Genomic DNA, 134,831 nt, shown 5'->3' with positions numbered 1-134,831 from the left:
GAGAGAGAGAGAGAGAGAGAGAGAGAGAGAGAGAGAGAGAGGAGCAGAAAGAGACAGAGAGACAGAGAGACAGAGAGAGACAGAGACCTTCCTGGGGCAAGGTCATTCTCTGACCTTAAGCAATCTTTCTTCCTATAGAGGAGTCCTAGGATGCAGTTTATCTGCTTCAGTATTACTTTTTTGTTCCAGGTTTTGGCACCTTGAAGGATGGCTTTCTCCTGTACTTGGATTGATACTAACTTCTTCATGTAAACTGTCCATCTTCAATGTCTGCAATCCCATGGAAGAACAAGAAGTTTTGTATGCCAATCTTACTCTAGCCCTTTCCTTATTGCTAATTCTGCATAAACATGCATGTGTGCATGTGTGTGTGCACATACACACACACATACACACACACACACTTGCCTTTATTACTCTAGTATGTAGTAGAAGCCTCTTTCCACAGCCCGGCTCCTGGCTGCCTAGCTAGCTTATGCCCCAAAATAACAACACACAAATTGTATTCTTTTAAACACTGCTTGGCCCATTATATCTAGCCTCTTCTCGGCTAACTCTTGCACCTGGACTAGCCCATTTCTAATAATGTATGTAGGACCCCAAGGTGCGCTTACCAGGAAGATTCTAGCCTACATCCATCCTGGGTCAGAGCTTCATCGTGTCTGCTCCAGAGAGCAGAGCTAAGGCGTATCTGTGTCTCTGTCTCTCTCTCTCCCTCTCTCTCTCTCTTTCTGAAAGACTCAGTTCAGACACTTGTTGAAATAGGAGCGGCGGGGCTGCGTCCCCAGCACCCCGGCTGTCTGGTAGCTTATGCCCCAAAATAACAACACACAAACTGTATTCATTTAAACACTGCTTGCCCATTATATCTAGCCTCTTCTTGGCTAACTCTCGCACCTGGACTAGCCCATTTCTAATAATGTGTGTAAGCACCCCAAAGTGCACTTACCTGGAAGATTCTAGCCTACATCATCCATCCTGGGTCGGAGCTGCCTGGGAGAGCAGAGCCTGGCGTCTCTGCTCCAGAGAGCAGAGCTGTCGAGTCTGTCTGAGGAGTCTTACCTCATTTCCTCTTCCTCCTGTTTACTCCTCCCACCTATGTTTTAACCTATCAGGGCAAGCAGTTTCTTTATTTAATTAACCAATGAAATCAACAGATTGATATATGACACTCCCACATCAGACACTTGTGGTTTGATGACATATGTGTCTCTAATATACACACGTGTCATGACTTTCCAATGGTGTTGTAACTACTGCTATGTCTAACTGTTCGTATTTCCTATGACTTGTTCTACATCCCTCTAAGAAATACATTAACAAAGAAAAGGAACCATGCATAGGGTCTAGCAACAGACTCCAAATCCCACAAGCTGAGCAAATGGACACTTCTTCATAGAAGAATTCCCCTTTCCTCTAGAAAGGATCAATTTATGCTCTGAAAGCTTACCAATTGTTCACATATCCCTCATTTCCAATCAAATTTTGTCAAATTCTACCTAATGCCTTATAATGTCTAAGCCTAACTGGCCTCTGTGTCCTCATGTGTCCCTTAGAGTGGCAAGCACTCTGCTGGCACTGGTCAAAAACATCCAAGTCTTTAAAGGGTTTAGATCTTCATTCCATTCCATTGGGCTTGAACCTGCCCTCCAATCTGACGATAAACTAACAAAAACACAATTACTTATCCAACGTTCCTTCATGTGGCACCATCGGCTATTGGCTTACCATATTTGAACAACTCACGGGGGTTTTTTGAATGTGTATAAACATCACCCTCTCCAAGCATAAGCTAAATAAATGTTCTTAATCAAAGCCAGAAAAAAAGTGATTTAAATTTAAGGTCAATTTTGTTATATGTATATGTATTTCTGATCTTAATTAAGGTATTGTGATTGTGTAGTTCATTTAAAACTGTAATGTATATAGGTTGTTAATGGATAATCATTAATAATAGTCAAGTTTGTAGTCATGTTAGTTAGATTTTCTAGATATATAGATATATATTTCAGTTAGATTGGCATTCTTCATATCTTTCAAAGACTACGGAATATGGTATTTAATGTTTTAATAACTTAGGGGTTTTCATGACAATGAGATATGTCTGCTCCAGGAAACACCAATCTACTTCAAGAAGAAGATGGGCATCGAAAAGGATCCTTATTAAGGTTGATAGCCATTTGGGCAAGAAACTGCTCTAGCCTGGACTATTGCATAAACTGGACACAGAGAGCCCTCAGAGAGAGGACTGCTGTACTTGCCTAAAGGTGAGATGATCTTTCGCGGTTCCTGATTCATGAAAGAGTCTGCAAGACATTCTTCAGAACAGTAGATAGTGACTGCCTTTGAAACTTCCTGCTTCATGGAAATGTCTCTGGATACTATGGGCCCGTAGGCCGAAGATGGATGCCCCAACGGTACAGAGAAACGTTGGGTGACTGTCAAGGCAGCGAGCTGTCTCTGTCATTTCTAAAGTTTGAAAGTTGCTTATTTCTTGTTTGCTTAGGTAATATTGTATCTTTCTGGAGTCTTTGATGGAGTTGAAGAATAGTTAGTTATAGTTTTCCTTAGTTATGATAAAGATAAAATAGATGTAAATATTGTAATTTTTATTTGATAACTGTTTTGTTATATGTAATTTTGCTATGTTAAAGTTAAAGCCTTCCTTTTTTTGTTTAAACAGAAAAAGGGGAAATGATGGAGGAAGGTCATTGGTTAATTAATAAAGAAACTACTTGGCCTCATAGGTTAAAACGTAGGTGGGTGGAATAAACAGAACAGAATGCTGGGAGGAAAAGGAAGTGAGCTGAGACTCGATATCTCTCCTCTCTGGGGCAGACACGATGAAGCTCCAACCCAGGATAAACGTAGGCTAGAATCTTCCTGGTAAGCGCACCTTGGGGTGCTATACACATTAATAGAAATGGGCCAGGCAGTGTTTAAATGAATACAGTTTGTGTGTTGTTATTTTGGGGCATAAGATAGCCATGCGGCCGGGAGCTGGGTGGCAGGAACGCAGGCCCGCAGCTCCCTACAACACTAGTATTTTTCAAAATACGGTCAACCAACTCCACATATTACAGTGTAGATTACAAAGAAAACTGAGGCCTAAGTGAATGAGTCCCAAATAAATGGGCCCTGAAAAAATAAGAGCTGGTTTCTGGTCCTCAGGAGGATAAGTTAGGAAAGGATGTGTTGACTCTGGCCATAGGCTTGGAAAGCCATACATGACTCTGTGGACTGCAGCTTATCACCTACTTTCTTTACATGGAAACACAGAAGAGTGTAGTTGGTGAGTGTGTCATATAAAATAAAAGCCACTCCAGTTGGTTATGGTCACCTTTCTTTTGATTTTAAAAGGAATTAAGATATTTTCCCAATCCCCACAAAAATATAGGTCTAAGGCCATGTTCCTGCTGTGGCAGTGGAGAAGGCAGTGCCAACCTGAATGAGGATGAAGGAGATACAGTTTGAAGGAAGAGTGAAGATCAGAATTATATCTCATCTACCTCTTGGCTTTTCACTGAATTATCAAAAGAAAAGAAACACCAGGCAGTGTGTGAGAGGGTAGTTTCTATCCGGAGACAGACATGCTATGGAAAAGCAAAGATAAGGAGCTACTCATAAGTGAGGCAGTGCCTCTCCTTCTGATCTCACAGCACAATTTCAGAAGGTTCCCCGAAGGGATGGGAGGGGAAGAGATTAGCACAGAGTCAGATCGAGGCCAGTACAACCAAGTCTACATGAGAATTCAGGTAATAATGGATATAAGCACTGAATGAAAGAATCTTTAGAATGAAAGAGAGAGAAAGCACTCCAGGGTCTTCAATTTTAATTATGCATCACCTTGTGAATTCTGAAAACAAATACTCCTACCATGAAGAAAGGCATGCTTGTCTGTGCTGGAGATGATATTTGTTCAGAGAAAAAAAAGATTCAAATGAGAAATAAAACACCTGGACTTCCATGTTCTTAGAGACATCAAGTCAAAACAGGGTACAGCTGTGCAAATTTGTTTCTTTTATCATAAAATGAAACCAAAATGTCTTTGGCTATTCACAGAACCTTGTGAGACATGGAGCTAGGTCTTACTTACTTTTGACATTGTTACCATTTTTTCAATGTTTGAGGGTGCTAGTTCAGAATAACATCCTTTCTCATATATTTGGATCACACCTTTATCTTTTCCCAATAGTGATATATTTGATCTCCCTTTTTGGTAGCTCTATAAAGACAAAGTGTACAGAAAATGTGCACATTTGAACTGCTAGTGCCAGGTAGAATCAGGACTATGTTCCTGGAAACCTCTGGCACAATACTCATAATTTGATGAATTTGTTGTCTGCTTACTCATTGTTCTATTGCTGTGAAGAGACACCATGACTAAAGCGACACTTATAAAAGAAGGCATTTAATTGAGGCCTTACTTATTGCTTTAGAGAGTTACTCCATTATCATCATGGTGAGGAACACAGCAACACATAGGCAAACATGGTACTGGAGAAGTAGCTGAGATCTACATCCTTAATCCTCAGGCAGCAGGCAGAGAGAGAGAGAGAGAGAGAGAGAGAGAGAGAGAGAGAGAGAGAGAGAGAGAGAGAGAGAGAGAGGTGGGGGAATCCTGGACTGGGTGTGGTGTGGTCTTTGGAAACCTCGAAGCCCACATCCAGTGACACACTTCCTCCAACAAGGCTAAACCTACTCCAAACAAAGTCATGTCCTTCTCCAATAGCACCGTTCCTTGATGACAAAGGATTCAAATATATGAGTCAATGGGGGCCACTCTTTTTCAAACCACTACATGGACAATGTCTATGTTTCTACATAAAACCCCTTAATTAATATATCATATTGACTAATGAAAACTGAGCTTATGATCACCAGTGCTGTAGCTGCAGTCTAAAGGAAACTTAACCAATTCAGGAGTTGCTGTCTAAAGCACACCATAGCTTTGAGTTATTAAGAACCTCATAGGGAATCCATTTTAACTTTGAGTCATTAACATAGAGCACAAAATTGCAAATACACAGTATCAAATAGAACACAAAAAGACTTGTTTGCAAAATGAAAGCTGAAAAGAGAAGATTCACAGTTTAGCCTCTGCTGAGAATATACAATTCGGTCTTTGTTCCCCACTCTACATTAGTGTTTGTTGTAGGATTGCAAATACATTAAATCATGTACACAAATTTGCAGTTGCAGTGTCCTTAAATAATAGCAACCAAAAGTATTTTTCCTTTGAAGAGCATTGTTTCCACAACAATCAGTGGTTCCTGTTCATGATATATTCTTTCATGTATCTTGTTAATGCTCCACCCTTTCCCTAAAAGATGTTCCCTTTTCTCATTGTCTTGCTTCAAGAATTAAGTCATTCGTGTAGTCCTCCTTGATCTTCGGTTACAACTCTTTCAAACTTCCAGGTATCATTGAAATCCCTGTGCTTATTAATATGAATATATTTGCATTCTCATCTTATGTAAGTGGCTGGGAGCCAAAATTAATTTATCTTTGTATTTTCCACTGCAGAACAGCATGCATATTTATTATTGCACCTGACATCTATTAACAGTTTCAGCAGATATTTATTGGGCATCTGCCACAAGCCAGACATGTTGCTGGAAAGAAAATAAACTCTGAAATAGAACTTTGCCTTGTCTGAGTGCAATTTCACAGGGAAGGAAACAAAATAACAGCAATAAAAAAGTTACAGTTGCACATCTGTAAGGTGAATATGTTCCTTGAAATGTGGTGCAAGATGAGTTTTGTCATTGTGAAAACATTATAAATCATAGTTACATAGATCTTCAGGGAATAATCTACTACTTGAAACACTTAAATCTGACCATATATATAGTGTTCGTATTCTTTAGAAAGATCTCTCTCTCTCTACCTATCTAGCTCTATCTAATCTCTCTACATATATCTGTATATCTATGGCTATTTATATATCTTCATATATAGACAAAGAGAAATGTTTATGTACTGTTATATAGTGTATTCCATATGTTATGCGTGTCTATAATATAATTATTGAAACCACAATGAACTCAACAAAGTGGAAATTAAATTAAGTTCATAGAAATGGTTCTCCATTGTTAGATCTAGAAAACACAAGTTCTATGAGACTGCTCCTGGTACAACATACCATACTTTTTACAATGAAAATTTTTATGAGCATTATTACACTGGAATAATAATAATAATATAGCATAATAAATATCTAAGCCAATTACAGTCTTCTTTTTTCATTATCAAATACTACACATCGTGTATGCTGTACTCTCATAGGCCACCATCCTTAGCACAGCTGTCAAACATGTGCTGTGCTACAGTATTAATAAAAGCCATAGTTTTGCTGGTGCTAAGACATTATCTACTCTCTTATACTCATCCAAGACCTATCTGTGATCTCTCATTGACTGACATACCTGTATTCAGTGTGGTCGGAGCTAGTCTTCATTACTCATTCATTTCTTATTTTGGTAATCTGTCTACTTACTAAAGTATGTGTATAATACCAGTTATAGATATTTGGTTGCCAATTTGTCAAACTCAATAAAGACATCATACTTTTGAAAATCATACTTCTCTAGCTTCCTAAAATCTTAGGTATTCATCAAATAAATCATATAACCAGTATCACAATTACTATTGTTTTGTAAGAATAAAAAGAGCACTAACTGCTCTCCCAGAGGCCACACTTTTGTTCCCACCACCGACATAGGGTGGATCACAATCACTTGTAACTGCAACTTCCAGGAATCTTTCATTCCCTTCTAACCATTGCAGCATCTTCTCTCATCCATACAAATAAATTAAAAATAGAATAAAATCTTTCTGAAAATAATTAATTCATTAACTTATTGAAATTATTAATAAACATATAAATGCAACTGTATTTCAAGTGCTATCTCACCTCCTCCTTCTTTATCTTCTGGAGTACACTAAACAAGGAGGCAATAGGGTTTTCTGGTCTCTTAGTTCCAAATTACTGCTATCTGCTGGCTTAACCATCACAGCCATGGGTGCTGGAGACAGGATGTCAACAGGGTCAGGGCCAGGGGTGGGTTGTTTTCCAGGTTGAAATCTATCAGTTCTCTTCCCATGACAAGAGTACCAAGTTCTTTGGCCTCTTCTGGATTCTTATGTATAAGAATTCTCATCTCCTCCATGAACATTCTACTCTCGTGATCCAGTTTATCCACCTTTGTGTCAGTACTTTCATTCAGCATCAGAATTTTGGAAGCACAACATTACTTTCACAAAAACTAGCAAATAGAGTTGACATGAAGTCATTTTTAACAGAGTTTAGAGTTTAGGATTAGGAGGGGTAGTTAGCAACCAAATTTTTATAATATCTTGAAAGTTCCGTGAAAAACAAACATGTGGAGGGATTGCTTGTGTTTTGGGATAGGGCTTTGAACTGTGATCTCCTCCTGAGTGCTGGTTTTACAGGACTGTGCCTCAGATTCAGACAAAGGGGGGAGGGGGTGTTTGAGTGACACCACTTTCTAGTATTGAGCAATTGATGTAGCACTAAGAGTCTTTGGGTGACTCAGTCTACTCATTTAAAAATTCTCACAGAAATTTCTTTGGTAAAAGATGTGGAGAAGCATGGAAATTATCCCAAGGTCCACAGTAGTTAAAAGGTCTGGTCTTAATGAAATTTGGAGATTTTTGATAAACTGAAACAAGCACCTAAAGATGACAGTCTGTAAAATATACTTCAATGCTCTATTATGAGTAGTAAGCTCTAATTTATAGTAACATAAAAAATTAAAGTGGCTTAACTTCAAATATAATTATGATTTAGCTCATAAGAAATTTGGACGCCGGAAGGTACGGTACTATTTGGTGACTCCATTTTGTTGCCAAAGATGCAGGGACCTCATATTCTTCCCTTATGCCAACTCTAATTTTTACCTTGTATTATGAAATCATATCTGAAAGTCTCCATATGGTCTCCAGACTTTATTCTATTGTGACATCTTTGTACGTGAGAAGGGAGGGTGAACACGGTTGTTTACAAATTAAATTCAAGCTCTGCTAACAAAGGAAGGGGGTGCTTAAAGCTCAGCACGGGGTAGAAACTTATGTTCACATCATGTTGAGAACTTTGGAGTTGGTTTTCATCAGACATAGAAAGTGACATAACAAATGAAAATGGCCAGACCTTACACAAAAAGCACTGTGACCCACATTCTGCACCAGCCAGTCCAAGAAACAAAACCCCAGTAACTGCCTAATTGAAATGATCATGACTATCAGCTTTCCTGGCTCCACCTGCTCCCAGCTTCCAATTTTGGGACAACCAGAGAAAAACAAGTATGAGACCAGCCAAACATAAACCGTGTCTTTTTCCAGCTGGCCCGCAGCTTCTCTTTGCCAACAACTGTAATTCAGGTCATGCTGAAATATTTTCATTTTCTCATCCTTAATCCTTTGCACTTCTATGATTTCACTTGGTTATCTACTGAACAAAAAATGATGGTGGCTAAATTTTTTGCTATGTCAAGTGAACAAATTGCCTTTGTAACCTCTAGTAGAGGTTAGCCTCCCCTTGCTGCCACATCCTAAAGATTTTAAGAGGTCTTAATCAAAGAGGTGATATAAAGAAACTAGAAAAGAGTAGACACGAGCCAAGTAGTTAGGGAGCTTATTAGCTAATGTAACTAAAGATTTTAATAATTTAATCCTGAACCCCACTGTTTAGCAACATGAAATGTATTTCTACTTTATATCACAGTCCATATAGGAGTCTGTTTCCCAAGCATTGATTTAAGGACTGAGGAATTTCCTACACTGTGGCTTGCCCACTTTCGGAGCTTTACACAAATCTACATGACATCTGTGCCCAACTTGAATTTAAAACAGAGATGGCGTATGACAAATGACATGGAGGTTCGATGACCAACACTTCAAGAGCTATACTTTTTCCTTTCTTCAGTTTTCACTTCTTAGATTGAGACTCTTGACTATAGTCTGTCCACCAATAGGATTGAAAATTGTGGTTTTCCAGGTGCCTCAAGAAAAATGATGAAATTCGGCACTTACCTGATGTTGCCTTTGCCACTGAAAGCCACTGGGATAATTCAGGAAAGAAACAGTGTTTTCTGCATGAAAATAAAAAGAACTTGACAAGGTCCAATATCTTGAAGTCAAGGTATGATATGTATGGTGATAATGAGTCATATCATGGTCTATGATATGATCCTAGACTTCTAGTTTATCATTATGCATTACTATGTGTAATGACAAGGATGAGAAAACATTTATTTAACTGGAAAGGTTTAAGCAAGTGAAATTATTGAAAAGTACCTAGGGATATAGAAAAGACAATGTATGATCGCAAATTTCCTAGGGTATGATAATTTAATAATCAGGAAGTTTAACTATGTGGTCAGCCTGGAAAGGAATAAAACAAGCCAAGGGTCAGGACCATGCAAAGAGTCACAAAGCCCTTGAGAAAGTGCAGTAGTTTGTAGAGTGTAATCAGCAGAACGTGGGGATCTAGGAATCTACGCCTATGATTGCCAGCACACTGAGTTTTTTCCATGAATTCTGTGCTGCTGGAGACCTGATGTAGAGACCTGTGGTCCTACTGCACTTCTCAGAGCTTGGGTTTTATCAGTTCATTCTGTTCAAAGAGGAGAGATACTATTAATCATTACTCATAAATATGCACTGTCCATGAATGTATATAAAACTGGTTCTGCCTCTTTAAGTTTGGATGTTAGAACTGTAGTAAGTTAGAAGGTGTGCCAGGCTGGAGCCAGAAAAGTAAGGCAAACTGTAATCACAAGGAAGCCACAAATCAATGTAGCAGCAAAAGGGTTGTTGGTGATAATATGTTTATAGGAAATGCTTGGTTTAGTGATCAGTGAAAAATGCTCCTTATTTGTCAATTAACTAATGCAGTCAAGAGAAAAGTGAAAATTTAATAACTCTAAAATATAGAATTGGGCCTGAGAAGATGTCTTAGTGTGTAAAGTGCTTGCTGTGCAAGCATCAGGATCTGAGTACAAGTACCTGGGATTCATGCAAAATTGGGTACATGTCTCTAATCCTAGTTCTGGCAGGGTGGAGGGAGTAGAATCCTAGGGACTCTTCAGCTACTCGAAACAATGAGCTCCAGGTTCTGTGAAAAATCCTGTTTTGCAAAAAAAAATGCATTTAAGTATGAGTCAATATTTTCTGAATAACCCATTTTTATCCTTTCTCTTTTATAGCTAATGCAAATTCTACTCTTGAATGGATTCCCCTGGGCCTTGGGGGCTCCTTCACTGAAATGACTGGTGAATATTTATTAAGCCCCTGCATTCCCACATTGTCACTTGAAAAAAAAATTGTCAACATCTTGAATTACGGTAAGACTTCTAGCATTTCTTAGCACTATTGTATGTTCCACTAAGTTATTGAATTTTAAAATACTTAAGGGTATTAGGGAACTTATAAGGGAAATTTTAATTAGAGAAAAAGGATTTGTGAGGCACTCTTAATCTTACAGTATCATAATTTGTTCATGATGGAAGCCCAATAATAGACAGTTGCTTTTAAAGCTCTAATTGCATTTTTCTTAAATTACAAGCTAGAGAGAATAAATTGGATCTTAGAAATGGGCAAAAGCTAAACTGATTATCACTGTGAGTCGCGAGCAATTGGAAGAAGAGATCAAAACGAACACATTTCTAAACCATTATTAAAAACTGCTATTAGAATAATTAAACATGAAATGGAAATGAAATGGAAAACAAAAACAAAATACAAATTGCACCTCCAAAGGAAAATTAAATGCCAGATCACATAGTCAGTGGAACAGGCCATTAAACAAAGAAAGCACCACAGCTGTTAGCTGTTTTTCTACAGACAGGCAATTGTGGCTGTTTTCAGTACAAATCGTGTTGCATTATTATTAGTGTGTATTATATTCATGAGTGAAAAGGAAAAAAAAAAACATCATTCTTTTCAGAGTGAAGATGCCTGAGGCTCCCATATTCCCTATGGATGCTTCTTGCCAATTAGATGCTAATACTAAAATCCACCAATAATCTGACTTATGTGTCGTCTAGGAAAGACACTATCAGCTTGAGTTTATGGGACTCTTATCATGCATACACAGATTACCAAGACAATCCCTAAGGGTGCCTTTGCTTTTTCTGAATTATTAATACATTTATATTGTACTTCATGATTTCTTGGGGTTCAATTACTATTATTTTAATTGTTATAAGCTAGTGGCAGGATAGAGTTAGAGTAAAATATAAAGATATTTTGGAGCCAAGTTAAAGTCAAATAATGTCATGATAGTTAAACTACCAAATATGGCGTGTTGTTCTAGATAGAAAAGAGAGGATAGAAAAGTGAACTTGCCCTGTTAATACAGTATAGATTTGCTAAATTTCAAAGAGCTAGTTCAGGAAGAAGTTAGTTTTGGATGCTGTAGAGTTCCAACAAAAAATTCTAATTTATTAAATTCCTATTCAAAGTGTATATATTTAATTCATACACTTATTTGGTAATATATATGTATGATATATATATGCTTAAATTTATAAGTTAAGTTGAATTATTCCCAAATCAATTTACACTCTAGAACCAGACAATTTAATTACTTTCACATGTCAGGATTTCAGAGTTAGAGAGGTGGTCCAATGGTTAAAAGCATTTGTTGCTCTTTCTAGAGGACCTGAGTTCAGCTCCCAGATGCTCATGGGTCCTTCATAACATTGTATAACTTCAGCTGCAGGGTTCAGCCTCCATAGGCACTGTATATACGTGACAGAACCTCACACAAACACATGCACACAGTTTCCAAAAAATTACTAATGTTTCAAAATCCTGATTTAGATCCACTTTCACAGTGTCTGCCCAAAGTATGTACAAACAGAGTACTTGCCACAATTTGTTTACTGTTGCAGAACTCTGATGCTTATAAATTTCTTATTTTATTGTTGAAAACATAATTTCTCTATGTCCTATTTGGTGATAGTTACATGTAGACACAACTCAAATTTGTGTTTGTTTGTTTAAGTATTCAGTTATATAAAAGGATAGCCATCATGATCTTTGATAATATACATGTGGTCTTTATTTCACCAAAGACTAACTTTTAGAATTGACATTGGGAACAATACCATGCATTTACGATTTTTCCCTCTTCTAATCTGAACAGCCTCATTCCACTCGAAATTTCTTTGGTCTTTTATTATTTGACCACTCAAAATTCTAAATAACTTGTATTTCTGATTACTTTGGTGTTATTGTCATAAAATGTGGTACCTAGAAAGAAATATACATGGCCAGCAAGAAGACTCAGTAGGTAAAGGCATTTTCTACTAGGACTGACAACTTGAGTTCTGATCCCCAGAACCCACAAGCAGGAGAAAACCAGCTTCCCAGAGAGTGGTCTTCTTGCCTCCACTCCACTTGGTGTGCTTGCACCAGCACTGTGTCTGACACAACAACACATGTGGGTGCCGTGCATGTATTCGTGCTGTGTGTGTGTAAAATTTGAGAGACATCCAGAAGAGTAGACTTTTCGATGGACTCTGTAGAAATAAATAGGAATTATTAAAATCAGTAGTGTATTATGTTATGCCCAGAACTGCGAAGTTCCCCCAAAACCAACAAGGAAACCCAGTCCCTTATGTCAAAGCACAGAGCCTTATTCTACACAAGTTAGCAAATTTAGACTCTCCATGTGTCCAACATATTGGAATGATGTGAGAGCCCCAAGCTCAGTTAGAGTTGGGTTTTTATAGTAGTAAAGGTGGGGGTGAGGGATTTCTAAGTTTCAGGACCCCAGATTGACTGACAAGTGAACCTATCTACAAGAGTTGGAATGTTAGGAATTATCTTTGGATGATCTGTTCCTGGGTGGTGGCTGAGTAATCTCAGTTTGTGGTCTTTCCAGCAACCAGGTATTGCCTCAGGGTAAACTACTGAGACTCAGGCCTATATTTTAAGTTCATACATATTACACCCAGAGGGTACAGAAGCGTCTAGCAAACTATTTCAAAGATTTTATTTTTAGTTTTTCAAGACAGGGTTTCTCTGTAGTTTTTGGAACCTGTCCTGGAACTCGCTCTTGTAGACCAGGCTGTCCTCAAATTCACAGAGATCCTCCTGCCTCTGCCTCCCAAGTGCTGGAATTAAAGGCCTGTGCCACCACCTCCTGGCCCTCAACGAATTTTTAAATATAATTGTAAACGAAGACCAAAGTGTTACAGTGTATTAAAAATTACTAGAATAATTTACAGGAATGCAGAAGGTTCAGAAACTCGGTTCCAATTATTATTGGCGATTTCTAGGCAATAGCTGTAGAATTTGGACCTGAACTGCTGATTAGAATATATCCAATACAAAGCACTGAAGCACAAATATTGAGACTGTCAAAATGAAACCCAGATGTTTTCGGCCTTTGTCTAGTCCTTTTTGTTTGTTTGTTTGTTTTTCCGAGACAGGGTTTCTCTGTGGTTTTGGAGCCTGTCCTGGAACTAGCTCTTGTAGACCAGGCTGGTCTCGCACTCACTCACAGAGATCCGCCTGTCTCTGCCTCCCGAGTGCTGGGATTAAAGGCGTGTGCCACCACCCGCCCGGCTTTGTCTAGTCCTTTTGGTTGTCTTCACTACACACACACAAAACAAAACAAAAGAAAACAAACAAACAAAAAAAAACAAAAAAAAAAAAACTCAACTAAGCAAACAAAATAACCTATGGCTGGAAACAGCCAATTAATAATTAAATCTCTTTAATAGAAACTGGAATATAAATTAATCAAAATAGTTTTGTGCATCTCCTCTATTTGGTTTGAACCAGGTGAATGTTACTACATTATTTTTGAGCCGGATATCTCTTCTGACTCAAGTAAGAAAAAAAAAAAAAGTTTCGTCAAAACAGGAAGACTGGTATGTAACCACATAAGCCACGCTTCCTGCCCTTAAGCAAGATGGCAGGCTCCTCTTGCACATGCGTCCTGCAGCCCGCCGCGGGCTTCTTCCGTCGCTTGTATTGCGTTGGGGACTGGGATTGCTAGGTTACGCGCGGAGGGGCGGGACAGGAAGTCTCCGTGTTTTGAGGCACCGGCGGCTTCTTTCTGGAGTCTTTCGCGTCCCTGGCTGTCTCTGTGGCTTCTGCTCTCCGTGCTGGCCATGGGGGAGGCAGAGAAGTTCCACTATATCTACAGCTGTGACCTGGACATCAACGTGCAGTTGAAGATGTGAGAGTCCCGGGGGAGTGAGGGCGGTGAGGGGCGGGCAACAGCCCGGGAGAGGGGCTGGTCCTAGGAGGAAATCGGCAGTAACCGGCGCTTCTCCAGAGGGGCACGGAGCAGTTTGCTTTTTCAGCTTTTGCGAGAGTACTGCAATCTATTTTTACGCAGAAGAAATCAAACCGTAGGAAACAACTCTCCCCACCTAAGAAAGAGGGAGGGAGCAGATTTTTCCTTTAGAGCAGGGCTTAAAGGTGGAATGGGCATTCGGAAATCTTGAAGCTGGGATAAATGAGACTATGGATGCAGTTTTAACTACAGCGAGATGACAGAGACATAGATTGAACCTTTGGACAGTTTGCATTTTTAAAGGTAGAGACGTTGAGAGGGAGTCGAGTCTTTAAATAGAATCTTGGGGCAGCAGTTTTAAAATACAGGTCAAGAGCATGACATCTTGAAATGAGAACCCTATTGGGAAAGAAGAGTCCCCAGAGAAGGTAACTTCAGCACAGTAGAAACATTTGGATACATAGGGAAGCCCACCTTTCTGGGCAAAGCAATTTTGCTGTGTACTTTATATATTGTCAGAACTTTGCTCAGTGCCATTTCTTGAGGATAGGTAGAGAAATGCTTGAGGTCTGTGCCTGGTGAGAGCCTTCTTGAGGGTGAAGACTTCAGATTCCTGCGTGGAGAGAACAAATTGTACATGCCATTCTTTACCTCTTTTGTTCCTATCTCCTATGCGTCAATTATTAGGCTTATTGCAGAATCTGTCTAAGAGACAGAGCAGCCATGTCAGTATCTCTTATGATGGGAAGACGATTGGCTTTGGCGTATCCAGTATGGCTTACAACACTGAGGTTTTTTTTTTTTTTTTTTTGTATTTTGAAGTGGTGAGATAGTATGAGTACATAGTATGGAAAAGATAATAAAAATAATGTCCAGGTAAAAGTAAGTTTGAAGACAGATTCCCACTATGTGTCTCTGACTGACCTAGACCACACTAGTAGATCTGCCTACCTCTGCCTCCTGAGTGCTGGAATTAAAAGTGCACACTAGCATATGTGGGCTTAACAGTTTCTTGCAGTAGTGCATTGTGTATATTTTCTTATGTTTCTAGGATCTATGCCTATAAATTAAATGCTTACTTAAAGGTGGGGTAAATAAGTTGTCAATTTGAAATCAGTAAAGTTTTGTTTTGCTTTGCTTGTTTGGTTTTGAGACAGTGTTTCTCTGTGTAGTCCTGGCTCTCCAGGAACTTCCTTTGTAGAACAGGCTGGCCTTGAACTCAGAGATGCCTTGTCTGTGCCCCCAGGTGCTAGAATCAGTGAAATTAATCCTGAAGCCTGGATTAAGATTAGGTGACAAGGTTTAAAATGAAGCCTGAAGAAGAGAAATCTTTTCAGGAAGTTAGAATAAGCCTCGCAATGTTAGGGTTTTCAGAGTTCCTTACCAATTATAAAAGTGATGTTACTTTTTTTTTTTTTTTTTTTTGGTTTTTCGATACAGGGTTTCTCTGGTTTTGGAGCCTGTCCTGGAACTAGCTCTTGTAGACCAGGCTGGTCTCGAACTCACAGAGATCCACCTGCCTCTGCCTCCCAAGTGCTGGGATTAAAGGGGCGTGCGCCACCACCGCCCTGCGTGACGTTACTTTAGAAATAGGAAGTTGTCATTAGATTGTTTATAGTTACTTTAGCAGACACAAACTTCTTATCTTTTTATTTACCCCTGCGTACTTTAAAACTGCACGTCTGAAACAACCCGTTTCTGCTTCCAGAGGAAGTTTGGAAGGGAAGAGAGAGCAGAAGAGTTACAAAGCTGTCCTCGAAGATCCGATGCTAAAGTTCTCTGGGCTCTACCAAGAGACGTGCTCTGACCTGTATGTGACTTGTCAAGTTTTTGCTGAAGGGAAACCTCTGGCCTTACCAGTCAGGACATCCTACAAGGCATTTAGTACAAGATGGAAGTAAGTTGTTCTCTTGCTGTTGCTCTTTTTTCATTTGCCATGTGAAAGATTGTATACTGTTCTTCCATAGCTTTAATAATGTTCTAAGTAGAGACAGTTTAGCAGGAATTACTATAGAGTTTAACTGTATACCTATGAAACTATAAATATTAGTTAGACTATTGAGAGCATGTAAAGATAGTTGTGTTGGTGTGTATTTACTTCATGTTTGTATTTAGTATGTTGACATTTTGGAAACTAAGCATTTTACTCTTTTACACCATCAATCAGAGTACAACCATGTCTGGACTCTCTGCTGTTCCATGGCCTTTAATACAAATGGTTTAGATAATTTGAAATGGCCATATTGTTGTTTAGATATTTAGAAGTAGATCTTATATCATAAGATTTATAGTTCAGGTAAGATTTATAGTCTTTATTTGTTTTCCAAATGAAACTTTAGTTTTAAGTTCGTAGTTTATTTATGTATTTACATGTTATACTAGCAGTTCATTGTTGGCATGGAGGGCCAGCATAAGATAACAGAAAACTCTGTTTTTCCGAATAGTAATGTGGATCTTTAATCTCAGAGACTTCACGGGGGCATTTCTAGTGTGCAGTCAGTTTTATTCTGCAGTCACGTGGAATGACAGGTGCATAGGTACTTGGTACTTTTTTTAGTGTGTGTGTGTAAAAGGTTTTGCCTTTATATATGTATTTATACCATGAAAAGGGTGTTCAGTCCCCTGGAACTGTAGTTACAGATAGCTATGAGCTACCGCATGGGTACTGGGAACTGAACCCAGATCATCTGTAAGCACAGTGAGTATTCTTGACCACAGAGTTGTCTCTCCAGCCCCGTGTGTGTCCCCATAGAAGTTAGCTATGCTCAGAGTGTCACGGACGACATGGCATGGCCACGTGCACAGTCACATGGCTCTGTTGCTGTACTGGAACCTGGGAAAGGCTTTCAGAGAGAAGAAGCTTGAACATTGCTGGTCAGACTACATCCAAATCAACTATTTCGATAGTGTAAATTCTCTAGTGTTCATTTTGGTGTCAAATATGTATAAATATTTATATCCACACAGCACACATATATTAATACATTTTATTCTGGAAGATTTCAACTATATAAAAATATAGAAAATAATATGCCTAGGCAAGGTGATGCATATCTTTAATCCCAGCACTCAGGAGGCTCTAGCAGAATTTGAGGCCAGTCTGACTCAAAAAAACAAAAACAAAACACAAGAACAGAAACCATCATTACATCTAAAACAATGGACCAGAATTCTGCAATTTAAAATATATTTGAATGTAGAATGTCATCATCTTTGGTTAATACTACTTTTTCCTTTTTCTTTTGTTATGGAAACATTTTATTCTCTATTCCTCACACTGCCCAAAAAAACTTAGAACAAAACCAACTTTGCCTCCTCTCATTTGCTACTTCTTTCATTCATTGTTTTGCTATTATATGTTTGCAAGGTTGTAAAATTAAAAAAAAAAAACATAGATCAGTAAAAGATCTAAAACAACTGTAGAAAATAGATTGAGAAAATATTTGGGGTATGTAATAAGAGTTGACATTAAAAAAATAGACTGAAATTGGGGAAAAACAGCTTTTATGAAGTCTGCTATTAGTATTTAAAAGGTGAACTTTTTGCCCAACCCACCAAAACGGAAATGGTGAATAAACATAATGCACAGTTATTGGAGATGGGGGTGGGTATCACTTTATAGTGTGGGCTGGACTCAGACAAACTCATGAATCTCTCTACACTGGCCTTGAACTAACAGTCCTGCCTCACACTAAATTCTGAGACTGTGGACATATGTCACACTGCTCAGCTTGAGTGTCCTGATTAAATGTCTTGATATACTTATTTCAGGAGCTATATTCAAAATTCCCGTGTTTATATTTGAACAAGCAAAATTGAGGTGATTTCAATTATTCACATTATTTTTTAGCGTATAAACCTAATCTTTTTGGAGCTTTCTCCTCTGACTGAACCATTTTTTTAATGGGCTAAGAAAGAAAGATACATGTTTGTTCTGTTGACTTTGTTTCCATAGTTGGAATGAATGGCTCAAACTCCCTGTGAAATACCCTGACCTGCCCAGGAATGCCCAAGTGGCCTTGACTATATGGGACGTGTATGGCCCAGGAAAAGCTGTGCCAGTGGGAGGAACAACTGTGTCGCTCTTTGGAAAATACGGGTAAGCATTCTGCCCACTAGTCCACAAAGGGCTGTTTCTTTTTCTTTCCTAGAGAACTTTGATTGTTTACACAGTCTGGTTTTCTCTGTGAAAACCAGTTAGGTACATAGGCCTTCCACCCTGCCTAGAGAGGGTCTGAAAGGCATTTCTTACAGGGTGCGCTGTATTCGTTACTCTTCTCACTGCTTTATCAGGGACACAGTTCCTGACAGAAGCAACCCAAGGGTTCCCCAGTTCGAGGGCTCAGTGCATCATGGGTGGAGAACGCGTGGCTGCAGGAGTGTGAGGCAGCTGGTCCCATCGCATCTGCTGTCAGAAACAAAGAGATGAAAGCTGAGGATCAGTTTCCTTTCCCTCTGTTCATGTAGTCTGGGATGGCAGCTCGTAGGATGTTGCTGCCTACACGGGGGTGGGCCGCCTGAATTAACACCATCTAGACACAGCCTCACAGGTATGCCCCCAGATTTGTCTCTTAGGAGGGTCTATACCCTACAGATTTGTCAATCAGAAGTAACCATCCCAGCACCTAAATGAACCAAGACACAATCTGTACTGCTCGACTGTTGAGTGAATGCGAGGACCATTTCTATTAGACTAAAGTCATTGGGAGTGAGAGCTTCGGGTCCAGATCTGGACACTGAAGATGTCGTGCCTTTCAGTGGAAAGTCCTAGGGACTGGAACTGTCTGGCTCTTGCCATATGCCTTAGTTTTGATCCTTAAAGTTTAAAAACGTTAATTTAGACATCACTAAATAAGAATTGTCTTAAAAGGTTTTGACAGTTTTCTGTAAATTAATGTGATGCTATCTTTTGTCCATTTTTTAAAATACAGTTGTTCCCACAGCAAGACTTCTTTTTTTTGGTGATGTTGTTGAGACAGGTGCCTCCCATCCAGAGGAAGTGGAACATGTGCCTGAAAGGCAAATTAAATCGTAAAATTCTCCATAAAGTTAGTGGTAATAACTAGGAGTTCAGTTTGTTCGCTTGCCATGAGCTAAGATTAAGTCTTAGGAAACCTGTTCATGCTGTTTGTCCATGCCTTGTGCCGCAGTTGTGTGATTTTTGAGCATCACTGCTTTGGGCCATAGTTTTCTCAGATGTTTCTTTGGCAATAAAATGTCTTCAGTGGCCTCTTTCTCCAAAGGACCCTAGTATGTACTTAGTGTAGTGGCCCTTGAAGCTTCCAATGGAAGGTGGTACAGTGACTGCCAGCTGGTGCTCTTTGCCAACATCTGCTTTGTCTGTGCGAGTCGTTAAGGGGGAATTCTTAGTGAGCGCTAATAAATTATTGAAGACTGATCTTGTGAAGTAGTTCTGCCAAAGCCACCTGCCTCTAACTTGAGCATCTGACGTTAGAGACTTCTGAGTAGCTTCAGAGCAGATTGGTTATTACTTGGATTTGCTCAGGCAAACTGTAGGCGATGTGCAGGTGTGTGTGAATTCTGCGGTCCTGGCAGTGGCTGCTACAGTGGCCTGGCCCTGCCAGCTCAAGCTGCATCCACAGCTGATACTGGGTCTCCGATGGAGCTGAAGAAGGGCCTGCTGTGCTGGACCCCTGTCTCGTTCCTTTGGTTTGATTTTCCAAGTGGATGTAAGGCTGTGCGCATCCTCTGCCTCACCACCGGGAGGTTGGGGGGTGGGAACAGTATAGTTTTAGACAAGTTTCCATTAGTGTCCAAAGATAGTGGTGTGATCACTTCGTTACCGGCACTTAGCATTCCCCTCACAAACTCCCCATTTTAAACTCTTTTCTACATCTGTCCCAAGGTGCCTAAATCATTTAGTAAACCAACTTTCTTCCTGCAAAATTTGGCTTTTTGTTTCTAGTTAAATTCAGCCAGAGTATTTGCTGAGGAGCAGAGCGGTCAAGAGCAGGAAGGGCTGCCACGTGCTCTTTCTGAAGGTGTATGTGAGGCTCCCCACTTCTCCCTTTTAGTAGTGCTTTAGATACTACACTGCAGCCAGTTTCTCGGGGCCTGCTTCAAGGTTGTGCTGCGTTTTGTTTCATTTCAGACAAGTTCTTATTAGATTGTCTGTGTTACTCTAGAATCTGTGATCCCCCTGCCTTGGCTATCTGATCTGTTTGAGAAAGAAATTTAACTGTATAAGAGGCTGTGTTTATATGTTTTTGTACTAACAAGAAAATCTGTAATATGATGTTTTTATTAATGAGAAGATGTATACTAAGGAATGAACATTATTTATTCATGGTCACAGCCATGCATGCCGTAGATGGCACAGTTGGTACCAAACCCAGGCAGGCTTACAGAAAAATGATGTATGTCATTTACTTTCATTTCCATCTTTAAATATGATGTTGTTCTATTGGCTGGAAAGTTGGTGTCTGCTCTTCTAAGATGTCTGCTGAGGTGCTTGTTGAGTGCTGGCCTCCAAGCATGGCTGACACCATTTTCCTCTTAACAACTACGAATACTTCCAGAGAGAGATCCCCGTTGATTGGCCATGTTGACTTGCCACTCTTCGTAGGAGGAGGGTGTAGGGAGAGTCTCGGGACCCTCACCTAGGGTTCACACTGTCCCCTCACGCATCTTCCAGCCCTTTATTTGTATGCATTTCTGTCCTGACTATGTGGCCTCATTGTATCCGGGGGTCTTATGTAGACTGTGGAAGGCTAACTGAAGCAGGCTGCATTTGTGTGACCATGCGGAGGTCTGTTCTGGGATGAGACAGACCCATGTCTGGCTGCCTTATGGTCACTTAAGTTCCTGTAAGTAACTGCTCATTTATGCTCTGGAGTTTACCTTGGTTTGCCACTGGAGCCATATAAGAAAGGTGCACACTTGCTTAAGTCTGCTCTGGAAGGAGTTCCCTCCACACTGGTAACATATGCATTGGATTTAGGTCATTTCTATATACGTCTCCCATTTCTGATCATCTAAGGGACAAAGAGTAGCTTGAGGAGACATTTGCGGTTTTAGTAGCTTAGCTCAGTGCTGCACGAACCATAGGGGCTTTGGAGCCGGACAAGCTTGACACACATTTCATTATGATGAGCTGCCTCGGTTTACCTCTGCTCTGAACTCCTTTCCCTACAGCATGTTTCGCCAAGGAATGCATGACTTGAAGGTGTGGCCTAACGTGGAGGCAGATGGCTCTGAACCCACACGAACTCCTGGCAGAACAGGCAGCACGCTCTCCGAAGATCAGATGAGCCGCCTCGCTAAGGTACATGGGCTTCGGAGACGAGGCGAACTCTGACTGGTGTGGATTCGTGTGCCTTTTTATTGTGAATCCTGGCAGTTGTCTTCTTGGTTTAAAGTAAATGTCAGTAACCATTTTGAGATATGATTCATGAGCCTTCGCTCTTGAAAGGCATATATATGCTCCATATCCTTGTGTGATCCTCCTCGCTGTGTGACTTGAGGACCTTTTCACCCCTAAAAGCTCCAGGTACTCAGCAGTCACCCCTTATTCCATCCTCCCTGTACTTCCTGATGGCTGCTGGTCCACTTTCTGTCTGTAGACTTCTGCATGCATGAAATCACGTACTGTGTGGCCATGACATGGTTCTAGACGTGCAAGAGATTTGGAAGTGCAGGTCTCCCGTATTTCCATCATGATGTCTCCTTCCTACATTGCTGTTTGAGGTGAAAAGGGTGGCAGAGCTCCCTACTGAGTGCGCCCCTGGAATAGTCTTCAGCTCCTTTCTTTCTCCAGCTGAGTAAAAACGCATTTCAGCTGCTCCTTTCCAGGTCCATCCGTGTTCTTCCTGGGGGTGTAGGGCAGTTCACAAGCCTCTCTGTGGTCCACCCTCTCTTTAAGAGTTTATCAGCAGCGAACTTGGATTTGGTTACTTTCCGTGATTTACACATAGATATTTTATTAGAATCATTGTGTATGTACTCTGTGGGCTACTAAAATTTGAAAGATTTGGTTTTTAAGGGTCACAAGAACACAGTTTCAGTCTAGCCAGACCAAAGGATACTGGGGACTGTGAAATGAAGACCAGCCATTAAGTAGCCCATGGAAACATGGTATTGGGTAATTACTAAGCAAGCATTGGCAACTCCGACCTGGAATAATGCTTTTACTCTGACTTTTGCTTAACTATGGAGTGAAATTCTAACCATAATATGATTAACTATTATAATATGATTAACTATCTAAGTCTGTTTTATTTTAAACAGTCCTTTTATAGTAATTTTAATGGAATAAATCTCTCTAGTGATTTAGACTGTTTTATAAATCTTTCTAGTTTTCCTTTGAGGAAAAATGTATATGAGAAAAAAAGTTATCTTGTATAGTACTCAGGTTAGGTCTCATTTTTTGGTTTTTCAAGACAGGGTTTCTCTTTAGCTTTGGAGCCTGTCCTGGCACTAGCTCTGTAGATCAGGCTGGCCTCCAGCTCACAGAGATCCGCCTGCCTCTGCATTCTGAGTGCTGGGTTTAAAGGCGTGCGCCACCACTACCTGGCTTCATTTTTTTAAAAAAAATAATTTGGATATCCTAGAGTTTTACTAGGGATCAGGAAAAAAAATTATGTATTAAAATATGTAGCACCCTACATCTTGCTCACTTTCCATCTTTAAACTTTTATAGTTAATGCTTGCTTCTGTTTCAACTGATTTGTGAACATAGTAAGAGATCAGACTTCAGGGCTGTCTGTTGACTTTCACGGTCTGGGCCAGCTTCTTGGTAATGGTGGCCCAGTGTTCCCTTCATCTCTATTTTTCAGCTTGTCATACTGTAAGAATTTTGATAGGAGGCATGTCCTCCAGGGGCTTTAGATGTGACCCCTGGGCTCCGGTATCTGATTTATGTTGAGCCTGTGTCTTTGGACGTGAAAGGTTAGTGCAGAAGCTCGCTTCCCCACTCCCTCATTTAGCAGCTCTGCATGATGCCTTTGCCGTGTGCGTTCCTTTCTGACAGTTTGATTTAGAGGAGGCAAAGAAAGTACAAAAAATGTTTCATGGTCTGTGCGGGGATATTGGGGGAGGGGTGGCTGTTCACGCCAGCAGTGAAGAGGGGAACCATGGACTTCACAGAGCCACGTCTGGTCACTGGGTCAGGGTCTGGATCTCAGGCTTACTGCAGCAGGAGCCAGGGGACAACAGAAGCAGGACAAACAAGCTACCCTGCTGTATGCTGCCTAGATGGGGTTGCAGATTATGGGGTGTACTCTTTTGCTTAAGTGCTGTCTGTAACTAACTGTAGAACTGCACTGCACATGCTGTTCCCATCATTTACATGGTAGTTTATAAAAACTGAATGGAAGGCATTCTGCCTTCGATCAAGCTGCTCCACTATAATCTAAGTCATTAAGAGAAAATACAATAGAAGAATGGTAGCTCGAAGTGTGAACTGTCTAACAAGTGAAAAGACTTAATGAAGTACAGCTATTTCTTTGAAAGAATACACACATTCTTCAGGATAGCATAAACACCGAGAAGAACCTGTCACACTCTTAGGGAGTTAGTCTTAACGGGGAAACAGTTGAGACTTGACAGCATGCAGTATGGAGTGCACCGCAGATACTCTCTGCCTTGAAGCAGTGACGCCCCTGTTCACATATTTTGACTGTGGTAGTGGATTTTAATCCCAACGAGTAAGCACAGCTTCTGCTTTTAAAATGCTTATCTTACAGAAAAAGAGAATTTTTTTACTAATTAGAGTTTGGGAAAAGCACACTCCTGGCCATTACATTTGGGTTGGTTGAAAGTGTCTCATCTTGTTTCATTTATCCCTTTAGATGTTTTTAAAGTGACAATAATTAAAAATTAGAATTATAATTACTGTTATGATTTGAGTGAGAATGGCCCCCATAGTCTCATGTGCTTGAATACTTGATCCCCAGTTGGTGGAACAGTTTGGGAAGGGGTAGGAAGTGTGTGGCCTTGTTGGAGAAGGTGTGTCTGTCATTGGGGCAGGTTTAGAGATTTCAAAAGCCCTCACCATTCCTAGTTAGCTCTCTTTAACTCCTTGCAGATCAAAATGTAAGCTCTCATCATCATGAGCGCCAGTCCTCTGAAACTGTAAGCTCTCTGTTAAGTGCTTTCTTGTCTAAGTTGCCTTCTTCATTGTGTTTGAGAACAGCAGGGAAAAGTAACTAAGGCAGGTGCTGAGATTATCCAAGGCTGTCAGGCTTGTTCAGTGGTGCCAGTAACGTTACGGAACATGTTTTATATGAAGTTCATAAAGAATGAGTTTTGTTCTAGATATATACCTTTTATGAACAGCTTGTTTGATTTGATTACTTATCGCCACTGTTTAGTGTTACAGCCAGGGTTTGGGGGATTTTGTCACTTTTTTCCTCATTTTGCTGAGTGGCATCTTTTCGATAATTCATTGGTTTGCTCACAGTTCTCCAATATTGTTAAAGCCTTTAGACTTGTCTTAAAACTAGTGGCCCTGAGTAGACTCTCTTGATGCCAGTGTGATATTGAGCCCTAAAACATTATTGATTGATGTTCTGAGAAATCAATTCTCTGTCTTTACAGCTATAGTTTCTGCCCAAGGGGGAAAAAGTAACATGCTTTTATAACTAGATTAATCTGTGAGAAGTTTAACTAAATGGAACTTTTATATGTCAAATACTACTCTTCCTGAATAATGAGATTTATGAGGAATGTTTAAAAGTAAAATTGAGGAATTGTGGATGAGACTTCATTAATCAAGAAGATAGAAAAACTTGGATCTTCTTTGCTAGCTAAGAACTAAATATATATGCCCAGGTGGACTCTGACATGCACGTGTGTGCTCTCACAGTTCCTTCAAGTGTTAGCTGTTCAGACGAAGTTTATGTATGGCTGTAGTATGTCTTACAAATTATTTCATAGTTTCAGTTGGATTTTTATATGAGACTCATTATTTTTGTTTATTTCAGAGATGCATCTTTAGATAGTAGAAATCTGTGAAACAGCCTTAGTTTGTCTGTCTGATTGTCTGTCTTTTCTGCCGCTGACAAGGAATAAGAATTTTTTGTCAGTATTTATTTATATCCATTTATTCCAGGCTTAAGAAAAGTATTAGACCAGGAACAGCAGAACATGACTTTAATTAATACCAGCACTTGGGAGACAGATCTGTGAGTTCAAGGCCAACCTGGTCTATATAGTAAGTTCTGGGTTAGCCAGAGCTACATGCTGAGACCCTGTTTCAATCAAAGAAACAGACAAAATAAAAAGGAAAAGAAGAAAAAAGAAAGGTACTAGAGATGAAAGAGTAAAGTAATGGCGTCTTAACTTGAGGGAGTGTAGAGTACAGTAACAGAAAATCACGATACACCTGGCATGGTTACGCTAAAAAGTCCTATGGCTGCATGCATATAGCTTCTGGGGATTTGAAGGGTTCACTGTCTGCTGAAAAAAAATTACCTTTATTCATTTCTTAAGGGTCAGAGAAAAGAGGCAAAACAAAACAAATGCCTGCTTTTAATTACCTGTGGGGCTATGTGAACAGTTTTTTAAAATTATTTTTTATTGAGCTCTACATTTTTCTCTGCTCCCGTCCCTTTCAACCCTCTCCCATGGTCCTCATGCTCCCAATTTACTCAGGAGATCTTGTCTTTTTTTAATTCCCATGTAGATTAGATCCATGTATGTCTCTTAGTGTCCTCATTGATGTCTAGGTTCTCTGGGATTATGATTTGTAGGCTTGTTTCTTTGCTTTATGTTTAAAAACCACTTATGAATGAGTACACACATGGGTCTGGGTTACCTCACTCAAAATGATGTTTTCTAGCTCCATCCATTTGCCTGTAAATTTCAAGATTTTTTTTTGCTGTATAGTACTCCATTGTGTAAATGTACCATATTTTCCTTATCTGTTCTTCGGCCGAGGGTCATTTAGGTTGTTTCCAGATTCTGGCTATGACAAACAATGCTGCTGTGAACATAGTTGAACACATGTCTTTGTTGCATGATTGAGCATCCTTTGGATATGTTCCCAAAAGTAGTATTACTGGGTCTTGAGGAAGATTGTTTCTGAGAAATCACACTGACATCCAAAGGGGTTGTACCAGCTTGCATTCCCACCAGCAATGCAGAAGTGTTCCCTTTACCCCACAATCTCTCCAACATAAGTTGTCATCAGTGTTTTTGATCTTGGCCATTCTTATAGGTGTAAGATGGAATCTCAGAGTTGTTTTGATTTGCATTTCTCTGATGACTAAGGATGTTGAACATTTTCTTAAGTGTCTTCCAACCATTTTAGATTCCCTGTTGAGCATTCTCTGTTTAGGTCTGTACTCCATTTTTTTTTAATTGGATTATTTGTTCTTTTGATGACCAATTTATTGAGTTCTTTGTATATTTTGGAAATCAGTCCTCTGTCTGATGTGGGGTTAGTTAAGATCTTTTCCCATTCTGTAGGCTGTCGTTTTGTCTTGTTGACTGTATCCTTTGCTTTACAGAAGCTTTTCCATTTCAGGAGGTCCCATTTATTAATTGAGTCTCTCAGTGTCTGTGCTACTGAGGTTATATTTAGGAAGTAGTCTCATGTGCCAATGTGTTCAAGTGTACTTCCCACTTTTTCTTCCATGAGGTTTAGTGTGGCTGGCTTTATGTTGAGGTCTTTGATCTATTTGGACTTGAGTTTTGTACGTGGTGATAGATATGGATCTATTTTCATTCTTCTGCATGTTGATATCCAGTTATGCCCACACCATTTGTTAAATAAATATATGTCCTTTTTTCCATTTGATATTTTTGATTTTTGGTAAAAAAAAATTAGGTGTTCAAAAGTATGTGGATTAATATCTGGATCTGCTCCTGCAGAGGTCCTTGTCTTGGAGTCGGTCCTGTAACGGTCTGGCTCTGATTTACTCCCTCAGAGGTCCCATATTCCGTTGAGTCCAGACCCACAGAGGACCTGGCTCAGGCTTACTCCTTCAAAAGTCCCAGATTCATGCCCTGACCCACAGCAGTCTCTGGCTCTGGCTCAGCAGTTGCTCTCCTGTACCTGCTTTTGTGGAGTTTGCTGTCTCAGTTCTGCTCCAGCCCAGGTCACTGACTCAGTCTTGAATCCACAAATGTCCCTGGTCTGGATATGCGCCTACTTCTGTTGAGTTCATCATCCCAGGCCTGCTCTGGCCCAGTTTGCTGGCTCATGTGAACAGTTTTGGATAGGGGATTTGGCAAGCTAGTGAAAAAAATGAACACTTTAGACCAGAGTGGAAAGAAAGCAGGTTTATATAGGATAGAGCAAAGTGTAGCAATTATGGTTGTGTCTGAAGTACCATCTAACTGTGGCAGTGGGTTTTGCGGGTTCCATTTTCACATAGATCTTACATTATGACCAACCCCTACAGTTTTCAGGCATGTAATTGTCACTCTGCAAATGAGGGCAGTTCCAGTTGGGACATGTTCTCTGGTGGTTGGTGTGGGCCAAGATGCATGAATTTCATTGTCAGGCACTTTCTGTTATATGTTTGAGGGCAGCAGTGTGAACTGGCTAAGTCCAGTTTTGTTTGATCATGCCATTCTGGTGTTCTGTTTGGTTTGTTTTTGTCCTCTAGCTTCCAGTTGAATGTTTCTATTACTTTATTTCTATGAATTTTTTTATTAGTCCCTTCATCTACTTCTAAGCTAGAACAGGTCCTGGGCTGGGTCAAAAAGTTGACAGATTTTTATTCTGATGTAAGTGAGCCATAAGTGCTAGCTCTGCCAGAGTCATGGCTTTAGCACTTACGGTGCTCACAGCAGGCTGGGCCAATCAGGGAGCTCATCTGTCTCCAAGGGCTGCTGTTTGATAGGACCCCACCTGCTGCTCCTGCTCTGGGTGCTGTGTGGCAAGCTGGGCTGCTGTAGTCCCTGTCCTTTGTACTTTTATCCACACCCACTGATCTGTGAGATTGTCCTTCATCATGACATCGTCCACAATATCTGATAATATATAATTAGGAATCCAAGAACTTTCCTAACCATGTTGCTGTTGGTTCCAGTTGATTCTTTTACTTAAATGGCCTTGGCCACTCCTGTTTAACTCTCGATGAAGTTAGGGCATAATAATTATCCCATTATTTGGAGGACACTGACCTTCTCCAACTCTGTATGGCTCTTGTGAATTCTTTAGAATCCTCTGTACCTGACAAAGAGTGCCACTTGCTGATTCTTCCTAGAATGGATACCTAGCAAGGATGATTTCTTCACAAACATTTTTAATAGATCGGATTTCTCACCCTGCTGCTTAGCAGGGTGCAGATCTTGTTGGAAAGATGTAGGTCACTGACATTTCAGACTCAGAATGAAATGGAAGCTTATCCCAGCACCACATACAAGTTGTCTACACTCACCTATGTTGACAGACGTCGTCTTTGATCCTCAGCATCGGTAGAAGTGGAGGGAACTAGAAACGGCTGTAGACTGGAGGACTACTCCTGTTTGCTATGTTGTTATCGGCAACAAGAGATGAAATAACGGCTCTGGGGAGCTTTCACTGTGCATAATGATTATAGCTGTGTAAATTCCATACATGTAAATACAAATTAATATTTAATTATTTATAATTATTTCGTGTGCCTTGAGCTAAAAATAAAAGCCATGATGGCCTGAAGATGTAAAAGGGACCTCGGTAGCTGGTGTGTTATTTGTTGTATTGAATTTGGGTGAATTATCTAGACGTTTTCTACCCCGTCCACCATTCCTACCATGGTGCGCAGCCCTCAGAGAAGTCGTTCTGCATGCCCCAGCTCCAGCTTCGTGTTTCTAAGGAGGATAGCTTCTTCAGGAATGCTGGGAAATAATGAAGTAAATGCCGTGGGCCTCTAGCTGGGTGTGCTTTATACTGGTAGTTCAGTAGGGCAGATTCCTGGGAGACGTTTTCAGTGGCAGCTGTTCAGTTCTGCAGAACTTCTATAGCTAATTTGAAAAATATCTAGAATTTCTTTAAATGTCAAGGTGCAATGTAGGAGCTCTTGAACAGTCATCATAACATGTGAAAATTACTCCTGATTTTCCATTCATGGTTGAATTCCTCATTATTTTTCTCTGTCGAGGCATACAGACATTACTATTTCTGATTGCAGCTCTTAAAGTCTGTGTTCCCATCGCTTCCTGAACAGCTCCTACAATTGAAGTCTGTAACGTAATTTATGCTTGACCTTTGTGGTAGCTTTGAAAGCAAGGCCTTGCCTGTGTAGGGAGTGACATGTGTTACCAGTGACATAGACTCAGCCGGTACAGACGGCTCCAGAAAGTTCCCAATGTCTCTGGATGTACCTCATAGAAGACGGAAACCTCACTTCATTTTCCCCATCAGGAAACTGCTCACCATTGCCAGTGCTTTCCTCATAGCAAGTCATCATGGGGACCAACTGTTAGATCACAAACACAGAACAAATGTTGAGTAAATAACAGAAGCTGGAGGAGCTGAAGTTGCATAATTACCATGTGCTGATAGCAAAGACAGGCAGGTGGGGGTGCCTGAGAGTCACATCGTTCCAAACTGGCTTTTACAGTAGAAAATACAGAAGTTATATAAACATTTTTTTCATATGAACAAAGTAGTAGTAAAAATCTGTAAGAATTTATATGGTATGTAATGGAAAGAAAAAATTACTCCTATCAGCCTTTAGTAGCTATATGGGATGATATTGCTTGCCATGTTTTGCATCTACCTGCATGTTAGCACATAGATAGAAAATAATATTTATTGGCATCGGCTCAGAAGTGACAGATTTTTGAAGAGTTTGTCAGTGTAGAACCAAGCCTCCAGCTACAGTGTGACACTCTTTGGTCTCTAAGCCACACTGCTTGGTCTCTGGTCCTCTGGATGTTTCTTATTCTCATTGATGTAGCTCACACATCTGTCTGATGTTCTACCAGAGCCAACAGTGTATCTAGCCCTTGCTGTATGTAATTATACTATTCACCCACTGGTGTTCTCCCTTTATTAACTGTTCAACTTAGCATCAAAATCATGTTACAGTGTGTCATTATGTCATACTTTGTTCTTACTCTATCCTCGCTTCCACTTCCCACCTCTGATTTACTAATCCCCTTCCTTCTCCCAAGTATCCTATTTGCTTTCATGTCCCATGTAGTCCATTATCCTCCCTTTGGTCTTTTGTCCTTTCCGCTTTTAAAGATCTCTTTCTAGTTTAATCCACTTTTTACTTCTACGTTTTATATGCACAATCACATTTTCTCTGTCTCTTTATCTCTCTCTCTCTCTCTCTCTCTCTCTCTCTCTCTCTCTCTCTCTCTCTCTCTCTCTCACACACACACACACACACACACACACACACAATTTACATCTAGATTTAGTCTATGAGAAAAACACAGTATTTATCTGAGTCTATCATATTTCTTGTAAGATAATGATCTTTGTTCAGTTCCATTGTTTTCTCTCAGGTGTGGTTTCATTCTTTATGGCTAAATAAAATTTCTGTGCATATATATGTGCCACATTTTCTTTATCCACCTTTGATGGACTTCTAGGCTGGTTCCATTTCTTTATAAACATGAGTAGTAGTCACTAAGATCTCTATGTCTATTTTCATTTAGAGGTTACTATGGGGGAAAAGGTACTATTTGCTATTTATAAGAAGTTATTATTTCCTAGGTAGTCCTTTCCTATTACAGTGGACCTCAAATCTTTTAAAAAAGGTTTTATTATAAATGTGTGACTGTTTTGCCTTCTTATACATAAATGCACCACCTGTGGGCCTCCTGCTCACAGAGACCAGGGGAGGGCACTGAAATCCTTGGAACTGTAGTTACAAGTGCTAGTCAGTATGTGGGTGCTACGAGCTGAACCCTGGTCTTCAGCAATAGCTTCAAATGTTCTTCACCTCTGAACCATCATCTCTCTAGCCCCTGAGCTTCAGACCTTTTACATAAGGTTGTCACTTTTTTTTTTTTTCCTGAAATACTGTGAACTCAGTGATGGTGTCAGGGAAGATGAAGAATACTAGTGGTTCTGGCTTTCAGTTCTGAGTGAGGTAACAGTTAATGGCACGGTTTGATGTCTTTATGGGAATACTGCCATGTCCTGGACAGTGAAGAGGAAATGGATGAGCTAAGAGAAGTGGTGGTATAAGGTTTTGATGCCCAGTGTTCCATCATTCTGTGAATTTGTTGGTTAAGAGTTTTGATATATAAGTAAAGCTGATGTTTAAAATTTACACAGTCAATGTCAAAGCCAGTTCTAATCTGAGGACCTTGTTTGTAGCTTATCTTGACTTCTCTATGAACCTGAAAAGCCACTATGATATAATTTATGAAACTCGGGCAAGACAGTGTGTAAGACCTCAAGGTACTCAAGCATCAGCAATGTTAGAATTTTAAATCATTTGTTGTTGTCTCCTAAAATAAAGGCATGTGTGTATGCATGTAAATCTTAGAGTAATGATTTGTTGGGTCCCGAGAATTGCCTTTCCGTGTATAAGTCAGTTTTTCAGAATGTTTGTTATATTACAAATGAGAAGAATAGGGAAAAGGTGTTTAATTCTCCTTTAGAGGATCTTTTATTTTGATTTTATGTATGATAATAAAATATAAGAGCTATAGAACATCTAGGTAACATTCAGGAAGGGCTGTGTTCTTCTCTTGCTTACTAACCGTGGTAAGATTGCAGGCTTGATTTTATTTGTTTATTTATTTGTTTGTTTGTTTGATTTTTGGAGCAGGCTTGATTTTAAAAACTTGATTTTAACGATTTTTTTCCATCTTTAGAAAAATGTCTCTTGCCTAGTTTTTTACATATCTGATATTTTATGTGGCTTTGATACATATATTTGAGTATTATGTATATTTGTTTTAAGAATACCATGTTTGATATAAGAATTTGTTTGTAGAGAATGGAAGTGCTTTGTATGTGGGAGTCTGAGGAGTAGATGTGGAATCTGATGTTCTAATGTGTAGATTTACACACATAGACTCTTTTTTTGTTAATTAAGTTATTTATTTATTTATTTATTAAAGATTTCTGTCTCTTCCCCACCGCCGCCTCCCATTTCCTTCCCCCTCCTCCAATCAAGCCCCCCTCCCTCGTCAGTCCAAAGTGCAATCAGGGTTCCCTGCCCTGTGGGAAGTCCAAGGACCACCCACCTCCATCCAGGTCTAGTAAGGTGAGCATCCAAACTGCCTAGGCTCCCACAAAGCCAGTACGTGCAGTAGGATCAAAAACCCATTGCCATTGTTCTTGACTTCTCAGCAGTCCTCATAGACTCTAATGTGTAGGAGTGTTTCGTGCATGTAATCCGATGTATGGAACACTTTGTATGTGGAATTGAATATGTAGAAGGGCTTCTTAGGGCAGGCTCAGGATTAGATATTTAGAGCCCAAAGTGTTTTAAATTTTGGATCATTTAAGAATTTGAAGTATTTGTACAACTTGATAAGATTATCTTCAGTGTTGATCCCAAATAGAAGGACAGAATTCACTTACTGTAATCTATATTATATTGTCTTAATAGTAATAATCATTTTAATACACTGTATGCAGTGAACAATCCTGTGAGGCTGATGTGGCCTCCTAAAATGCTTTGGGTTTCAGTGTTATATAGATTCTTGATTTTCAAGTCAGGGTTGAGTGATCAGTTGCTACCCTTCATTTCCGTTTTGTTTGTCTCTGTTGAAATTAACCCTGTTTTACTTTCTACAGCTGACCAAGGCTCATCGGCAAGGACACATGGTCAAGGTGGATTGGTTGGACAGATTAACATTCAGAGAGATAGAAATGATTAATGAGGTGAGTTGTCTTCTTTCCTATGTCAGAAAATATTCTGTAGATTACTAAGTTAATTTTTTTTTAAGAATTCGTATTTGCTTGACAGCTGGCTAATAAGTCAGCCCTTACTTCCTAGCTGTGAGTTTTTCTTAAAGTAACTTGGATCATTAGCAGGGACTAGCTGTCCTATGTGAAGGCTCAGTGCCTGTGTGTGTTCCCCCTCATGTTGTTCAAGTCCTGCCATTGCTTGTGAGTGGTGCAGCAGTACTGTCTCCTCCCCCAGGTTACCATGTGGCATCCAGCACACACCTGATTCATTAACCACTTACTGGATTTGGCCCCTCAGTAAGACTCCATTTACATAATTTACATTTTCTTGACCTTGTGTGTCAGGCCATTGTAAATATCTAATTAAAATATGACTTCAGGGAGTCTTTAAAAAGTTATATTCAAAAGAATTGAGCCTGGCTGTGGTTGTGCATGCCTTAAATGTCAGCATTCATGAGGCAGAGGTAGGCAGATCTCTGTGAGTTTGCGGCTACCCTGGTCTATAAGAGCTAGTTCCTAGTTTCCAGACAGCTAGGACTGTTCGACAAAGAAACTCTGTCTCAAAAAATAAAAAAGATAATAAAAAAGTTATATTTGAGTATTATGTGTATTTGTTTTAAGAATACCATGTTTGATGTAAGAATTTGTGTCTAGAGAATGGAAACAACCTTATGAATCACATTCCAAGAGAATATCTGATCATGATAATGACAACTGTGATACGCACATTACATGACTTATCTTGAAGGATATCTCCAAGGATTCTCAGCAGTGGAGAAGGAAAGAGAGAAAGATGATAGAGATAAAGTGTGAAGAACCACTCTTCTTGTTTTTTGTTTTTGTTTTTTGAGACAGGGTTTCACTGTAGCTTTGGAGCCTGTCCTGGAACTCGCTCATGTAGACCAGGCTGGCCTCGAACTCACAGAGATCTGTCTGCCTCTGCCTCCTGAGTGCTGGTATTAAAGGTGTATGCCACCACTGCCCGGTACCCACTGTTCTTGTTTTAAATGAATCTTGGAGTTCTTAACATGTATATTGATTGTAACATTGAGCTCTTTTAAAAATGAATTTATATGTTCTCAACAGAAACTGCTAGAAAATTTTGAACTTTTAATAATAGTTCCATTAAAATAAATAGTTCATTCAAAACATGTATGTTTTCTTCCATGTCAGTTCTTTGTGTGGAAATGTAGCATTGGGCTGTGTCCCCCTTCCTTTCTGCTTTCTACCAGACAGTAGACTGTACTTTATGGAGATGAACAATTTCAGTGACGTTAGCATTGTGCCTGCTTATATCAGTGCTTATATCAGTAGAGACCAGCAGAGAGCGTCATCAGCCCATTTACAGGTGCTGGGAATCGAACACTGGTTCTTTGGCAGAGCAGTTGGTTCTCTTAACCCTTGAACCATCTTTCCTTTAAGTAACCTGTTTATACATTGTCATTTTATGCGCTGGCTCTAGAGACATCAGTGAAAGTATTTTGGAAAGATTAGTCAAATCATTTTAGTTTATGTTTTTGAAAATGCATATATCCATATATATGTACATGCACACACATATATGCAAACAGAACAAATCTACTTTAGTTCATGTTAAGAGAAGTAAATATCCCCCAGTACACATACAGTGTTGATAAAAAGTCATTAATAACAAGTTATCTTATGATAACATTCAAAAATTGTGAAAATTTGATGAAAATCCTTTAAGTTCTCTTTGGTTAAAAAAAAAGAAAATAAAACAAGGTTATTTTTCTGTGTACTTAATAATTGCTGAAGTAGATTAATTATGTAGTTTGAGGTGAAATTGCAGAAAGTTGTTACAAGCAAAAATTGTCATCTTTATTTTTGAAATAAAATAGTCCTCAAAACGCCCTCAGGTTTTGAAATCATGAAATCCACAATGCCAATTGAACCCAGAGTTTTATGGAGTTTGGGTGTCGCCTGCTGAGTGCATACTCTCCTGAAGAAAACAGTGATTCTCATGGGCTGCTGCATGTGGATAGCGGCAAAAGTTGTATTTTAAGTAGCAGCTGATTGATTTTTTTATGTTGCTCAATTGTGGTGAAAACTCGTATTAAGGTTTCTGTCTGTGTTTTCTTTTTTAGAGTGAGAAACGCAGCTCTAATTTCATGTACTTGATGGTTGAGTTTCGCTGTGTCAAGTGTGATGATAAGGAGTATGGCATCGTTTACTATGAGAAGGTATTTCCCTCGGAATTTTTGAGCTTCCTAGCATCAAGGGCTGGGTACAGATGGCGGCTCTCCTGCTGAGGTGCAGTGTTTGGTTGCAGGAGAGCAATCAGCAGCTTTCAGCCGCATCTGCTTCTGCACAAACAGTCATATCACATAGTTGCAGCCCGTTTGGCTCATGCCGTCCTGGGTCACAAAACTCAATAAGTGTGCAAGGGAGTCAAGCATTCTGATTAATTGTTCTGCAAGTTAGTGAGTAGGTCACATTAGTTACCAGCTGTCCATCTGCACAATAAAGTAGGAAATCATAGTTTCCTTGGCAAGACATTGAAGTTCCGATGTCAGTTATTTAACCTGTATCTAATGTGTTAGAACTATATATGCTTATGAAAGTCTTCATTGACATGCATTTATATAGTTTATTCACAGTTAGGAGACAGTGTTTCTACTAGAGTGAATTAAGAGTTGTGTGTTGGTCATGTTTACTCATTAGAGAAGAATTAGCCTTGTGTTCAGGATGTAGCTATTTCAAGTTATTTGCTTTAAATTCATGTTGAAATGCTTACATATGTAAACAAATACTTATATGTTTAGTTATATAGGTAAGTTTATACTCATGTTTATATGTATAAATGTATACTTATATACTTGTATGTATAGTGTACTTATATCTATGTATAATTAAGTGGTTTCTTTCATTATTATGGAAATTTAGTGTTAAAATCAATTAAATGAGAACAAATTTTTTATATGTGACAGATGAACACTTGTAACACACAATACAATTTATTCATGCATCTTTGTTCATTACAAGTAGTAAATTACATTTGCATGTTAATATCACTTACTGATGCTGCCTCCAGTGACTTATACACTTTGAAGATGGTTGCTTGAAAGATTTTCTTAAGGATCTGTGTTTGCATTGCTAATTGATCATTACTTTGTGATCCTTCTCCAGTTAATGTCTTACTTATTTGTTCTTTTCACTGTAGTAAAACACTGGGATAATTTAACTGATTTCAGCCTTATATATATGAGGAAGACTAGGAAGGGTGGAAATGAAGGATTTTTAATATTCTACATTAGTTTATTAGAAAACATCAGTTAAAAAGAAAGGAAAAGGTTATTGAGCAAAATTTTTACCAATGTGTTTTAAATTTACTTTCTGCTTTGTGCTATAAATGTTTATTAAAGCCATACTGCTGCTCAGATGGGGCTTCTGTGTGAAGAACCTGCTAATTGGGTGATTCTTTCAAAGACTGAGTGATCTTTTGAAAGACAGCTTAGACAATAGATGGAATAATAACAGGCTAGAAATAGGTAGTTGCTCCTGAATTAATGTCTGTCTGCCCATCCTGTCATATTCCCACTCAGAGTAAGGATTGCGGGGCCAGTGCATCACAGTGTCCTGGAAACAGATGTTCTTGTCACCTGTCTCCAGAGACAGAGAGCCTTAGTGAAGATTACCTGTCACAGTTGGGCTGATAAATGTGTTTTCTGGTGTTGTGACCGCAAACAAGCCTGTTAAACAACAGCTTTGGGAATTTGTTGTTTCTTATAAGACTCAATTACTGAAGTGAAGTTGTAGAAGTAAATTTCTTTAGTCCCCCTCGATTCCCTTCCATATATGTAAAGCTGAGATTGCACTAACCTCTGGAAATAGTAAAATGTAATGCTAGGTACACCGTCCCAAGGGAATAAACTTTTACAATAATTAGCCTATATCAGTATGTTTGCTAGAGACATGTATTATGCTGAGTTCAGTTTAAAACAAACCCTCATTCCTCAAGAATGGTGGCACCAACAAGATACGACAGCTTTAGTTCTTGGTGTATGTCAAGAATTAGTGCTGCGCCTTTGTCCCTATGATGGCTTGTGTTGTCCCCTGAGAAGCTGTGTTGCTGCTGTCTCTGATTGTCCAGAAATGTGATCCATGCTTGAGTTCTTGAACAAGACCTGGTGGTGACACCTGGACCCATTTAAGTTAAAAAAAAAAACTGGGGTGTTTTCTTGTCCATAGCTATAGTAAACCAAGTTCTGAAATTGTAGCCACAGACAATAAAAAACACTTTGTTTCCAGATTTCAAATCTTTCTAACTGTAATAATTTTTCTTTTTATTTGCCAAAATCCTTTATTAGTGATAGAGATTAAAAAATGGAATTTAAAGAAAATAAGAGTTATAAATGGAACAGTGATGTTTTAAAAATAGACTTTAAATATAAGCATTTTATAATATCATGTCCACTTATCACTTGGTAAAATCTCTTTTTATCTTTTAACCCTGCACTGTATTCTAGGATGGTGATGAGTCGTCTCCAATTTTAACAAGTTTTGAGTTAGTAAAAGTTCCTGATCCTCAAATGTCTATGGTAAGCTATTGTGCAAAGCTTTTAAGAATGTATTTTTCTCTAGAATAAACACAACTTAGACCCATGTATTGTATTTTAAAATAGTAATACACATAATTCAACTATCCAGACATGATTTGTAGTAAGTACACTTTAGCTATTTGAATTAAAATCCATGGGTTACTTAAAAGAAACAATTGCATCCTAAAAGTAAGGTCTGATTGATGCAGGACGGGGCAACTACTTTATTTAAACTGTGAAGAGCTAGTGGATGGGGTTGTTGAGTAAGGGTTGCATGGTCCCAGTTTGCTTTTTCTGTGACAAACCCAGGAACAGTAGCAACTTGAGGAAGAAAGAACTTATTTGGCTATAGCCGGACGTCATAACATGGCTTTAAGAAAGGACTCTGCTATTTCTGACTTCTGACACTTGTCTTTGTAAGGTTTACATTCTCTGTGTATCTAAATAATTTATAGGAGAATTTAGTGGAGAGCAAACACCACAAGCTTGCTCGAAGTTTAAGAAGTGGACCATCTGACCACGATCTCAAACCCAATGCTGCCACAAGAGATCAGCTAAATGTAAGAGATTTTACAGACTGTATAAAAGCAGCTAAATGGGCATTTTATTATTGCCACTATTACACGTGATTTTAGAGTTGGATGAATTATGTAACCTCACGACTTCAACAGTTTTATGTTGTCTACAGTATGTTGTTTTTGTTTGTTGTTGTTGCTGTTGTAGTTGTTGTTTGACAGGTTTTTTTTTCTTTCTTTAAGCTATTCAGGGCTTTCAGTAATTCTGTCACTGTAGAGACTAACTAGAAAACTGTAAACGTTCTCAGACGTTAGTGTTCTTTGAAATGATCCCTAGGGTGTTCCTGAAGAAGACAGGATCTAAGCTCACAGGGTTATGTGTTAATTGGACAAGAGGAGGGATCATTTTGTTTCTACCGATTTTATGGCAGAGGGCACTGCCACTTTGCCCACTTACTATCTGGTTGGGTTAAAAAAGCTCTGAAATCAGATGTTCATGTGGAGCACGGGTGTCTCGTCTTTGCTCCTGTGTCCTAATGACTTGCTGTCTGGATTGATGCCTCAGCACATTCTTGCCTTAGTCGACTCTGCGGGCCTTCTCCCGGCTTGCATAATAATTATGTTACAGAAATATTAAGCAAATGAAAAATTAAATGAAATGGAAATACATATTAAGTGCAGTAAATGTTGTTCTTTCTCTTTTGTTTTAGATTATTGTGAGTTATCCACCAACCAAGCAGCTCACATATGAAGAACAAGATCTTGTTTGGAAATTTAGATATTATCTTACCAATCAAGAAAAAGTAAGTATGTTGAATAGATTATGTATTAAATTTACCTCTAGACGTTTTCACTAATGATCAAGGGAAAGTAAAACCACCCTAAAAATGTAGCTGTGGTCAAGCAAACATGCTAGCCAGCAGTATACTTGCTACACGGTGTTTAAAAACATAGCAAAAGGCATATACACCGAGGCCCATATTTCCGTGTATCAACTCCTAGAAAGGGTTATACACCAAGACCCATATTTCTGTGTATCAGCTCCTAGAAAGGCATATACACCCAGGCCCATATTCCTGTGTATCAGCTCCTAGAAAGGGGTATACACCAAGACCCATATTTCTGTGTATCAGCTCCTAGAAAGGCATATACACCCAGGCCCATATTCCCGTGTATCAGTTCCTAGAAAGGCATATACACCCAGGCCCATATTCCCATGTATCAACTCCTAGAATGATATATACACTGAGGCCCATATTCCCATGTATCAACTCCTAGAAAATGTCTGAATGAACTTTGGAGGTGGAGTTGGGGGTCTGTGTTTGCGTCTGCAGTTTGTAAACATGAAACAGATAGGGTGTCAAACTTTATTTCCGCTTGTCCTAATGGAGACAGCTTTTCATCATAGATGAAGTCCCTCTTCCACAACATGGGCAGAGTGAATCCTGACTCCTTTTTCTCTTATCCTCTTTGTCTCTGCACTCCTTGGTGACCAGGATAACCCCTTAGTTACACTGATAGGGAGAGCAGGTAAATTCTGGAGATGATGGGAATAGAGGAAGAATGGAGGAGTGTAGCTTATATGAGAGTTGAGTTAGTGTCAGACGGCTGGTTTGCAGGAAGGAGGGGCCATGAGAACTGGACTGGTAAGGAACTGGAGAGAGAATAGTAATGAACTTCCAGGACTAGGCCCCAGTCTGAAGGCTTATTGTTGTGTCTACACTGTTAGTGCTGAGCAGCTTTGTAACTGTAGGACAGGTGAAGCTTTAGTCTACTGTGTGTAATACGGGGTGATTCCATGATAATGAATTTTGTATCTCTTGCAGTATTCTATCTTAGGTTGAGGGTCAGAGATTAATTCTTAAAAAAAAAAAAAGATTCACTTATTTTATATTATGTGTATGAATGTTCGACCTGCACAGATGTGTGCGTCCATGTGTGTTCTTAACCAGCTGGTGAATGCTAGGGACCTTTCAATCCTGCAGCAGATCCACTATGTGCATGTACATCATTCACACAGATAAGAGTCTAGTACAGAGCCACAGAGGTCTACATGCTGCCTCTGGAGATGCTCATGTTTGTGATTTAGAAGGGAAGGGTTTAGTGAAGATGTGGAGAACCAGACAGCAGATCTGCAGCAGGGTTTCTGAGTACACTGGGCAGAGCAGGGATGCTTAGGGAAGCTGTGCATCAGGCAGCCGTCATCTTGTGGCGGAGAGCGGACCAGTGTGGTGCAGCTTCATGAATTGGTCTACTTGATTCCTGATGTGGGAGTGTCATATATCAATCTGTTGATTTCATTGGTTAAGCAATAAAGAAACTGCGTGGCCCTGATAGGTTAAAACATAGGTGGGAGGAGTAAACAGAACAGAATGCTGGGAGGAAGAGGAAATAAGCTCAGAGACACGATAGCTCTGTTCTCTGAGGCACTCGCAATGAAGCTCCAACCCAGGATGGACGTAGGCTAGAATCTTCCTGGTAAGCGCACCTTGGGGTGCTACATACCTTATTAGAAATGGGCTAGTCCAGGTGCGAGAGTTAGCCAAGAAGAGGCTAGATATAATGGGCCAAGCAGTGTTTAAATGAATACAGTTTGTGTGTTGTTATTTCGGGCATAAGCTAGCAGGCGGCCGGGGTGCTGTGGACGCAGCCTCGCCGCTCTTATTACAACAAATTCCATCTGTTTTTCTAAGGTAAAGGTAAAAATGAAGTTAGCCGTCAACTTAAGTTAGCCATCATCTTAAGATCCTTAGCTTTTCTTCTGTTTCATTATTGATGGCTTGGGAAACCCTTTGTGGATGAGTCTTATCCTTTCTCTATGAAAAGAGGCAGAGGATTTTATGTTGCTCCAGCTCTGAGAACCTGTTCTTCCTCCCCAGTAGCGAGTGGCTTGTGATTCTGAATTCTGTAGAGTTTGAGTTAGTTCAACATGGTGTGCTAAGTGAAGAGTCAGTCATGTGGTCACAGAAACATGGCTTCAATGCAGTCATGCTTATAGGTCAGCTTCTCAGAGCAGAACTTCCCTTGACAGAAAGGCTTGTAAGATAAACCCTTCCTTTTGTCTTAGAAGTCACTGCCCACTGAATCCAGTCACTTGAAGATGCACACAAAAGAACTCCGTGCCGGTGCGGTGCGATGTAAGATGTGTGGCACATGTCATCTTATATCCAGAGCTGCAGATGGAGCCTCAGTTCTCAGACTTGAAGGATCTTAGATCACTGCATAGAATAAACAGTGTTTTTAATGTTCAGGAGGGGCTGTTGAACAAACCGATGTAAGTGGCGGGAGTAGTCACCACACAGCAGCCTGTGGATCCTATGGTAAAATAGCTGTGTAAAGTGCGCATGTCCCTGTGCCACAGCCCTAACTAGCACATGGACATTCTTTCAGTCTGCTTCTCATTGCCGTGGGGTTGATGGGCACCTGGGCTTCAGGAGAGTCAATCCTGACCTCAGGGGGCCTCTAGGAACATGTGGTGTGGAAATTAGTTACTAGGAAATGACACTTTTTACTGTTTTCATTGAATTTGTTTTTTTTCTAAATGACCTGTCTAAAGAGTGTTGGATAAAAATCTTGAAGACCTTACCTTATTTGCTACTAAAAAGTTTACAGTAATAACCATTTGATAAGACAACTAATGTTTATGAAATAGACTTATTTTGGTTTACATCAAACAAGAAATGACTTTTATAGGTTCCACAGTATAGATTTTATAATTTTCCAAGCTAGCTTTTATGATGAACTTTCTTCAAAAAATGTTAATACTGTGGCTGTTGAAATGCCAGCGGGCGCAGGTGCTCGACCTGAGTGTAATCACCAGGGCCACATGGTGGAAGGAGAGAACCAACTCCTGAAAGTTATCCTCTGATCTAAACAGACAGACAGACAGACAGACAGACACACACACACACACACACACGTAATTTAAAGAAGTTATTAATTCCTTGTCCTTTGATTCTGTCTGGGGAAAAGCAATAGGGAGGCCCCATCTCAGTGAGATAGCAAAGATGTACTTGTTTTTTAGAAGGCCGCACCTGACACAGTAACATCAGGGCAGAAGTCATCTCTGTGTTGCCAACTAGTTGGGATTGAACCAGAGCAGAAGTGGATTTAGCTTAGATGTATTTATTACCTGCCTTTGGCCTAGCTGACTTAATGTATCATGGCTCAACTTGTATACATTAAAATTGTCTTAGACAAAAAATGTTGACATCCAGTTGAAGTGGAATAGTGATATACTGTTTAAGGAAGCATAGGTAATTGCTGTAATAAAGTTTGAGGGGCAGTGCCTGCTTGCTGTGCACTGAGGAAGATACCAAGTTTGAGTGGATTTGGTTGGCACTGGTTATCTGGTTTCATTGTAAGCACGTGTTCAGGTTCAGGCAGGAACAGTGGTGTGAAAACAGCCTGGCTTTCCACTGAGAATTGGATTTCACTGCCGCCTGGGCACCTGAGTCAGGAAGTGTGGTTGAGCATGTGGGGCTTTAGGGAAGATGAGCTCAGGTACATTGGAGCAGAGCTGACGATGAAAAGCAAACATGATTAGGAGATCTAGGAAACTCCAATAGTTAGTGATGAAACAGTGTTAGGCTAGAGAGAGGTGGGAGAAGAATGCCCAAAATAAACTGATTTCAGCCCCCCCCCCCCCTCTCTTTCTCTCTCGTGTGTGTGCATGTGGGTTTTAAAATGACTGTATTGGAAAAGCAACAAAGTAGAATTTTACAGTGGTTGTGTAGAAGTTCAGGCATGAAGCATGTGTGGCAGATGCTTGAGGCGGGTGGCTATGAGAGCTGTAGGTCACACCAAAGGGCTTCAAAACCAGAGGAGAGTTAAGAAAACACATTGTCAGCTAATCAAATCTGTTAGCAAGTGTTGAGAGTAGCATTGTTCCTAGACTCAGCACGAAGTTACTAGTGATGACTGATAGGAAATTGCCACCGAGTGTTGCTCTAAACGTTTTACTGGATAAATCTTCACAGATGAGAACTGACAAATGGGAGGAAGTTATGACATGAAGGGCTTTTTGGTTGGGTGTAGTAGGTTTTTTGCTTTGTTTAGTTTTTTGATTCATTATAGGATTTGTGTATATATTTTATATGCATGCATGTATAAGTTCTTTGTAAATGTTATGTCTGTTGGGGAAATTGGTCATTAGAATAGCATAACTGTTGTCTACCTCTTTTTAGCAGGGGTGTCATAGGGTCAAGTACTGATAATGTATGCTAAGGTCACTTACCACCTTTGAACTTGGAAGAGTTTGTTGGAAACAGTGAAGAGAGAAGCTGTTTGATAGCCTTTCAGACTTAGGTGTGTGTGGCATCATGAGAAACAGACTAAGGGAAATGCAGGAAGAACTTTATTTAGAAGAGCAGGGTCACGGATTGTAGTGGCGCATGACAGTAGGGCTTGCTGAAGGAGGCGGAGGCAGGAGGATCACGGATTTGAGGTCAGCCTGGGCTAGAAGAACAGTGTTGGGGATTTGGGAGAATTTCACTAAGTACAGAATGACAGTGTCTGCTTGGTAAGACCTCTCAGTTTAGAATCTAGAGTCTGATTAATTTTAGTTTTAAATTTATTGAGGTTATGTGTGATTTAAGGAGCGAGCTAATAATGATCTATCTTCATACTGCTGTTGCCGTGTGTGTGTGTGTGTGTGTGTATGGGTGTGTGTGTGTGTGTGTGTATGGGTGTGTGTGTGTGTATGGGTGTGTGTGTGGGTGTGGGTATGGGTGTGTGGGTGTGTATGGGTGGGTGGGTGTGTATGGGTGTGTGTGTATGGGTGTATGTATGTATGGGTGTGTGTGTGTGTATGGGTGTGTGTGTGTGGCTGGGGAGTTGAGTGTGCATGTATCCTCTCTCTCCAGCTTATTTTTTGACACAGGGTCTCGGTGAACGTGGAGTTTACCTGTTGTCTGTAGTCACTGGCCCTTGAGTTCCAGGGACCTTTCTGTCGTCACCTCCCATGCTATCTCTCTCATGCTTGTGGAGCTGGCACTTTTGGGAAAATTGTAGAGTTTTGTTGGAACAGGATTTTAAAGTATTAGAGCTTTCTTTCTTTAATCTGTAGATGTAGGAACAATTAACAGAGCTGTGCATTCTGCCAGCAGTGCTTCCAGGAGACCTGGCCATCGGGTTTTCCTTGAGGACAGTGGGAGCATGCCCTTCTGAAGTGAGCGTGTACAATCAGGAATGACACCTGCAGGGCAGCCATGTGCACACTTGGGGACATGGCCTAGCCAAAGAAACAAGCTTCTAAGACGATTCGGCCGTCTGCCACACAGACTGCTTGTGACTGGTTCTGTACCTAGCTGTCTTGGTGTTTGTTTGGATTTTAGTGTTTGTTTAAATTGCATGTCTCTTTAAAGAGTTGCTTCTCAGAGAGACATCCTGGTTTCTGTTTCATCTTCATTTGAAATTATGCAGCAAAACCAAGGAACCTACCTTGATCAGATACTGAGTGAAGCCTGTTGTGGAACTGTCACCTTGACTTATGGAGTTTCTTGTAAGATGTTGTTGATGTTTTAAAGCTAAGATTGTTTCCAGCCTTGTTAAAGTTAATTCAATTTGTCTCAGCTATTTCCTTGCCTTGAGGCCTCCAATATTTTTAAACATCAAAAGCAAATTTAAAAAACTTACAGTGCCCTACAGTGTTTTTATCCTGGAAACTACAAGTTACAGGGAAGGTGTCTATCTGTCCTGTGTCCTGCAGTGCTGCTCCAGGATTAGGTCACTTCTGTTGTACAGGTTCCCCTGTCAGAGCCACATAGATCTCTGCCTTCACCTTTCACCTGGCAGTAGGATATGGTTCCAACTAAATGTCCAAACTTTCTGATTCTAGGCTTTGACAAAGTTCTTGAAGTGTGTTAATTGGGACCTACCCCAGGAGGCCAAGCAGGCATTGGAGCTTCTGGGAAAGTGGAAGCCTATGGACGTAGAGGATTCCTTGGAGCTGCTCTCCTCGCATTACACCAACCCAACCGTGAGGCGGTATGCTGTGGCCCGCTTGCGGCAGGCTGATGATGAGGTGCGTGACATTCACTGTACCCTTGCTTTACTGTCTGACATGAGTGTTTGAGAGAGAGAGAATTTCTAAGGGAAAATATATACAGATATAATAGTTAGGTTTCCATAAGTATTTAAAGTATTTCTGCAAGGGCCGATGTGAGAGGAAAACAGTTCCAGGTCTGTTATGTGATGGCCCTCTCCCCCAGTGCTTTCCGCTAACACCAGAGCTTGCTAATGGAAGGGCATGAATGGAACCCTTGGGAGGTGCCCTGAGCGCGGAGTCTCCATCCCCATGGAGCTGTAGGTGGAGCTTTGTCCTCTGTGTAGACACATGTTCATGCTGTCATTTTGTATCTGGGCTCTTCCTCACATTGGCACCATCAGTGTATCCATTGGCCCTTTTGGACAGGCAGGTCTAACTTTTGGACATTGATTTTTTTTTATAATCTTTATAATAACTTGTTTTATGAAACCTACATAAGAATCTTAATCTTTTTTATATACATTTTTTATTGATATTTATTGAGTTCTACATTTTTCTCTGCTCCTCTCCCTGCCTCTCTCTCCCCTCCCCATTCAACCCTCCCCTAAGGTCCCCGTTCTCCCAATTTACTCAGAAGATCTTGTCTTTTTCTACTTCCAATATAGATTAGATCTATGTAAGTCTCTCTTAGTGTCCTCATTGTTGTCTAAGTTCTCTGGGATTGTGATTTGTAGTCTGGTTTCTTTGTTTTATGATTAAAAACCATCTATGAGTGAGTACATGTAATAATTGTCTTTCTGTGTCTGGGTTACCTCACTCAAAATGATGTTTTCTAGCTCCATCCATTTTCCTGCAAAATTCAAGATGTCGTTATTTTTTTTTCTACTGTGTAGTACTCCATTGTGTAAACGTACCACGTTTTTCTTATCCATTCTTTGGTCAAGGGGCATTTAGGTTGTTCCAGATTCTGGCTATGACAAACAAAGCTGCTATGAACATAGTTGAGCACATATTCTTGTGGCACAATTGAGCATCCTTGGGATATATACCCAAAAGTGGTATTACTGGGTCTTGAGGAAGGTTGCTTCCTAATTTTCTGAGAAATCGCCACACTGACACCCAAAGGGGCTGTACTTAACCTTAAGCTGAAGTAAGGGACCATTGACAGCTTTATGAAGTTCAGCCCTTTCTACGGCAGTGTGAATTTTTACTCACGGCTCTTACAAAGTCCTTTGTAGTTTTTAAATTGTGTTGTCCGACAGTTATGACAGTTACTGCTACAAAATGTTCACTTATTTCTCATTATTTGTTAGGTAAAATAAAAAGCTGTCATTGTATGGTCACCTCACTGCCCCTCTTCTGTATCCTGTGCATGTTTTTGGACCTCTCACATACTGCATATACCTTTCAAGTCTCTTTGCTCTCCGCTCATTGCAGCTAGGCACAAATAATGTACATGCCTTGCTTTTATTATGAATGTCTTCTGAAGTGTTCTTCATGGTAGTTTTATTCAATCTTAGTTTGTTCAGAATGGTTCTTGTTTGTTTATACTTGTGTTTGAATGGGTATACTTATATCAGGAAAGTGTGTGTGTGTTTACGTCAGGAAAGATTCTTGAAACCATCCTCTTTGGGTCTTGCTCTTATCATGTCAAACTGCATTGCCATATGTTTTCCTAGGGCCTTACCACTCATAATCATAAAGTATATCTCTTAATATGCATAAGAATTTAATTTTTTAATAATTCTATTTAGGAATTTTTAGAGTATTGATTCTCACCCTTCCGTGGTTCAGACAGGGAAGTTCTGTTTGAGAACTGATTGGGGATGGTGGTGGAGACACACTGGAGGAGCCGTTTGTATTCCACACAGAGAGCTCAGCACGAGTCAAGGCAGGGGCAGCAGAAGAGTGTGGGAAGGCAGAGCCAGAGCCGCATAGACAATGGCTCCTGTCTGCAGGCACAGGGAAGGGGGAGCTCTCACTGCAGCCCTGCTCTCTGCAGCACGGTCTGCACTGTTCTGGGCAAAGGCAGTGATAGCTACACATATTTCTTGTGCTTCCTGGGAAATTGTTGTTTTATTGACTTGGGTAGAAATCTGTTTTTCCCCTGCTTCTGCTTCATTTTACTTAGAAGCTTCCATCTTCCATGTGTAGAGGAAGTTTATATTTTCCAGCGTGTTACTATATAAAGGAAGAGCAAGTGGTTTACTTGGTATTCCTGTTAATTTATTCCCCTACAAGTGAAAAAAAAAAGTGTTTGGATGTGAGCACCATTTAGAGGCTTCCCGTTAGAGAAGATTCCGATGAGGAGTGGCTCTGGGCATGTTTAGTTCCAGACTCCTCCTGACTGCAGTAAGCATCAGGGGACTCAGACTGGGACACAGATGCTTCAAGCCTTTCGTACTTTCCTGCTTTCTTGTTTTGTTGTTTAGACAAAAGGAGAGAAATCGGCCAGCCATCTTCCTGTGTGCTGCGCACTCTCCTGTCTTACTGTGTTCTGCACACTCTCCAGCCTCTCTTGCTTATTTAATGGTTGTGACTGTTTCTGCAGTCTTTGCTGCCCTGGTCTTTTCTAAATAAAGACACAAGGATGTACCCAGAAATTCCATAGCTTAGTAACTAACATGTCAATGGCAACAAACGGAAGAGATAGAAATGCAAATCATGTTTTCCCAGCTGCTAGAAATAAGTGAGTCTATACTTAGTGTGCTTTCACCTTCTAACGCCAACCTCTTCTCCATTCCTTTGTCTCTAGGATTTGCTGATGTACTTACTGCAGCTGGTCCAAGCTCTGAAATACGAAAACTTTGATGACATAAAGAATGGTTTGGAGCCCACGAAGAAGGATAGTCAGGGTTCGGGGTCAGAAAGTCTGTCAAATTCTGCAATCAGTTCTGCAGACGTAGATAGGTATGGCTCTTCAGGGAAGATTATTTTTACATGTGACTTTCTGTCCCTTCTCACTCTATTCTCGCTCTTTTATTTATATTGTTGTCTTCTTTCCTGTCTCCCCCATGTACCAAACAGACTCTTGCTTTTCTAACTAAAACTCACCAAGTGAACTCAAGAATACATATATATGCACAGATTCCTAGAGACCATTCCTGCCTTCTAGTCAGAAGAACTGAGTTAAAGTCACATGTGGGCATCCTTGCTGTGCAGCCTTACAGTTCCACACTCGTTTATGTGATTGCTTTCTCCTCTGGAAAGTTCCAAAACAGTAGCAGCCCCTTGCTTGTAGATAAAATGATTACACAGGGTTTTGCATCTTGCTTATCTCTTCTGTTCCATTTTCAGCTCCCAAATTCTAAGCAGCCCTCTTCCTCCGGTGTCCTCCCCTCCTCCTGCATCGAAATCCAAAGAAGGTTCAGATGGAGAAAATCTAGAGGTGAGTAAAAAGCTTTGCAAAATTATGGTGCAGGAGGTTCTGTCTATTGATGTTCTGTGTTGTTCTTTAAGACTTTGTTCAGTCACTGACTTTATGGTGCGTGTTGTGACCTTCCCCCTCGTGTAATATGCTGGATATTACTTGGTTCATCTTATTGGTGCTCTGAGCATATACATAGGTTTATATGTAATATGAAAATAAACTAATTCAAATATTTTATCAGGGAGACTCAGGATGTTCATTTTCATATATTAATGAATGTTAATGCAATTGTCAGTATTTGTAATTGTACCATAGAAATGTATTATTTTGTAGAATTATACGCTAAGCACATGTTTTTAATCTATACAGAGAGGTGAACTCGGTGTTGAAGGGAAAGAGAGAGAAGCAGCTCTCCTGACTAGTAGTTATCTGAAAAGCTACACCAGCTCTTGTGTGTATGTTGAGAAACAGCGGGGGCCAGTCCAGAGTGAGGACGTGGGCATGGAAAAGAGGGACTCGGGGAGAAGCAGGTGTCACTGGTGTCGGGCCCAGAGGTCAGCACAGGGATTTTCTTTAGAAGCTGTTGAAATAATTGAGGTGAACACCTTGGGAACCTTATGCAGGGAATGCTGTGACGTGATGAGGTTGTAAACGTTGTGCTCAGAATGTCACCCTGCTTACTGCCTAGAAAGCAGATTGTAGCTTAAACAGTTTTATCTATTTCTGACATTTTTTTCCTGTGACTGATAAACCAACTTTTTGGGGACTGACTGCTACTCGTAGTGTTCATGTACTCCAATCCATCATAGAGCAGTGGGATCCTTTTGAGTGGTGGCCAGCCCTCTTCCTCAGCCTCAGAAAATTAACAGTATATAAGCCACCACCACCTTCGTGTTGGTCACATCTCTTTTTCCTGACTGAGATACCCAGTCTCTCCCTCTGCACACCTGAGCTGTGTCCTCCTTGTTTCTTTCTGCTCCAAGAAAGACATCAGTTTGTATGATCAGCTAAATGTAAAAAATGATAAAACCCAAGTTTTCTTGGATCTTGCCTAGAAAATGTCAGGTCCAGCTTTGCAGGGGATGGTGGAGTCAGTGACAGGAACTGGAAGCAGCCAAGCCACAGCCATGAGCAGGGAGCAGTGGATTAATATGGACATCTTTGTGCTTACCTGCCTCCTTCCTCTGTCAGTTCAGGATCTCCTGCCCAGGAAATGGTGCCACCCACAGTGGATGGGAGTTCCTTCCTCATTTAATATAACCCGAGATAATCCCCCGCAGACATGCCCTCAGCCTCAACTAGAAAAATCCTCATTTAGACTCCTTCCACGTGATTTTATGTCAAGTTGACAATTATGTCCCTGTGAGAAGGGGGAATTGTGAGGGTTCCTGTTGTATTTTTGGTTTGTTTTATGCATGCTTGTAGGTGTCTCCTCGAAATATTTTAGTCTCTTCGTTACACAGTTCTACCTTTCTCATCTCCTCTTCATCACAAACCTCAGTTATGTTTCAGACATTGCTCACCTTGCTTTACTTGCCACCTTCACTTTCTAATCCATTCTTAAAACATCCTAACTGACCTCAGGTCTGTACTTTTCAAACACTCGAACTAACTAAATGTCAGTCAGCCTGTCATACGCTCCTGTTAAAATCTTTTCTTGGGTATGGATAGCCTCTGTTTTTCATATTCAATTCATACTTTATATTGTACCCAACAGCTGTTGAATAATTTGACCATTGTTTATCTCTTAAATCTGTTATTTTACTGATCACTCTAATTCAGCTTCGTCATCTTGTGTTGGCCTAGATGTGATGGTTTCACCATTGTCTTTTCAGATCCATTGAAACTGTTTCCATGAATGCTTTTTTATTGTCTTTATTGACAATGATTACCAAATATATTAATCTGGAGAACAAGGAACTCCTTCACCTCTTATGTATTGTCTTGGTTTGTGGTCATTTTGGAGTGTGTGGATTGTAGGATGGATGGGAAAGATAGATGGCTGAATGAAAATCTGTACCATAACGTCAGTTGAAAACTGATGGCTTAGGACCCTTCATTTTCCTTCTGTCAGTAACAGATGGTGATATGTGTTTCTTTTAATTTTTTCAGCAAGATCTATGTACCTTCTTGATATCAAGAGCCTGTAAGAACTCAACACTGGCTAATTATTTATACTGGTATGTGAAGATAATTTTATTTGCTTTGTATCACTCCTTTGAACTGCTTTCCTCATGCTGTAAACCCAGAAAACTTACAATAAAGGTCCTCACCACATGTCCTGTGCTTGTGGCGCCCATCACCATCACAGCTGTGCTCGTGGAAGTCAGTGCCGTCACATTCTTCTTCGGCTAATCTTCAGAGCTATGCTATAAATGCCTCTGGTGACTCCTCCCCAGTGTGGTCTGTTCTTTTTGTTGTCGTTGTTGGTATTTCAGTAGTATGTAATATTTTATTATTTTTTTGAAGTGTATTTTTACATTCTTTACCAAACAATTAGAATCCTACAAAAATGGCAATTGAAATTAAAAATTACATTCTCTCATTTTAAAGATGAAGCAGAAGGATGCCCTAACTGAGCTTGGCAGGTACTGATTAGGATAGAGTGTTCGCCATTTGCAGAGGGTCTCGGGAACTGTTTTCCATCCTTCCCTGAGTAGTTAAAGAGTAGCTATCATGGTTTGCAAGAACAATGTAAAACAAAGGTACAAGGAGGTGACTTCCTGTACCAAAGTTAGTGTGAAGTGTGGCTCCCTCTCTTTCTAGAATCTTGAGGCAGAGGCCATATTGATAAATACATTGAAACAGTGGGGAAGTATCATGGGTTTAAATGAGGACAAATGAGTCCTGTCCACTTTCGCAGAGGATCTTAGGGAGAACTGGACAGAAAGTTGGGTTTTTAACCATAGAAATGATTTCCGACTCAATTCTCTACTTAATTTATGGCCTTAATTTAAATAACACAAGTTAATACATGTTCATTCTGAAAACTTGTCATTTTTTAGTAATCATAAGACAGTTTCCCTTTCTCGAAGAAATTTATATGCCATCTTACTTCATACTGGGTTTGAAAACCCTGTTATATGGGTTGAATCAAGATTCAGCTCATTTTCCTTTTCTCATATAGGAAGAGAAGCAGAGCACTTGTAAAAAGCGCAGATGCCTGGCCTGCATAAGCAATATTGTCTAAGCCTTTATGGTTTTCTCTTCCACAAAGAAAGACCAATACCAGTGATTTTTATGACATGAGTAATTTTCTCCAGTGGGACCTTGCCCAATGACTGAACTAATGGAAAGCCAAGTATCTCCAGGTGTCTACTTCAGCAGCTGAATGTATTATTCATAAAAATAGATTCCCTTCACACTAAATGTTAGGATGCCCTTGAAAATACATTGCAGAACATTTTGACTAGTTTTAATTACCAGTTTTCCATTTAAGAGTTTACTTAGAAATTCTCATTGCTAAATCGCTGTTTTGATTTAATAGAAACCTACAGTTAATGTTCCTTGCATTCCTATCTGAATGCTTTAGTGTACTTCTGTTCACACTATTACAAAAAGCATTTCCTTGTGAAAAGCTAAGTAAATATTTAAAAAAGAAACGACAAAAGAATTTACAGGGAGCTTAAAACATGGGCAGCCCCTCTTCGCACTCTTGGGAGCACTGCATCCGACTCAGACCCCATGTGGGTTTCTCTCTTTTGTCTCTAATTCATTGACCGATTCATTTTCAGAGAGGTAACAGCTCTCCCGGTAACACGCTACACATTATGCCTGCAGGCCAGAAGAGGGCACCAGATCTCACTACAGATGGTTGTGAGCCACCATGTGCTTGCTGGGAACTGAACTCAGGACCTCTGGAGAAACAATCAGTGCTCGTAACCTCTGAGCCATCTCTCCAGCCCCCACTCTACACATTATGTATTTAGAAATATTCATTGGTGAGAAAAATGACTGATAGTGACGCCTGACTTTGGCAGACACTGCTATTTTATGAGTGTAGGATAGTTATATGAGAAATAATTTCTAAGTTTTCTAAAGTGATGAAGCTTCCCCTGAGTGTGAACCAAGTGTGAGGATTTAGAACCTCACCGAGCTTCTTCTAGCCTAACAGATGAATAAAAATTTCCAGTTTTGCTGATGTCCTTTTTTCTTCTGAACACTCTGGGTTTCTTTGCTGTTTGCTTTTCTTTGTTTTCCAGTGGTTTCGATAGGATTCCTGCTCTAGCTAAATCCTTGAGGGGCTAGTAACTGTGCGGACGGCCCCTTTAAAACGAGTAGTGTCACATTTTAATCCACAGAGGGCAGTTCTGTCTGGAGTCTGTAAAATGTTGGCATCAGAATCTATAAATCCTTACAGGTTTTTATTTTTATAGTCACTGCAGTATGTGGAAAGGAAGGTAAACTTTCGACGCTGTGACATGTTTTCTCCAGCTTCTAAGACCTTTGAAAGTGATGAAAGTTAGTTACTCTGCAAAATGAAACTGTCAGGGAAGAGTGAGCCTGCTGGTGCCATCTTACTTGAGTGTCTGGACAGATTGTCACTTTCCTCCTTTAGATGACAGCGAACTGTGAAATGATTGACGCCGGTGTTTTGTCCCCATCTGTCTGTGGAGGTGATGCTCATTTGCACGTTAGATGACTCATTTCTTCTTTAGCAGAGCCTTGACTTGAAGCCCTAGAAAGGTGTTTAATTTGGAGATCATGCACCCTCAATTTCTGGAAACGCTGTAGCCATTTCCACGCAGTTAGCAGGTAGTGAACATAGTGGAGAGGCCTGCAGACATGGGCATGCTTGTTTGTGGATGAGTTTGCTACTTAGGTGCATAGGAAAAGAAACAAAATTATAACAGTGGTGGGGCCATGAGTTTGGGAAGCCAGGCCTAAGTTTGGAGTTTGAAAATACTTCTCTTCTGACAATCTTATCTACAGACCTCAGGTGACCACACATTCTGAAATACCATAATAAAATATATGAGCTTATATCGTTTGGGTCCTGGCTGAATCCTCTACAACAGAGCCATCCTCTAAAACGCCTTTCTTGATAAGAGGGCAGAGCTGTTCATCTGCCCTCTGAGCACCTGACATGTGGGCAGTATGAAGTACTGAAGTTTGAATCCAATCTGGTTTATTGTTGTTGTTTTCATTGTTTCTTGAAACAAAATCTTGTTTCTTAGTCTGTGCTGGTCTAGAAGTCAAGTTTGCCTGCCTCAGCCCCCAAGTGATGGGATCATAAGCATGCATTACAATACTGGGCAAGATGGAATTAATTATAATCTAAAGAGTCTTGTGTCTGATGATGTTGTAGATGTTCTATAAAGCACTGCTAGTTCTTACTGCTTTTATTAATTCGTAGTTTACAACTCTTGTAGAGGATGATGTAGTATGATTTCAACTCCTTGCAGCCCTGTTCTAGAAATGCCAGACCTCAAAAACGTTTGCTTTTGCGGTGTAGCTTAGCTCTGAGAAGAGGAGAGAGGACAGCTCTTACCTTCTTTAAAACAGTTGTCCATCTGTGAGATCATGTCAGCCGTCTCTGAAAGTGTTTGAGGTATGGCATTTCCACCAATGCCTTCACAATCTAGGAAGGTGCTGAGCGTTAAACACGTGGAGCAATGACAAACAAGGAGCTATGGTCAGGACAAGTTGTCTAAAAGAGTTCACTTACAAAGTAAGTCCAGAAGCAAGGTGCGTAGACTTCGTGAGAGAGACAGGATATAGCGATGACAGAACAGAGGCTGGGAACATGGGGAGACAGGGAAGGAAGGTGCCTTGGCAGATGCTGCCATATGTGCTAAATCACAGAGTTGGTGCTTAGCAGCCCCAGCGGAGACTAACCTGTCTGGAGTACGAGTGCATACTGGGTGATGGGGTTGACACCGCAAGCTCAGGGAAGCACAGTCTGTTTTAAAGGGAGATGCTGATGCTTCTGCTGTTGGACGTGGGACATCAGGACGGTGTTTTAAAGAAAATTTGAAGGTGGTTAAGTTGAAGAATAAGAATTTTTTTGTTTGAGTTGAAGAAATGTGCTATTACTTTGGAATTCCTGGTGGGGCCGGGCTGGCTGGCTGGTGCAGGGGCATCATAAGCATTTAGTGGAAGCAGTTAGCAGACTGCATCGGGTACCTGAGCACAGGCATGTTAGGGGTAGGTAGAGGACACAGCTAAAGATGCCTTTCTGGACATGTGAACCATCACTGACCATAGGCAGTTAGCCTGGGCTGGCATTCCCTTGATTTGACTGTGTCATGCCTTACCCCTTTTTATTCATGTCACTGAGACATGTCTCCTGCTTGGCTTTTGAGAAAACAATTTTTGTTAATTTTATTTACTACGTGAAAAAATTCACCTTAAATCATAGGGGATTTATTGATAGGGTGTTCAGTAGTTAAAGAAAAAAGATTCCCAGTTTGGTACGCTATTTTATATATTTTGTTTAAAAATGCTGCAGTATCTTTGTTTAAAGTTCTGGTGCTTGAAAAAAATCACTGAATGAATATGAAACCAAATCATATTATAAGGTGGAAATTATACCTTACATGAGCCTGCAGGGGTGTGGTGGAGATCAAGACACATGAGCTCTCTAGTCTTAGGCGGCTCATCCTCTAAGTGGCTGAATGCATTCTTCTAGTATCAGTGTAACGGATAACAGTATGTGTCCGGGACTTGACATTTGACTTATGTTAGCAGTTTAAGAATTTGTAAGTTCCTTGTGGTTTTAAAGTTTACTCCAACTTCAATTCTACTCCAAATTGAGTAAACTTAGCAGAATAGAAAGAATTCTGCCCAGGCTGTAGAGAGATGCTTACAGGGCAGTGTGTGTGTGCTGTTCAAGCATAAGTTTGGATCCCAAATACACATAGGAAGCCAGGTGAGGGGGTTGACAGAGACCAATACCCAGAGTTCAGCAGCCTGTTGGCCTCACAGATCAGTGAGCTCCAGGTTCAGTGAGAAATCCTCTCTTGAGGAAAACAGTCTGCCTCTGACCTTCACATACATGCACATGTGTGTCTACTAATATACATGCTCCTGAACATACGTATAACACGTGTACACACACACAGGATGGGGTGCAGGGCGGAGGAGGAAGAATGGATATAAATATATGGACTCTTTTGGAAGCTATATCCTAAATTAACCAGATGCACCATCCTGAGAAATAAATAAATATAAATATATATAGTGTCTCCCAGTTTTGAGTCTTGATCTCATGTAACCCTGTCAGTACTAATAACTGCTTCCCAAATGATAAAATTAGACTTGCTCCACCATCCCCTGCTCTCCACAGGTCACTATGGATGAGGCTCGCAGGTTGATCTGAATGGTTGTTTATCATGGCCCACTGAAAGTGATTTAAAGCTGATTTACAATTTAGCATTGTTATTTAAACAATATAGGCATAAGAACTGTTGTCATAGGGTTCTGTGTTTTAACTTTCTGTACCTATGTTTTATATATGGTTCGTTCCCCTCAGAACATTTTAAAACATTCATTAAATTACCTTTCACTTATTTATGTATGTGTGACCTTTGTTATCATTCAAGGAATTTAGATTTAGGAAAGGAAGTTTTGTTAACTATGTAAAGCAACTTTTATAATAGAAAAGTTCTAGATTTTATAGAGTTTTTGAGAAATAGTGAAATTGGGGAGAGAAAAATCAATTTGAACTTTTAGTCATTTTGCAAAATTATGTCAGAGAAAAAGATAACTCCAGGGGGTTTTCAGAGTAAGAATACCTTTTCTGTGCCAAGTATGAGATGGGGAAGTAATGTGTTTATTGTACAGTTACTTGGTGGATATGCAAGCTTTATTGACAGAGGAATGCATTAGTAGTTTCCAGGTATTTTATAGCATAGTGGAGCGTGTTTCCATGGCATCACGTAAGAAACATGAGGCATAGCCCAAAGTGACGCTAGCCCTGTTGATTGATGGCTGCTTATGTTGTTGCTTAGTGTTCACTTCTAAAGGAATGTAGACAAAAAACTTTTTTTCCATACTTAACTCTTACAACCGTGTTTTAATCTTTTTAATGAAATAATACAAATATTTATTCAATGAATCTTTCATTTCTCATCCTCTGAGCATCTTAAATGTGTTTTGAAGGTATGTGATAGTGGAGTGTGAAGATCAGGACACACAGCAGAGAGATCCAAAGACTCATGAGATGTACCTGAACGTCATGAGGAGATTCAGCCAAGCCTTGCTGAAGGTACTCAGGAGCTGCAATGGGGCTGGCTAGATCTGGCTTACAGTAATCTTGTAACTGAGAAGAACATAAAAGAGGTTGCTAGGGAGATGGCTCAGTGATTAAGAACACTTGCTGTTCTTCCAGAGAACCTCTCAGCATCACAGAGCGGCTTAAAACCACCCACAACCCAGTTCTAGGGGGTCTGACACCCTACCCTCTTCTGCTCTCTGTAGGCACCAGGCATGCCTGCTGAGCACAGATTTACATGCAGGTAAAACACCTAGACAAATAAAATGAAAATAAATAGACCTATTTCTTAAATAAAGGAGATTAATATTTGTGGTATATGAAAATTATTTGAAATCCCAAGTTCAGGGATTATAAATAAATTGCTGAAACATAGCTATTCATTTTCTAGTGTGTGGGGGTGCTCTGGTTTGAAATGCATGGGTCAATCATTGGATAGGAAACTGGACAAAACTAATATTTACTCTGACCCTTACAGGGTTTTGATTTTTATTAAATAAACCTTACATGGACAAAACAATGAGTAAATCCCTACTCTTTTAATTTTATATTTCTGTCCTCTTTTCTCGTCTAAATTCAGTAGATAGTTTGCCCAATATTACGGAGCCTTTTTGCTGCTTTGCTTCTTTAAAGCTGTGTCCAGGTCAGGCCAGCAGAGGGCGCAAGGGGAAAGAAAAGCAGCTGACATGGTACTCTCCAGCTCTGCTGCTGAGATGCTTCCTGGCATCTTTTTGTTGTATCTGCTGTTTCCTGTCTCATATTCTTGAAAAGCTAAACCACAGCTTATAGACTAAGCTTGGGTACAGCTCTCGGAGTGGCATCAGGCTCACCCCATGATAGCCTCGCTCTCTCCCTGAGCCTGAACAACCCGTGTGTTTTAAATGATGATGTTTTCACAGGTAGCTGGGAAAAATAAATGGGAAAATGCATTATCTATTATTTTATGGACCAGGGATTACTTTGTGGTGACATCTGTCTTTTAAGACATTTTGCTCAACAAATGTTTGTTCCATTTGGGTGTTTTTCTCTTTTTTGAAGAGATTTCTTCTTAGAACTTTTTTTGGAATCAGACTCTTTATTAACTCCATAAGTAGAAGCATTTTGGGGTGAATAAATTATGTCCTGTCACACGGTCATTTATATCATGGACTAATGATTGTTCAGGACCCAGGTAATTTTCTGCCCTAGCCAGTTTGTGCCGCTTGCCCTAGACAGCAGGTTTCTCATTATTTCCCAGTCAGAATAACTAGCCTGTTTCAGTCTCATTTTGTTTTGAAGTTTTTCGCTTTAGAAGAGAAAGGGAATGGTCCCCCTGTGGAGGTAGAGCTGATTTTCCTCGTTTTGCCCACTCAGGGTGACAAGTCAGTCCGAGTCATGCGCTCCCTGCTGGCGGCACAGCAGACCTTCGTGGACCGGCTGGTGCACCTGATGAAGGCCGTGCAGCGGGAGAGTGGGAATCGCAAGAAAAAGGTAAGCCACGGGGTCGCTTCCTGTTGATGGCTAAGAGTGGCTTCACCTCCTGAAATCCCGAGTTTTGACTCTGGTCTTGTCGGCTTGGCACATTGTACAAACTTACGCTGTTTGCTTCCTGTTAGAAACAGTGTCTTTCTTGCTGTGTAACCCAGACAAGCCTTGAATTCATCCTGCTGCCTTAGCCTCCTAAGTGCTAGTTTAAAGACATTAGTTTAGCCACTATGCCTGGCCTTATAGTAACTTCTTATGGGTAATTATAGTCCCAGAAGCCTGAAGCACTGATGCTATTGGGGTCCTGTTTTGTAGGTTATCATATGATGTGATTATCATAGGTTAATATGACCTAACTATACGGAACGGCAGGCATATAGGATTAAGGGATCAGTTGGTCCAGTGTCACACAACTAGTAAGTTTTGGAACTGTTTATCTCCAAACATAATTTCATCTGTACTGCATTGCTGTCTCTCATCTTAGAACCTTAGCTATTCGGAGACTAAGATCATTTACGTGAACATTTTGAAAAAACAAAGGACCAGAGCAGCTTGCAGAGCCAGTGCCGCCTTTCTGTCTGCTCTGGCCAGCAGCAGTCTTTGCTGTTCAGAAGAATCACAGGCCATGATCAAATAAAGAAATCCCCATGCCGTTTGCCCAGCACCATAGGCCATGCCTGTCCCCACAGTGAGAAGCAATCCCTAGCGTATCCCCGGCAGTGGCCACGGCAGCTTGGACCTTTGATCTCAGCAGCAGCATTGCTTACTCTGATGCAACAGTGAGGGGCAAAACCCGGGGAAGCAGTAAAAGGATGGCAAGCGTTGGATTCCGTGTGAGCAATCTGCCATCCATTTTGTGAAGGAGTATTTTTCATGACCTTTATCGAGACACCTAAATAGATCTCTGCCAGTTAAGAATTGGTTTTAACTTTAGGGACCTTGGAGTATTACTGAAGGGAAGTAATTTTGTGCTTGGTCATCCTTAAATACTGTTCTTTGACCAGCTAGTTCTTGCTGATTCTAGAACTTCCACTTCTTACACATGAATCATACATGAGGTACTTTCTAGCTCTGGAGACGTAAGTCAAGTTTTCTCTCTTTAAAGCATGACTTGCCTATTCAAAGACTACAAGATTCTCTTGACTTCAGAGAAAATGGATTGCTCTGAAGCTGGGAGGTGAGCTTTAGTGGCTGTCAAAGACGACTCGGATTGCTCAGATTCTGAGGTCTGTGTTCTGTCCAGTGTGTCCGTGAGCTCATGAAACTGAGAATCAGGGGAGTAGGTAGCAGTTTCCTCCAAAGTAATTAAATATTCTTCTTAAAGTTAAAAAGATGCGCTGGGGTAGCATAATGTAATACTTGACTAATATTTGGTCATGCTAAATTAAGCTTCAAATGAAACTGCACTTCTCTGCGACTCTGTAAATGCTTTGTACAAGGAAATGTCCGTTCCTGCTTCTCCCTCAGCTGCAGTAAGAAAGTGCATTCCCTGTCACTGTTGAAGAAGTCTAGCTTTTCGTCAGCAGGTTCCTCCTGAAGGCATGCTGCTGCTGCTGCTGCTACCACGTGGGTTGTGTGTAGAGATGGTTGTCTGCGTGTATACCCTGTGCTTCATGCTCGAGTGAAATACATACATACATATTCATGTGTTTCCACATACTTCAATGTTGCTAAGTGAAATAAAGTTACATCACCTCCTACTTCCCTTTCCTCCCTTAAGTCCTTCCCAGTTACCCTCCCTTGAATCCTCTCCTGCCTCCCCTCGGGTTGATAGCTGCTCTTTCTTTGATTGTTACATATACACATACCTGCTTATGGATATATATATACACACATATACTACACACACATATGTGATGATGGTAACGTGGTTCCTAAGTATTGCATCTAGGTAGGACTGTTTGAGTGCTTCTCTTCCTTGGCAGCTTACATAGTTTTTCCTGGAACATTAAAGCCAGACCTGAGGAAAGAGGCTCTCAGGTCAGATCCATCTCAAGGCCAGTATGTGTCCTGAGTGTGTGATGTCTCCAACAATAGGGCAAAGAACACTAAGGCTGACTAAAGCCTCAAGGAATCTCATTCTTTTATACTTACCTAAAGTTATATCCAATATATAATATTGAATCTATAAGATGTGTATGCCCATATTTATATAGACATACTCATACACACGTGTGTATGCCTTGAAATTAAGTAACTCGGACTGACAGTGTTTTCTATAAGAACCATAGATTAAAAAAAAAAAAAAAAAACTCCAGTACCAGGAATGAGAAACTGCCTTGTGAAAGGGAGGGTTGTCCAGGCGCTGGTTGCTTCTCTCCTTGAGGGCAGGCCTTTGTTGCTGCCTATTTTCAGATACGTTTATGCTCTTTGCAAATAATATTACTAGAACCGGTTTTAGGCCTGTGTTACGTGCTTGTGGACTTATTTTTCATTACTCCTTTCTAATTTGTTCTAGAATGAGAGACTTCAAGCGCTGCTTGGAGATAATGAAAAAATGAATTTATCGGATGTGGAGTTGATCCCATTGCCGTTAGAGCCACAGGTGAAAATAAGAGGAATCATCCCAGAGACAGCCACCCTGTTCAAGGTAGGTCTGACAGGTCATTCCCGTGTATGACTGGAGCCCATGATTGAGCATGCAGCAGAATCACCACCTTGGAAAATGAAAATATTTCAGGGAGAAACCCCATTTCTCTTTGTAAATGTTAGATTAACAGCTGCTGTTTCATTATTGTTTATCCGTATGTTTTATTATTCACATTATTGTGGGTTTTTTTTTTAAATTTTTGGATGTATTTTATTTATATGAGTGTTATGCCTGCATGTATGTCTGTGTGTGCTGCCTGTGTATCTGCTGCCCTCAGGTCAGAAGAAAGTTTTAGATCCTCTGGAAGTTGAGCTACACATGGCTGTGAGCCACCGTGTGTATCCTAGGGATAGAACCTGGGTCTTCTGCAAATGCTACAAGTGTTCTTAACTACTGAGCTTTCTTTCTGGCCCGTTACTTGTATTTTAAGATCTTTTTTGTTCCAATTAGAGAGACATTTCTATGAAAATATGTCATTTTTTTTCTCTGGAACTTTATTTTTTTAATATTTACTTTGAAAAGTAGTCAGAGCCACAGTTACTATATTTCATATAGGGTATTTTTAAAAGGCAAATTTCAAGGCTTACATTAGATATTCGTAAGTTCAGGTGGCTGGATATCAGGCCCATTTACCATTTTTTTTTTAAAAAAATAGCACAATACTCATTCCTGTATATTCATATTTCCTTGGTTACATTTTTAAGTAGCAGTCACCTTTATTCTAAACAGTATGCCAAATGTTCTTTTTACTGGCTACTGACTGTACAGGTAGAAAGCTAATCAGGCATCCAGGATAATCTGGGGACCCTTAGGTAAAGGCTTGTGGTTCTAGGAGCACACAGCCTTAAGCTTCACCAATGTTCTTTGATATCAGGTGAGGAAGAGCTTCTCGACCCTGGGAGAAGAGACCACGTAAGGCAGAACAGGAGCCTTTAGCGCTGTGTCAGCACCCTGTTCCTAGCTCACACAGCTGCTGAGAGCTTCAGCGCACAACATAGCCGTCCTGGCAGCATCTGTTGTTTTAAAGTACTCTTAAAAGTTTTTGTTTTGTTTCTTTCTTTTCTATAATGAGATCTGATGCTCTCCTCTGGCCTGCAGGCAGAACACTGTACACATTTAAAAAAAGTAGCATTTTTTGTCTTTGATGCACATATTTGAATGGCATTGTTTTTCATTATTGCTCCCGTAGGTCTCTGACACCACAACAACGGGGTGAACATCTGTCCAAAGCCAGCTCTGGATCTGGTCCTACAAGTGTCAGGCTTAGGCCCTGAGGTTTCCTATTGTCTTAGTAGACGGGTAACCGTTGTTTACGGAGGAGGAACAGCTTGAAGAGTCTGTTTGGGTCACTCTGCTGTACCTGGTTACACTCCTGTCCATTCTGGTCTAATTGCCTTGTGTGTAGTTCCTGCCTGGCACCCTGAGTTTCTTTCCCCCGGCCAATTCATTTCTTAAGGCCTCCTGCCCCTGTGCATGTAGCGGAGCATCAGCATTTCCTTCTGTATGGAGTCGATCTTCGTTCACTAATCTCGACCCAGTGTTCAGGCAGTGTCTTTCTGTTGCAGAGCGCTCTGATGCCTGCGCAGCTGTTCTTTAAGACAGAAGACGGAGGCAAATACCCGGTCATCTTCAAGCATGGCGACGACTTGCGTCAAGACCAGCTGATCCTGCAGATCATCTCCCTGATGGACAAGGTGAGCGTGAGTCCGCTGATGGGGATGGTGCCTCATTTGTCGTGTGCACAGACACTCAAGCATTTGTGTCGTTTCTTTACACAGCTCGGCAGTCTCCACTTTACCTCGAACAAGCTTTTCTTCGTCACTTTAGAATGGCTCTCAGGGCAAGTGGGAAGGCACGTGCAGTGTTTTTTCCAAAGTTCTCACAGTTTCAGACTTAGCCGTCTAATAAGCTAGATCCTTGCCAAGTGCCATCCCAGTCTCTGACCTTTAGAGAACCACGGACCCCCTTTTTCTTTGCTTCTGCCTTCTGTGTCACTTTGTGGCCTGGAAGGTCAGCACGAAGCATTAGGAAGAACAGTGATGTTTATTGACAGCGTATGACATATTCATATTAGGTGAAAATGTGTCTCAGTACCCAAACAAATTAGTTCATTTTGACACTGAGAGTTCAGGTACCGCCCCTAAGATTTCCACTTGTCCTCATTGTATGACTGTGTTATGATATGTCCGTGAGCCTGCTTCCAGTCTTTACGTTCACTTACTGTGTTTTATCTTTCAATCCAAAGCTGCTACGGAAGGAGAATCTGGATCTGAAGTTGACACCTTATAAGGTCTTAGCCACTAGTACCAAACATGGTGAGTTCATTCTACATCACGATCGCTTTCTTCAGTTTCCGGTCAGTATACTTTTCCTTTTTAAACTGAAAATCCTTAAGAAAGCTAGAGAGTGACTTAGCTTATTCAGAGCTCTGAAGCCATGTTGGAATGTCTTCCCATCTCCCTCTCTTCTCCCCGCTGCCCTCCCCTCCTTCTCCTTTCTTCCTCTTCCCCCTTTCCGTGTTCCTCTCCTCTGTTTTTATGCTCACACCCACCTCTTTTATTTCCTCCTTCACAGTTCACAGATTTTCCTGCATCTGACTGCATGGTCCTTTTGGGAATTGCTGTGGCCCAGAAAGGCCTTGGAGCACACTTGGCTTGCAGATGTCACTCAGCAAGTGCCTGCTGTGTGTTGCAGTGTGTCCATGTGTGTGCAGATGTGCACCTTTGTGTGTACATAGTCTCTGCGATGCTGGACAGTTTGAGCCCGGCTGTTGCTCGTTGTAGATTCTATAGATCAGCACTCCTACTGTTTCAGCTCTCCATTTCCGCTCCCATGTCTGGTTGGTGATGTCACCCTCATTTCATTTTCTAGCGCAATCTTCCAGAAAGCACCGTTGTGCTTTTTCGTTGTGCTTTCTAGCTTGTCTACACAAGTTTATTTCTAACTTTTATGTGCTCTCGGGACAAAGACAGAGGAGGCTACCTGACTGAGTTGTGACTTGCTGGCAGGCCCTGTGTCTGACTGTCTCTTTGGCACTGCTTCCCCCACCCCCAATAGTCCTTGTGGTGGACCCCTTGGTTGTCTCTGCTCCTTCTGCCTCAGGGCTTTCAGGTGTCACGATCATGTGTGACAATTCATTTCCTATACAGTGTCACCTGTTAAGGCTCTGCTTCTGAAAAACATGGTCCCGGCACCTGGTGACTTTTTTGTTTTTAATTTTTATTCTTTATATTTGAGAATATCATACATATACACAAAGAAATACAACCCTATAAATACCCACATTTCACTTCCTACTCCTTCCAACCCCCCCCCCCCCAAACACCAACTGGTTAAGATATCTGTTTTTTGTTTTGGTTTGGTTTTTGTTTCAATAACCCACTCAGTCTAGTTAGTGCCTCTCATGTGTGGATGGGTGTGGACCATCCAGTGGAGCATGGAAAATGTACCTGTGACCACATCTTCAAAAATAAATAAAAGATTTTCCCCTCTCAGCAACTGTTTACTGCTAATAGCCCCTCAGGCGAGGAGCAGGGCTTGGAGGTCATCCTCATCTCTGCCTACATTTCAGCTGATCCTGTGCAGGTGACTGCAGTTGCTATGAGTTCTTGATTGCACTAGCTGTGTGGTGTCCAGAAGACAGGTTGCCATAGCACTTTTCTCCACCTTCTGGCGATGTCCACTGAGCCTTGGTAGGGACTTTAGTATAGATGTGCTAGTTATGGCTGAGCCCTCAGTCTCTTATACTCAGCACTTTGACTTACTCTGCATCTCTCCTCTGCTGCCTGCTCCACGGTTGAGAGCAGCCAGCCTAGGGATATAGACACAAATATTTAGAAGGCAGATTTGACAGTGTGACCATTTAGACAGTAACAATAACAGGTTCTACTTTGACTTCCCCAACTTTTGACAGAATTACAGTACCAGGCATGTAATTATTTCCTGCTGCTTAGCTTGGCGGCTTTTCATTCTTGTGTAGCATCCATCTCCCTTTTTGACTTTCATAGAGCTCTTTCATTTATGATATTTATTCCAGAAAAATTTGAGCTTTAAAATATATGTGTAGTTAGGGATAAGCATCTTTTATTTTCCACATATGACATAGTTCATACTACATGATAGAAAATAAATAAATGCTTGTTGAAGTGAATGGATCTAGATTTTTTTTTTCTTTTTTTCTCTTCTATATTTGTATTCTGCAGGGATTTCCCTTTGTCCACCAGTTGTTAGAATGTCAGGGCCACCAAATCCAGATCAGAAATGCTGTTGCCTCGTGCGCTTAGGTTTTTCACGTCTGTTGTTTAATGATCTTGTGCCAGGTTGACTGGCTCTCTTTTATTTCTCAGACTGAGTTTCACATTTGTACTGCTGTTTTAAAGTTATGGAAGGATGCTAAGTTTAAGTTAATATGCTATATTACTTTGTGTTCTAAATGTTAACTGATAGAAATTCCCCTAGGAAAAATGTACAGATAAATCAAACTAATTAAAAGAAGTTGCCCAGTAGTTCTGTGACCAGCATAAAGTTAGCATGGTGTCCACCGTCCTTGCTCTGGGAACAGAATAGAATGTCCACTAAGTGGGAAGGTGTGCCCAACAGAGCCTTAGCTTCCTCTGGTTACCCAGCCCATATGGAATGAACACGGTGTGTCAGACCTTCCTGATTGATGCGAGCCTGAGGTACCCAGTGTGATGCTCATTGCAGTGTACCAGGTCTTCCTGATGGGCCGGAAGTGTGGTGCTTACTGCTATGTGTCTCTTTCCATGTAGGCTTCATGCAGTTCATCCAGTCAGTTCCTGTTGCTGAAGTACTGGACACAGAGGGAAGCATTCAGGTAATGACATCCATATGAAATACAGCTGATGATGAAGGACTCTGTTAGTCTCCTTTTCTACTCTTTTTTTTTTTTTTTCCTGTATCTTTGTTCTCTACAGAAGTAAGAACTCTTGGTAGTTGAAGGCTACATTGTTAGTCACTTCAGTGCTAAAGCCTTTAAACTGTGTGCGGCACCTAACTGGGGCTCAGTATCTATAAACAGATAAAATAAAGCTCACCACCCCCACACTATACACCATACAAACTAAAGCTTAGAGCTGCATTCTGCTCCAGAACATGGAAATACTCTTAATTTATTTAGCCATTAATAGATGAACATTTTTAGTTATTTCCAGTTTTTGTTCTTAAAACAGGTCTATAACAAAATTTTATCTTAAACATCATTTGTATGGTTGTGCCCATATCATGGCAAAATTTTAATTTGGGGAACTTTTTTTCTTCTTTCTTTTTTCTCTCCCTCCACCCCAACCACCTTGGTCTTGCAAGAAGTTACACTTATTTTATCCCCTTAGAAGAGGTAGCTTCCACATCATTTTCCGCCATTTTTCCATCTGATCCTATTGTGAGCCCTTTCACTATAGCAAGCACTAGTCATGGCACAGGAGTGTGCCTTGTTTGGTTGTGGTTCCCTTAGCCATCAGATTGTTCAGGGGTGTTCATGCCAGCTGTTGATAAAGGTGTAGATTGTGGATGCTGCCTTTGACAGGCTTCTCACGTGCAGATTTCCTCCGATGATTCGATCCATCGCTGCTGTGGGTAGATCGCTTAGCAGCCATGTGCCTTCTCTAATTTCAGATTCAGCTGAATTTAAGAGTTATTTTCACAGCAGTTTCACTTTTTCTAGCTCTACTCCCACTCACACAGTAGCACCCATTAGGAAGGTCTGGCACGCTCCCATGATGAGATTTTAGCTTTGGGAATCTCAGTGTAGCTTTCCTTTGCGTATTCTGGCTTGAATACAAGGTTGAGCATTTGAAAGTAAACCTGGTAGTCCTACTGTGAAGTACTCCTTAACTCATTAATCCTTGAGTGGAGTGCTCCCTAGTCCTCCTCTGATGTGCTCCCTAGACCTCCTGTGGAGTGCTCCCTAGACCTCCTGTGGAGGGCTCTGTAGTCCTCCTCCGACCTGCTCCTTACTCCCTTGAAGTGCTCCTTCACATCGCCATGCTCTTGTTTGTGTTTTGTATGAGATGATCAGTGTGTAGGATTCTCTCATATACTCCATATCCAGATCCTTCGTCAGGTTCATGAGGTGTGGGAAAGCTGAAAAGAGAAGCCTGTGGCTTTGGTGTGCTGTGGAATTTCCACTTTGTGTATTCAGGCTCCCACTGTGAAGGACGGGCCCACCTGTTCATGTGCAGGAAGTAACCCTAAGGTCTCTAGGCTCTTGCATCAGCTTGGATTACCGGATGCTGCCATTGCTGTTTCCACAGCCTCAGACTGCCCTCTGAGTCCTTGTTACACGAGATGCCTGGCCATGGTTTTGTAACGCCTAACCTGTTCAGAGTGCTCAGTTTGTAAACTTGCGTTCACTTCCTTTTCAGAACTTTTTTAGGAAGTATGCCCCGAGCGAGACTGGACCCAATGGCATCAGTGCCGAGGTCATGGACACCTACGTCAAAAGCTGTGGTAGGTGTTTCAGGCTGTGGTTTTTTCATAGATGCACGAGTGAAGAAAAGCCAGCCGTACTGATGGTGCTGTATTGGTTCATAATTACAGCATGCTATGATCAAGTGTCTTATAAGAAAACAAGTAAAAGGTCTAAGGTGGAATCTGGAAATGCTGGAGGTGACAGTGTGGGTGCAGTTGATCGCCATGTTAAGACTTCCCCTCTCTCGTTCTGCCGCTTGGCCATTGTGGAGCTTTGTAATTCCCGCTGAAGTCTCCGTGTTTCGGGTCATTATCATTAAGTAAAGTCTGGGGAACACCTCAGTCAGAAATAATTTTTTTATTAACGCTAAGCAGAACTAACAGTTGTGTCTGGAGAGCGACTCTCATGGCCTCTGAAGTTGTCTGCTCCTGGAAGGAAGTACGGCCATGCTTTCTGGTGAATTTGTCATTTCCTGTCATGTGTACCAGTCACCATTCAGCTTATCGTCATAAGAACTCATTTTCATTTCAAGGAGGGATTAAAAAGATGATACTGGTGCTGGAGCATTGGCTAACTAGACTAGTTAAAGATTATGAGATTATATATATAATGACTGACAGTTTACCTCATATGTATTTACTTCGTCACCGTTTGCATATGTTTCTAATGAGACGTGCTAAATGGATACTTAAGTTAAAGTTCACAAAGCTTAATTTAGCTTCTGAGAGTAAAAAAAAAAACGATAATTGACAAAAACCTTTAAGGTTTGCTATTGCAAATACTAATTTCTTTAATGTTCAGGATAATAACTAACAAAGCCAGGGCCAGGGAGCCACAGCTTTCTTAGTCAGTGGGGAAATTGGAGACGCTAAAACCACGAGTAAACTAAAGAAGCGCACATTACTCTTAGGGTCAGGGGAGTGTGTGACCTGCGTGCTGAGCATGTCTTTCCCAACTTTTATTGTCTTCTAGCTGGCTACTGTGTGATTACGTACATTCTTGGAGTTGGAGATCGGCACCTGGATAACCTTCTGTTAACAAAAACAGGTAACAAATCAGTACCTTAGAAGACACATTTTAGGTCGGGCACACCTTTAATTCCAGCTCAGGAGGCAGAAGCAGATGGATTTCTCTAAGTTCGAGGCCAGCTTAGTCTACATAGAGTTCCAGAACAGCCAGAAACCTTGTCTCAAAAAAACAGAAAACAAAAGGGAGAGAGTGAGAAAAGAAGATGCATTTTTATATGTGGTGATTTTTCCTTTATCCTAGAATCAACTTATTAACAAAATAAGTTGCATAGGAAGGGGAGAATGGGAGGATGGGAGGGAGGAGGAACTGTGGTTGGTATGTAAAATAAAAAAAAAAATTAATGCATTTCTTTATTTCTATATGTGTATGTGGTTGCACGTGTGTCCTGGTGTATGTATGGATGTCAGAGCACAGCTGTCAAAAACCAGTCTCTTTGCTCACCATGTTGGTCCAGGAGATCTAGCTGAAGTCATTGGGCCCATGTGGAAAGTGCCTTTAGCTGTTGAGCCATCTCAGTGGCCTTAGATCCTTCTTAAGTCCCTTAAGATGGAGCACTGGAAGGACACGTTAGCAGGGAGTCTGTGAGTGAAGCCCCTAGCCCCATCCTGCATGCCGTGCCTCTGGAGAGAGTGATGTGTGCAGGTGCCACCTGAGCATGCCTAGGTACGATGCTTTCCCTCACCCGTAGCTTTCCTCAGTTTAGCAGCTGTCTCCTGGTTTCCTTTCTCCGTGGAGCCCATGTGTTTCCTGGCCTCATCTCATCCTCACCCGCCACCCTTGTTTGTAAGTCTCTTCCCAGCTCCAGGACCCATCCGTAACATGCCAGTTCTGCATTTTCAGTGTCCCTCCTTGAAGCCACCAACATGAAGTCTCCCAAGCTCGTCTTCTATCTGCATGTCACATCACTCCTGCCACAAGACAAGTGCCCTTGTTTCCCCTCTCTGGAAAGTTCTTTTGCTTGGATCTCTGCAGGGCAGACTTTGGCTATTGTCTGAGCTGAGTTAGGATGCTCTTAGCAAACCTGTAATTGTTAGGTGGGCATCAGCATGGCACTCTGTACTCATTGCTTCATTCTGTCTTCTTCATGTTGGCTGCCAGTGTTTATTTACTCCAAGAGCTCGAGCCGGGGCTCTTACTGACTGCTCATCAGTCATTGCCCAGTCAGGGTGCAGGGCCTGTGCAGGAGCCTTGTCTGTCATTTAACACTGTGCCTTGTGCCTCTGGAGCTGTGGGCAGCACTTGGCTAAGGGAACAGGAAGGGAGCTAATCAGCTCTGCTCTTCTGTGTAGTCCTTTCTCTGAACAAATAATTCAAGTGTCTGTAGCTTTTTGGAGAAACTAGGTTTTCAAATTACTGATTAAAGCCATCTTTCTCATATGCAGATGGTTTCCTGTGTTTTTGCATTTCTCCCATGGTAGCCAGAATTTAATGGAATAGTTGAATGCAATCTGACCACTTGCTAATATTCTAACCCTGTTAACTGGCATACTGTAGTAGAATTTCTATATTCATTTTGAATTATCATATGTGAAATTTATTTTATTGAATTTGTGTCTGAGGTGCCATGTTCCTGTTTTGACCACACTGAAGTAGCTAAGACCAAAGGACTTTTTGGTAAACACAGAGGTTTTGGGCTACTTTAACACTTTAGCAAAAGATATTTATAAATTCTCATGACGTTTTTTAGAGCATTTTCATTTTGAAGACATTCTCTTGTGTCTCTTCTTTAGCTTCTTCCAGAACTACAGTTATTCGCGCCACTTCTGGCTTGAGCTGGTCTGCAGCCATCCACACTGCAAAGTAGCTGCCTTACCAGCACCTCAGCTCACGCTGCTTGGCTCTCTGGGGTTTATGTCTCCTTTGGTTTGGTATGTTTTGTCTTACTGGTTTTTTCTTTCTTTCTTTCTTTCTTTCTTTCTTTCTTTCTTTCTTTCTTTCTTCATATCTCGATTTTTATTTTTTGTTGTTTTTTTTTTTTCTTTTTGCAGAGGTGAGAGAAACAAGAGGTTGGGTGGGTAGGAAACTAAAGAAGGGAGAGAAAAGAATATGATCAAAGTGTACTGTATGAAAACAATTTTTTAAAAGACATGAGACTCCTAGATGAAAACCCAGAGAAAATTTTTTTAAAAAAAATTGAAATGAAATAGAATAGCCTATTTTTTTTTTTTCACCTAGGTCTTAGTGTTGTGGAAATCAGACTGTGAATTTTTAGTTGTGAGTCTGCATTAGTTTCCACCAGAGGGCGCCTCAAGTTTCCTCTTTAGATAACAGACTTCCATGAAATGTTCATGAAGAACATTCTTTTTCTTTCTGAAAAGCAAGGTATTTTGTTTGTTGTTTTGATTTTTTTCTTTTTTTTTGGGGGGGGGGGGTTGTGGGTTTTGACACCAGGTTTGGCTTTGGAGCCTTCCCTGGAACTAACTCTTGTAGACCAGGCTGACCTCGAACTTACAGAGATCCGCCTGCCTCTGCTTGTGCCACCACAAGCCAGCTAGAGTTCATCCAGTTATATCCTGCAGTAAGCATATAAGTCTTCTTTACCAGGGAACTTAATTAATTAAACAATACCTATAGGCAAGCGTAAGTCTAGCTGGTGTGACAACTCCCAGCACTGAGGAGACTGAGGCAGGCAATCCATCATTATAAGGCAAGGCTAGCCTGTCTGATGAGAGTAAGTTCCAGGCTAGCCTGCTCACAGTGAGAGCCTGTCTAAAAACATTAAAGAATTTAAATGATATAAAAAAAAATAAAAAGTACCAGAGAAATTCTTTCAAAATTCTCAGCTGAGGGGACATATGGCAATGTTTCAAGGCAGTTTCAACTTATGTTCTATATAAATAGTGTGGTGGCTGAGCCTTAACAAAGTGAGTTCTGACTGTTGGTTCACTGCAGGAAGTACATTTCTGTTCTTTTATTTTTAAAATGCCTTACTTTAATCATCTTTTCTGTGCATTTTGATCCATTATGCCATAAACATAAATCTTCGATCATATTAGAAGTTGAGAACTTTGGCTTCTCCTATGTGGCTGCCATGTCTCAACAGCTGATACAAAATGTCTGTCTGCTCTGTTCTTATTGCCAGCATAGCAAACAAAGTTCAGCGTGAGGGTCTGCTTTGGTGGCGGCTATGTCCTCTTCTCTCTGAGAAGGTCTCTGTTGTGAGGTGTAGGGCTTCAGATTTAGCTCACAGTGTCCCAGGGAATATAGATGGGCTGGGAAAGGATCAGCAAGGGACTCGAGGCACATGTGAAATAAGGTGCTTCTGTAAATATGGATAATTCAAAGTGTGTTTAAAGATAATGTAAGCATGACTTTCAATTACAGATTTCTCTAGTTTTTCATTTCTTGGTTTGAGTACTTTTAGCTGGTTGTGTATTTCCTTAGTCGAACAGCAGAGGGTACTGTATCTCCACCATAAAATTGAAGGCCTTTTTTTTATTTATTTATTTTATTTTTTTTATTGAGAATAGGAAAAAAAAGTTTCCGCCTCCTCCCAGCCTCCCATTTCCCTCCCCCTCCCCTCACTCTTCTCCCCCTCCCCCCCCTCCTCTCCCCCTCCCCCCACTCCTCTCCCCCTCCCTCTCCAATCCAAAGAGCAGTCATGGTTCCCTGCCCTGTGGAAAGTCCAAGGACCTCCCCCCTCCGTCCATGTCTAGGAAGGTGAACATCCAAACTGGCTAGGCTCCCACCAAGCCGGAACATGAAGTAGGATCAAAACCCCTTGCCATTGACCTTGGCTTCTCATCAGTCCTTATTGTTCGCCATGATCAGAGAGTCCGGTTTTATCCCATGCTTTTTCAGTCACAGTCCAGTGGCCTTGGTGAGCTCCCAATAGATCAGCCCCACTGTCTCAGTGGGTGGGAGCAAGGAGCTCGTATTTTCCCTCCATCTGCTCCTCATTGGGACCTTGTGGGCTCAGTCCAGTGCTCCAGTGTGGGTCTCTGTCTCTATCTCCATCCATTACCAGATGAAGGTTCTATGGTGATATGGAAGATATTCGTCAGTATTGCTATAGGATAGGGTCATTTCAGGTTCCCTATCCTCAGCTTCCCAAGGGACTAACTGGGGACATCGCCTTGGGCTCCGGGGAGCCACTCTAGGTTCAAGTCTCTTGCCAACACTAAGGTGGCTCCCTTAACTAAGATATGTGCTTCCCTGCTCCCCTATCCAACCTTCCTTTATCCCAATCTTCCTGTTTCCCCAAGATCCCCCAATCCTCCCCTTCTCACTTTTCTCTCCCCATCCCCCCTTATCCCCAACCCACCCCACCCCCAAGGTCTCAATTTTCTCCCCGGCAATTTTGTCTACTTCCCTTATCAAAGGCCTGTTAGTCAGTTAATGAGGTTTTTCTTTTTTGAGGGATTTGATGTTTTACTTGTTACTGAATTGTTATGCCGGCCTGGAGAAAGCAGGAAACTTCAGGTTTAAACTGGCATGAGACTGAAAAGGGGATTTTTGTTATTCATTGTTGATATCTGTGGATGAAACCATAGCTTAGTCGGTGATGGGTCATGGAGAACTTGTTTTAGTTACTAGTCTATTGCTATGGTGAAACACCATGACCAAAGCCCCTTTTATAAAAGAAAACATTTAATTTGGGGCTCGCTTTAGTTTTAGAGGGTTAGTCTGTGACTATTTGGCAGGGGTGTGGTGGCAGGCAGGCAAGCAGACGGGCCTCACACTGGATCTGAGAGCTTATATCCTGATCTGCAGGCAGCATGTATAGAGACTGGGCCTGGCATGGGCTTTTGAACTTCAAAACATTCCTCTTTCAGCAAGGCCACACCTCCTAGTCCTTCCCAAACAGTTCAAGTAACTGGCGACCAAACATTCTAATGTGAGCCTTTGGGGGGATTCTCATTACACCACCACAGGACTCAAATGAAATGAAGCTTGAATTTATCATAATTCTTTTGATAAAGAATTATTTTTTATTTTTATTTCTGGAGATTTGAAGGGATGTGTTCTTTGCTTTTGATACTAACCTAAAAATGAACCCTGGATGCTAGCATTCCTGGTTAAATGGGAACTGACTTGTAGCTCCTAAAACAGCCTACCCTCTCCTGAGAATCCAGTGGTGTCTTTGTCTGTCTGTCTGTCTTAGATCTTCAGAGTGACCTGCTTCGGGTCTTCTGACAAAGCTCAGTTTAACACTGGTCACTGCTGACCTAAAGGGTCAGTTTTTCAGAATATCTCCTGTCCTTAACTTCCTTATTATGCTTTATAGTTTTATGTGTAATTAACTTTGCTAGAAATTCTGAGGGAAAAAAACGGACTTAACAATGAAGGCATCTATCTCTAAAGTAAAGTTCTGATGCCTCTGGGCTACTTACACAGTCTGTCTCATTTCCTGGACACAGTAAGGCTAGAACCCTTGTCCTGCTTATTGTGTGAGGCCAACAGATATGACATGGTCCAGGGATGATGGCTCTGTCCACACTGTGGGCTTCCCTCAAGGGTGAACTACCGACTGACTGAGATAAGGATGTCTCTTTTGGATCATACAACCAAACAAGGTTGGACTCCTTGTTTCAGAGATAAGAAAACATCTAATATATTAAACAGTTCCTTTTATCTGCTGCTTTTTGAATGATGCTTTAACAAGAGCTTGATGGCTCTCAAGTGGAATGGAGGCTCCATGGCTGTGGTGGTTTGAATAGGTATGGCCCCATACAACTATTTGAATGCCTGGCCCATAGGGAGTGGCACTATTAGGAGGTGTGGCCTTGCTGGGGGAAGTGTGTCACTGTTGTGGCAGGCTTTGAGGTTCTATATGTTTTTGTTTTTGCTACACTTACCCTTTGGCTTTTTTGGCTCTTTAGGGGGCCCACTATATAGCTCCAAAATATATCACACATGGGGTCTTATTCTTTCTTATAAATGCCTGGCCTTAGCTTGGCCTTTTTCTAGCCAGCATTTCTTATTTTAAATGATCCCATCTACCTTTTGCCTCTGGGCTTTTCCCTTTTCTTCTGTACTCTTACTTTCACTCTTACTCTGTGACTGACTAGGTGGCTGGCCCTTTTCTTCTGTACTCTTACTTTCACTCTTACTCTGTGACTGACTAGGTGGCTGGCCCTTTTCTCACTCCTTCATCTCTCTTGCTCTCTGATTTCTCCTATTTATTTTCTCTGCCTACCAGCCCTGCCTGGTCTTTCTCCTGTCTCGCTATTGGCCATTCAGCTCTTTAATCGACCATCAGGTGTTTTAGACAGGCAGAGTAACACAACTTCACAGAGTTAAACAAATGCAACATAAAGAAATACAACACATCTTGGTATCAGTAAAACAAGTGATGATGACTTCTTACATGAATTGTTTTTCATGACTATAAAATGAAAAAGATTTATTGATTTAGTAAATAATATAAACTAGTAAAATTTAATCTGATGGCATTTATGTGTCAATGGATATAGCATTAAAGCTACATACGTTTCACAGTGCGAGATTTGGGTGTGAATTTGGACTGTCCTGCCCCTGTGAAGATGCTTCGGTATGTGCCACGTGAACTATAGACCCACCGTCTGTTCTGGATGCCACCGAACGATTTCAAAGTGCAGATTGTCTGACTGTATGCAAGTGGTACACAGTCACTAAAATCTTCATTTTGAATGTTTATTTGTGTGATTCCCTCATGGGCAGAAATGAGGGGCCACAGCTCCCGGCCATCTGTGTGACCCTGGGAATAAACAGCTGGCCCTCTGTAGCATTCTGTGGTTGCCATGGTGTGGGGTTTGGAAGTTTGGGTTCAGTGCATTAATTTATTTTATGCCTCATATTTTCATTTCATGCTGTGTTTGCAGAGATGTAATCAGCATCACAATTGAAGAAGCATCTGGATAGCCAGCCATTCTCTCATTATCATTAGCTGGAAACGTGGCTGTCCGGGGGGGGGGGGGGGGGGGGGGGGGGGGAGGGCTCAGAAATGAAAGGATGCCAAAGTAGTAAGCTCTACCATGGCATTCAGATGCCCTCTGTTGTCTGTTTAAAACAAGATCAAGAAAGGGAAGAAGGATGTTAAAACTCCTACTTGCTCTCCATCCTCTAGAAGAAAGTTCCCTGTTTCAGCAATGTTAAACGTTGTCTGGGCTGTAGCTAGAATGAAGGTCCTTGGCTTAATAGATGCAAAGCAGACACACAGAGAGTTCCTGGTGCTCGGAACTGCCTGGATTCGGGATAGTAACAGTAGAGTATGACTTCTAGTGACTCCTACTGGCTCATCATAGGTTGAGTAGGGGAGAAAGGTGAGTGGGCATCTTTTAGTGTGGTCTTTAGTGTGGTGGTGTGCTTAGGGAACGTGTGCTCTTCTGTAGGCTACAGGAACCCCGAGAGCTGATGCAGAGTGTGACCCTTGTCTGATGATGATCGGATGGCTCAGTCTGTAGCTCCTTGTCTTTGTTTCATTTGCACCATCTACACCAGAAATAGCATAAGAAACAAACCCAGTTCCTACATGATTTAACCACTTCTTTATTTAGAAAAGGTTAAGGTAGTGACCGAATAGAAGTTGGCTTTTATGTGCAGCTGTTTCACTGTGAGTGTTTAGGCAGTTAGGATAAACATCCATTCGCCCATGACCTGCTGGCAGGTCCATTTCCCAGATTTGGTGTTTGCAGCTAAGCTGTTAAGCACACTTTCTCTCCCCTGAAAATGTCCAACATAACCATTTAGTTCCTTCTTCTGATAAAGATGTCTAAAAGTTGCGGAAAAGTAGGTGGCTTCTCTGTTGAATTGTACCAATTCCTGTCATCGGTGAGTCTCGGGTACAGTGAATTCTGGATGCTCAGACATCTTCAAAGCGGTCGTTATTAACATTTTACTGTCATTTGTTTGCTTGTGTATTTAGTTAGTTAGTTTTTTGGGCGGGCTGCATGTGGGGGTCAGAGAACAGATTGTTAGAGCCTTCCTCGGGTGGCCCGGGATGAAACTCACATCACCAGCCTGGCAGCAGCGCCTTTTCCTGCTGATCGTCTTGGCAGCCTCAGGATTTATTTTTGAGAAACAGTCAAAGTTTTAATTTTTACATGTTATTAAAGTATTTAAAATAAATACTTATTATTGGACCTGATTATTGGATGGTAAACAGCTTAATTTAATTTTGAATAAATATTATCATTTTTAATTGCTTTCTCCTTTAGAACCAGTTAAGACATTAATCATTCCCCCTTAATGGCTTTTGGTTGGTTGGTTTTGGTTTTTTTGACCTTATGTCGTGTGTGTGTGTGTGTGTGTGTGTGTGTGTGTGTATGTGTGTGTGTGAGGGGGGGGGGAGAGAGAGAGGCAGGCAGCTGGCTTTTAGAGCATTTACTGTGTTCCAGGTACTGTGTTCCAGTATTCTCTTGTGATTCTACATCTCAGGTCATCAACATTATAATTTACACAGCGACACTAGGATGGGTCTCTGCAACATCGCATGGAGAGGGAATTTCTTTAGTGCTTTGGTTAATTGTGCTCCCTATTAGGCCCCGCCTCTTCCTCCTGCAGGGTTTACAAGCTTAGTCTCTGTGCCAGTCACTGAGGCCTGTCTCCCTGGGACAAGTGGCTGCTAGCACTCAGGAGAGCAGAGAACAGGAAGGCACAGCCAACATCTTAACCAGGAGTCAGCATGGAAAATTGATTGGCACAGCGCTGCTTGTGCTCATGAATGGTAAATTCAGTCCTCAAGGCTGGTACCTTTGGGAAAAATAAGGTGGATGATAAATTGCCACGTGAAACAGGACAGTTAGGTTGTCCTAGAGAGGAATTTATTTAGCTTTTGTCCTCCCCACCCCCACCCAAGACAGGGTTTCTCTAGCTTTGGAGCCTGTCCTGGAACAAGCTGGCCTTGAACTCAAAGAGATCCACCTGTCTCTGCCTCCAGAGTGCTGGGATTAAAGGCAGGCACCGCCACTACTGGCTTTAGTAAGCTTTTTAAGCCAGTTAATTCCTTCCCTCAATGGTTGGAGCATCCTGTGTGCCAAAAGCTAAGGCAGGAGTTAACAGCACTAAGTGCCAAGTCTCTGCTCTAAGAATTCAGTCCAGAGCATCCTTGCTTCATGGCAACTTGCCAATCACTAGGTGCTTCCTGGATTCTATGGTGAAGTACCAGTAAGCAGACCGATCCCATTCCTATGTATCTGCTCTGAAATTGTGATGTAAGACTTCTCGGGGGAATTGCAGCTCTGTTCAGCTCTTGTTAGACATAAATGCAGTGTTCAGACTTCCTGTCTACAGCTTGAAATTTGAAGGATTTTGTTTTGAAAGTCATCATTTCATAACAGTCGGTATTTCATTTTAGGAGTACTAAGATCAAAGAAGTGGCTGTCTGCCTCATAAAGAGCAGTTCATTTGACTTAAGAACAAGAGATTCTCTGCTGATGCTGAAGCTGATTCCTCTCTGAGTTGGCCAGATGTTTGCTCCTTGATTCTGCAATTCTATATACAAGATAAAAATTTTAAATTAATATTAATTGGGATGGTTTTAGGCTTGCTTTTTTCATTTCCAAGAGTTGAACTACACTGTATTCTGAAGGGCATGTTTGAAGGTATAGAATAATTTAATGAATTAATCTTCTTCAGAGGCACTTTCACAGATTGAATAAAGTATTTCCTTCCTTGTTTGTAAAGACACTTGTAGAAATGACCAAGGTTCTTGTTTACATCCAGGCAAACTCTTCCACATAGATTTTGGGTATATCTTGGGCCGAGATCCAAAGCCTCTTCCTCCTCCAATGAAGCTGAATAAAGAGATGGTGGAAGGAATGGGCGGCACGCAGAGTGAGCAGTACCAAGAGTTCCGAAAGCAGTGCTACACGGCCTTTCTCCACCTGCGAAGGTGAGGACTGTAGGTGTGTCTCAGAACACTAGGACGAGTGTGGAAACGTGTGTTTACTGCCCGACCTTTCTCTGAAAGACATAATGGCATTCTCAATATTTGCTACATATAGTGATAAACCCAGCATCAAAGCATACCTCCCTTTCCTACTAATTATCCCTTCTGTAACCTACCAGTTGAGAAGCTGGCATTCTGTGAGCTGAGGCTACCCAGGAGGAGTTTTACCCATCCCTTCTCCCTGGAGGTGGTGGTGAGCAGCGTAGTAGGACTGCCCTGCCTTGGGTACACTCTTAGTCAGCCATTTTCTTCTAATGCTTTCTCCACCTCAGTTTTGGATGTTGTTCAAGGTAATTCACAGGTTTCATTTTTTTGTCTCTTCAGTGGCTCACTCTACTTTGAACAAGGTTTGTTTTACTTTGTCCTTTCTTCAATGTCACTCTGTGCTTCTTTCATCGTGGTCTGATTAAAAAGACTGGATGACTTAAGTTACCAGGAAAAAGATAAAGTCATGTACTTGAATATGAACAAAGTTCTGACAATCAGAAGTGACAGGATCCCTGGCTTCTTAAGTATTTTCCACCTAACTATGCAAAAGGGATTTTCCTAGTCCAGCAGAAATCCTAGCGTAAATTATGCCTGCAGTCCATCCCAGGGTGGGTCAAGGTGGTTTGGCCAACCTACAGGGTCTATGGCTCTAACCTCACCAAGTTAATATGCCATGTACAAAGAGCAGCAGTTGTGTTTCTGATTTGTAAGTATTTATTTCTCCTTATTCTGTTTACTAGAGCAGTTAATAATAATCTAATACAATAAGAGCAGTGAGAACAGACTTCCCTGCCTTGGACCCTGCTATAGCCTTTAGTGCTTTGTAATTCAGAACAATGTTAGCTGTAGGATTTTGGTAGATGTTTCAATTGTGTCTACCTCACACAGGGCCATCTGTACGGTCCACAGGTTGGCACTCCTGGGAGCCCTGTCGACTTTGAAGAGGAGAGGTCCTTAGGTGATTAGTGCTGTGCCAGGGTGTCCTGGGGAAGGGGTCAGGCAAGAGGTTGCAGATTGATGGCTGGAGTCATGCCCAAGGATGTCTCTCACTGAAAACAGAAGGGAAACAGCGTGTTTTATGAACTGCTAGTGGAACATTGGTAGAATGATGTAAGGAGGCCGCTTGTTGGTTCCCAGCCGCTTAGCTCCAAAATAATCACACAGAACCTGTATTAATTAAATCATGGCTTAGCCCATTATCTCTAGCTTCTTATTGGCTAACTCTTACATATTAATTTAACCCATTTCTGTTAATCTGTGTATTGCCACGTGGCTGTGGCTTACCACCTAAAGTTCTCAGCATCTGTGTCCAGCGGCTCATGGCTTCTCTCTCCTTCTACAGTAAAAGGAAGAGTGAGAAAATAGAAGCAAATTATTAAAGTCAAGCTGAGGTTCCCATTCCTTAATGCAAACAACATCACAGAGTGACTAAATAGCCAATATGAGTGAATATTGATGTGGGGTGTCCTTCTGTATAAGTGTTGCTTTATTGGTTGATGAATAAAGCTGTTTTGGCCAGTGGCTTCATAGAATAAAGCCAAACAGAAAATCTGAACAGAGATATGTAGAGAGTGTAGGTGGAGTTGGGGAGATGCCATGCAGCTGCCGAAGGAGAGATCATGAGAACCTTACCAATAGGCCACAGCCTCGTGGTGATACATAGATTAATAGAAGTAGGTTAATTTAAGATATAAGAGCTAGCTAGGAATATGCCTAAGCTATTGGCCAAGCACTGTAATTAATAAAGTTTCTATGTGATTATTTGGGTCTGGGCTGCTGGGAAATGAATGAGCAGTCTCCATTTCAATACACACGATGTCTGAGGGAAAAGCTGGGGTCTTCATATTACAATTTCTGGGTCTCATACCATGGAATATTAACTTTTAGAATTTCTATCTAATAATGACATTACCCTTTTTTTCAGAAAATATTTTTATAAAAACAAAGAGGAATACACTGTCATTTCAACTAGAGTTCTGTAACATTGAAGATCTGTTTTTTAGATGACAAGTGTGTTTTTTTATGACTACCTAGGTTGTCATTTAACTGTGGCTAAATGAGTGGAAGGGAAGTAACATCATCCCATGAGTCACTCAGGAACGACTCCATGGAGTCCAGCCGTAGCTCCAGGAAGTACAGTGACAGTTGTGTGTGTACCCATACTGTCTCTTCCTTGGGATTAGTAGGAATCACACGGTTGCAGTTGCCAGCACTTTTGGAAGTGTTCTTGATAAGGCAAAGAAACCTAAAATTCTCACTCACTGGTTTCATTTTCTTTCTTGTTCTTGTAGGTATTCCAATCTGATTTTGAACTTGTTCTCCTTGATGGTTGATGCAAACATCCCAGATATTGCTCTTGAACCAGATAAAACTGTAAAAAAGGTAATTTTGTGGGTTTTTTTTTGTCTATAATGCAATCTGCATTTCATAGTAAAAATGGGTAAAGACTTTAACAATGCATGTCCTCTCTTTATTCCGGCCCGTAGATTATTAGCAGACTCTAAGGAAGAGTCCTTTGTGTTCTTTTATTCATGGTTCAGACACAGCAGTCTCAAGTCTTCTCTGGCACAGCTGTTCAGTTCCATCTGTCCTCATCTCTGTACCTGTAGCATGAGTCTAGAGAGACAGCTAGCTCACTGAGAACTGCTCTTCTTCATCCTCATGGGTAACTCTCCCAGCGTTGCCAACAAGATGCTTGACTTGGTCGCAGGTGGACCATGCTATGGATGACGTATCATTTAGATGTCTCCCCTGTCGTCTTCTTTTCTGTCCCCTCTGTTTTGGATATTGCTGTGTCACTGTAGAGTCCCGCCATTTGTTTTCTTTGTAAGCAGCCTATAGAGAGAACTAGTGGAAGCTGCTAAATGCAAGCAGTCAGTCAGCTGTCCTAACTAGAATTTGAGCAGGAATGGGAGGAAAGGCAGTGGGTTTGGATACTTCCCTTTAATCTACTTCTCGGACTGCTTCTGATAAGAGCAGATGGAACAAAGATTTATGTATCCAAAGGTAAAAGAAGATGATGGAGATCGGTATTCATCCTCAGAGAAGATTGTGAAGCGCTTTTAACTCGTAGAAGTATAAAATCTCTGAAAGACAGTAGCATTTTTCAAGATAGAGCTGCCCCGGCTTTAAAACTGGTGACGGCGGCTTACACCAGCAGATCTATGTCTAGCTCAGTGGACTTTGGAAGATTAAGTTCAGCAGTGATTATACAGGAAAGAGACCAGTTCTTTCCTCAGGCTTAGCAGGCTAGGTGAAGTGTCTGAGTGGAGGTATTTTCTTCTGTCTTTAAGAAAACTCTTAGCTGGTGGTGATGTTGGCGCATGCCTTTAATCCCAGCATTCAGAGGAGGCAGAGGCAGGTGGATCCCTGTGAGTTCAAGGCCAGCCTGGTCTACAAGCAAGAGCTAGTTCCAGGACAGGCTCCAAAGCTACAGAGAAACCTTGTCTTGAAAAACAAACAAACAAACAAAACTCTTAAAAGGTGCTTGTTTTATTCTGGCAGATGGTACATTGGCCTTTCCATTTCTTGTTTTATCCAGTCAGCAATATTCAATAATTTGTTGTTGTTGTTTGTGTGTCCTGTTCTTGTCTTTTTATTTTTCCTTTACTGGCTAAAGCTCATCCATCAGGAAGTATAATTGCCTGATGGAAAACTCTTGAGCTGTGAAGGATGCCTGCTTCAGCTTCACGTGTTCCCGTGTTGTGCTCGCATCCACTCTATTAAGGATCTCTTCTGTAGTTTCTTTTAAACTCATTTATCATAGCTCCATCATGGTCAGTCTTCCCTGAGTGTGGCTGTTCAGAAGCCATTTGGGAAATTTCTGGCAGTGTTGACCAGACTTGCGACAGACAGCGGCTTCTTTGACCAATTAAGCCATGCCATGGTCAGCGTTTTCTTTAGCCATTTCTGCTGGGTGTGGACGGTATGTTCTTTGCCTGCTAAGCTGTGTCACAGACAGTGGTATCTGCCTAATAAGCCAGGCCATGGGCACTGGTTTCTTCGGCCAGTTCTTGTCTTTGTGCGTCCTCTGTGGCACTACCACCTATTTCAGGAAGTCACATGACTCTCCTACCAGCTGTCCTTAAAGCACTGTTTCAAAGTGCAAAGCAATTCCTTTGTGAAAAATGAGCCAGAAAGCAAATTTGTTAGATACCTTTTTAGACTAGTAATTCCTACCACTTTATTTCAGTTAAGTAGAACTTTAAAGGGCATTTTGCCATATTTTTTGAAACTGTATTTCATAACAGATGTCTTTACTTTCTGATCCTTTATCAAAATGTGAAGTACCCAGTTAAATATAGACTGTCATAACAGTGCTTGAAATGTGTGTTGTAGTTGATTGAAATTTTTCTCATATTAGTTGAATTACTTCTTTCCAAAGAAGTATACTTTATACTTTGGTGAGGTGATGGTTGCCACCATTTCTTCATCGCGTTGCTGACTGGACAACACGTCAGCTAGGCGAACACACAAGTGTGTGTGAGGCTGTTTGTTCACAGGGATGCAGGTCAGATTGCCTGATAGGCCCTAGCATTTCCTGTGTTTGGCTTCATAGAGTAAGTAACAAGCTTTATAATTCTTTGGAAAATGATTTCTTGCACGTAACAATTTTGTTACTCAAATTCATCTGCTTGAACACAAAATTGTCCTAAAATAAGAAATGCTGTTAGCAGGCTCAACCCAGAAACATGGACCTTGGCCTTGAATCCCACAGCAGCAATAGGAAGGTCTCTGGCTCGGGCCTTCAAGAATTCGCTGATCTTTATCTAAGGTAAATCCCAAGACCCTAAGTTCAGAAAGCCTGCCAGAAACTGGCAGACAAGAATGCTGCCTAGAACAGGGAACATAAAATAGGTTTAGTTATGTTTCCTTAGGCTGTTCCACACCTTCATCAGACCCCATGAAATAAACACAGTTCCCCCTCTTCCATTGGGTCTTCACTTTCTGAAGGAGAACTCTAATGTTACTGAAATATTCATGTTACAGATAAAGGTGTGCAGCTTTCTATTATATAAACATTATATGTGACAGATAATTGTGTGTGACGTGGGCTATGCATGGAGGCCACCACCTTGAAGCCTGTGCTGGGGAGCTTTCCCTCCCTGCAGGCCAGGAGCTAGTGTACCGTCGCCAGCTGTACATATCAGAGGTTGCCTCGTAGAGTGGGTCAGTAGTTCAGGTAGAGCTCGGTTATATAATAAGTTCACTCAAAACTGTCATAATTCTCTTAAACCCGAACAAAGATATTAGATAGTTTAATCAATAAAACTACATTTTGATAAAATTATTTTTTGTTGTTAATATGACCAGAGCTTAGTGAATTAAATAATCCAGCCCTGAGCAAATCAATCCTATTAGTTTATTATGTGAGTATAATATGTGTTTTATAAATATTAAAATGTACGTGTAAAATACTGAAATCATATGAAAATAAACACTTTTGGGTTGGCAAGATAGTTCAATAGGTAAAGGATCTCATTTCCAAGACGTTGACCTGAATTTGATCCCAGAACCTATATGGTAGAAGGCAGAAATTGTTCCCTGAAAGTTATCTTCTGACTTCCACAGACACACCCTGCACACAGGTAGGAGCGTGCTAAGTAATCAATAAGCAGATGAGCACGCATAGACATGGGAAGCTGAAGGAGGCCAGCCTGGGTCACACAGCAGATGCTATGTCAGTGTGGGCTACATACTGAAACAATGTCTCAGGGGAAATAAAACAAGAAAATTAAAAACTAAAAGTACATAAAGCACATCTGTAACTGCTGCCTGTGTTTGGCCCATGTTAAGATCTGTGGTCTCTAGATCTGCTGTTCTGAAATGAAAACCCGCTCCTGCGCTGGGCTGCGCTGATACTCAGCTTTCCCATTCACCTCCCCGTTCCCTGCACAGTGTCTGAGCTGCCGCTTGTCTGTGAAGTCGTGCCTGGTGTTTGCGGGATAGATGTCAGTAGAATCCATTTCCCTGTGCACAGAAACTAGTAAGAGGGACAGACAGAAAAAGTGGGACAAAGTGAATGAATAAAAGTTCTAACTGATTAGGCAATGGTGGATGATAAAGGTGAGGGAAGGGAGTGGGGGTGGCATCTTGAGTTGGCAGAGATCTTGGTGAGTTTAGCTGTAGCCAAAAAACGGAAACTTTTTGTGAGACAATTTGGAGGGGACATTTTGTAATCCTGCAGCAAGAAATAAGACTTCTGGCTATAGAAGAATACAACCCTCGGAACAGAATGCGTGCTCCCTAACAGTTCCTAGCTTTGTGGTTAGGGATGGCGAGATGAAAAGGCGATCTTCTAGGAATTTCCAATCTTCCTTTGTTAAAATGTATAGCCATCTTCAGAGGGCCGGTGGGGGAGTGCATAGAGTAAAGATGTTTAATGGATCCACATATAAACATGACTGCTTAACAGCCAGGGCCTTGTCGTTCCTATTCCCTTTATTTCAGTAATTAAAAGGAAACCTCTAAACTTTGATGCCAAGTTTATTCAGTAATTTAAGGCACTCCTTTCTATTAGAGAGTTTAATGGAGACATTCTTTCTTTAAATTGATTTCCTACTAAACTTTAAAACAAAGAAATTATATGTATTATAAATAGTTGACTGTATTTGAGGTAACCTGTAAAAATAAATTGCCCATGATTCCTGCTGGATTATCCTTGGCGCCTGTTGGATCAGCCTGTAGACGGCATGGTTTCCCATGCACCATGGGAGACATGAGACTCTGTTTGCTTCAGCAGCAGCTGCATGCCTTGTTTACAGTGTCCAGTGGTGGGTCCCCTATAGCCATGGGTGGGTGGGGATTTGGTTTTCCTCTGTTTTTTAAAGTTACTCATTTAAACCCTCTTCTATTTTACACTAAGGAATTTTGCTTTTGTTATTTAATACAGCACAAATAAATGATCTCCAGAAGAAAATGATAAGTCAGAACTTCTCCTTCCGTCTGGACGAATCAGATTGTTCCTTTGTTGTAGTTATTTTTATGATGATACTATTAAGAAGTTGCTACAGGGAAAACAGTCCCTCTGCTTTGTTTGTTGTTTAGTTTTGAGATAGGATTCTCTGTAGTTGAGGCTAGACTTCAAGTCGTAGTTCTTCTGCCTTCATCTCCCAGAGTCGTATCCAATTCCATCCAGCTTTCTCAATAGGAAGAATTTAATGGGGAAAGTCTACATTTTATTTAATTGAAGCTGCTTCTGAGTGAGAGATCTTGGCACTAAATTATTCTTATTCGAAGGTCTTTCTCTATTAACTTGTGTAAAATTGAACTCTCAAAAATGCTTAACTTAAAAAAAAATACCCAACTTAACAAAACCACTGTGCTTCATAGTAAAAAATGTGTTTCAGGGCTTTATTGGAGGAATTATCCTGCGAATTTAAGAATTGTTAAGATATATATATGATTGAATATAGTGAACTTAGGCTGTATAATCCCCATATGGTGTAGAAACTTTAGGCCAGTCTATGGACTTTATTTTATTAAATTCACATTTAATAATTTTTTTGGGTAAATAGAAAACTAAATTGGATTGTTAACGGGAGCAGGGAAAATTATTATACCATTGTTCAGAGATGGGAGTTTATATAGCTTGGTACAGGTTGGGAGGTGTAGAATGGTTTTGAGGTTGCTGGGTGCATCATTTGGGAAGGGGTGTGTGCATATTACATGGAGATGAAGGCTCTAGGCTGCCAAGTGCATTACAATGAGGGTGTGAGTGCATAACTCAGAACCAAGCAGAGACTTCAGAAACTACCTGCTATGCTTTCCCTGCCTGAGACAGTTGTGTCTGAAGGCTAGGACTTTACAGTGTTACTGTCACTAGGGACACCTTCGGATATGTGGCCCATTGGTGACTGGGATGTCCATGCAGCATATAACTGAACCTGTTTTGGCTCATTCATGCTTTTAGATCACTTGAGCATCTGGTAGTGGAAACGTCAACACCTCAAAATATGATTACCCACTGTGAGAATGTTGTTGCTGGCTAAGTGACCCTTGAAGAGACTCTATTTGTTTCTCGACAATATAGCAGTTGAAATGGGGCTACTGTGGCACAAGATTGCAAGTGGATCTCCAAGATCGGGCAATTGGGCATTTCCCAAATGGGGAACTACTCCGACTGTTTGGATGTCTTTAGATGTTCTGATGCCTGTACTGAGTGTTAGAGTACCCTGTTGGACAACAGTGACCAAGAGTGCAGGTGGCCCTTGTAAGGCAGGGTATGGATACGTGGTACTGCGTTTCCAGCGGCATACATAAGCAGAGTGCCTGGGTAGCTCTGAGAGGCGAATAGCAGGGGATAAAACTTTGAGCTTATGGCTTTTTGCTTCAAGGCAATTCCAGATTGTAAATATAAGTAAGTAAAACTGAGCCACGTGTTCAACAGTGCTTAGTGTTCGCTGGAACCTCAGTCGATTTAACTGCCTACCTGCTAGGATGAATCTTTATATCAGCACAACAGAACCTACAGTCTCTGTTCCATACCGTCCAGAATGAGTGTGTTGATATCTCTGTTAATAGATAGATAAATGTGGTGCCAAGCCAGTGAACACAAAGGCAGTGAGGGGAAGTATATTGAGATGATACATGCTCCATGGATCCCGGGAAAGCTGAGCTGGAAGCGTGGCCCTTCAGGCAATGTGCCAACTTACACAGCCATAACAGCAAGTTGAGTGTCATGCCAGCGTATGGAAGTTATGTAAGCTGAAGAGAAGAGTCTTAAGCATGATGAATCAGCAGACTGAGGAAAGCAGAGGGCAATGACAGGTGGCCTCGCACACGTCAGGAAATAGTAATAATTGACCACTTACATGTAAGCCTTACTAAAGAAAATGCTTCATATTTGGTACAGAACGTTCTTGTGAACTATGACCATCAAGGTATGGGTGTGTCAGGAGTTGTTAATATGATCTCACCTTATTTTGTCTATTTCTGTCACTCAGTAGCTCTTGAGCTGAAATGCTCAAGTATAAAGTGCATTTGGAGCTAAAGTAATGGCATTTCTGTCCTTAGAAGGAAGCCATGTCTGTAATTGGAAGTGATACAGATACATTCAGAACTCTTTATTGGCATAACTTTTGGCATCTTGATGATGTCTGTCAGTTTGATCCTGTCACTGCAGAGCATATTTCCTGACTTGTTCCATTAAAAGGTTGACTGATGTTGTCTGTGGTTCTCTCTAGGTTCAGGATAAGTTCCGATTGGACCTTTCAGATGAGGAGGCTGTGCATTACATGCAGAGTCTGATTGACGAGAGCGTCCATGCGCTGTTTGCTGCGGTGGTGGAGCAGATCCATAAGTTTGCCCAGGTAAGTTCCCGAGGGCTGTGTGCCGGTCTCACCCTTGCCAGGTACTAAGGAATCTTCAGAGATGCTCACTTGCTGGCTGACATTATCCTTCCTGGTTTTGTTTCTCCATCAAGCCTTAATGGCATCTTAGCAGTGGGTGAAGGGAACATCTTGAGATCATATTATTCCTACATAGAGGAGCATTGTAGACCCCGTCGTAGGAGTCTTTGTCCCATGTAGTCTGTTACAGCTCTCCTTTGAAACTTCAAGGCTTGTCACATGAATTTAGACACTTTGGAGTTTTGGTAAATGCTGCAGTATAAGGAAATGAGGCTAGAATCCAGGGAAAGCAGTCTACACCCATCAGTGAAACAGATCAGTATTCATGTTAGCAGTATCTCTCGTGTGCAAGGAAACTTCTGCATCTGCCTCCCAAATGCTGGGGTTAAAGGTGTGCACCACCCAGCTAACAGGTTTTTTTTTTTTTAAACTTTCCTCTATATTTAAGTCTGTTTCTATGCATTCTTACATTTATTCTAAATTTTGACCAGATCTGCCCTGGCGTATGTGAAGATTGTGTATGTTCTCTTCTGTGTTAGATTTGTGCACATGTTCAGGATACCTGGTGTAGGGAAAAATCCGGCAGTGACCTGCTAATAACTGTCTGTTTTGTTCCAGTTGTTTGAAAGTTGCTGTATTTGGTTTTAAGCATCAACAGCAGTATCAAATGTAATAATATAGATGCTTGATTATGTCCTGAACTTGAGTCCATCAGACAATGAACTTGATGATCTATACATGTTGGTCTTAACAAAATTCTCTGATGAAGCCAGCTTAGGTAGAAGGGCCAGTGTCAACTCTTGTCCATCCAGAAGAGAAAATCACTGTGCAAGATTGTTAGTGCTGTATCTTTAAAACTTTAAGTCTTAAACCGAGACATGTGTTACCATGTTGAGGTCTTTGAACAAATAAGTAGAAAATAAAATAAAATAAAATATACACTAATTTTTGGGCACATAAGTAAATACCCTAAGAAATAAACATTTCCACAAAAGCCCTTTATGAATTTATTATTTTCTTCTACGACTATTCAGTGTCCTTTGTTCTTCAGCTGCGTATATAAATGGGAATAGAGGTAACTGGACTGCGGAGGCTTGTGGTTCCTCTTGTGATAAGTAGCAGAGATTTTTCTGTTGCGTTTTGTTTTTACTGTGTGACTTGGCATAGTAGGCCCTCCAGAGTCCATACTCTTTCCTTTCCTTGTCTATATATTGGCCAGTAAAACCCAGTTCTGCTGGCTGTATTATTCACGTTTCCCATAAAGTGCGAAGTCATGTAGCTGTGACTGTTCTTAACTAGCCACATCCTAAGCCCCAACACTGGCTTCTTAGATGTCGTTCCCACTGTCTCACCTCTGAGGAGAATGCGCCTCTTTGTGCATTATAGCCCACCTGTTTGGAACACGAGGTATCGGCCTACCTTCTTTTCTTTTCTAGACACGAAATATCTTTAAAAGAAAAGAAGTAGATGCTGTTCAGAGAACCATTTGTAGTCCTCACTTCCCCATTAGGCTTGAACAATAGCAGTGTACAGTTTCTCATGGAACAAAACAAAATACTGGGTTCTGTTACCAGTGAAATTCTTCACTAAAACCCCATTTTTTTTTTATTTGGAATTTTTTGAAGAGCCAGATGATTCCCTAAGCAGTGTTTAAATAACATACCAAAAGGTGTGTGTCCCACATGTGTTCCCAATGCATTTGGCTTATATGAGGAATAAACAGACAGCAGTCATGACTGCTGAGAAACAGAAAGAAGAGAAGCAGCACCACCTATTAGAACCTGTCTGTGCCAGCACTGATGTCAGCTCGCTGCATTACCTCACGTGGTTGTCTTGGCTGTGACATACCCTCACCGTCTGGAAAATTGAGGCCAGTTGGTATCGTGGTCCAGGTCCATACCTGTCACTGAGGGGTTTTAAGGCTATGAACTCAAGATTCACTTTGTCGGCCTTTATTATGAGTTGTTTGTTATGAATAGGGTTATCTTTATTATTACTTACTTACTTACTTGTAAATAAAAAAGAAATATTTTCATCTTTTCCCCCTTATTTTCTGGCCATCAAAAGTAAAAATAATCTGTTGGACATGAATTTGCGTACTTTAAATACGGGCACTTGGGAGGCAGAAACAAGTAGGTCTTTGTGAAGCCATATCTGGCTAGACAGGCAGCGCTACATAGAGAGCCTGTCTCAAGAATAAAATAAAATAAAAATAGTAATTTAAAAAATTTTAAACTGCTCAAAAGCTACCAAAACATGTAACACATAAAGGAGCTTCCCGGAATAGTTAACCAGAAACAAATTCTGTGAATGTGGAACAGCACTGATTGGCCTGTTGGGCAAAGCCATCCTGAGCATCTCTGGCCCGTGCTGTTCTGCTGAGTGTAGTCAGCCCTGCTGCTCGGCTACCAGTCTCTTGCTACATGGCTGTGGCATTGAGGTCTTCCATCTGCTTCATTATTGTGATGGCAGCCCCCTGCCTGATGGGTGCCAACTAAAATTTCCAAAATATTAATTTTCTGTCATACAGATTCCATTTACCTGTATTTGAAAGTTTTTTAAGCACTTCCCATTTGATCCCAGGGGAAAGACTGTCTGTCCCTGTTTTCCTCCTCAACTAAAACCAGTTTCTACTCCCTGTTTTCTTCCCCAGACTTGTACCACCTTAAACTCTTTTAATTTTATTTTTGAGATTATAATATTACATTTTCTTCTTCCTTTTCTTCCCACCAAACCGTCCCATACCCCCCCCCTCTCTCCTTGGAATTCGTGCACTCTTTTTTCATTAACTGTTACTGTATATATTGTATATACATACATTACTAAACACAACCTGTTGAGTCTATATAGTGTTAGTTGCATGTATTTTTCAGAGCTGACCATTTGGCAGTGGACAGCCAGTTGGTGGCCCCTCTCTGGGGATTTTCCCAACATCTCTCCACTGAATATGGTTCTTTGTGTAGGCTGAGGCCTGTTAGGCTTTTCCTGCCGAGGTTGTCATGTTCATTGGTGCCATCTTGTTCAGCTCATGTTCGGGCAGTCATGTCGGCGAAACTTTATGGGTATGGCTTCTGATATTTCTAGGAAGTACAATCTCAAAGCAACTCCCTGATCCTCTGGCTCTTAGAACCTTCCCGTCTCCTCTTCTGCATGTTTCCTGAGCCTTAGTTGTGGGATTGCTTAAGTCCTTCTTAAAATGGTTCTTCAGGGGCACAGGGAGAGAAATGTTTGGAACCAGCTCTCATATTTAGTATTCCTAGTCTTTTCTTTTTCTTCTTTTTTTTAAATCGACACACACGTTTAAAGTGTTTTTAAAAAATCATTTGAGACCATCTGTTCAGTCACAGGGTTTTTCTCACACACACATAAAAACATACGTAAACACGCATGGGAATTTGATTTCAGGATCTGAGACCGTTAGCATGTCAGTATGGGTTTTTTTACAGCTTGCCTTTTACCAGCCTTTTCAATATTTATCATGTGAAAACTTTGATGAAAATCCTTGTAGATTTCACAATGGTCCCTCTCCTGACCTCAGCCTTCGCTGTGCTGGGAGCATGCTTCCTGTTGGTTAGAGGACCCTTGATTTGGAGTTAGTTTCACTGTTTGGTCGTAACCGTCTGCTTAACTACCCATAGAGCCCACGCTGGTTCTTGCCACCTATCCAGATAATGTATGTTGTTCTGTGTGTACCGGGACCATACTTCAGAGTTCATTTCTCTGATAGAGCCCATAATGAAAATACTTAAATTGCTTCTGAAAATGTAAGTTATTTCTTTCATTAGCATAAAATAAAGATTTCACCATGTTCTTACTCAGACTCGTCCTTTAAGTTGTATCACACAGAATCTAGGCAGAATGCTGGCGGTGTCATAGTCACACAAGCGTCTGCACACTGCAGCACCTGACAGGAAGATTTCTCTGTCACTTCCTGGGAGATGCAGTTCATGCACTAAAGGCATGAGGGGTATGGATGATACCGGATGCGTCCATCTTGGACTCAGCTGTGTGCTGGCTTTGTTCTTTCAGGACTGCATTAGGTTTGGTTTTCAGACCAAGGCAGAATTCAGCACTTGCATTCTGAGAAAAAATGGTAGGAATTCAGTTGTCTCAAGAGCGTGGCACTGAGAGCTAAGCATGGGAGTGTAATTTAGGATGGGTTTGCCTTCCAATGCTGGTTGGATTTTTTTCTCTCCCACATAATAATTTGTCCTCTTAATCTTGTGCTCACAGTGAATCAACAACTCCCCACCCGCCCCAGACATTCTCTCACATAAACTATTTCTCTCCAAGCCTCAGGAATCCCATACATGGACAGTTCCATCCTGACCCTCATTCGGGACATTTAACAAAGTGCTTAAGTCACTTTTATTAATTATTTTTTAATCTTTTCTCATAAACAGTGAACTAAATTGCTTTTGTTTGTTTTCAATTTTAATAGTACTGGAGAAAATGAAAGTGGATTTGGTCCTTCATGATACTTGGCTCAGTAAGAAAATGTGAGAAGGTGCTGCTGTGTATGCTAAAGACATCAGAGAAGTGAACAAGGAAGAGATGGTCTCCAGAAGTTACATCGTGGCCAAGTTTTGTCTCCTTGGATGCCACTGCTTAAATCTTGGCATAGAGAGTCTATTTAAAGCGGCTGTGTATAGAGCAGGCCATCGCAGCTCACATCTGTAATTCCAGACTCCTCCAGACTCCGGAGGATGAGGCAGGAAGATGCTGCAAATTTGAAGCCATCCTCAGTTACATAATGACTTCTGGGTCTACCAAAAAAATCACTGTGTATATTTGTCTTATAATGTATAAAGATAAGAAGAGAATTGTGTATATGTTTTAAAATTATGAAATAGTAAAGCATTTAGCCCCTGAATCTGAAGTGCCCGGTTTTCCTTCTCATGCATGTGGATCTGGTTTTCAGTTTTGAAAATGGTTTTTCACTTCTCCTCTTTCCCTTGCTCTCTTCCTCCCTGCCCCCATTTTTGTTCCTTAGTTTCTGTGTAATTTACATAATACTTTGCTTTTACATTTTCTCCAAGTTTTATACATTACGATACATTCTTTTTACAGTTGAATAATTGTTTTTTGTTTTGTTTTGTTGTTTTTTAAGAAAGCTTTTTGTAGACAGAGGGTAGTAAGAAAGCAGGACTCAACAGTACACAGCACAGGCCCAGCCCTGTACCCTGTGTCCTGGGCTCTGAGCCCTGGGTCTGCTGCTTCCACAAACAGCACTGAGCATCTATCTCTGCAGGAGGTGGTAGAGTTGGGTATGAGAACTCAATGGGAGCAGTTGCCAGTCAGTTGTTTCTGCCCGTAGACAAATGGAAAGGGGTACAAGGTCTGGGGAGAGCGGTGTGGGAAAAACAGCACCTCAAGAAAGGGTGATTTCTCTTAGAATTATAAATATGGAGGTTTTGTTTTATGAACTACAGACTCACAGCTCTCCTGAGTCGTGCATATGTAAAGTAGAAGGTGAAAGTGAGCCGCGATCATGGATACTGTCACTCAACATGAGAGCCCATCACGTCCATGTCACACAGTAAGTTATAAGAGGGTTTTCCATGTATTTGTGTCCATGCAGAGATGGGGCAGCATGCCATGGCACTTGTGGAAGTTAGAGGACAGCTTTGAGGAGGTGGGTCTCTTCTGCCACCTTATGATGGCCAGGCTTGGTGGCAGGCACCTTTCTTTACTCAGTGAGCCCTCTTTCTTACTCAGTAAATTATTTTTCTATGCAGATTGAGATTTTAAAATCTTTTTTTATATATAGCTCAAGCATGCAATGCATCCTGCCAAAGCAGAGTGTTTGCCTTTCAAGACTAGAATTCCCACGAATGTGTCCAGCTTTTCTGAAGCATTTCTGAAGAAAATCATCCATAGTGATAGGGTCCCCCAGTTATACCTGCACATTTGTGTATTACAGTCATGTGACCGTGTAAGGAAAATGAGTATTTCTTATTTAAGACCCAATAAATATTAAGTATCAAATAGCAAGATGTATAACCATTGAATTACTGCAGTTTCTGAGAATTCCATCACTGTTATTTCTCACAGCTGTAGAACAAGCATACCGTTAGGGACTTCCCTTAAATTACATGATTGCTAAGATAGTGTCCCTGAGGGTCCTTGCTGTATATTCCCCTCACCATCGTGATTTCTTCTATTTTTTTCTTTTACTTCCCCAAATGGAGTTTCTCTTTCCTCCTCTCCTCTCAGCGCATCCCAACACCTCTGTCCCTCCCCCATCCACTTCTCAGGTTCTCTTCCCACAGTTGGTATAAAACACGGTGCAGGTTAGAAAAATGATAAAGAGGAAACAATCTTCAGGCATTAGAATTTGTGCCTAAAGTAATTGGCCAGCTCCCTTCTCCCCTCTCCTTCATGTGCCAGTGCCATTTTTCATCATCAAAAGTCTTCACCCTTCTGTGGTCGCTTCTGAGCCCTCTCTGCTGGCTCCTCTAGTCTCTGACTGTTGATAATGAAGGCTCCGCTTCTGGACAGAGTTTCCATAGCTTTATAATTAACACGTTGGTGAGTTGGACATTTTCATTATTTTTGTGTTTCCTGTCTCGGGGTTGTCAGATTTTTTCTGTACAGGACCAGCTATCGTGATAAATAGCTTCAGCTTGGAGACGTTCATGGACTCCTCATGTGTGCTGTTGCACAGGAGACTACAAACATGTAAATAAGAGAGCATGATCTGATAGTGAGCTCTGCCTGTAGTCTGAGCGTTTTGGAGTTGACTCTCAGATAAAATTGTTTCAGCTCCCTGATCTTTGCAAACTCAATGTTGTATAGATAGAACCGTGTGGCAAACAGGACTCAGAAAATGATTTCTGCCCTAGTATGAAATTCCCTGCAGGCAAACGCTGCTGAGTGAGACTTGCTTCGGCTCAGCTAGAGGACTGCTTCCCCACTCTCTAGTGTGTTGTGTGGTAAGCCAAACCTGGATAGCCATGTTTCTCTCTGATGTAGGCTTACCACCACCTACTACCTGCAGCCACCATCTGTCTTCAAAACTGCACCTTCATATTTAGTACCTGCCCTTCCTCCTAGATACCAAACTACCTTTCAAACATAATCTTAAAAATTGGGCTGGGTAATCTTAAAACTTAAACTTATACAGCACTGCAGTTCAACTTGTTATTTCCTCACGCAGATATGTCTGCATAAGGACTTGTGTGTCGATATTGTTTTCTAACTTCCTTTCCTTCAGTTGTTTATGTTTTAGATTTTCGAGAGACAACCTCACGATTAGCTGGAGCTGGCCTGTAAACCCTCTTTGTAGCGTGGGCCGCTCTCAGGTTTTCTCTCTGTCTTCATGGCTTTTCTGTTGCTGTGATCAAATAGCATAAGGTAGGAAAGGTATGTTTTAGCTCACACTGCAGGGCACAGGCCGTCGCGGTGGGGAGTCAGCGCAGCTAGAGCTGCAGCAGGAGCTGGAGAGAGCTGGCACTGCATCTGCAGTCAGCAACAAGCAGCAAATGCAGCTGCTGGTGCTCAGCCGGCCTGCTCCACTTCATGCAGTCCTGAGTCGAAATCACATCTCTGCCTTGAGATTTAGAGCTTCATAGAATATTGACTCGATTGGAACAGCTGAAGGGCACCGCCGCACTAAGCCATCCAGAGGATGAAGGCTGTAGAGGAAAAATCACCGTTGAGTAAAGAGGGGCCGGTGATCCCAGTGATCTGTTCAGTTATTCAGTCTTGAATGTCCTGAGCAGAGAAAAATGGGGGTAAAGGAAAAGTTGCCCTTGTGGAGGGCTTCAAAAACCCAACACAGGCCACATGGGGCGATGTCACCACCAGGTTCAGATCAGCCTTGGCTGTCAGATATTTCTGGATTTTCTGTAGAAAATTCAATGGTGAATGTGGGGGAGACACTTTAAGGAAAGCAGGGGGCGGGGAAGGGGGTGTATGATAAGGTCTTTTCAGAAAAAGTCAAATTTCTGGCTAACCTACACACTAATTTTTAACAATTGAAATTCCAAGTGAATGAAAACCAGCTATTAGAAGATCACCTATATTTTCTTGGTGAGATAGTTTGATAACATGGCAAGAAAGCTTGATACTGATTCGCTTGAAATTTCTGGGTTTGTTTGTATGCTTGTATGTTTGTTTGGACATTAGAATCCAAAAAGCATGTTGGTTTGTTCCCATGTCCTTAGTTGGATTGAAGTAATTTTGATAGGAACCTCCAATTATATATGCAAACAGTATTTGAACTGTTACCTAAGATCCATGCTAGCGAGTGTATTTGGGGGGTAGAGGGAGGCCTTTGCTGCAAGAACTAGAATGATATTCCTAAGCAACAGAGTGACTTATTATTAGCCTGTAAGGCAGTTGGGTTTTTCAATTTGCAAAATCAGTTACTAGTCTTTAAGAATTTCTATCAAGGTGACAGTTACTATTAATTTTGCTTTTTATAGTTCTTTAATGTGACAGCAATTTATAATTAAACTGTTACATGAGATATTTATAACTGCAGTATGAGTATATGCTCTTAACAATTTGTGGAAGGTACATAGCACATTTCCCTTAGGGTATACCCCTCTTATATTTCATTGAAATGTTTGTTTGTATTGTTTTTCCCTATTTTTATTTTTGAGAATTTCACACATGTATACAATATGTTTTGATTATATCCACTCTCCCCTCCAACTCCTGGATGCCCCTTTATTTTTTATGTATTTCTGAGTCTTATATATGCATGGGTGTTTGGCTATCCACTGGAGAAAGGGCAACCTACAGTGGCCATAACCCAAAAGAAAATGACTCCCATCTGAAACACTTACAAGTTTCAATAGCTCCTCAGCTTGTGAGCCCCCACCGCAGTCTTTGATGGAGTTTTGGCCGGCAGGTCCTGTATTGACAGTTGCAACTACTGAGAGCAGCCATGTGAGAACAGCCATGTCATGCCAGGAAGGTGGCCCTCTGTCTCATACTCCAACTCTTAACCTTTCCACTTCTTCCAAAATGTATTCTGAGCCTTTGGAGACAGTGATACAGATGTCCCATTTAGGAGCAAGGACCCAGTCACTTGTTCTCATCACTTCGGCCCATTGAATGTGCATTGGCTGTCAGGTAAGTTTCCCTGATTGAGGTGAGGCCGAAAGTCCATACCTAAGGGTATAACGACCATTTCATAGAATCGCAATAGACCCCACTTCCACCACCAGGATCTCCAGAGCCTCTGGCTTTTTACCAGGTAGACAGGAAAGCGATCATTTATTTAGACCAATTATTATAGAGTCCTTAGAGTCCTAGATAGTTGTGATGATACAGCCAGTAATGCGAGGTGTAGGCCAAGTACAGGAGGGAAATCCTGTGGATGAGAAAGTGCCATGCCAAGAGGAAGAGTAATTCTCCCGTTGTAAGGAGGGGCTTTGGGGCAAGTCTTTCTTCGGGGTTGTGTAAGTGAAGACGAGATTCAAGGGGTATGTGGAAGAATGAAGACTGGAATGACTAAAAATGTTTCCTTGTGGCACCTTGTTCAGTACTGTGTCAGCCCCCACCAAGTTCAGATGGTTTATGAATTTTGCCTTCTGTCCAATTTCACTCAATAGATAGCATAGCAGCTATGCTCATGGGCCCAGCACATCCAGTTTGCTATCACATACACAGTTCCTTTTATCAATGACACATTCTTTCTTTCCCTTTTCCAATGCGACACACACACTCACGCAGGCACCCACGGGTAGGCGCAGACAAACACATACACACAGCTCATGGTGCCTAAAGGGAGAGGAACCTAAGTGTGTAACACACATTGCCCTTGTTCATATATCTCCCTGTGAAGATGTGATCCTGGGCTTCATGGGCATTTTAACAGCAGAAAATGCCCAGCCTTCAGTACCTTTCCCTTCCCGTGGTACTTTTCCTACAGTTCACACAGATCGTCCATTTCCATATTCTAATTAATTGAGAATACTTATGATTGCTAAAAATAACTAGTCACTGAATTCATCACATGAGTAAAGCTTTCCCACAGATGATTTAGGACTTAACCTTTGCTATATCATTGAGATTTTAAGTTTTAAAAACTCATAAGCACCTGGGAGAGGAAAAGAGGCCGTTTGAACCCCTAATTTATAAAGTTCTGGAGGATTGTCCTCGTCTTCCCAATTACAGAGGACAAAAGTACACTTGAGGCTGAAGCTAATTGGTTCTCCATCAGTTCTATCTGAAAGGCTAATGTAATTGTCTATACCCAGCAGGGAACGGCAGCCAGATCAGGAAGGGAGGCCTCTAAATAAAACCCAAGGATCCCGGTGAACAGCCCCCTGAGCCCCCTGAGTATTCAGTGCGACCTTAGCTGTTGTCACTTCATCACATCAGAAGCCCTTTCCACTGTAACCACACAGTCTTAGGCAGTTAAAGTAAGAAGGTGAAGAACAAGAAGCAAGGCAACAGAAGGCGATGCTGATGCCTGAATGACATCAGCTTAGCACAATGGTTCTCAACCTGTGGGTCACAATCCCCATAGGGGTCCAGTTTCAGATATTTATATTAAAATTCATAACAGTACAAAGATTATGGTTGTGGAATAGCAGCCAAAGTACTCTTGGTTGGGGTCACCACAGCATGAAGAACTATATTAAAGGGTCGCAGCATTAGGAAGGCGAGGACAACAGACTTAGACTTAGTGGGAGAATTTAGAGAAGTTCTGAGGAATCTAGGGTGGAAATAATTTGGTCAAGTAGAACGATTCAGTGGGCAGAACGTGTCTCTTTAGCAGGACTTCCTATTCTAGGTAATTGATGTCCCAGTGGCCAGGTTTCTAATTTAAGAGGCTTTAAGTTTTTTCTTTCTGCTCCAAATTTGTTTATAATCTTTTGTTCCCTTTTTTTTAATAAAAATTTCTTTAATGGCATTTGTTCTGGGTAAAATGTAGTTTTAATCCGCTTGTCCAACAACCAATGCGTTTATAAAACTAAGCATGTGATAGGCAATGTATGAAGATTGCTTAATTCCTATTTTTAATTTTGTTATTTTGGGATTGTAATTTGTTTTCATCACTTTTCCGTTCCGTTTTCTCCCTCTAAACTTTCCAATAGACTGCGCCCTCTTCTCCTTCAAATTCATGACCTCTTTTTCCTTAATTGTTATTGAATATATGCATGTATATGTATAATACATATATATTGCTAGGTCAAACCTGTTCAGTTTATATGTTACTCATATGTGAGTTTTCAGGGCTGATTTTGGCACTAGAGAGCCAGTCCCTCAGCGTGCTTCTCCTCAGGGAGGACCAGCCAGTCCCTCAGCGTGCTTCTCCTCAGGGAGGACCAGCCAGTCCCTCAGCGTGCTTCTCCTCAGGGAGGACCAGCCAGTCCCTCAGCGTGCTTCTCCTCAGGGAGGACCACCTCTGCTGCTGTCAGCTTTCCTCATTTTCCTGTGGTTCTTTGCATAGGGTTGAGGTCTAGTGGACAGTCCCCCCAAAACAGTATATGTCCAAAGAGAAGGAGCTAAGCAAATATGCAGCAATGTGGATTCAAAGGTGTGAGCATCCTGGAAGACCTTCATTTTAATTTTCTTGTTTATATTTTCTTACCGCACTCCCTCAACTATATCTAATTTTTGTAACAAGAAACTAGTAGCTAGAAAATCTTAAGCATGGAAAAAAATCAATATTAGAAAACTGAATAAGAGCACAAGGGCTAGATTAGCAGAGACACCAAGACATCTTCCAGGAAGCCATAGTGGACCCAGTGGAATGCTGGGATTAGAGTGGTTAGGAGATGGAGCATCTGTCAGCAGGGCTTTGTGGTAGGACTGTTTTCAGATCATTAGTCTTTTAAATGACATGATGGATATTTTGAAAGGAATTTTAGTGAGGAGGTACCAGTAAAAAGCTATGCCTTAGGCGAAGAACATGACTGCAAACTTAGATTTATGTATTTATTTTTACATCCATATCTGCATATGTTTTTTCAGATACAGTCAGTCGATTTTTAAATATCAGTGACTGTTGAGCTCTCCGGGTGCAGATGAAGGGTTGCTTGCTCAGGCAGCGGAAGAGAGACTGATTTACATTAAGAGCAAGTCATAAACTGAAGAAAGTGTTACTACTAATGGTGTCACCTTCTTGACTTTGAGCAAAATTTGAAACACCGGTTTCCAAGACATTGGGAGGCTTGGGAGGCTACGAAAAGCAGAAGTGGCAAACAATCGGAAGTGCAACCAGGGATTCGTTAGGAACTGAGATACCAACTGTGTGTCGCGGGGAGCTTGAAAAATTAGCTGGGCTGCTCGAGAGGAACATCTGTCGGAATGTGATGGATGGAAGGGATCAAAGCGCCAGAGTTAGCAGAGGTTTTTGAATCTAAATAAGCTGCTTAATATTGCTGAGCAGAAAAATAAATCTAGGTATTTTAAGCTTGCTCCTTAGAAGGCTCAAACAAAAGAAAAAAAGATGAAAAGCAGTGACATTCTGTGGCCTGAATCTGGGCAAGGTTAACAGTCGTTGGAAGAGCTGGAGAGTGTCCACAGTTTTACACATTTATCTGTATATGTGTGTATGATGTGTGTGTGTACGTGTGTGTACGGATCATTATATTCCCTTATCCCTCTTTCCCTACCAAACCTGTTCTTCCCTAAAAGCCACCACTCCCTCCCGCTTCCATTTCTTTCCCTTTTATTTCCACTGTTTACCAGTAAGGATACTTCATGAACATAGATTACAGTTATTAACTTGAATCAGCAACATTACCAGTGACTCCATCACAGGAATGTGATCTCTTCATTAAGGAGGTGCTAACCGCCTGTAGCACCCCAGGAAGAAGTGGGGGCTTTATGCTGGCTAGTCTGTGTCAACTCGACACACAAACTACAGCTATCTGGAGGAGAGAACCTCAGTTGAGCAAAGGCCTCCCTAAGATCAAGTTGCAGGCAAGCCTGATTGATGAGGGACCCAGCCCATTGTGGGTGCTGCTATTCCTGGAATGGTGATCCTGGGTTCTATAAGAAAGCAGGCTGAGCGAGCCATGGGGAAACAAGCCAGTAAGCAGCACTCCTTCATGGCCTCTGCATTAGGTCCTGCCTCTAGATTTTGTCCTGTTTGAGTTCCTTTCCTGATTTCCTTCAGCAATGAACAGTGATATGGAAGTATTAAGTCAAACAAACCCTTTCCTCCCCAACTCGCTCTTTGGCCATGGTGTTTCATTGCAGCAATAGATACCCTAAGACCAGCCTCATGCTGAGTAGCCCAGACCCGCACTTCTTACCTTCTCTCAGTACCCTCTTTTGTCTTACTCCCTGAGCCTTGGAGGGGATGTTTTAAATGTCCCTATTAGCATCCAGCATTGGCAGCTACTGAATCTGATCACTTTGACCCTTATGAGTCTCTGCATTCAGTGTCAGCGCAGAGAGACTTTTTTGACCCAGACTGAGAGTAATACTAACCTCTCTGTATAAACATAAGTATGTGGAGGACAGTTTGACACCTCGTTTATTTAGCAACACATCAGTGGTAACTTCCCACCTAGGACCTAGGACCTCCCCGGTCATGGGATTTGGACCAGGTTTACAGTACAAAGCATGAATTCCCGTCTAGTGCCGCCAGCCTAAAACCCAGTGAGAAAGCAGTTACCCTTTTATCAATTATTCCACTATTTCAGCTGTGAGAGCCTCTTGCCCGGCAGCTGATATTTTAGCCAGTTTCCACAGCTCGGTAAAGACTATTGCTAATATTCTCCCCCACAAACCCTTCTCCACTGTGAAAGCTAACCAGCAGGGAAGATATTTCCAGATCAGCAGAAGCTTGATTTCTCTGTCTTGGAACTGAGGTCTCTGGTGTCTTCAGCTGCAGGGCCTTCACGTCTGATTCTGGTTGGCAAGCAATACCAATGGCAATAGGATCTTGGGCCTCCTTAACCAATGACTCATAGGGAGATCTGACACCTGGTACCAGGATTTCTGTTTAATAGACTAGGGTTTCCTGGAGCACCATTATCCGGCATATTTCTGATCATGCATCTTTAAATCCTACTTTTTAGTTACCTTCCAAAGTAGGTTTCCACAGGTAGGACTTTTTCATGCAATAATCATTGTAGTTTTCTCTTACCTCCTCCTCTCCCACTCCCAACCCCAGTAAAACTTTCCACCCCAAGTATTCTCTCCTACTTTCATGTTACATGTATCCCTATGCCCTACCCCAGTATCCCTTGCCTCATCCCAGTATCCCTATGCCCCACCCCAGTATCTCTATGCCCCACCCCAGTATCTCTATGCCCCACCCCAGTATTCCTATGTGCCCTATCTATCTTCCTTGCCTCTATAGAAGTCTTACAAATTAGAATAATGCTGGATTTGTTTGTTATTTGTTTACCTCTTTTTTAGAGGAAAGCTGAGCCCCATAGGGCAATTGCTTAGTGATAGAGGTAGAGCCTAGGCTGACTGAAGCTCCAAGTTCCATTCCCACCTAGCAAAGAAAGCCGGGGAGGGGGCGGTGAAGCTAAACTCTGAAATCATGGACTCCATTGTTAATATCTTTGAGAGCATGGCCTAATGAGGACCAACTCTGCTGTCATATTTACAACTTTGGGGAGATCTAGACCTCAATGCCTCCCACTACTGATGCCTCCTCATTTTCCATTGCCTCCACATTATGTCTGTCAGGGGTGTTGAACAGCCTGATACTGTGACATGACATCATCACAAATGTGGTAGGCCCCATTCACAGACATCTACACTGTTAAGACTCAACATGTCCTCTCCAGAGGTTTTGTTTGTGCTCTTTTTTCCCAGGCCATGTCCACCTGCATCTGGTCCTTTAACATGCGGGTCGGACGTTGGGCACCATTCTGTTACATGAGGGCTGGCTTGTTGGGGTTTCTCTCCCACCTGGTACCCCACAGCTGGCAAGTCTTAAAGAAAATCACACAGAGAGGTCTATATTAGGTTATAAAGCTGATTGGCCCATTAGCTCAGGCTACTTATTAGCTCTTGTCACTTATATCAACCCATTATTCTTATCTATGTTAGCCACATGGCTCGGTACCTTTCTCAATGGGGCAGTTCACATCTTGCTTCGGTGGTCTGGGTAGAACTGCAGAGGGAGCTTCCTGCTTCCAAGAATACTCCTGTTCTCATCACCCCGCCTCTACTTCCTGTCTGGTTGACCCACCTATACTTTCTGTCTGGCCAATCAGCTTTTATTTAAAACATGACTGACAGAATACAGACAATTCTCCTGCACCACACCATGGTCCAGCAGGAGAAGCTCTGGACAAACCTCTGGAGTCTGAAATTCACTTCAAGCTACTTCAAGCTGCATGGGCATGATCTTGAGGCTTCTCTCTGTTTGAATTGCTGCTGTCTGTACGGATTCATTCTGAAGACCCTGGGAAGGAACTCATGTCTGTTTCTTCACCCAGTAGATCAGAACTGCACTGCAGTCTCAGGTCACCATTCCGTCATTACTGGGCACTGGGAGGCCACCCTATGTGGTTTCCTAGTGACACTCCTGTATCATCTTCTACTCTGCTCTTCATAGCTAGAAAGACACAGCTCTGTATTGCGGTGCACACATGCACACACACGCACACATGCCACATTTATAACCCCCCACATATACACACAAACACACACGCCATTGGAAAACCCCACGTGGCTATTGGTATTTGAACATGAAATGTCTCTCATATGCATATGCGTTTAAACATTTGGCCCCTAATTGGCAGTACTGCTTCAGGTAGCTTTGGAAAGAGGTTGGGTTTTGCTGTAGGAAATAAGTCACTAATGGATATGCTCTGAGATTTATAGTCTAGCTGTGTTTCCTGTCTCCTTTCTGCTTCCTGTGACATGAGCAAGCATACGGCCTTTGCCAACCACGACAGAAACTCCCTTCCACTGCCTCTGCTGCCATCATGGACTTTCTTCCTCAACCCATGAGCCGAAATGGACCTCTCCCCCACAGGTTATTTCTTGCCTGCTATTTGAGTACAGTGAAGGAAATGTAGCTAATATGACCTTGAATCAAACCATTTAGAGACACTGAGTAATTCAGTCAGAAAAAAATACGTTGAAGAGAGCCAGGTGTGGTGGAACACACCTGTAATCCCCAGCAATCAGAGGTGGAGAAAAGAGGATCAGATGTTCAAGGTAATTTTCTGTCACATAGCAAATTCAGGGCAGCCTGGGATGTATGAAAGCCTCTGTCCAAAAGAGAAAGAAAAAAAAAAAACTGTTGGGACCGAGCCTAAGTGCTGTAAACAGCCGAGAACTAATTGTTCATAGCCAGGATAGTTTCCTGTGGTGCTCATTCACCCCCACTGTTTCATGGGCTGGTACCCTGCTTTTAAAAATGCTTGCTTCCCACACTGATTCTGTTTCAGGAAGGTCTTACCTTTGCCTTTTTTTTTTTTAATTGAGCTGGCTAATGGATGTACAGTACATTTATGGTTCACATTCTGCCAAGTCTTCTCCCTCACTCATTCCAGAGGTCATGGGTCACCCTCAGCAGGTAAGTAGTAATAAGGTCTTCCTCTCACACACAGGCTTCTGCATTGGAGCAAAGGTAAGCACGACATGAACCAAGTTCCTCATAGAACCCTGCCGTTACATTCTGCACCACAACAATTAGTCAGGATCTCTGTCCTTGACCATCTGCTACCTTTGGTCATACAAACCCTTCAGAAAAACCAGAAAAATATTTCATGTGTAATTTTTTTCCAAAGACCACTTACACACCCTCTCATAACTTTATTTTCTGTGACTCCTTGAGGATGTGTAACAACTTCCTAGCAATTCACTAAGAGACAAACTAATGACCACCTATTTAGTACCTACTTCCTCCCACAAAAGAATTTCTGGTAACACAGAAAAGAGAGACGGAGATAGAGAAGGAATGATCTGGGCGGGGTAGGCATAATGTGTTGTACTAGAAAGCGAGAGGATACTAAAGTCTAATAAAATGATGAAAGCTAAGTGCAGGGCGCCCTGGATCCATCAGTCCCAAGAGGACTGAGTGTTTGCCTGAAGTAAAGCCAAACTGGAAAAGTTTTGTATTAATCCAAGCCTGGATCTCAGAGGAGCCGAACACGACATTTTGAGCACCGGTTAGTGAGATTACATGGCAGACCTAGCGAGAGTTTTCTGAGCATCTGTGGTTGTCTAGAAGTCTCCAGTTCTTCAAGTTCCACACACATAGACACCAGTTCAGTAGGATTGTGGGAAAGAAGATGGCAGTCCCCTGAGTGGCCTGTGGAGTCATTCTGCCTCCTCACTCTGTGACTCTGGGCTCTCGTTCTAAGGCAGTTTCTTCCCAATTTAAACATTTCCTCAAGGAAGCAGGGATTGGGTGAGTGGGCAGTTTATGAGCCTCAGGAAGTAAACAAACTTCACACGTCTAGATTTAGCTCTGAAAACAGGACAAGCATGCATACTAATTTAAACAGCCGTAGAAACTCTGTTAGCATAAGTTCTAGAAATCACAGCTTTAGTCAATACAAAATTGATTTAATCTCTTCTCTAAGCAATGATTGCACTCTAATAACCATTTTTAGTATTTTTGTGTACAACGAAATCCATTTTTCATGTTTACTCCAATTCTCCATTTAACTGAATATTTCATAGAAACTTCAGGTGCCTAGGAGCCTGCCCCTCCTGCCCTCTGTGTAAATAGGGAAAGGGAGAAGGAACGGGATGGGCAAGAGTTTAATTCCAGCTCTGCAGGCCTCTGCTGTGTGATTTGGGACCTGTCACCTTGTTCTCTCACCTACAGTGCTGAGCAGACAAAACTTCGGGGCATGACCCAAAGGGCGGTTTTGTGTGTCCCCGTTGTTCCCTCTAGTCTTGCCCTCTGGTTAATTTCTCTGCCATCCCTCGATGACAACATGGTTTATCTCCCTGGTTTTCATGTTGAAGTAATAACACCACATTGTAAGCACCAGCTCCCTTCCAGTTAAGACCTACTTGCACGCGCACCCGGAGACGGAGTTCCATCCCAACGTGGCGTCACAGCCGCTGTCTGTCCATGGAGCTGTCTGTCCATGGAGCTGCCTGCCTGGCAGTCAAGGGAAAGGTAGGCGCAAGCACTGCATCTGACTTCTCTCTACAAATCTAAACGTTGACAAGCTGGAGAAAGGGTGAGAGATTTGCTGACACTGAATGATCCTGCTGTGAGTTCGCCTGCAGAGGTTTTTGGAAGCTAGTTCTTTCTCTTACAGGTGTTCCAGTGGGCTTTGCCCCCACCCGTGAATCCTTGTACTCTGCACCCTTGCCCCAGGCCTCTGCTTGACAACCCACATCATAGATTCTCTTTGTTGGAGCCCATCACTCATCCCTGAATGAGATTTGACCTGTCTCTGGACTCTTGTGCTTGCATTCTCTCTATATCTCTGTGTCTCTGTCTCTCTATGTGCCTGTCTCTGTCTCTCTCTGTCTCGGTCTCTGTGTGTGTCTCTCTCTCCCTGTCTTTCTCTCTTTCTTGCTCCCCATTCTCTATCTCCATTTCTCTCAGTCCTTTATCTCTCTCTCTGCCTTTGTTCCTGTCTTTGTCTCTCTCTGTCTTTCTCTATTGCTCCCTTTCCCCATCGATATCTCTATCTTGGTCTGTGCTTCTCTCTCTCATCCAGGAGAAGATGCTTTGCCCCAACAGAAGTGACTGTCTTGTACTGTCTCTAAAGTCTCACACATTATTCATGGCCCCCAGGTTTCCCAGTCAGGAGTCTGTCGACCACTGCCTTGCTCTGTGGGATCTAGAATTTCCTCTGTAGCCCTTTCTGTGGGGCAGGGGAGACCCCAGGAGATGCTGTACCCGAGGAAATTCTGAGTATGAATCTCTGCTTGCCTTCAATTCTGAGCAAATGTTCTTCAATTAATCATTCCCCATTTCCTCTGACTAGCTATAGTTGTTTTTTTATTTTTTTATTTTTTTAATTAATTTATTTATTTATACAGTATCCTGCCTGTAGGCCAGAAGAGGCACTAGATCTCATTATAAGTGATTGTGAGCCACCACGTGGTTGCTGGGAATTGAACTCAGGACCTCTGGAAGAGCAGTCAGTGCTCTTAACCACTGAGCCACCTCTCCAGCCCCTATAGTTGTTTTTTTAAATTAAAAACACATGTATGCATGCTTTGTGTGTATGCCTGGTTCTATTTGCATGCCTGAAAGAGGGTGTGTGATCTCTTGGAGCTGGAATTATAGACTGTTATGAGCCACCATGTGGATGCTGGGAGTTTATCTCAGGTCTCTATGTGAGATGTCTGTACTCTTAACTATCTCTCCAGTCCCAGCTGTAGTTTTCCAAACAGAGGACCACAGAGTCCTTTCAAGGAGAGTGGAGCTTGGTACATGGCAGCATGTGACTCCTATCACATACAGCCATGCAGCTGACCACCCTCATCTGTAGTCCTATAGAATGGCCATAGTGATGCTGGACAGTGGAGAGACAGAGAAGATGTCAGATGCTGAGTGCAGCCTTCTGATTCTCAGCTTCACTACCTGATGGAATGTGGCTGAGGGAAGTCAGCAGAACTGCGGTCTTTGCATTGGATTGCAGCAAGAGAGAACACTGAAAGGTTGGACGGGGCCATCCTGAAACCATACGTTTGGTCAAACAGAAAGAAATAGTTAATGGACTACACTACCCTGTTGAATAGTGGCAGCAATTACTACTTTGGTCAGCACAGCTGGTGAGCTTCTAGAGTCCATGTGTAAATGGTTTGGCTGAGATTGCAAATGGAATTTGAAGATCAATAGGAATGAAAACACTCAATCATTTGCCCACAGACTATATCTGCTTGTTAGCACATAGGCTGTTGTCTGTTTCAGACATGTGTCTGTGTTCCTAGTGTGTGCCAACTCTGACAGTGCATGCTGGTAAAGGCTCCATGAAACTGGACAGATCCTGACATTCATAGTCACATACTGGGGCTCATTCTCCTTATTCAACAAAAGCTCTGCTTTTGGACTCATATTTCTCTAGGTTTTATAAAGCTTTCTCAGCCAGAGGCAGCTTCATTTAAGATAAACCCATCAGCACAATTGCCCACATCTGCCTTCCTTGCCCGTTCTTCCCACTCATGTGTAGGACCGGCTCATCACAGCTCTGCTGGGCTTCCTATGGTCTGCTTCAGAGTCTTGCTGACCCGTTTGGCTATGTCTTCTCTTCTTTATCGCTGCATGTAAACCCCATAACACTGTCCCTGCTGTAATTGATCCACCCTGAGCCATTGATGTCTTGTCACATCCTCTGGAATTACACCCTTTAATTTAGCATCATTGATGTCACAAATCCTGGAGCCCAAGGCCTCATCAGATGGACCAGACACATCATACACCAGCCCTTTGAGCCTTTGACCCTGATCAGTCTTTCTTTTTATTTTTGTTCTCTCTTGGTACTGTACAGCGGTGTGGAGAATAGCCTCAGGAGGGGAAGAGAGGAAGTGAGGAGGAAAGAGGAACTCAGTGCTTGCAGAAACAAGAGCAAAGAACTATAAACCTGGACATACTCCGTAGTTAGCCTGCCTTTGGAAATTGAGGGCTGAGCTATGTGTCAATGGAGGCATCTGGCACAGCCTAGACCACATAAGAGCTGCCTGGCCAGCCCCTTGTGTCAAACTCACTCTTAAACAGCCATGCTACTGACTGCCTCCTTCTTCTGTTTTCACTGGCCCCCTTGTATTTCCTGAAGTTGGAGATTAGAATTATAATTTGCTAAGAGCGGGTCAAATTTGCTTTCAGAAAGCATTGCTCAAATTTTACCTCCTCGTTTAAAACTGCCACAATGCATCGGACTATTTCCTTTAATAATTGCAGATGATTATTATATATAATTATATATATTATATAATGCCTTCTGAATCTTACAACCCAACTACCTATCTGGGCAACAAAAGGAATAGCTGATAATATCTGGGGTTGGGTAGTAGACAGTAGCAGTGGGCAACTGGTGAAAGGTGAATTGTGGCTGGTCAAATCTTGATTAGGATTATTTTGTTGTTTTAAATTTTAGTTGTATTTTGCCAAGTGGTGGTAGTACACGTCTTTAATTACAGTACTTGGGAGGCAGAGGCAGGCAGAGCTCTGTGGTCTACAGAGCTGATGGAGGAAGGTCATTGGTTAATAAAGAAACTGCCTTGGCCCATTTGATAGGCCAACCCTTAGGTGGGTGGAGTAGACAGAACAGAATGCTGGGTAGAAGGAAGTGAAGTCAGATGCGATGAAGCTCCAGCCCAAGATGGACGCAGGTCAGACATGCTGAATCTTTCCCGGTAAGACACCACTTCGTGGTACTACACAGATGATTAGAAATGGGTTAAGCAAGATATGAGAGTTAGCCAAGAAGAGGCTAGATATAATGGACCAGGCAGTATTTATATGAATACAGTTTGTGTGTTGTTATTTCGGGGCATAAGCTAGCCAGGCGGCCGAGAGCCGGGTAGCAGGAACGCAGATCACAGCTCCTTCTACACAGAGCTAGTTCTAGGATGGCTATGGCTGTTACAGAGAAAAATTGTGTCTTGAAAAACAAACAAGCAAAAACAAAAAACCAAAAAAACTTAGTTAATACATCCAATGATATGTGTCTTAATAACATTTCCAAGATTAATCTGGTAATCTTTGTTTTTAAAACTCAAGTCTTAGTATTGGAGCTTCCTATTATATTTAAGTTTGGTTTGTACATGAATGTAAGTTGGGGTTGGGTGTGTATGAATAATATATGCAATTTGTGACCATCTGTGGAGCTGAAAATAAAATGGATTGTGTGTGTGTGTGAGAGAGAGAGACAGAGAGACAGAGAGACAGAGATAGAGAGATGGTCTGATGTGTGTGTGTGTTTGTGTGTGTGTGTGTGTGTGTGTGTGTGTGTGTGTGTGGAGGAGGAGGAGGAGAAAGAGGTGGAGGAGGAGAGAGGAAGAGAGAGGTCTTTGTATTTGCATCCTGTACTGAGAATTTAGTTTTAAATGGAAATTGGTGTTTTTGTCTGGCTTGTCAACATTATAGATGATACTGTATATTTATAAACATATTTGCATATCTTTTATCAGATGAATGTTCTTGGTTGATTTAGTAGTCCTGATATTACTCAGAAAATAAACTAATATTTTAAAGTAAGATGAGAGCTGAGGAAGTTTGGCTTATTACTAGTTCTGGGTCCTCCCGACCTTAGGGTTGCGACCTTTAGAGTTAGTGTTCCATGTAGTCAAATGAGTGAGGAGGGGGCTGCTTTTTCTTCTTTTTTTCCCATCATACCCATTTGTGTGTCTACAGTGTCCCCAAATTATCCTGTGCTCTGTTATATCCCTGAAGACGCCAATCTCCTATTTTAAATGGACCTCACTGAGGACCTCAAAGATGCAAATTTAAAAGTGGAGATTTCTTCTGGAGTCTTGGCAATAAAAAAAAATTGGCAAAATGTTTTTCTATATTTTCTCATTTCTTCCTCCTTCTCCCTTTCAGCCTTCCTCACCTGGTCCCCTTTTTCTTCCTCCTTCCATATTCTCTCTGTTTCGCCCTGACTCTTCCTCTCTTTCTCTTGCCCTCAAGCTGAGGATGAATCCAGGATCTCACATGTTATAGGAAAGATATTGACTGTGGCTTTGTTTTCTAAATCACAAAACTCCATCTTCTGGGGAGAATAGGTTTTACTGCACACAGTGTACAGATAGTGAGCCTATGTCCAGAGAAGAAATTGAGAAGATTGGTTTAGTCTCCCTTGAAATGCTTCTCTGCTAAGATCTGTACCCCATTTTTAATTGGGTTGGTTGTTTTCTTGATGTCCTTTTGTTTTTAGTTCTTTATATATTTTGGATATTATCCCTCTATCAGATGTGTAGTTGATAGAACATCTTTTCCCATTCTGTAACCTGCCACTTTGCACAAATGATGGCGTCCTTTGCAATACAGGAAATTTTCAATTTCCCGAGTTCATATTTTAATTGTTGATCTCAGTGCCTGTGCTATTGGTTTCTGGTCAGAAAGTCTTCTCCTGGGCCAATAAGTTCAAGGCTATTCCCCCACTTTCTCTTCTATTAGCTTGGTGTGTCTGACCTCATGTTGATGTCTTTGATTAATTGGGAATTGAACTTGTGAAGGGTGATAGATATGCATCTATTTGTATTTTTCTGCATGCATCCATCCAGAATTACAAGTACCATGTTTTAAAGATGCTGTCTTTTACCCCTTAGTGTGTATTTTTTGCTTCTTTATAAAAAAATCAGATATCCATAGGTATGTGGATTTATGTCTGTGCCTTCAATTTGATTTCATTGATCAATATGTCTGTTCCTGTGCCAATACGATGCTGCTTTTATTAACATTTCAACACTGTAGAATTTGAGGTCGGGGATGGCGACACCTACTGTAGTCCTTTTATTATCCGAGATTGTTTTAGTTGTCCTGGGATTTTAGTGTTTCTGTGCATGGCTGAAAATTTGTCCTTCCAAAAATTCTGTAAAGAACTGTATTTCCTAATGCCTGCACTTAAGTCTAAGTATAAGCTGTCCTTTTCATAATTATAAGCTCCGACTTTGTGTCATCCTGACTCATTCTGAACTTCTCTTCTATGGCAGAAGATCCCATCTGCACCTGGGCAGAGGTCTCTGCAAAGAATTCTGGTAAAGAACAGCCGTCCTTAAAGCAGTCCAGTCTTGGTCAAAGTGTGGTCTGGTTGGTGACTATCTCAGTCTGGGTTCTGCAAGGTGATCACAGTGGGGTCAGGGGACTAATTGGCTTCCCACAGGATGCTCACGTCTGCTCCAATCTTCCTCACCCTGTTCTCATCTGTGAGACGGTCAATTAGATAAGGGCCAGTTATTCCCAAAATGTGAGGTGACTTCAGGTTTAGGACAGGAGTTTATCTGTGTGCCATCATTCTCCAAGGTGGTGGGTAGGGTGGGTAGGCAATAGTCCTTGAGTGGTTAACATGCCTAGCTGATCAAGCAGGAAACTGAAAGGACGTGAAGGGAGGAGATGTTAACCTTTCACCTGTGTTTAATTACTGTGGTGGTCAAATCAGCCGTCGGCACTCTTCAGCAAAGGCACTTTCTGAGCACTCAAGTGGATGCCGGTCATGAAACAAAGCCACAGGATGTTCTAGACAAACCCTGGGCACTCCCTTGATTTGTGTCACTCAGTTATTCCAGGGCAGTGTCTAACAGGCTGTAAACTCATGACTTTGGTCACAGCACCCACAAGAGACAGTTCTCCATGCCCTTACCCGCCGCTGGAAATGTATAGTCCTCGACTCCATTTGTTGCAGCTGTTTGTGTGTTTGTGTAGATGCGCATGTGTGTATAGTGTTCATATGTATATCATATATGTGTTTGTGTGTGAGAATGCTGGGGGTCTTCCCCATCCTGACTCATTCTGAACTTCTCTTCTATGGCAGAAGAATTGCTCTCTACCTTACATTTTGAGACAGAGTCTCTCATTGCCTCTGAAGCTCACTCACTTGGGTAGGCTAACTTGCCAGTGGACTCCAAGGCTCTACCCATCTGCCTCCTCAGCACTGAGACCGACACACTTCTACACCTGTCTCTTTACACAGGATCTGAGGATTCAAACTTAGGTACTTATGCTTGAGTAGCCATTCGATTGAAGTCCCACACCCCAATTTCCTGTTGCTATCTCCCTCCATTTTACAGATGGAGAAACTGTAGCTCACAGCTCATGTGCCGGTGAACTTAACCAGAATCACATGGTCGATTGGTGGGCTTGGGTGACAGAAAGGTCGGGGTCTTTCTAATCTCAGCTGACAAAGAAAGTATTAAGTCTCAAATTCTGGGACAAATGGCTGAGGTGTCTACTTAACATATCAGTGGGCCTGGTCACCAGGCTCCCTCAGTCCCTACGTATTACAGGGTATATATAGCTGGTGTACCCTGCCTTCTATCCCAACTCTCCAACCCAGGGGCTGGGTTGCCCTTCCTCCAGAGGCTCTTCCCTAGATAATCTAGACATTTTGACTGCCCATCCTTTTGTACCTTTGTCCTCTTGACTGCTGCACTTGGCTCCCTTTTGTCTCCTCTCCCTCCCCCTCTTCCTGCAAGGTCCAGCTCAGTCTGGTCGCGTATGCTCTGAACTCTCCCAGATATCTCTGCCTCTGGCTATGCTCTCCCTTTTACCAACAACAAATTTCTTCCACCACCACGCCTAGGAGCAGTCAAGTTCTTTTCTTTCCTTTCTGTCTTTCCTTCTTTCTTGAGAAATAAAAAAAAAAAAGCAAAACGTATCATGGATGCAGCTTTTTCTCTGTAAAACATGATCCCCAGAGAGTGGGTGTTTGGGTACAGATGGAGTGGGGAACAGAGGAGCAGGGACAGAAGTCCTGGGATAATACCCTCCCTCTTTTATGGTCGTCATTTAGGCTGCTAGATATACAGAGGGTGCTTGGGGAGGCTATAAAATAATTAATAGTGCATGAGAGGAACATTTATATTTCATTTGTCTACATTTAAGAAGCACTTTGCATTTCTGTTCAAGGCTTCTAATCATGGTCCTGAATATGAATGAGAGAGGAGCAGACAGATGAGGCCCAGAGGCAGAAAGGCAATTAGAGGGCCCTGGACAGGAAAGACAAACCAGTTCCCCAGTCACTGTGGAAACCAAGCAGCGCGACCCCCATGTCCGGTTTTATCCGGTTTCTCACCGAGAATGGAAGTCTCCTCAGAGACTCGAGGATGGCCTCAGAACTCTGCTTACTTCCTCTCCTAATTGGCCTGTGTGGGCCTCATGAAATAAAGGCTGTTGGGCTCCTGCTAGACACTTCACAAACTTTCAAATGCTCTAATTAGGTTTGCATGCGCCACCATACTTAGAGAGTAACCTAATAGTGTTCAGTCAAATGTATCTCCATGCACAGGGCCTTGAAACTTTTGCTTTTTCTGAGAACAACACTAATTTGCATCTTTGAAGTGCAGCTTTAACCAATAGCTATGCCCCAGGCTTTGTGTGACGTCACTTGATTAAGCCCAACAGCTAAAATGGTAGAATCATCTTTACTATTTTACAGCTGTTGCTGAGTTAGGTCTGGAAAAGCTGCTCAGCTGACAAATCAGAGTAGATACAGAGTTTCTCCACTAGATGGCAGTGCACACTAAGCCAGAGCGGGAGCGTGGCTGTCAAGCCAACTGCCCACGGATTCTGTACTGCAGGCCAGAAGTGCCTTCTCCTTGTGCCTCAGTTGTGTGCACTGAGAGCTTCTAGGACGTGGCATCATCTGTTAGCCATAGTTTAGTCTGGGATCAGAGGGTAGAATCTGGCCTTCCTGGGACAAGCCTTTGTGTTTTAAATAGGTGATCCGTATTTCTGAGGCAACACAGCTTCTGATGATTGGATTCTTTAAAAAAAACACAAAAACCTTTGATTTGTATGATTAAAGAGGATATAGGAATAAGAAATGTGGCTTCCTGGGCAAAATATTCTCTCATAGAAACAAGGCTATGCAATGAAAATAATACTTGATCAGAAAATCATACCAATTGGGTAAGGTTTTGATAATGAGGACAGCAGTATTATTTTGGGGTTTCATTCTCTCAGATTTGCATCCAGGAGGAACAGTATGATCGCATGCAGTATTCTGCTTTCTCTGGGGCCAGTTAGTATGTTCTCTGTCTCTTAGCTCAAAGCATTGATTCTTTGCATTTCATTCTTTTCTCAGATGCCCTACAGCCATGGTAGACTGAGGGTTTAAATTTTAACTTGTATGCTTATGTGGTGAAGTAACGTGTATGTTCCTATAGGCGTGTGCATGTGGCGGCCAGAGGTCAACATCAGGTGTCTTCTTCCGTTGCTCTCCACTGTATTTTGAGCATAGAGTTCTCACTGGATATGGAGCTTACTTACTCAGCCTGGCTGGCTGATTCCGTGGGATCAGGGATCCTCTCCTCTCTGCTTTCCCAGGACTGCACGTGCTACCAGGCCTGTTTTTTTTTTTTTTTTTTTTTACTTTGGATCCAACTCAGGTCTCCTTGCTTGTGAGACAAGCACTTTCATAACTGAGCCTTTTCCCACCACTGGGAAACACAGACATCGGTTGTAAGCCGTGTAGTCTACTGAACCGCTTCCTCTTTACTCGGGATAATGCCAGTAATAAATGCCTTACAGTAATGTGTTATGCTTACAAAAATCAATAAAAGAGGAGTACTGATGAACATTAACTAAAGGTCAGAGTTTAAGTGTGACTTCACTGTTTGCTTGGTTTTATGGGTTCTAATTAATACACAGTTACATGTATTCGCCGTCTTTGCACCATGCAGATTGCCTTCCCTGCCCTAAGCATTCTGCATTTCCTCTGAGAACGAATCAGCAACCTTTAACCATATTGACCTCTCCTATGCTAGCACAGCTATGCTTTTGTCTTATTCAGGCTAGCATGCAGTTGGAATAATAGACTATTTAGTCCTTTTAGATCAGCTGACTTCATTGACAATAGGCTTTAATATTTTTCATGTCTTTTCATAGACAGTAGTTCTTTACAGAATTGATGACTTGTGTACGGTTGCATGGATGTGCTACCGTTTCTTTATTCTTCCACCTATGGAAGGATAACTCGGTTGCTACCAGTTTTTAGCAACTCTGAATAAAGTAGCGGTAACCATTTATGTGCAAGTGTTAAAATGAACATAAGTTTCCAACTCATTTTGAAAGCGGATTGCCAAATTGTACGCTATCAGTATGTGCTGCTTTGCCAGAAAACTGCTGACCTGTGTTCCAAAGTGTCTGTGCCTTGGATTCTCCTTAGTAATGACAGTTCTTGTGGCTACACATCCTCACCAGCACTCAGTGTTGCCAGGGCTGAGCAGTGGCCACCCTCACGAGAAGAATACAGTGGTAGCTATCTGTCTGTCTGCCTGTCTGTCTGTCTGTCTATCTATCTATCTATCTATCTATCTATCTATCTATCTATCTATCTATCTATCTATCTATCCATCTATCTATCTATATTATCTACCTATGTATCTAGTCTATCTATCATCTACCCATTGTTACTACTGGTTAATGGCTACGTAACTTTCTAATGCTGAGGAAAGGACCTAGGTCCTTGTAAATACTAGGCAAGTGTTCAAATTCTGACCTGTATCTGCATCCCCCTCCCCCTTTTCACTATTAACTTTGAGACAGCGTCTCTTTAAGTTGTGCAGGCTAACTTTGGACTCAAATCTGCAATTCAAGCAGGTTTTGAATATATGATCTTCCTGCATCTTCCTTCAGACTAGCTGGAATCACTGGCCTGACTCCATTGTTCTAAATGTCAACTCATGAATGACATATATGTATGAGCTAAAATCCTTCCATTTGATTTTTGGCTGCCTGTACATCATCCTTCTTGGTTCCTAGGGTAACTTTACAAATCTCAAATCTTTTGTTCATTTTTCAAGTTGTGATGCCCATTTTCTTAGCGTTAAGATAATGTCTTTTAGTAGATAAGTCTTTTGCAAATATTTTCCCAGTCTTTACTTGTCTTTTAGTACTCTTTGAAGGGCTTACTTTGTAGGAGCTATCTTCTAGCTAACAAGAAATGTTGATTTCTTACCTTTCTTCTTATAGTTTTGTGTATGTGTGCATGCATCACTGTGCGTGTGTGTAGTATTATGGTTTATGGTATGTGCTATGTGTGGCATGTGTCTGTTTGTGTATGTATATGTGTGTGATGTAGGGGATGATACTAATGTATATGTGGTGTGTATGTGTTCCTGTGTGACCTGTGTATGTGGTGTGTGTGTGATGCGTTTGTGATGTATGGTCTGTGTGTATATGGTATTTATGGTGTGATGTGTTGTGTGTATGTGTGCATGTGCTTGTGGTGTATGGTCTCTGTGTGTGGGGTGTTGTGGTTTTGTGAGTATGTGTGTGGTGTGGTATGATATTTGTGGTGTATGTGTGTTTGTGTGTGTGGTGATTTTGTTTGTGGTGTATATGTATTTGTGTTTTTGTGTATGTGTGTTTATGTGGTGTGTGTGTGTGTGTGTTTACTGCTCTTTACTTATCTTTTGAGACAGGGTCTCCCTGAACCTGAACTCACTGTTTTGGAGAGACTGGGTGGTCAGAGTCCCCCGACCTGCTGTCTCCACCCTAACATACAGTGCTGGGGTTACACACACCAGCTCGATGCTTGACTTTTCCCATGGATGCTAGGGCATCAAGGTCAGCCCTTCATGCTTGCTCAGTGATTGTGTTCCCACCAAGCCATCTTCCTAGGCCCCCATGGCTTCCTGGTATCTCAGAAATCTGGACTCGAAGATAAAGTAGGCACTTTATTTCTAAAGCCGCTCCCAACTTCAGTGTCTATGATTCTTTCGGACGACTGCAGATTCTCAGCATGCTAGTATATTGGATGCTGAGTTTTAGCGTGGAAACAGAGTTTCTGTATAAAACCTGAGATTCTACATGTGGAGCCAGAGATGGCATCTGTGGAATCTGAGATTCTGTGTCCAGAACTTGATATTCTGTGTGTAAAAGCTGGTTTCTGTGTAGAAACTGAGTTTCAGTGTGGAGGCTGTCACTGGGGACCTTTATGACTCTTCACGTAAACCATTTACGGAACTGGAGAGCTCAGTCTTTTTTGTAATGGGTTCCATTCAGTCTCAAAATATTGACAATGTTATCTGCCAAAAGAGAGTTAGTTTTTAGAACACTGCACAGAAAACTATTACACCTAGACAATGAAATGGAACCTGTATTAGTGAGGCTGAATAGGGGAGCCCTAAGGATACCCAGAAATCTAAAGTTGGGAGGGTTTTCTGTGAGTCAACCTGGAGGGTAATATTAGCACCCAGCTAATCTGTGGTTGTACATCACAGGGAATTTTGGGGTTGAGCGAGTCCATACTTCAAAGTCAAAAGACAAGAGGCAGCATCCAGGAAAAAGGAGATCCACCATATATTCAGACGTCCTTGGCCTTCACGCTGAATGGTTCTCCAGGATCTCTATAGAGTTGACCTCAGTGCCGACTTGCTGTTTTCTCTTTGTCTGGGGTCACACCCAACTGCCTAATCCCCTCCATGGCACACACACACACACACACACACACACACACACACACGCACACACGCGCACACACACACACTGATTCTTGCATCTGCTTCCCTCTTCTGACCACTCCCACCCATCCTCAATTCTCAGTGGAAAGGTTTTATTTTGTGGATGCCCATGCCTTTTTTCCCATTTTCATATTGTCTGTGGGGGGAGTTGCACATGTATCTACATATCTGTTTTCAAGCCAGGAGGTATTTAATATCTTTTACCTTTCTTAGCCTGCTTCTTTCTCTCCTTTTCTACACATTTCTCCCCTGGCTGAGGCCAGCCAATCACAGTTGTTTGTTGGGGCTTCTGCCCTACCTCTTAAAATATATGGAAACTGTCTCTCAAGTCAGTTCTTTAACTACATTTTGCAGACCTTATGAGTATTGGTTATTGAAATTTCAGCCAACTATCTCTTCCTTTGGTGAAGTTTCCAGTCTACCAACAAAAGCCCAAACTTATTTCTTTTTACCAACTCTACACCTTCTTTGACTTCTGTAAGATTTCAAAATTTCTTTTTTTAAACTTACACTAGTATAGAATTATCTCTGTGCTTTTGCCTTCAGATGTAACCATTACGTTTTAATTATGCATACTTAATTTAAAGCAGGCTAAAATTAGTGTTTTCTTTGAATGCCCTAGAGATTGAAAACAGGGCATTCACATGTTAGGCAAACACTACCCTGAGCAACTTCCATACCCAAAGTGATGTCATTTCCAAAAGTCTCACTCCATTCTATTCTTCATTGTCTTTTCTTTTTCAAAGCTAGATATATATTTATAGCCTCAAGCTACTGTTTTGTTTGTTGTTTCCTGGATTCTGGTTCTTCCTCCGGAGTGTGATTTGCCCTTTCTATTTCTTTCATGAAGTCATTTATTCAGGGTTTGCAGGTAGCTTGCCCGTGGAGGTTTGTATTTCTGAAAATGTTTTGTTCTGTGCTTCGATTTCTTTCAGAATATGTCCTGCTAGTTGTTTCCTATTCCTCTTGGGATATTGGTTTTTCTCTTCTAGACTTTATTATTGTTTATACAAATATGTAAGACCAATCAAATTATCATTTTTAGTAGCATTTTCTCTTGCTAAGTGTTGGAATTTTTCTTTTTTCTGTCTTAGACCTTGTAGCTTATTAATAATGTCTAGTAATTTCATGTGCCTTGCTTAGAACACATTATGCTTACTAAATATCAGAATTTTGATCTTTCATTGGTTTATACATTGATCCCTTCCTTTATGCTTATTGTGCTTCATTTGTCATCCTTACTTTATGGTCTTAAGATTAATGATAACACCATTAATTTGAAGCCTTATTTCTTTCCTAATATAGGTAATTGGTGTGAAAAATTTCTATATACTCCTTTCACCATAATCTCATAAAAATTTACATGTTTTTGCATTTTCTTTCAGCTCAAAATAGTTTTAATCTTCCTTCAAATTCTTGTTTAATTCATAGCACATTTAGTATTATTCTCTGTCTGCATGTGAGACATTGAGAAATATTTTCTTCACCTTGCTGCTCTCTGTGGTCTCCATGCGTCATTGTTAGTTTCAGTTGTCAACATGATACAGACCTAGAGTCAAACAGGAAGAGAGAATCTCAACTGAAGAATTGCCTTGATCATACTGACCTGCTGTCATATCTGTGGGGCATTATTTTAATTGCTAATTGATATAGAAGATCCCAGTCTTCCAAGAGAAGTACCATCCCTAGGCAGGTGGGCTTAGGCTGCACAAGAAAGTTAGATGACCTAACTAGATAAGCCATTAAGCTTATTATCATTTTCTTTAGTTCCTGCCTTCAGGTTCCTGTCCTTGACTTCCCTCAAGGATGGACTATCACCTATAAGTCAAATATACCCTATCCTCTCCTGAATTGCTTTTGGTTAGTGTTTTATCACAGCAACAGCTAAACAAGCTATGGTACAACGGCTCTGGTTTCCATGGTCACCATGCCTCTGGTTTCCATAGTTTCCCTTGATTCTGGCTTTCATGGTCTCTATTCTTCCAACTTCCATAGTTTCCATACCTCTGGCTTCTGCGGTCTCCATTTCATCTGGATTCCATGGTTTTCTTACCTCTCACATGCCTCTGGTGTCCATGTTCTTAATTCTGACTTCCATAGTCTCTATTCCTCTGACTTCTCTCATCTCCATGCCTCTGGTTTTAATGCTCTTTTTGCCTCTGGCTTCTATCACCCCCATTCTTTTGGTGTCTATGGTCTCCATTTTTCTGGTTTCTATGGTCTCCATTCTTCTGGATTCTGTGGTCTCTATTCTTCTGGCTTCTGTCATCTTCTTTTATCTGGTTTCCATGGTCTTCATACTTCTGGCTTCCATGGTCTCCTCGCCTATGGCTACTGTGGTCTAGATATCTCTGGTATCCATGCAAGCAGTTGTTTGAGTCACGTTAACCCCCATAAGCTCATATATTTGAATGTTTGGTTAATTGGGAGTAGAACGGTTAAAGAAGGATTAGGAGGTATGACCTCAGTGGAGTAGGTGTGGACTTGTTGGAAGAAGTATGTCACTGGGAATGAGTTTTGAGGTTTCAAAAGCCCATGACAGGCCCAGTGTTTCCCACTCTGCTTGCTGCCTGTGGATCTGGATATAAAGCTCTGAGCTACTGCTCCAGTGCCATGCCTGTCGGCTTCTCACCATAATAATAATAAGAGACTAAAACTCTGAAACTGAAAGCAAGCTCCCAGTGCTGCTTCTATAAGAGTTACCTTGATCATGGGGTCTCTTCACAGCAATAGAACAGCAACTAAGAAAATGACCCTGGTTTCCATGGCCTTCATGTCTCTGACTTCCATGATCTCTATGGCTCTGAATTCAATGATTTCTATTACTCGGCCTTTCAGGGTCTCTATGCCTCTGGCTTCTATGGTCTTTTTGCCCCTGGCTTGCATGGTCTCCTTGCCCCTGGCTTCCATGGTCCCTTTGCCTCTGGCTTCCATGATCTCCATGCCCCTAGCATCCATGACCTCCCTGCCTCCTGGCTTTCTTGATCCTTATGACTGGCTTCCTTGGTCCTTGGAATCCTGGCTTTCAAGACCTTTATGCTTCTGACTTCCATGATCTCTCTGCCTCCAGCTTTCAAAGTCTTTGTGACTCTGGCTATTGTTTTTTTCTATATTTCTGACTTTACAGTCAATATGCCCCTGCCTCCATGATCCATCTCCCATTAGCTGTCTTTATGTCCGTGCTTTTGAATTGCTTTCCATGCTTCTAGCTTGTTCTATATTGATCTGGTTTGGTCTCCATGTCTCTAGCATCTATGGTCTCCATTCTTCTGCCTTACATGGTGTCCAAACTTCTGTTTTCCATGGTCTCTTTGCCTCTGCCCTCCATCATCTTCATGCCTTTGGCTTCCATGATCCCCATGCCCCTGGATTCCATGATATCCATGCCTCTGGCTTCCATGTTCTTCATGATTCTGGCTCCCATGGTCTCCTTGCATCTATCTGCCTTGTATATAAGATCTCTTTTCACCATTAGTTTATTTTTCTGTCCTTCTGATGTAATTTTATGTGAGAATTTAAAGAGTAGTGTTGTGTCAATACAACAGAATATGATTTACTGTAGAAAGAAATGAAACACTAATATATGCTACAGTGTTCAGAAGAGACCTTGATAATACTAACAAAGAATCCAGATACAAAAAGCTAGCACAGAGCATATGAGTCCATTCCTCTGATATACATAGAAGAGGCAAATCTACAGGGAAATAAAGGCTTCCAAGTATTGATTTAAGGGGAAGTGGGAAGTAACTGCCTAATTGATAAAGGCTTTGATTTTACAATGATGAAAATGTTTCTGAAGAGACAGAAGTAATAACTGCATAGTATTATGAATGTACTAAATAACAATGAAATATTCACTTTAAGATAGCTAATTTCATGTAATGTAGATTTTACAACCTGAACTTTGTCAAGGAAAATCTAAAGAGGAGTTGCTAGTCCCTAAGAGTGACCAGTGCAAGGATCACCATTTTCTAGGCTGAGGAATGGGAAGCAGATAAATACATTTATGAAGGCTGTGCATGAAAATGAAGAGAAAGCAGGCTGGAACAGGCTACATGACATCTATTTTGACTTTCTGGAACACTTTTAATTAATGCTTTCAGCAAATTAAGGCTTTGGGTAGGAAGAGATTTGAGAGAGGCGAATTCTGCTATACAATGAGTTTCTGAACCCCTGCTATATACATGCTAATGTGATAATAATTTAAAGACTACAACCAAAGGAGAACACAGAACTGAGGAAGTGATATTTGAAAATGTTGCCTAAAAGGTAATAAGAATGTCTGAATCTGAAGTAATACACATTGAATAGTTTTTTTTTTAATTATGATAAAAATTAAGATAGGTGGTGAACCCATGACAAGGCCAGCAAGAACTATTCCTTGCAGAGCCTCCCTCTGCCCAGAGGATAGCTCTGTGCCTGTGAGTGCTCGCGTGTATGCAGGACCATGTATCTTTCAGGAAATACCGTGAGTGAGCACTTGCCAAGGAGTCAAGCAGCCAGAAGTAGGACCATTCCAAAGCTGGAGCCCTAGAGCCCCCAATTTTATTATATGGTTTCTGGGATATGACTGTTGTGCTGTTCTTAGACAATTGTCTTTCCAAACAATTAAGTTCCCTGTATCCCCATCTCAGATGCTGCACAAGGAAGTAAATAAGAAAGGGAGGCAGCAGCTGGGGGGAGAGGGGGCTTCCAGGTTATTTATTACTTTAATAAATCGGTGCTCCTCCCAGCCCGCCTCAGACTCTTGCTTCTGTCAAGCTCTGAGGACAAACGATCACTTAATTGTAGAGTTTGTGGGCTGAGGTGGGCTCAAAGCACAGCAGTTTATTGTGCAAGAAAGGCTGTTAGCTGGATGAGATGATAGTGCCCTGGCCAATAAGTCATTAAGCAGAAATTAAAAGCAGAAAACTTCTGAGTGCCTTCTCTCTAACTTGTGTTAACCTCTTCAAAGCTGAATGGGATACGGCTAGAACTAAGGGTAAGGCACAGGCCACGGGTGCAGCTTTTGTCTGAGGAAGGACTTGGGGTTAGCACCATGCCACTGTCTGCTAGATGAGGGTCCATCCTGATCTGCCCAGTCCCTACAACATGGTCACCCTGGGGAAGTAGACCTTATATTGTCCACACAAATCACCTCCTTGGAGATATATCACTGTAACATACCAAACATGTTAGTATCACCACACACGTCACCAGACCACTGTGATCCCAGCTGCTGTTTCAATGGGAGAAGAAATCTAATCTTGGGAAATCTATCTCAATGTCTAGTTGAGTATTCCTTACGGTAGCATGGTAGTCTCTTTTCTTTTCTTTTTCTTTTTTTTTTAATTTTTCAAGACAAGATTTCTCTGTGTAGCAGTCCTGGCTGTCCTGGAACTCGCTCTGTAGACTAGGCTGGCCTCAAACTCACAGAGATCCTCCTGTCTCTGCCTCCCAAGTGCTGGTATTAAAGATGTGCACCACCACTGTCCGGCATCATCCCTAGGAACTAAAAAACAGTATTTCTTTTTGTAGTTAAAGTTGGGGGTTATTCAAACCCCCAGAAGTTTGAATAGTAGCCATTGGTGATTCCATGTAGCAGTATGAGAGATTCGGGGTCAGCAATAAAAAGGGAGTGGCGAGTCTCATCTCACTTTTGCTTGTATTAACATTGCACTTCCATCTGCATAGGCACAAATTCCCTCTATGTGAAATTCCCTTTCTGAAGTATCAGTCACTCACCATAAGCCATGACAAGAATATGTTTATTTTGACTCTTCCTAGAGAGGCACCACATTAAAATAACTCTTATTAGGCTGTATTGTTGATTTTCCTATTTGAGGCCTGGAGAGGTGGCTCAGTTGGTAAAGTGTTTGCCTTCCCAGAAGAAAGATCTGATGTTGTTCCTCCAAACCTGTATACAAATGTACATGCATATACACATACATGTATGTATGTATATATATATATATATTTCATATTTTGTCCTGGCATATTGATGTTCTTATAATCCCAGCACTGGGAAGGCAGGGACACTGGGCAGCAAGCTTAGCCTATTCAATGAGCTCCAAGTCAGTGCCTGTCTCAAATAAAAAAAAAAAATAGTGACCAACACCTTAAAACAACACCTGAGATTGTCCTGTGGTCTGTACATACACACACACAACAACTGCATAATAAACACACGATAATTTTCTTGTTTGATTATTAGCTTACACCTAACATCAATTTACATTTAAGTTCATATAAAATGGACTCTTAGAACAGCACACACAATGCTACACACACATGAGGCTCTGCATGGAAAATGAAAACTTAAAATGTTTATAAAGCAGGTTAGACAAAGAGTGACACTGAGGAAAAGAAACCACAATGAATGGAAGGTATTTTACAAAGAAGCTAGAAGGTATTTTGCAAGGTCTCGTTTCATGCAGATATTTCCCAGCCTTTGGTCCTCTCTCTGGTGACAAGAATCCTTTTCTCCTGGACAAGATGGGTGGTAACCTCGCTTGTGTTTTTCAAGTGCCATTTAATTCAAAATATCCCTTATGCCCAAGTGATTTATTCTGGGTTAGCATGCTCCTCCACTCTTGAGGGACATGTCTTCACTGCTACTGTATGTCTCAGGATTGTTTCATGACTTTAAAAGTCTCCCATGCTCATATTTCATGCTTCTCTTTCCCCCGCCGCTGATTATCACAGGTCTTTGGATATCTCCATGGCTTTTCCTTTTCTAACATTCCATGCAGTTGGACTCACATGGTATGAATCTGTTTGGTGTGCCTTCTTTCATTTAGCAATATGCATGGACAGCATTTCCCTGTATCTTTGTGGCTTACTTGTTAATTTTTTTTTTTTTAGTTCTGACTGCATTCTATTGTCCATCTTGGCCTTTCCGACTGTGAAAAATGACTGTTGTTCGAGACCTCAGTTTATGACATTCCATTATATTAAAAACTGACATGTTCAGTTGGAGTGTGTCAAATTGACAGGACCTATAATCACCCAGGGGATAAATCTCCAGAAATGAGGGAATTTCTAGATTGGATACGTGGGAAGTGGGAAGACCTGAATGTCAGTGGTATCATCCCACTGGGTAAGAACCCAGACTTATCATTTGTGTATAGGAGGGCTACTGATTTTTTCTTTTTGAGTTGATCTTTTAGCCTGCCACTTCATTGAAGTTATATATCAGCTGTAGGAGTTCTTTGGTAGAGGTTTTGGGGTGTCACTAATGTACACTATCATATCATCTGTAAATAACAAAAGTTTGACTTCTTCCTTACCGACTCGAATCACCTTGATCTCCTGAAGTTGTCTTATTGCTATTGCTAGAACTTCAAGAACTATGTTGAAGAGATATGGTGAGAATGGACAGCCTTGTTTTATTCCTGAATTTAGTGGAATCGCTTTGTGTTTCTCTCCATTTAATTTGATATTAGCTGTTGTCTTGCTATATATTGCTTTTATTATATTTAGGTATGATCCTTGTATCCCTAACCTCTCCAAAACCTTTATCATAAAAGGGTGTTGAATTTTGTTAAATGCTTTTTCCACATCTAATAAAATGATCATATGGTTTTTTTCTTTCAGTTTATTTATATGATGGATTACATTGATAGATTTTCATATGTTGAACCAGCCCTGCTTCTCTGGGATGAAGCCTACTGATCGTAATGCATAATATTTTTAATGCATTCTTGGATTCTGTTTGCCAGAATTTTATTGAGAATTTTTGCATCGATGTTCATGAGTGAGATTGGTCTGTAATTCTCTTTCTTGGTCAGGTCTTTGTGTGGTTTTGGAATCAGGGTAGGAAGCAGGCTTAGCATCAGTATCTCTCCAAGTCCTGACTGCAGGCACGGTGTGATCAGCCACTTGTGTGCCGGTTGCCATGACTTTTGCATGAGGTTGGCCTCAAACTGTGAGAGAAAATAAGTCCTTCCTTTTAAAAGTCGCATTTTTTTCAGGCATTTCCTCCCAGAAACATGATCCAGAGAAGTTTTCAGGAAGCTCCCTAACTGTTCCAAAGCAACTGTCATGTTGGAGTTCAACCAGCAGTGAACAAGAACTTTTGTGGTCTGACATCTTCTGAATTCCATGCTGCCTGGACTCTGGATTCCAGATTAACAATTCTGATAGCTTGGTTAGAGAATTGTGTTTTGACCTGTCTCTTTCAGTGTTTCTTCTTCTGAGATTTTTTCTTCTTCCACTTCGTTGAATCACAAACTGATTTCTGATTTTTTCCTTGTCAGCTTCCTTTCTCCGCACCCCCACCTTCATTTTTGTCTCTTTCCTGATAGTTTATTCATGACACCCAATCTGTCTCCTCTTTCTTGCATTTCTTTACCTTGACTTACCTTTCCCCCATTTCTTCTATTCAGCATGGAATTGAAAAGTAAGATAGGTTTGAATATATTTTTGGGCAGTTGGATATATTAGTTAGCTATTTATTAAAAAACAGCATGTGTTGACCATTTTATATTTCTCCTAGGGAAGCAGCACCTAATAAATCAAGTTCCTTCTTGTATACAGCTCATGATTTATTTTTTTCCTATGGCATCAGTAAATCTCAGAAAGGATTTCTTTCTGACTGCTCACTCCACTATTAGTCTGTTGGAAACCCACAAGGATTTTAGTAAATGGAAAAAATTGATTCCTAACGTATTTCTGATCCTATCTATTGTTCAGATCAGAGCATAATCTTACTTTCTCATATGTGATTCGTAGGTGAGGGTATTGTTTTTCTCACACTACACTTGAGTGGAATGTTGAATAATGACATCACAGATACGCATCCTCATGCTCAGCTATGAAATTTTATACTTTGATTTCACTTATGTGTGTCAGCTTCCCAATTCCTTTTCCAAATCAACTTCGCCACCCTGCTGATTCTTTCATTAAAGAGGTAAAACACACATGGGTGCATGTTTCCACTCATATAGGCTTCACTTCTTGAGAAGTACTTCCTTCCTTCCTTCAAGTTTAGGCCAAGGGACTTGTGGGAGTTCCTCTTGTCCCATCTGCAGCTCGTCTTGCCTTTCAGGGCTTGTATAATTGATTTAAATGAGTGAGTATCTCTCTGTATTCTAAAAAAATGTATTATTTTTATAGAAAGAACCCACATCTCATACTTTTAAATAAATTCTTATCTGTCTGTGACACGGAGGCAGCCTCCTTAAGCATTTATCAGACTGAATTTGTCTCTGTCCCCTTCAGCATGAGGCTGCTAACAATAGCTTCACTGGGAGGAAGCTTTTTCATGCCCACAGAGGATTAGTTATTGCTGGTCTCCACTTGTGTCCCATGAGAGTATTCACTGGTTAGTGCTTCTGCTTATCACTGCCTACTTCTGGTCCCATTTGGGAGCTTTGTTGGGGCGGGGGGTGTCTCTCAGTCACAGAGCATGCTTGAGGCTCTGCCTTTGATCTCAGTGACATGTGACCCGGGTTCTGTCTTGGAGTAGTGGGTTATAAGTTACAGCATTTCTTTCCCATTTATAAATGTATCCACAATAAACTAGTTACTGCCCTGCCCGGGGATTAAATAAAATCTATGCCCTTCTTTTTTGTTTTCATATATTGAAATTAATGTGTCTTACTGTGGATTCCAAACAGATGGGAAAAGGTCAAGGTTTCTTTGTTGCTAAGTATGTTTCCATGGCTACAGCATGGAGGCATCTCTTGTTTGGCTGCTGGTAGCTCATTAGAGGAAGGATGAACTCTGCATTGATGGTTCAACGTGGTTGATTTCTGCTTACTTAACTTTTCATCTTCATATGAGAACCATGGTGATAGTTTGAAACACAGACCTGATGACTGTAGGTAAAAAATAGCTTAACTGAAACAACTGAAGGCATATCAGATAATCCCTGAGAAAAATGAAACAATGACCAGAAAATCCATGTCTATACTCTGCTGGTTTCAGGGGTTCACCGCTCTTGATGGCACCTGCCGATTTTATTCACCCCCTTCCTTGGTATTTGGCTTTCTCTGTCCAGGGAGTACCAGAAGCCACTTTACTTTTGGTTAGGGGAATTTCCATAGCCCCATGCCTATAACACTTTTTTGCATGATTTTTCTCTTAAGAACCACATTCTGAAGATCATTCTGGGATTGTAAAGCCCTGGAAGGCTGTCTAGTAATTCTACCCTGATTCATATGGAGGATACTAAGGCTCAGAGAAGACACAGGACAATTCTAAGGCCACTGTTGGTAGTAGATTAACAGTCCCATGAAGCAACAGAGAACATGTGCCCATGAGTACCTTGTAGCAGGCAGTATTAAGACTAAAACTGATAAATCCATCCTCTGTAGGTGATCTATGGTAAATATGCTTAAAACACATGTAGGACAAGTGAGGTTTAATTCAGGCGGGATACAAATGATTTTATGGGCCTCAAATGTTTCAGGGAGTGTTGGAGCATTTGGGATTTTGGAAGGCGGAACTGTGTCAGGCATTTTGTCTCGATTCGAGGAAGAGGTCAGTCAACGGCTAATGATTTGGGGGCAATGGTCAAGTTCTCAAGAAGAAAAGATGACAAACCATGCTTTTAGAGACCTCGTATAAAACAGACTTCATTTCATATCCATGTTTTAGCTATAGTGAGTACACAGACACCCATGCCAATAAGATATTCAGACAATAACCATTCAGGAATAATAATTCTAGATCTTACTGCCACTAGACCTGTAGATATACTGCTCTCTTCAGTAAAGAATGAATAATAGATCTGTCGCAGATTTCACAGTTATTTGTCTGCATTTTTAGCCAGCAGAGCTCAGTGACGTGATTAGAGAGCACTGTGCCTGAAGACTAAAGAAATTTTATTTTTTCCTGTAAAAAATGGAATAGGCCAAGAACTAAGAGCCTTCACTATCTCTCAAGAGCACAGGTCACTCTGCTTCGTTTTTTTTCTGTATCATGAAAGTCCTAGTTAGATTTAGCTATCTGCCAAGTAGACATGGCGTAGATTCATCTGAGAGAAAAATCTCTATTGAGGAATTGTCTAGATCCGAGTAGCCTGTGTTCATGTCTGTGGGTGATTGTCTTGATTATTAATTGGTGTAGAATGGTCAGACCTGCTAGGTGATACCATCTCCTAGTTGGGTTGTATATGAAAGTTAGGTAAGCATGAGCCTGTGAGCCAGTTTGTGAGCAAGTGTTCCTCCATGGTTTCTGCCTTGAGTTCTGGGACGTACTTCCCTCAGTAACAGACCATGACCTGGAAGCATAAGTCAAATAAATCTTTTCCTCTCTTAAGTTGCTTTTGCTAATTGTGGTTGTCATAGCAACAGAAAGGAAGCTAGGGTATGGAAGCAGGACTACTTTAGTTGCAAGAATGTGGCTCTTGATGTACCTCCAGCAGTGATGCTTCAGAATGGATCCTCTGTCTTGTCTGGGCTACAACATCCTTGGTCTGATTTGGGCTGAACTTACTGATCAGACTTCTAGGGCATTACAGATTGTGTAGATTGCACCCGCCGAAGAATCTCAGGCCGTTACCTCTTGTCTAACAATATTGGAGGCTGGATAACTTACAAAGAACTAAAATTATTCTTCCCAGTTGTGGAAGCTGGAAAGTCCAAGATTAAGGGGCAGGTTGTTTTCTTCAGAAGCAAACTTTGTTTCTATCTTTTCTAAAGCTGCGCCCTTAGAAGGCAGAAGTGACAGAGAAGCAAACAGTGACCTCATTTAGGTCCTACCAGACCTTTTATAAGATGCTAACTCATTAATTGACTCAATGCCTACACATTTTATATGTACTTAACAAATATTATGTAAATGCTATGATATATGATTGATACAGTACACTTAACCCATTGATTTGATTGATTGCTTTCTAGGAGGTCCTACCTTTTAACACTACCACAGTGCACATTCAACTTGAAAGTGAGTTTTGTGAGGAACACACATTCCAGTGATAGAAATTGCTTGGAATAGGGATTTGAAAATGAAACGAACCAGTCTTTGGTTACCTTCAACTGAATAACAAAGAACTCCCCTCCATCTGACTGGTGAGAAAAGCAGCTCCATCTCTCCCACTTCTCCAGCTGCTGTTCTAGTCTGGGACACCACCATTTCTCTCAGGCCTGCTTTATTCCTGCCTCTGACTAAGCAGTCTTTCCCACTGTTTACCAAGCTCATGGCTGCCAGAATCATTCATCCTAACACTCCCATCAGTCTGCTTGGAGGACTATTTCGAGCCCTACCACTTACAGGATAAAGAACAAGTTCATTAATTCTCAGCTGAAAGCCATGCTCAAACCATCATTATTTCCTACCATCGATGGATGGCAGGAATCAGATCCACTGAACTCTTTGAGTACCTCTAAATAGGTTGTTTTCTGCTTCTTGAATGTTAGGGTTCTCATGTGAGCTCCTACATGTTGTTTTCTCAGGATGAAGTGATATCTACATCTCTGACTCTTGACTAATCTTTTCCTCATCAGCTGATAAGGCAAAAGCACCATGACATGTGCTCTCAGTGCAGGTGGGTTATGGCATCGTGCCTGTCTGGGGGTTGACCTCTTCTGCCATATTCCTTATGGACCCCAAGCTCTCTAGGCATACCATCTCTTAGGATGGTAGAGCTTTGGTCATGTTTTTTCTCGTTTTAGAATCTTATTATAGCTCACTTTACTTAGCTATTTTCTGTTTTTAAATTTGTATTTATTTGTGCCTCTGTGTGTGTGTGTGTGCGTGTTTGTGTGGTGTGTGTGTGTGGTGTGTGTGCCATTTGTGTGTAGGTAACCAGGGAGTCCAGAAAATGTGTTAGATCCCCTAGTACTGAAGTTCAAGCAATCATAAATCACCTGATATGGGTGCTGGGGACCAAATTCAGGTGTCTTAACCGCTCATGTTTATATATACTACTGTTTCTGGGACAGTTGAGTGCAGGCCCCAGCACATGCTAACCAGCACTTCACCACTGAGACACATACATCATCAATCCACTAAGCTTTGCCTTAAGTCTCCCCTCCAATTCTGTTGGTTTCCCATGACCTACTTTCCTCTTCCAGGGACTGTCCTGCACCTCACATCTGGACTGAAGCCTTGCATATGTCTAGTCTTTCAGTTACCTTCAATGGAAATGTTTAGGGTAAAGCAGGTGATTCTCTGAACCCTAGTTTTGCTCCACAATGTCAACACACACACAATTAAATATTGTTAATTTTTATTTCTAACAAGACAAGAACTAGCAAAACCAAGAATAACTAACTGTCTAGGAGGTAATATTAACCTTAAAAATACAGAAAAGGATTGAGATTAATGTAAATGACTTGGCAAATACCATAGTTTCAGAGGGAAAGATATCAAATTTGAAACTGTTATTTTTGACTTTGAATTATTTTTTGCTGTTTATGCAGTGAGGCAAATGTCAGCTCTTCTTCATGAATCCTGGGATAATGCTTCCAGGGCTCCCCTGTCTTTGCTGTCTTCACTGTTTTATCAGTTTGCTCAGCCAGCTGTTTGTTATGTGGACAGAGAAAGAGCTGATACTTGGTAAACCTTAGGAACGAAAATTTCACATTAATTATGCAACTACAAAACTCTTCTTCACAACTATTTTTTTATTTTTGTATGCATGTATGTATCTATGTATATGTATATATAGGGAGTGCTTATATATACCCATGTATGTGCATTTGTGTGGATGCTATAGGATTATCAAGTGTAATTCTTCAGGGGCCATATGCCTGCAGTATCTCTCATTGGTTTGGAGCTTGCCTTAATAGTCTGGACTGGCTGGCCAGTGAGCCCCAATGATTAGCCTGTCTCCTCCCCAGTGTCTGGATTACTAATGTGTACCACCAAACCTGGCTTTTCTTATTGTGAGTTCTGCTGTTTGACTCAAGTCCTCATTCTAAAAGACAAGCACTTTGCTGATCAAACAATCTTCCTATTCTATCAACTTAAGTATTACATAAATAAATTCATTTTGCATGATTTATAAATTCTTTGGTGGAGAGTGTAGATCATTTTAAAGGAAGTTTTTTAAAAAAAATTGTGTGTGTGTGTGTTTGAGAGAGAGAGAGAGAGAGAGAGAGAGAGAGAGAGAGAGAGAGAGAAAGAATGTGGAGACCAGATGCCTCAGATCCCCAGGAGCTGTAGTTATAAGTGATTGGAAATCACCTGATGTAGGTGCTAGCCATTGAACTTAGGTTCTCTGCAAGAATAGCAAGAGCTCTTGACCCTTGAGCCATCTCCAAAGAAAAACAGGTCATTAGTTAATGTTTGTCTCAACCAAAAAGTAAGAGAGGCTTACTTACTTACATAAGTTATTCAGGACTTATTTTCTAGCCTGGATTATGTAGTATTTCCATGGAATATGATGTCCAATACAGGAGAAGGGAGTAGACGCTGCATACACTTCCTAATAACAAACATTTGAGAAAGTTCTTCTTTTGTCCACTCTTGAGAACTTCTTCTAGGAAGATGTCACTTCTGAACACAGCTCCAAAGTGACTTTCAGTGCTATAAACACTGTATTCTTGGATAAAACAAAGTTCTGTCTGGGGAGCAAGGCAGGGGAGGGAAGAATTTGCACGCTATTCTTCGTGCGCCTTCTTCTGCTGTAGTTTGCTTTGTGCAGATAAAGCATTGTAGAGGAGGAGCTGGGGATGGATTTTCTCTAACCATAAAAAGAGAGTGTAACATTTGAAATGGAAAAAGTAAGGGCACTTCAAAGCTAACACAGCAAAGCTTATCAAAATCAACAGAGAAAATGGGTTAGAGAAAATATTACGTGCTGTGGCCAGAATTTTTACACATGTAGATCTTCTATGGAACTGGAAGGCCAGCCTGTTCATGTGATCACAAAAGACTCAACTTTAAGTAAAGATTAAATAGACGTTCACCGGTTTTGAGAAACTTCAGAGATGAGAAAATTTGAGAGTGGAGGAGTTGCTCATTTAAAAGATGCATAAGTCTTATAGAGTGTCCCCGAGAATTCCATTTTTAAAAGCACTGGTTAATGTTTGAAAGGGATTAAAGTTGGCATCTAGAACATGCCCTTCACTGGTTATGTAAATAAAGCTGTAGAATGACACGTCAAAAAAAAAGTAAATAAAAGCACTGGTTATAACCTTGCAGTCAGACATGAAATCATCTGAGTGTTCACCATAAATAATGCCACAGAACAGAACCAAAATCATAAAGTTGGTTCACAGAATGAGACCAAACATGGTTTCTTGTTATGTGATTTAAAACCTATTTCTTATGGTGAGTTATATGTTTGAAGCCATTACATCAGACCTAGTATGTCAGAGGGCTGGAGAAGTACTGTTTTCTTACCCCCAAATGTGTCCTATGTTTGGCATAGTGCTAGCCTGAGAAAGACTTTCATAGTGAAATTAATTAGGTCAAGATAAAGATCTATAGTATTGTTGAAAACATTAGAATAACCAATCAGTAGAGATGTTCACCCAGCATTGTGATGTCACTCAGAACTCTATAGAGCTCAGAACACTTATCTTTTACCATTTCATTCTTATTTTCATGTTATCAGAGTTGATATTACAGTGTGTGTGTTTCAGATTTGATATTGGTTATTTATAGGCTTTACTTTATTAAGGTGAGTTTTATTAAAACCCATAAATGAAAAACCAAGTGAAGAGTCAGTAAAATCATTCTGCTAATGCTGAAGCTATCTTCAATTTTATGCACAGTTGGTTTAGCATTCTTTCTTGCTTTCTTTAGAAAAATCATTTAAGTGCATGTTGAAACATGCTACTGTCCCAGAGATGTTTTTCAATTACATCATCACTCATAAGTTATTCAGTGTGAGCTACTTTCTGGGTCAGATTGTCACATGAGCACTGTGGAGATCAGGGCAAGAAAGGAGTTGCATAGTTTCTGTCCATTTAGGGGCGAGGAACAGGATGGCTGGGGCACCTGTGATATCTCTATATGCTAATTTGGGAGATCACCAGAGGCAAGCCACGAGCTTCCAGAGACTACTGAACATCTCTAGAAGATCCTCGAGGCTAGAAACTAAGAGTAAAGACTAGGTATGGCGGAGGGTAAAGACAAAGGTTTTGTGCTGTGCGATTTGGCTGAACACCTGGCTTAGCTTCAGCATTTGCAGGAAAATATGCAAGAGGTAAGTGACATCCTGAGAGAACAGGTGGTCACAGCCTTCTCTGCATTTCCTCTGCGTCTCCCTAGCCAGAAGGAGGCTAACGGCCAGCCCTGGTGGAGACCATGCAATTCGCCAGGCAGAGTGCCACGAACAGAGAATCTGTGCCAAGCCTCCTGCTTCGCCAAGCTGCGAAGACACCTGTGCCTTATGTCCCAGCATCGAGCTGCTTCTGGACTCTGCATCTTTGTTTGGGAAGTGGATCCAAATCCAACTGCTCTGGACCTGCTCTCACGGAGGAAAGCCTAAATTGTTCTAGGGCCTTTTTTGTTTTGAATTTAGTTCTTTATTCTCAAAAGCCAAGTGAGGGAAAGAGATTGTTAGTATGGTGGGGGCCCAAGCTGCCCAGTTACAGGAACAGATGGGTGCGGATGTGGTTTAATAGAAGAGGGTAAGAAATAAAAACACAAGAAACAGAAATCAGTCTGTATGTTAATCTTGACTTTTCATTGAATTATCTCTGCAATATTTATGAAACTCACTCAAGCTTCACAAAATATGCTCTCCTTTTTTTAACCATAAAGGAGAGTAACCTCTCATATGTTCTACATAGGGCTACTACGACAGCTCCGTGACACCATAAAGAAAAACTACCTTTGAAATTATAAAGCACGATTTGAACACAAAGATTTTTTTCAGCATTTTAATTATTTGCACATAGAAGGGTTCAATAATTGTTGGAAGAATGCATGAATCACTAAATGAGTAACTTTACTCTTTTGAATATTCTGCTGCCTAAGGGGCTTGTGCAATCTTATAGTTTTTCAAAGCCTCTTTTTATATTTTGTTGTTGACTAGGTGCATATTGCCCTCCCTTTATAATAATTAAATTTCATTCTGACTAGTTATAGATTTAACCTTAACCCCCCAAATTAATGAATAGTGACCAAGAGCTATTCATGAACTTTAAAATTAAGCAAAAACTCCAAAACATTGAAGTAGTCTTCCTGAACAAATCATTCACCACCATCCCTCCTTCCACTGAGAGGCAAATTTGTTTCGCCAAGCCTCGCCACTAATGAAATATGTAGAGCCCACAGGTGAACTGCTTTATTGATTCGGACTTCTTCCAACTAAGAGGATCAGCCCTGAGGTCCACCTTACCTGTTTACAGTGTAGTTTCTGAGGCTCACGGAGAGGAAGAACTCAGCTCTGTGCATGCAGCCTGTGGTGTAAGAATCACTGAAGCCCCCGCGTTGGAGTTGCTAGAGAGCAGGTCTGTCATCTATAATCCTGAGAGAAGGCAGAAGGAACCCCAGAGGATGCTCTGTGCTTTGTCACTTTCTTTTTAG

The 134,831-nt window shown here is 41.3% G+C and overlaps 1 protein-coding gene across 1 annotated transcript; it reads left to right on the top strand.

Moving 5' to 3' along the window:
* Window positions 1–14,065: 14,065 nt before the first annotated feature.
* Window positions 14,066–92,316, top strand: Pik3c3 (phosphatidylinositol 3-kinase catalytic subunit type 3). Its single transcript, XM_050135093.1, has 25 exons — window positions 14,066–14,218; window positions 15,987–16,175; window positions 18,234–18,377; window positions 21,434–21,563; window positions 32,943–33,029; window positions 35,162–35,257; window positions 37,544–37,615; window positions 38,071–38,175; window positions 38,841–38,933; window positions 44,969–45,154; window positions 47,874–48,028; window positions 48,416–48,506; window positions 50,601–50,668; window positions 56,592–56,697; window positions 58,057–58,173; window positions 60,626–60,757; window positions 62,323–62,451; window positions 63,003–63,072; window positions 65,527–65,591; window positions 67,138–67,222; window positions 68,157–68,231; window positions 77,859–78,027; window positions 80,364–80,454; window positions 87,258–87,383; window positions 91,864–92,316. Exons 1-25 carry the CDS (start codon window positions 14,151–14,153, stop codon window positions 91,876–91,878), a joined length of 2,664 nt encoding a protein of 887 aa, XP_049991050.1. The 5' UTR covers window positions 14,066–14,150; the 3' UTR covers window positions 91,879–92,316.
* Window positions 92,317–134,831: the final 42,515 nt, after the last annotated feature.

Source organism: Alexandromys fortis, unplaced genomic scaffold, assembly GCF_014885135.2.
Source record: "Alexandromys fortis isolate MF-2015 unplaced genomic scaffold, M_Fortis_MF-2015_v1.1 scaffold_25, whole genome shotgun sequence".
In the NCBI taxonomy this organism is placed as follows: Eukaryota; Metazoa; Chordata; class Mammalia; order Rodentia; family Cricetidae; genus Alexandromys; species Alexandromys fortis.
The sequence above is the reverse complement of the archived record's forward strand: the minus strand, read 5'-3'. Positions and strand labels throughout refer to the sequence as shown.

Excerpts from the sequence above, each read along its gene's own strand:
- Pik3c3 (XM_050135093.1), top strand. The coding sequence starts at position 14,151 with ATGGGGGAGGCAGAGAAGTTCCACTATATCTACAGCTGTGACCTGGAC. Across the intron at positions 18,378-21,433 it reads TCGCTCTTTGGAAAATACGG|CATGTTTCGCCAAGGAATGC; the intron begins GTAAGCATTCTG and ends CTTTCCCTACAG. Across the intron at positions 48,507-50,600 it reads CAGATGGAGAAAATCTAGAG|CAAGATCTATGTACCTTCTT; the intron begins GTGAGTAAAAAG and ends TAATTTTTTCAG.